This window comes from Dendropsophus ebraccatus, chromosome 7 (assembly GCF_027789765.1).
Source record: "Dendropsophus ebraccatus isolate aDenEbr1 chromosome 7, aDenEbr1.pat, whole genome shotgun sequence".
Classification (NCBI taxonomy): domain Eukaryota; kingdom Metazoa; phylum Chordata; class Amphibia; order Anura; family Hylidae; genus Dendropsophus; species Dendropsophus ebraccatus.
In genome coordinates this window covers 130,653,080-130,797,258 of record NC_091460.1, presented here as the reverse complement: position 1 = coordinate 130,797,258, position 144,179 = coordinate 130,653,080, and the positions used below count along the sequence as shown (strand labels likewise).

The 144,179-nt window shown below is 43.0% G+C and overlaps 2 protein-coding genes across 4 annotated transcripts in view; both read right to left on the bottom strand.

Annotated features, from left to right (window-relative positions):
* The window catches only part of CAMK2D (calcium/calmodulin dependent protein kinase II delta), a 149,425-nt gene extending 142,083 nt beyond the window's left edge, over positions 1 to 7,342 (bottom strand). Inside the window, exon 1 of one of the 3 annotated variants that reach the window (XM_069978456.1) lies at positions 6,878 to 7,342. In XM_069978456.1, coding sequence (XP_069834557.1) covers positions 6,878 to 6,942 — 65 coding nt within the window. In that variant the 5' untranslated portion in view covers positions 6,943 to 7,342. The remainder of the gene's footprint in view (positions 1 to 6,877) is intronic. The other 2 variants (XM_069978457.1, XM_069978458.1) reach the window with 2 other exon arrangements.
* Positions 7,343 to 71,501: 64,159 nt separating this feature from the next.
* On the bottom strand, positions 71,502 to 132,749 carry ARSJ (arylsulfatase family member J). Its single transcript, XM_069976808.1, has 2 exons — positions 132,124 to 132,749; positions 71,502 to 73,009 (listed from the first exon to the last, which is right to left on the bottom strand). The coding sequence occupies exons 1-2, from the start codon at positions 132,453 to 132,455 to the stop codon at positions 71,623 to 71,625; spliced, it is 1,719 nt and encodes a 572-aa protein (XP_069832909.1). The 5' UTR covers positions 132,456 to 132,749; the 3' UTR covers positions 71,502 to 71,622.
* Between the last annotated feature and the right edge of the window lie 11,430 nt (positions 132,750 to 144,179).

Sequence of the window (144,179 nt, the reverse complement as noted above, 5' to 3'; positions counted from 1 at the left end):
ATTGATTTCTGCAAAAAAAAAAAAAAAAACAGAGTGACTTAAAAGGGATACTGTCACCCTCCTTGCTGCTTTATATATATATATATATATATATATATATATATATATATATATATATATATATATATATATATATATATATAAGCAGCAAGGAGGGTGACAGTATCCCTTTTAAGTCACTCTGTTTTTTTTTTTTTTTTTGCAGAAATCAATAGTCCAGGCGATTTTAAGAAACTTTGTAATTGGGTTTATTAGCCAAATATGCCATTATCTTCATTTAAAAAACCTTTTCCCATGTCCCCCCCTCCCTCCTCTTTTCCATCCACTGCAAAAAATCAGGAAATTGTGACTTGTTGCATCAGACGTACCCTGTCTGTTCTATAGAGAGGGGAGGGGGAGGAGGGAGTTAGCCGACAGCAGAAAGCAGATAACAGAGGATTACAGGCACGGAGCTGGGTGACAGCTGTAATCAGAGCTCAGAGAGGTCAGTGCTGACTGTCAGAGGAGATAAAGGATGTATTTGTAGATTAACTCTTTGTTGTCCTGTTTTGGTCTTTAATTTAGCTCTCTCCATAGGAGAACAATGAAGACAGGGGGAGAGCTTCAAACTGCTTTTTTATGCTAAAAATGCATTTTTCGGCTAATAAACCCAATTACAAAGTTTCTTAAAATCGCCTGGACTATTGATTTCTGCAAAAAAAAAATTTCACGACAGTGACACTTTAAATGTATAGAAATATTCTTCCTGCGAGGAAGTGAGAGCAGTAAGGAAGCATGATCGCTGTTTACTGAAAGAAGAATATTTGTGAGGGTCCTTCCTCTTATCCGGAGGTTCCCTCAATATTTACAGCAGCCCCCCTCCTAGAGTAGCTGACGGTGCACCCTCTGCATCATTATGTAAGCAGCCGATTCCCAAGAGCTTCATGCAGCATCTCGCTCCTGCATTCATCTCTGGTAACAGTCATCGCCTGACAGCTACAGAACGCTTCCTATGCCATCACAGATCACCTCTGCTAGCAGACATGGAGCTGAATGCTGTCAGCGAGAGAACATGTAGTCACTGACTACAGGTAGGACAGAAGAACAGCGAAGGCCCATCAAGCCCAAAGATCCTCCTGCCACAAAAGAGAACAGGAACACTATAAATAGCATGTATTATAGATCTACATCTCCAAGCTTCCCCCATCACATTGGACAAATCTATGAGCTCTGACCCCAAACTGCTCTGTAATGCATTAACATTCTGGAGCATCAATCATTTCAATGGCACCGTGCTGAGCATGCCCAGCAAAGCGTTGGTTTTTTTTTTAAACAGATGTGGCATCAAAGGAGCCTGAATCCTAACCACTGAGACCTACGCTAAAACGTCTGGGTACTTTATATGTCAAAAGATAATGCAAGAAGAATTCCCAAAGGGTTTTACTGCTTCTTCTGCATGCACAAATAAAATATGAATGTAATGAATTCCCAGAGGCCGTCACGGCGGGGAACTTCCAGGCTATGACTGTAAATACAGCGCTGAGACACACAAGGTAAAGGGAACGTCCTCCACTGCTGGGGAGAGTCTCTCCACACTGACCTACATTCGAGGAGACTGAATCAGCAGCGGCAGCAGCAGAGATAGCTCAGTATTAGCTTTATATCCAGAGATAACTGGGGGATGACTGAGGGCCGCAGCATTGCACAGCAGCTTCACCCGCTCTAACAGAATAGAATGTGCAAGAAGCCGCTCTGCTGTGCCAATAACATTTCCTCCTGGCTGCTTGTAGTGTACAGCAGCATTGATCCTGGGCGAGGGATTCCCCTGCAGGAGGGATTCTTGTATGCTTTTAGCAGAAAACCATGAAAGCTCCTAGCATCTATGGGTAGCGGCCTGCTAGTCTGAGTACATACACATTGTCAGCGCTGATAACACAACACACAGAAGGAACTGTTTCCTACTCTGATACCACCCAGATAACACAGAGCGCAGTGGCTTATGTGTCCATATATTGTGCTACTGGCAGGGGTTATGTGCCCATACACTGTGCTGCTGGCAGGGGTTATGTGCCCATACACTGTGCTGCTGGCAGGGGTTAGGTGCCCATACACTGTGCTGCTGGCAGGGGTTATGTGCCCATACACTGTGCTGCTGGCAGGGCTTAGGTGCCCATACACTGTGCTGCTGGCAGGGCTTAGGTGCCCATACACTGTGCTGCTGGCAGGGCTTAGGTGCCCATACACTGTGCTGCTGGCAGGGCTTAGGTGCCCATACACTGTGCTGCTGGCAGGGCTTAGGTGCCCATACACTGTGCTGCTGGCAGGGCTTAGGTGCCCATACACTGTGCTGCTGGCAGGGCTTAGGTGCCCATACACTGTGCTGCTGGCAGGGGTTATGTGCCCATACACTGTGCTGCTGGCAGGGGTTATGTGCCCACACACTGTGCTGCTGGCAGGGGTTATGTGCCCACACACTGTGCTGCTGGCAGGGGTTATGTGCCCACACACTGTGCTGCTGGCAGGGGTTATGTGCCCACACACTGTGCTGCTGGCAGGGGTTATGTGCCCACACACTGTGCTGCTGGCAGGGGTTATGTGCCCACACACTGTGCTGCTGGCAGGGGTTATGTGCCCACACACTGTGCTGCTGGCAGGGGTTATGTGCCCACACACTGTGCTGCTGGCAGGGGTTATGTGCCCACACACTGTGCTGCTGGCAGGGGTTATGTGCCCACACACTGTGCTGCTGGCAGGGGTTATGTGCCCACACACTGTGCTGCTGGCAGGGGTTATGTGCCCACACACTGTGCTGCTGGCAGGGGTTATGTGCCCACACACTGTGCTGCTGGCAGGGGTTATGTGCCCACACACTGTGCTGCTGGCAGGGGTTATGTGCCCACACACTGTGCTGCTGGCAGGGGTTATGTGCCCACACACTGTGCTGCTGGCAGGGGTTATGTGCCCATACACTGTGCTGCTGGCAGGGGTTATGTGCCCATACACTGTGCTGCTGGCAGGGGTTACGTGCCCATACACTGTGCTGCTGGCAGGGGTTATGTGCCCATACACTGTGCTGCTGGCAGGGGTTATGTGCCCATACACTGTGCTGCTGGCAGGGGTTATGTGCCCATACACTGTGCTGCTGGCAGGGATTGGCTCAGTTGCTCAGTAGAATTGTCTCACTTGCCCCCTGCAACCAATCCGATTCCGCCTTCCATTTTCCAAAGAATCTGGGGGGGGGGGGGGGAGAGTGGAATCTGATTGGTTGCTAGGGGCCACTGAGCCAGTTTCACTTTATACCAGTTTGATAAATCTCCCCCTATATCTATACTATATGTAGAAAACGGCTGTAACACTCTTGTCTCCAGGTCAGGTGTGGTTTACAATTAAGCTCCATTCACTTTAATGGAATGGAGTAACAAAACCTGCACCCAAACTTGAGACGAGAGCTCTGCATGTTGTTGTAGCGCTGGGGAACCTCTTTAATGCAAACAAAAGTGTATTAATGTTCAGAACGCCAAATCAGTCCACAGACCCCAAAATAAACGCAGGCCTTGGTTCTCCCCGGAGCAGCGGCGCAGCACAGGTCGGAGGATGAGAACTACCTCTTTATCTGTCAGCTGCAATTCGAGTTCCATCCTGATGACAGCGCAAGGAGGGAGATACATGGAAGCTTTCATAAATCCATCTGTGCTACATTAATGTAAAATAATGATGTTATTCTCCAGTGCAAAATGTCAAAGGAGCTTTCCCGAGCCCCTAAAGTGCTGCAGGCCGGAACGCCACCTAACCCCCCCCCCCCCCCCGACTGAGGACTCCAGCTCCAGCTGACTGTCAATGAAGCAGAGAGAGGAGACATCCTAAAAGATCAGCATAGATCTGTTTGTCTACCACATCAAATAACACTATAGAACAAGGGTAGGCAGTCTTGGCGCTCCAACTGTTGCAAAACTACAACTCCCATCATGTGGCCAAACTACAACTCCCACAAAGTTATGATAGGAGTTGTAGTTTTGCAACAGCTGGACAGCTAAGGTTTCCCATTCTTGGAATAGAGCACGGCACCAATGTAATTAAGGGTACTCCCCCCCCATATAATACAGCACTAATGTAATTGAGGGTACTCCCCCCCCATATAATACAGCACCAATGTAATGGAGGGTCCCCCCCTGTATAATAGAGCACCAATGTAATTGAGGGCCCTCCCCCCCCCTGTATAATACAGCACCAATGTAATGGAGGGTCCCCCCCTGTATAATACAGCACCAATGTAATGGAGGGTACTCCCCCCCCCCTGTATAATACAGCACCAATGTAATGGAGGGTCCCCCCCCTGTATAATACAGCACCAATGTAATTGAGGGTACTCCCCCCCCCCCCCCGTATAATACAGCAGCAATGTAATTGAGGGTCCTCCCCCCTATATAATACAGCACCATTGTAATTGAGCCCCCCCCCCTGTATAATACAGCACCAATGTAATTGAGGGCCCTCCCCCCCCTGTATAATACAGCACCAATGTAATTGAGGGTCCTCCCCCCTATATAATACAGCACCAATGTAATTGAGCCCCCCCCCCCCCCCTGTATAATACAGCACCAATGTAATTGAGGCCCCCCCCCTGTATAATACAGCACCAATGTAATTGAGGGTACTCCCCCCTGTATAATACAGCACCAATGTAATTAAGGGGCCTCCCCACCCCCCCTGTATAATACAGCACCAATGTAATTGAGGGTACTCCCCCCCCTGTATAATACACCAGCAATAGAGATAAGCATAGTCATGTCACTCCTGAATGTAAACTTCACATTACATAGAAGCTCAGCAATCGGTCGGCCATACTGGGTTTCCCCTCTTTAATAGATAGAGTTGTCATGACTGCCTGCAGCTGAGAGAGAGGACTCTGCGACCATGGCTGCATACTGAGTACATGGAGCCCGGCCGTACAGCACCTGCAGGATCCACAGAAGGGGTGTGCCCCAGCAACGGCCATATCCCAGCATACATACCAGCTCCGCCATACAGCCCTGGGGGCCATTCTCCACCCTATCAGGCAGGGTACAGAAAGGTGCTGATACATTCCATGACTACATCCATAAGAGATACCCTATACACAGCCATAGGCGGGGGAGGCAAATAGATGAGATACAACATTAGTGTAGATGGAATCCAATACATCAGCTATACATGTAGCTATAGAAGAGATACTAAATATATATATATATACACAGGTGAGCCACAGAATCAGATATAGCATTTGTATAGATATCATACAAAATATGGACACCTCTCTCTCTGTATATAAATATATATATATAATACACACACGTATAGAGCTAAAGCTTTGGCTGTCCAGGCATGAAGGGAGTTGTAGTTTTGCAGCAGCTGGAGAGACAAGGTTTCCTACCCCTGCTATAGAGATATGTGATGGGATACATTGTTATATAGACAGCTATGTATAAATGACATACAGGATATGTACATGTGTGTACAGATGAGATACCGTGTACGTACAGGTATATACTGATTTATGACGGGATACTAAGGTATTCACACAGCTATGGATATATGAGATACAGTACAGGTAAAAGTATAGTGATACATGATGAGATACAGTACAGGTAAGTATAGTGATACATGATGAGATACAGTACAGGTAAGTATAGTGATACATGATGAGATACAGTACAGGTAAGTATAGTGATACATGATGAGATACAGTACAGGTAAGTATAGTGATACATGATGATACAGTACAGGTAAGTATAGTGATACATGATGATACAGTACAGGTAAGTATAGTGATACATGATGATACAGTATGTGCAGAGGAGATATAATAGTATAAACATAGCTACAGGTGAGATGCTATACAGTGATACCTGACAAAATACAGTATATGTGCCGGTGTGATATATAGAGTAATGAATAGATTAGATACTACATGTACAGTTATGTGTAGATGAGATACAGTATAGGTATAGATACAGTAATGGTGTCATACAACAGTATATATACAGTTCTGTGAAGGGGGTGATCCTGTACATACAGGATGGATGGATGACAAAGTACAGGTATGTATAGAATATATACAGGTGTGTATAGATGAGGTACAGTATAATTATGCAACTTTATAGTAAGGACAGGTGTGATAAGAGTATATAGTCATGTACAGGTATATATGGTGATACACAAGATACAGTATGTGCATGTGTGATATATATACAGAAACTGTACACAGGTATGTATAGATGAGGTACAGTATAACTATGTAGTTACAGTATGGACAGGTGTGATATAATACTATATACAGTTATGTATATAACATGAAATACAGCATATGGATGGGCAGGTGTGAGACAATAGTGTATATATATACGTCGGTATGTGTAGACTTGTCCATACAGTTATGTCTAGATAAGATACAGTACAGGTATACATGATAGGATACAGTATGAACAGCTGTGATCCAGTAGTGTATGTACAATTATAGTGAGATACAGCACAGGTATGGATAGATACATGATGGGATACAGTAGTATATGTACAGTTATGTATAGATGAGATACAGTACAGGCATGTGCAGATACATTATGGGGTACAGTATAGGTATGTGTACATACATGAGATACAGTACATGAGTGTATAGACAGTTCAGGTGTATACAGTTACAGTACAGGTGTGTATATATATATATATATATATATATACACAGCACAGGTGCATATAGATACAGCACAGGTGCATATAGATACAGCACAGGTGCATATAGATACAGCACAGGTGCATATAGATACAGCACAGGTGCATATAGATACAGCACAGGTGCATACAGATACAGCACAGGTATAGATCCCCAGCCCGTGCAGGTGACCCCTCGGGGGGCAGCACTTACTTGCCGAGCTCCTCGAAGAGCTGGTACTCGTCGGTGAACCTGGTGCAGGTGGTGGTACTCGCCATGCTGCCGCCTCCTCCTGCCGCCCCCGGCTTCCTCCTCGGGTGGTGCAGGGTCGGGGTGCTGGGGGACGCGCAGCAGCGCACAAACACACACGAGAAGCGGCAGCGGCGGGAGGTGCGAGGGCGCAGGACAGCTCCGAGCCTGAGCCTGCCGCCGTGCTGCTCCGGGTCCGCCTCTCCGCCTCCGCCTCTCCACCTCTGGGCACGCAGCACGGTCACCGGCCTCTCCGCACCCGGACGATGGAGCCGGAGTTCGGTGCGCTCTCTTCTCGCTGTCACTTGTGTGGACGACACATAGAGGAGGCTGCAGTCACCGGTGTGACACTCCTAGGAGACGCGGAGAATCCCCGGGCGCCGCTACCTGTCGCCGCCGCCGCCGCTACCACTGAGAGCCCAGGAAGAGGCGCACGGTTATGTTATGAGGGGAGATGCACGATGTGAGCCTCCCAGAGCCGCTGCCTGTGTGCTAACAGCGGCCTCTAGCGGCAAAGTGGTGGTACATACCGGCCCTGAGGGGACGAGGAGACTCATTATCCGTCTCCTGCCCCACAGTACGGGGACACCTGGCTGTGTGTGACCGGTCACCGCACCTATAGTCAGATTATAAAGAGGGCAATCTGGGCTACTGCCGGGGGCCCAGGGCTCCAGAGGAGGCCCAGCGACATTGTCCCCATTACAATGCCGCATACCTCCTAACTGTCCTGACCAGGGGCGTAGGAGACCCAGGAGACCAGCAGGGCCACCCGGTGCTGCAAATGATGACGGCTCAGGGGGCCCAGTGTATTGCAGGAGCAGGCCATGGGGCCCCCTGATGCGGCGGGCCCCATAGCAGCCGCTATGGCTGCTATAGTGGTAGTTACGCCCCTGGTCCTGACTCAGCAGTGATACCACCCTCCCACATACACACACATATACGCGGTGTTTGGCAATATGCAGGACTACATCTCATAATGGGAGTTGTAGTCGTGCAACAGATAAGACAAATGCACAGTACACTAGGAGCCACTGGTCACTTGTTTTATACCCGCCATATCCAATTCTCCCACCACTGTGTCCTGTCACCACTACTCCCCCCATGTACTATCCTTCTGCCTACTACTACCCCCCTCATCTACTGTACTACTGCCTACTACTACTACTACTATTCCCCTCATCTACTATACTGCTGCCTACTACTACTACTACTATTCCCCTCATCTACTGTACTACTGCCTACTACTCCCCTCATCTACTGTACTACTGCCTACTACTACTATTCCCCTCATCTACTATACTGCTGCCTACTACTACTACTACTATTCCCCTCATCTACTGTACTACTGCCTACTACTACTACTACTACTACTACTACTAGTCCCCTCATCTACTATACTGCCTCCTCCTCCTCCCCTCATCTACTATACTGCGTCCTCCTACTACTCCCCTCATCTACTATACTGCCTCCTCCTCCTACTCCCCTCATCTACTATACTGCCTCCTCCTCCTATTCCCCTCATCTACTATACTGCCTCCTCCTCCTACTCCCCTCATCTACTATACTGCCTCCTCCTCCTATTCCCCTCATCTACTATACTGCCTCCTCCTCCTACTCCCCTCATCTACTATACTGCCTCCTCCTCCTACTCCCCTCATCTACTATACTGCCTCCTCCTACTACTCCACTCATCTACTATACGGCTGCTTACTCCTACTCCCCTATCATCTGACTGCTTACTACTACTCCCCTTATCTACTATACTGCTGTTTACTACTACTCCCCTCATCTACTATACTGCTGCCTACTACTACTACTCCCCTCATCTATATAAGTAGGGTGGGGGCAGTGGGTGGGGAGGGAGTGTAGTTAGCGAGGGGCCCACAATTTCTGAACAGCCCGGGGCCCATGATACCCTTAATCCGCCCCTGACCGCACCACTCACCAGAATCAATACTACTCCTTTCATCACACTGCCATAAAGCGAGTGATAGCCAGCTACGTACTATACCGCAAGGGATTATGGGTATAGAGTGCTGTGCAGTGGTATTGCCATTTGTCACATGTAAATAATAAAAGTGATATTCATAGTAATAGTACACACTGTGCGTTATAGAGTGCCCATCAGACAGGGGTATGCTGCTTTTTTTACACCATGTTTGAGTGAATGTTTGTCATATGTGTCAGGAAATCTCTGGTATATGGGGGGGAGGGGTCTGTTGGGGTTCACATTTACTTGCTGTATTCCATAGAGCATGATCCTGTGAAAAATGTATATTGTATGTGTTTTGTTTTGTTTTTAAATAGGACCCTATGCAAAGTTATAATTGTACACTATGGGAGAGATTTATGATGTGCCTCTGGTGTATGCTAAGGAGGAGGCGCAGATTCTTGCCTTCTTCCTGGTGGATGCCTGCTGTAACCCCTGCTTGCCTGATGGGTAAGCAGGGGGGAGGAGATGTGTGGTGTCCCACCATGGGTGTTCCTTATCTGACACCTGTCGCAAAAGCCTAGTACTCAAACTTAAAGTGGTGATGAGGTTGTATATGAGTTTCACCACCAGATGTCACTGTTCTATGTATAACTTTGTATCTATGTATTGCACAGCTGTAGTGTAGCGGTGGCAAAGTGTATCTGAAGCTTAACGCAAATTTGGACAAAAATGTTATTTTTTTTCAGTGCTAAGTTAAAAACGTTGTGTGTGGTCCCCCAGAAAACATCTCTGCCCGTCCCATAGACTCAATTCTATGGGTGGGCGAATTCCGACGTTTGCCGAAAGAAATGACTTGTCAAATCTTTCGGCGGGCAGCAGATTCCACCTGACCATAGAATGGTGTCTACGGCACGGGCAGATAGGCGCTCCGCCTTGAGTGGGTACGACCCACAGAATCTACCGGAACTTATCCGCGCGGATTCCGTAGTGTAAACCCACCCATAGGCAGATATGAATTTAAAAAGTGGAGAAATCTCAGTCTTTCCTTTATGATCTGTTCTCTGTTTATAGTCTTTTCCTGGCTTTGGCTTTAAAAATCTGTCAGATAAATTGGTCAGTAATCTGTGTGTGTGTAAGCACAGCCTTAGGCCCCTATTACACAGGGCGACTGGAGGAGCAAACGAGCGCTGTCAGTGCTTGTTTGCTCCTCGTTCCCCGCTTGCTGGCGGTGCTATTACACACGTCGGCAGGGAACGGGGGAGGGAGGGGCACGGGGACCTCCCCAAGTGATCGCTAGATCGTTCAGGCAGCCCATAGAGCATAGTGGCGGTCTGCTGCTGTCGCTCCTATTCCATGAAGTGACTGCAGCAGATCACTGCTATCACAGTCGTTTGTCTTTTAACATGAACGATGTCGGTTGATCATTGTCTTCTATTACAGGGGCCAATGATCATTCCGTGTAATAGGGCCTTAATAGTGTCACTGCCGTTTACATTTTTTTGCAGAAATCAATAGTACAGGCGATTTTAAGAAACTTTGTAATTTGGTTTATTAGGCAAAAAATGAATTTTTTTCATGAAAAAGTAGTTTGAAGCTCTTCCCCCGGTCTTCATGGTTCTCTATGGAGAGGGGAGGGGTAGAGGGAGATGAAGCACCAAAACAGGACAACAAAGAGTTAATTTACAGCTACAGCACTGGGCTATCTCCTCGGACAGTCAGCACTGACCTCTCTGACCTCTGAATACTGCCTTTCACACAGCTTCCACTGTGTAATCCTTTGTTCTCTGCTCTCAGCTGGCGACTAATCCCCCCCCCCCCTTCCCTCTCCATAGAACAGACAGGATCCGATTGATGTAAAAGAGGAGAGAATTCCTGATAATGAGCAGTGGATGAGAGAGAAGAGGAGGGGGGGGGGGGGGACCTGGGGAAAGTCTTTTAGAATGCAGATAATGGCATATTTGGCTAATAAACCCAATTACAAAGTTTCTTAAAATCGCCTGGACTATTGATTTCTGCAAAAAACAGTGAAACAACAGTGACACTTTAAGGTACCCCAGTAAGTGTGGGCCAACATGTGGATTACCAAGTCTGTCATTTACACATTACATTATATTAAAAGAGTTGCCTAATTTGGTGACAGATTAAACTGTATGCATACTGGTACTTACCATACAGGGCTCCTGGCATGGGGAAACCCTCCTCTTTTTGCTCTGCGCTGGGTTTGGAAAACCTGCACAAGGGCTCCTCTACCCTATGCTTTAGGATTTTTGCATACAGGGCTCCAACATTGACTACTGGAGCCTTGCTCTGCCATTTTGCAAGCAATAAATCATTTTTATTGTTACATGTCTAGTGTACTGTAAGCTTATGGCTATGTTCACACAGTAAAATAAAAGCCAAGTATGACAGTAAAATAGGCATAAAAATTAGCTGCAGCCAGCTGATCACATGGGTTAACACCAAAAGCGAGATGCCAATATATGCAACAGTTTGCTCCATACTTTTCAGTGAGTCCAAATGAGTCTTTTAGGCCTTTTACGGGTATATGTTAATCGAATGACATTGTCTGAAGGTGGTGCCATGGATATCCCCTATCTGACTTCCAGCAAAGCCTTTGTTATAGTTCCTCATAGAGAGCTAATAGAGAAATTAGAAAAAATTTGGCTTAATCCCTGGATAGTTCAGTGGATTTGTGGTTGGTGAAGGATAGGTATCAGAGAGTTGTTGGTAATGGTGTATATTCCGAGCAGAAACTGGTTACAAGTGGTGTGCCTCAAGGGTCTGTTCTGGGTCTTATTCTTTTTAATATGTTTGTAAGTGACATAGGAGAAGGTTTAGTAGGTAAGGATAGTGACATAGGAGAAGGTTTGGTAGGTAAGGATAGTGATGTAGGAGAAGGTTTGGTAGGTAAGGATAGTGATATAGGAGAAGGTTTGGTAGGTAAGGATAGTGATATAGGAGAAGGTTTGGTAGGTAAGGATAGTGACATAGGAGAAGGTTTGGTAGGTAAGGATAGTGACGTAGGAGAATTGGTAGGTAAGGATAGTGACATAGGAGAAGGTTTGGTAGGTAAGGTTAGTGATATAGGAGAAGGGTTGGTAGGTAAGCATAGTGACATAGGAGAATGTTTGGTAGGTAAGGATAGTGATATAGGAGAAGGTTTGGTAGGTAAGGATAGTGATATAGGGGAAGGTTTGGTAGGTAAGGATAGTGACATAGGAGAATGTTTGGTAGGTAAGGATAGTGATATAGGGGAAGGTTTGGTAGGTAAGCATAGTGACATAGGAGAAGGTTTGGTAGGTAAGGATAGTGACATAGGAAAAGGTTTGGTAGGTAAGGTTAGTGATATAGGAGAAGGGTTGGTAGGTAAGGATAGTGACATAGGAGAAGGTTTGGTAGGTAAGCATAGTGACATAGGAGAAGGTTTGGTAGGTAAGGATAGTGACATAGGAGAAGGTTTGGTAGGTAAGGACAATGACATAGGAGAAGGTTTGGTAGGTAAGGATAGTGACATAGGAGAAGGTTTGGTAGGTAAGGATAGTGACATAGGAGAAGGTTTGGTAGGTAAGGATAGTGATATAGGAGAAGGTTTGGTAGGTAAGGATAGTGATATAGGAGAAGGTTTGGTAGGTAAGGATAGTGACATAGGAGAATGTTTGGTAGGTAAGGATAGTGACATAGGAGAAGGTGGTAGGTAAGGATAGTGATATAGGAGAAGGTTTGGTAGGTAAGGATAGTGATATAGGAGAAGGTATGGTAGTTAAGGTTTGTCTGTTTGCTGGTGACAGAAAAGTGTGCAACAGGGTTGAGATTCCTGGCGGTGTCAGTAATATGGAAAATGATTTAGCTTTGCTAGATAAGTGGTCCAAACATTGGAAATTAAAGTTCAGTGTTACCAAATGTAAAATAATGCACTGGGGGAGGAGGAATCCTCTATCCGAGTATCATAACAGAGGTTCTGTGTTAAAAAAGACTTCAGAAGAGAAGGATTTAGGGGTAGTGACAGCCTTAAAATGAGTCACCAGTGCAACCTGGCAGTGGGAAAAGCAAATTGTATGCTAAGCTGTATATATATAATCATATGCTGGGCTGTATCTATCTATCTATCTATCTATCTATCTATATATACTGTATATATATATATATATATATATATATATATATATATATATATATATATATTTTGGTATGCTGGGGTGTATAGCTAGAGGTATAACCAGTAGGAAGAAGGAGACTGTGATCCCCTTGTATAGAGCTCTGGTGAGATTCCATCTGGAATACTGTGTCCAGTTCTGGAGACCTCACCTAAAAAAGGATAAAATAAGATAAAACATTGATAAAATAGAACTGTTCCAAAGATCGGCTACACAAATGGTGTCAGGTGTAAGTCATAAAACATATCAGGAAAGACTTAAAGAGTCACTGTCGTTAAAAATCTTTTTGCAGAAATCAATAGTCCAGGCGATTTTAATAAACTTTGTAATTGGGTTTATTAGGCAAATATGCCATTATCTGCATTTAAAAAGACTTTACCCAGGTCGCCCCCTCCTCTCCTTTCTGTCATCCACTGCTCAGAATCAGGAAATCTCAACTCTTTTTTTTATCAGTCGGATCCTGTCTGAGCTATGGAGAGGGGAGGGGGGAGGAGGGAGGAGCGAGATTAGTCGGCAGCAGAGAACAAAGGGAGATTAGTTGGCAGCAGAGAGCAGAGAACAAAGAATTACACAGGCGGGGGAGCTATTCAGTGCTATTCCGAGGTCAAAGAGGTCAGTGGTGACATCAGAGGAGAGAGCCTGGTCATGTAGCTGTAACTTAACTCTTTGTTGTCCTGTTTTAGTGCCTCCTTTCCCTCTCTCCATAGGAAAACCACGAAGACAGGGGGGAGAGCTTCAAACTGCTTTTTCATGACAAAAATTCATTTTTCGGCTAATAAACCCGATTACAAAATTTCTTAAAATCGCCTGTACTATTGATTTCTGAAAAGAAAAAAACGACAGTGACACTTTAAGGATTTGAATCTGTATAGTCTGGAGGAAAAAAGGGAAAGGGGAACGTGATGGAAACCTTTAAAGAGAACCTATCACCTAAAAATCACTGTCCCTATTATTAAAGGTCCTCTCTCCCTAAGTCTATTCCTGAAGATACAGACTGCCTTTGCAGTCTGTATCTTATTCTTTACCTAATCCTCTTCTTCGGTGTAGTAATGCCGGGGCGCCGCCATCTTGATGACGTCACGCTGGAACGCACCTGCGTTCCAGCGTGACGTCATCAAGATGGCGGCGCCCCGGCATTACTGCAACGGAACAAAGGAGTAGGTAAAGTATAAGATACAGACTGCAAATGCAGTCTGTATCTTTATGAAGTCTATTTATGAAGATACAGACTGTATTTGCAGGCTGTATCTTATACTTTACCTAATCCACTTGTTCCGGTGGAGCAAGGCCGGTGCCGCCATCTTGATGACGTCATTTTGCGTTCCACCGCTGGAACGCAAGTGACGTATTCAAGATGGCGGCGGCCGGCCTTGCTGTACCGAACAAGAGGATGAGGTAAAGTATAAGATACAGCCTGCAAAGGCAGTCTGTATCTTCATTTTATCTATTTATGAAGATACAGACTGCCTTTGCAGTCTGTATCTTATACTTTACCCAATCCTCTTGTCCGCTGCCGGGCGCCGCCATCTTAATTTAGTCACTTGCGTTCCAGCGGTGGAACGCAAAGTGACGTCATCAATATGGCGGCGCCCCCGGCATTGCTGCCACTCTGCATGACGGGAGCTTCCTGTCTCTTTTCAAAAGAGCCGGCGCGAGACCGGAAAGTAAAGTGTAAAGTGTATATCTCAAAAATACAGTAATAAAAATAATTAAGTGTATTTGCAAATATTAATAAAATTTAAATGTACAGCTAATTAGCAAAAAAAAAATTTAGAATTTCGGCCATGATTGGTTCTCTTTAAGTATGTTACAGGACTAAATAAGGTTCAGGAGGGAAGTGTTTTAGTAGAAAACTGAACCTAAAAACGAGGACACAGTGAGAGGTTATCTGGGGGAAAGTCGACCAACAAAATACAGTTATCACTGAACTCAAGGAGAACAGTGAAAAAAATTCCAATGAAGTACTCAATCAAGAGTCTCCACTGATGCCCCCAAAAATGTAAATATGCAAAACAAGAGTCCTTGGAGCCTCAGTTACGAGTCTCAAAACACGGGATAGCCAGATATCTCTCGCCTGTTGCCACGGGGTGCCTCCATGATAGGGAGAGCACCACACCACCCTGATAAATAGCCCCTTAAGTCCCGCTCGGTTGCGAGTATTGGAACATAGATAGGGAAACACCAGGGTGGCCCCTTTTGTCAATGTCTAACTCAAGGTGCGAGTATTGCGATCATGACAAGGGCTTGCCAAGGCAGGCCTCCATCCACAGACAGCCGTTTCGGGGTTTTTGCCCCTTGTCAGTGTGGAGTAGGATTCTGGCTAGATGGGGCAATAGCAAATCGACCAACAAAACACAGTTATCACTGAACTCAAAGAGAAAAGTGAAAAAAATTCCAATGAAGTACTCAATCAAGAGTCTCCACTGATGCCCCCAAAAATTTAAATATGCAAAACAGGAGTCCGTGGAGCCTCGGTTGCGAGTCTCAAAACAGGGGATAGCCAGATATCTCTCGCCTGTTGCCACGGGGTGCCTCCATTTTTTTCACTGTTCTCCTTGAGTTCAGTGATAACTGTGTTTTGTTGGTCGATTTGCTATTGCCCCAACTAGCCAGAATCCTACTCCACACTGACGAGGGGCAAAAACCCAGAAACGGCTGTCTGTGGATGGAAGCCTGCCTTGGCAAGCCCTTGTCATGATCGCAATACTCGCACCTTGAGTTAGACATTGACAAAAGGGGCCACCCTGGTGTTTCCCTATTTATGTTCCAATACTCGCAACCGAGTGGGATTTAAGGGGCTATTTATCAGGGTGGTGTGGTGCTCTCCCTATCATGGAGGCACCCCGTGGCAACAGGCGAGAAATATCTGGCTATCCCGTGTTTTGAGACTCGTAACCGAGGCAGATGTGGTTGGTAAATCTACAATAACAGAATGTAAACCTACCTGGGATAAACATACAAATATCCTAAGATAATTGGAAAGGAAATATTAAAAGGGCGGACTAGATGCACCAGGGGGGCTTTTTCTGCCGGCAATCTTCTATGTTTCTATGTCTGTTTTAGTCCATTTTAGTCTATGGACATATGGATGGAAACCTTCCCCCCGTATCTGTGTATATATGTTGTACGTTTGCATAGCATACAGCATTAGCCTTGTGCATCTGGGCTGCAACAAATAAAGCTTTGTTCTACCCAGGTGAATTGTATTGTTATATAGAGGTAATTTGAGTCAAACCAAATACCCAGATTGAGAACAAATATGTCGAACAAGTTTATTTTAGACAAAGAGTACATGTCGTTAGGCCGGTAATCCGACCTTGTGTCTCCGACCTCAAAGATAGCTTTGTTATATAGAGGAATGGAGAATACACTCACTACAATGCACATTGTATTATGTGTGAGGATTTATGGCCGTCTTGGGAATGCTGGCCCATAGTGACTTTAAGAGGTCCATAGTGGCTATCGCTGTAAGAGGACTAAGGGGCCTACTCCACGGAGCAATAATCGGCCGATTCTCGCTCCGTGGAATAGAGACAACGATCAGCCGATGATTGTGTCATCGGCTGATCGTTTATTTAGGTTAAAAATCTAAAATCATCGGGCACTGACTACGCATCGCTGTGTGGAATAGCGATGCGCGGCCGGCGTCCAACAATCTCACAAGCACCATACATTACCTAGCATGTTGCAGGGCTTCTCCTGCGCTCCTTCTTCCTCCTGGTCCCGCGTGCAGCAGCAGCTTCGGAGCGACCTGTCTGAGATGTCCTTGCAGCCCTTGCACCATACATTACCTGGCAGGACTTCTCCTGCACTCCTTCTTCCTCCCCGGGTCCCGCGTCGCAGCATCAACTCCGGTAAGGCCTGTCTGAGCTGTCAGACCGCTCAGCCAATCACTGGCCGCGGCGGTCCTGGCCAGTGATTGGCTGAGTGGTCTGTCAGTCAAGACAGGCCGCAACTAAGTTGCTGCTGCTCGTGGGACCGGGAGGAAGAAGGAGCGCAGGAGAAGTCCTGCAACATGTGTAAGTAATGTATGGTGTTTAAACAAGGGCTGCAAGGACATCAGCAACGATGTCCCTGCAGCCCTCGCTAATCGATTATCAGAAGATAATCTTTCAAAACAACTGGTCCCAGCAAGTGCCAGAGATTTGTAAGGTACTTCTATTAAAAAATCTCAGGTTTTCCAGTACTTATCAGCTGCTGTATGTCCTGCAGGAAGTGCTGTATTCTTTCCAGTCTGACACAGTGCTCTCTGCTGCCACCTCTGTTCATGTCAGGAACTGTCCAGACCAGTAGCAACTTCTCCTACTCTTCAGGCTGGAAAGAATACACCACTTCCTGCAGGACATACAGCAGCTGATAAGTACTGGAAGACTTGAGATTTTTTAATAGAGGTAATTTACAAATCTCTGGCACCAGTTAATTGAAAGGAATTTTTTTTTGTGAACTAAAAAGTGTAAAATAATAAACTTTATACATACCTGTCCACGCTCCTCGGTGATCTTCTAGCTTTGGACTACTCCCTGCAGCTGCTGCTGGAATGGCAGAACTGGTCTTTGCAGTGACAGGCCGCTCAGCCAATCACTGGCCATGGCACTGTCCCATCTTGGCCAGTGATTGGCTAAGCAGTCTGTCACTTCAAACACCGCCTCTGAAGTTTCAGTGGTGGCTGGGGGGACTGGGCAGAAGCGAGAAGAACATTGGGGAGAGTGTTTATTATTTTTTTACACAGTAGAGATGTGCGCCCAGCAGCCGATGATCATTTCTTTCTCTGACTGTTGCCTTTATTACACAGAGTGATAATCTGCCAAATCGTCCTGATTGGGCAGATTATCGCTCCCTGTAACAGGGCCTTAATGGTGTGTTTACACAGACAGATTTTCCATTCCAATTATTGAAGCAAAAGCCAGGAACAGACTATAAATAGAGACCGGGTCATAAAGGAAAGACTGAGATTTCTCCTCTTTTGAAATACATTCCTGGCTGTACATCTAGACACACCTTTAACCCCTTCTGGACCGGGCCAATTAGCATTTTTGCACTTTTGTTTTTTCTTCCTTGTGCTTAAAAGGCCATAGCAGTTGCATTTTTTCACCTAGAAACCCACATGAGTCCTTATTTTTTGCACCACTAATTGTACAGACTGATTTTTTTTATAAAGTACGCTGCAAAACCAAAAAAAAATTCAAAGTGTAGTGAAATTGTAAAAAAAAAAATGCATTTCTTTTATTTGGAGGGTATTTTTTTATTTGTTATATACTGTATGTTCTTCAAGTCGTTACGATTAAAACGATATATAACATGTATAACTTTTCTTGTATCTGATGGCCTGTAAAAAATTCAAACCATTAACAACAAATATATGTTCCTTAAAATCGCTCCATTCCCAGGCTTACAACGCTTTTATCCTTCGGTCTATGGGGCTGTGTGAGGTGTCATTTTTTGCGCCATTATGTGATCTTTCTATTGGTACCTTGATTGCGCATATACGACTTTTTGATCGCTTTTTATTACAATATTTCTGGATTTGATGCGACCAAAAATGCGCAATTTGTCACTTAGTTTTTTTGCGCTTTCGCCGTTTACCGTGCAAGATCAGGAATGTGATAAATTAATAGTTCGGGCGATTACGCACGCGGCGATACCAAACATGTTTATTTATTTATTTTTATAACATGGGAAAAGGGGGTGATTCAAACTTTTATTAGAGGAGGGGGCTTTTTATTATTAATAACACTTTTTTTTTTTTTTACACATATACTAGAAGCCCCCCTGGGGTTAGGGTTATTCCCCCTGGGGTTAGGGTTATTCCCCCTGGGGGACTTCTAGTATAAGTGCACTGATCTCTCATTGAGATCTATGCTGTAGAAGTATACAGCATAGATCAATGAGATAGACACTGGATTGCTTCCGGCTGCTGCAGCCGGAAGCAATCGAGTGCCAAGCTGGGATCAGCGCCATTACGGCGCAGTCCCCCGGAGATAACGGATGTGTGGATCGCTCCTCTTGGACAACGTCTTGGGGGGGGGCCAATCCACCCCACTAGACACCAGGGTTGTGGACAGTCTGCATTTTAAATGCAGCTGTCAACTTCTAATTTAAAATGCTGATTAGCGGGCACGGTGATCGGATTGTGCCCTCTAGTTGCGGCGGTCCCGGGCTACATGCCGCACCTGGCACCGCGGTGGTTCAGAGCGAGGTCGCAGCGGGGCTCCCCTCTGAAGTCCCTGAGGCAACCACAGGGCTTAAATATGTGCCCTGTGTCGTTAAGGGATTAAAGGGGGTTGTTCAACAAAAAAAAAACATTTCTTTCAAATCACTGGTGCTAGAAAATGCCAGAGATTTGTAATTTAGTTCTTTTAAAAAAATCTTAACTTTTTCAGCACTCATCAGCTGCTGCATGAAGTGGTGAATAATTTCCAGTCTGGAGAGCAGGAGAGGTTTTCTATGGGGATTTTCCACTGCTCTGGACAGTTCCTCACATGGACAGAGGTGGCAGCAGAGAGCACTGTGTCACACTGGAGAGAATACACCACTTCCTGCAGGACATACATCAGCTGATAAGTACTGGAAGACTTAAGATTTTTTAATAGAAGTAAATTACAAATCTCTGGTACTTTGTGGCACCAGTTGATCAGAAAGAAAACATTTTTGGTGAACAACCCCTTTAGATTCAGATGAATAGATATTTTTTGCTCACAGTCCACATACAGTACCTGTCCTCCTCACTTTGTAATGCTTTCTTAGAGTCTTTATTTATTGTTGGATATTTGATCCCTTATGAAAAAAATAGTCAAACTCAATTAAATCTGACGTTGATGAATTGCTTGGAGAGCAGTGGGGGCAGGCAGATCCACAGACCATCTTCCTGCTATTACATTTGTTGAAAAGTATTCTGACTTATTCATTTTATTACTACTATACTGCCTAAAAGAAAAAAAAAAGTTCTGTGCCTGTAAATTCCCTTTGCAGGCATATAATACATCCCGGATGGAATTAAAGGGGTAGTTCACAAAAAAAAAAAAATCTTTCAATTCAACCGGTGCAAGAAAGTGCCAGAGATTTGTAATTTACTTCTATTAACAAATCTCAAGTCGCCCAGTACTTATCAGCTGCTGTATGTGCTACAGGAAGTGGTGTATTCTTTCCAGCCTGGAGAGCAGTAGATGAATTATAACAGAGCAACCGCACATAATAATCTGGGACTGATTGCTACAGATGCTTGTTGCTCGAGAAGCCTGTTTGAGTTGTTGGTCCATGTGTACATACCAACCCGACTGTCAGGAATGAGTCATCTGTTCATATCAGTGCATATCAATGGACTGTGGTCCCAGCAGTCAATATCAGTCATTTATCATGTCACTCTGTGATATTCTTATCTTTTTCTAAATATATATTAATCTTAGAAATACCTTTAAACAATACATTTAAAGGGGTAGTTCACACACACAAAAAAACTTCTTTTAAATCAACTGGTGTGAGAGATTTGTAATTTACTTCTATTAAAAAATCTCAAATCTTCCAGTACTTATCAGCTGCTATATGTCCTGCAGGAAGTGGTGTATTCTCTCTAGTCTGACACAGTGCTCTCTGCTGCCACCTCTGTCCATGTCAGGAACTGTCTAGAGCAGCAGCAAATCCCCATAGAAAACCTCTCCTGCTCTCCAGAATAGAAAGAATGCCACTTCCCGCAGGACATACAGCAGTTGATAAGTACTGGAAGACTTGAGATATTTTTTTATAGAAGTAAATTACAAATCTCTGGCACTTTCATGCACCAGTTCATTGGAAAGACTTTTTTTTTAAACTACCCCTTTAATGTCTTAGCAGGCATACAATAGATCCCCATAGACATTAAAGGGGTAGTTTAAAAAAAAAGTCTTTCCAATGAACTGGTGCATGAAAGTGCCAGAGATTTGTAATTTACTTCTATTAAAAAATATCTCAAGTCTTCAAGTACTTATCAGCTGATGTATGTCCTGCAGGAAGTGGCATTCTTTCCATTCTGGAGAGCAGGGAAGGTTTTCTATGGGGATTTTCTGCTGCTCTGGACAGTTCCTGACATGGACAGAGGTGGCAGCAGAGAGTACAATGTCAGACTGGAGAGAATACACCACTTCCTGCAGGACATACAGCAGCTGGTAAGTATTGGAAGATTTGAGATTTTTTAATAGAAGTAAATTACAAATCTCTGGCACTTTCTTGCACCAGTTCATTGGAAAGACTTTTTTGTGAACTACCCCTTTAATGTCTTAGGGGATCTATTGTATGCCTGCTAAGAGAATTTACAGGCACAGAACATCTAAATGGAATCACAACAGTTCATGTAAGTTGCCCAAGATTTACTATTTACTAAATAAACCTATAGAGGTTCACCGCCAATCTCATATACGGATACTCATTTACAGAGCCTGGTACATGGCTTTACTTGAAGATGATGGCGGGTTATTTACAGCCAATGAACGATCATTCTTGGGTAATCGCTCACCCTATTACACAGGGCGATAGCGGCCCTTTTGGCAGATAATCACCCTGTGCCATAGGACCCTTGCTCTGTCTATATTTATACCACATCTGTCATTTAGTAACTTTTCAGGGTGAGCTCCCTTGTGTGTATATAAGGAGAAGCTTTGTTTTTGGTCATTTTTTTCACCAGATTTCTACTCTGCCGGCTTAATCTCTCATTTCGGTTGCCTTTGAGCTTGTGGGTGGAGACTAGGGATACCGATTCGGCGGATTATCGCTCCGTGTAATAAATACAACGATCAGCCGATGACAACGATCATCGGCTGATCGTTGATATAGGTTAGAACCTATAAATGTCGGGCGCCGACCGCGCACCGCTACGTGTAATAGTGGTGCACGGCCGGCGACTGATGATATACATTACCTATCCATGCTCCAGGGCTGCTTCTGCGGTCCGCTTCTCCCTGGGTCCTGCACGCTCTATACTACACACATGCAGACGAGCATCCTGCCCTTCAATGTCTTTATACACAATCTGAGAAGCAGCTGCAGCATAAAGGACATTACAGAGCAGGGATGAACAGTCTAAGCTGTGAATCAGGCTTTGGGTGAGATATAATACTGTACTTACAGTTAACTTGTGTAGTCTCTTTGCAGTCTCTCTCTCTGCCTCTACTCACTGAACTCACTCCCCATTCAATCTCACTCCTTACCCCTCCCCTTTCCATAGAATTGTATTGGCAGCATGCAATCTGATCTCTCATCAAGCTGCTAGTTTGCCTTGTAAACACAGGATGGAATGGAGCTGTACTCTAAGACTAGAGGCTATGTTCACACATAGAACTTTGGTCAGTGTTTTGGTCAGGCTAGGTTTGCAATCAGTTTACGGGTCAGTTTTTAAATTAAAACACGGTCAACCAACGCTAAAAAAAAAAAAAAAAATAAACAACGGATTGGTTTCCACCCTTTTTTTTAAATAATGGAAATGAATGGAAATGGATCCTAATAGATGGTATAGAATTACACCCATTTTCCCATAATTTTTTCCCATAAAATAGACACATAGGTAGAGATTTAGAACATGGTGTAAAGTGAAACTGTCTCAGTTGCCCCTAGCAACCAATCAGATTCCACCTTTCATTTTTCAGAGTCTGTGAGGAATGAAAGGTGGAATCTGATTGGTTGCTAGGGGCAACTGGGCCAGTTTCACTTTACACCATGTTTAATAAATCTCCCCCATGAAACGCAGTGTTATAAGACTGGGTTCACACTACGTATATTTCAGTCAGTATTGTGGTCCTCATATAGCAACCAAAACTAGGAGTGGATTAAAAACACAGAAAGGCTCTGGCAAATGTTTGCTGTTATTTTAAAACAACGGCTGTTATATTGAAATAATGGCAGTTATTTACTGTTATATGGCGGCCATCCACCTAATTTCAACATTGTGTGAACAGATCCTTTCTGTGTTTTTAATCCACTCCTGGTTTTGGTTGCAATATGAGGACCACAATACTGACTGAAATATACGTAGTGTGAACCCAGCCTTAACCTAGAAAGAGATGAACCTCTTGGATAACATAACATGCTTCTTATATTTGCTTGTATTATTGATTTATACATAACAACAACGACCATTTAAGTGATAACAGAACCTAGGGAATAAAAAGTTCTTTTTCCTGTCTGTGTCTCCTTTTCCTCTATGAATGAGTTAATGAGGGAAGTAATTTAGAGCTGCACAGGTTGAGTTTGGCAGGATACTACCCTGGTGCAGAATTATGAGGCGGTACATCCTAGAAATACAATTTTACGAGAATTTTTTAGGAATATGCACTAATAAAGTCTGTGAGGGGGATGAGGACTGTTCCTTTCTAATTGAAGGCTTATATCATAGTAATACTAATGAAATGTTGCTGGTTATAAGGTTTCATTTACATTCCTGGCGGAGGGTATTATTAGTTTTTAATGCACTATATCAAGATCGGATAGACGATTTATTTACAGCAAAACAAGAAACCCAATACCAGTATAGATTAGAATACACAATAGAGTTCATTACTGCTTAAACCAAATACAGTACTTACATGTGTAGATTATTTAGTTAGTACATGGAAGGTCCGAAGGGAAATCTATCATTGTCATTACGCAGTTTTTTTATGATGTTCAGAAACTTTGTTACCTCTTTTTACTTCCACATTTGTTATTTTATCAAATTTTCTTTGACTTTTGCAGTATTAGGCTATGGTCACACTTAGTAATAGACCAGCTGTTCTGTGACCTGGCCAGTCTATGAAAAGATCATTCTGGCCGGTACCGGAGCCGCTCGCTCTATTGTGTGCACTGACAGGGTTTTCTGTGGCCGCTATTCACTGAATAGCGGCCGCAGAAAACTGACATGTCAGTTTTCCACGACACCCCTAGGGATCCCGCCGGAGTGTATACTAGGGGTATATACCCCGGCCAGGATTCCCTACGTAAGTGCCGCAGGAATCACGGCCGCTGTAACTACGGCCATGATTTCCGCGGCACTTATGTAGTGTGAACATAGCCTTAACTGATTTATGAAATGCAACAATTTAAAGCGTCACAAAAATTTTTGACATGTCAAAAGTTTTGATCGGTCCGGGTCTCCATATCTATACCGATCGGGAGAACGAGTGGCAAGAGAAAGAGTTAGAAAAAAAGAGTCGGACTTGTAATGGAGCTCTATGGGGCCCGACTCTTTTCTAACTCTACTACAGTACAGTCTTCTCCCTCTCATTCTACCAATTGCCACCGGTCTGAACACTGGACCGATCAAAACTTTTGACATGTCTCTATGACATGTCAAAAGTTTTTTTTTGTAACGACAGGTAGACTTTGACACTATGTTCCCACGATGTCTTTTTAGACATGATAATAATAATAATAATAATAATAATAATAATGTTTATAAAGAAAAATAATGTTCATGACCTTTTCATAATGCTTTGATTTGCATTGAAGTCAATACAAAGAACGGCCGTTGCTTTTCACAATGTATTGAACAACGGCCATCATTTGGCTACAGCCTTCGAAATAATGATCATGTTATTTAACATAGGAATACCAAACAATATTGACAAACAGTAAAATAATAAATTACAGCAGTATTTTCAAAATAGTGATATGCTCCATTGATGATAATGGGAAATTGGACAGCAGTACACACACAGTATAGAATAATGGCTGTAATTGATTTAGGCTTTGTTCACACGTCTTAACCTGGCTGTATCTTGTCCGTCTTTTTGGAAGGCCATCATATTGAAGCAAAAATACAGCCATATTGTGCCAATTACGATGGTAATTTCTATGATACGGCCATAGTTTCACTTGCAAAATAAGGATAAAATATGGCCGCCTTTCATATGTAATATAATGGAAAACTATGTAAAAATGTCAGTCTGTGCACACATTGTGAAAAAAAAGCAAACATTTTTTACAATATGAGCATGGATGGCTGTTTTTATAGCAGTTTTACTGCTGTATTTTGCTTTTATTTTACTGTGTGAACATAAGCTAAAGATGACTATAGCAAAAAAAAATAATAAATAAATAAAAAACCTCATTGCTTGCAGTTTTACAACAAAAATGTTGGATAGAAATCTTACTAGAAACATTACTAGGGTCGAGAACTGAATCACTATAATAATCCCTTCTTAAATAGATTCCAATCCAGCTGCACCGTGAGTCAGACTATTCTCTGCAAGAGAATGAGGAAGAAGTTAAGCAGTAGTCTAAGCAGCTTTGTGGCATTACTCAGATAGTGGGACAGATGGCGGCAGGCAGTACCTGATACATGTAGTAGTGCCCAAAGGTCTCACCTTTAAATGATTGTCATGGAAATCTGCAAATGCCAGAAATATAATAATTTACATGAATTTATCATCCACTTTCTGAATAGTCTAACCGAAAAAAAAAAAAAAGATATGAGCAATGACTCTGAAGGACGTGAAAGTCTGTAATATAGATGGCACATAGTTATCAAAACTAATGGCTCTTTCTTTTTTTCACCTGTTTAAATTATTTAAAGTGACTCTGTAAAGTGTCTGTGCCCCAGGTCTGCGATGCCTCTCCTTTCTTCCTCCCCACCCTCCTCATCATTAGGAACGTCCCTGGCAGGATTTTTATTCATCATCAGTCTAAACAGTGCTCATTGCTATAGTGAAACATTGTGGTGCCTCTGCAACCGGTCACCTGTTAAGTTGTTCTGGATGACGCCGCTTCTATGGTAGTTGGTCGGTGGAATATAGCTCAGCCGGTTATAGTTCTGTCGTGATGCCAGTGCTAGTTCAGCACACAGGTGTGATGGTATACCTGCTTTAGTGTGTGGCTGGCTATATTGCTCCCCAATGTTGGGTTGTGATTGGTCCCTTGGGCTCTTATCACGGTGGTCTGGAGTGGGGATATGTGATTGGAGTGGAGATATGTGTATATGCTCCGGCCAGGATCCCATAGACACCCGGCTAACATATTTTTTCATATTAACTACCGCCGTTGTTGCAATCAGCAACAACTATCGTAGAAATACGAAAAAATACGTTGTGTGAACATAGCCTAATAGTAGAATACATGACTGATACAGACTTGATTTCACTGGATCTATACTGAGAGTTGCCAAAGTGCAGAGTTAGAACAGTAGTGCTAGTTTGGTTGAGTGCTGAGTAGAGTTCAGAAGAGTAGAGAGAAGTTTGTCAGGAGAGTAGAGGATTTTTAGTAGTGTGCTTTACTGGAACTTTAGTAGAAGAGATACTTGAAGAAGAAATACTTGAAAGAAGAATACTTGTCCCCGTGTTTTGACCTTTGTCACTATAACCGCCTTATATCCTGCAGAGTGGGGGTACCCGTCCTACAAGGGTGACACAAGCCCCAGTCCTGGTTACCTGAGTTGAGCAAAGTGTTTGAAATTTTCCGGTGTCAACTGTGCTGCGAGATGTACGTAGGCTGCTTTACTCTATCCAGATCAGTTCCTCTGTCTAGGATACTGTCCTGCACTTTTAAAGATGTTCACGGCGTGGGTTGAGGTGTTCTCTGACTTGTCCTTCCTTTTAGTGATTAACACTGCATTTTAAGTAGAAGTAGAAGTGTTGCTTTAGTAAAAAAAAGTCTCTGTGTTCTCCATACGTGTGTCCACTAACGCCACTAGTCTACACTGGACTGACTAGACTGAACTGTCCCCTGAGGGTTGTGTTGTGTAAAGAGTGCACAGACAGGTAGGAAAAGAACAGCATCCCTCATAGGTTGGTACAGACCACATGGTACAAAACGGTAACCCTTGACTTACTACAGCTGTACAACATATAACAAAGGTTAAACATAACAGTGACACCTTGTGGCATAAATGGAGAAGGCAACTTCATTACCACTGAAGGGATAGCTTTGCAACAGGCGCCTGAAGTACTTAACTGTGGGACACCACAATATGTACACTGTTTAGACGAGCAATGAATAGAAATCCTGGCTGGGGATGTTTCTAATGATGGGTGGGGAGGAAGAAAGGAGAGGCATCGTAGACCTGGGGCACAGACACTCTAGGGTGGGGAACCTCCCTTTCTTCCGCAGAAGAGGACCTTGGACAGAAGAGGACCTGGACAGCGTGGGAGCGGAGGAAAGGTGAGTGGGATGTTTATTTTTTTATTTGGGGGTTAACTAGGCTGCCAGGGACATGACTGATGGGGGTTAACTAGTCCACCAGGGACATGACTGATGGGGGTTAACTAGTCCACAGGGATAAGACTGATGGGGGTTAACTAGTCCACCAGGGACATGACTAATGGGGGTTAAATAGGCTACCAGGGACAAGACTGATGGGGGTTTACTAGTCCACCAGGGACATGCCTGATGGGGGGGATAACTAGGCTACCAGGGACATGACTGATGGGGGGGATAACTAGGATACCAGGGACATGCCTGATGGGGGGTATAACTAGACTACCAGGGACATGACTGGGGGGGGATTAACTAGGCTACCAGGGACATAATTGGGGGGGGGGGGGGGGGGGTTAACTAGGCCTACCAGGGACATGCCTGATGGGGGTTAACTAGTCCGCCAGGGACATGCCTGATGGGGGTTAACTAGGCTACCAGGGACATGATTGGGGGGGGGGGGGGTTAACTAGGCCTACCAGGGACAAGACTGATGGGGGTTAACTAGGCTACCAGGGACATGCCTGATGGGGGGGATAACTAGGCTACCAGGGACATGCCTGATGGGGGGGATAACTAGGCTACCAGAGACATGACTGGGGGGGGGGGGGGGGGTTAACTAGGCCACCAGGGACATGACTGATGGGGGTTAACTAGGCTACCAGGGACATGCCTGATGGGGGTTAACTAGGCTACCGGGGACATGCTGATGGGGGGGGGGATAACTAGGCTACCAGGGACATGACTGGGGGGGGGGGGGTTTAACTAGGCTACCAGGGACATGACTGATGGGGGTTAACTAGGCTACAAGGGACATGACTGGGGGGGGGGGGGGTTAACTAGGCTACTAGGGACATGACTGATGGGGGTTTACTAGGCTACCAGGGACATGCCTGATGGGGGTTAACTAGTCCACCAGGGACATGACTGATGGGGGTTAACTAGGCTACCAGGGACATGCCTGATGGGGGTTAACTAGGCTACCAGGGACATGCTGATGGGGGGGGGGGGATAACTAGGCTACCAGGGACATGACTGGGGGGTGGGTTTAACTAGGCTACCAGGGACATGACTGATGGGGGTTAACTAGGCTACAAGGGACATGACTGGGGGGGGGGGGGGTTAACTAGGCTACCAGGGACATGACTGATGGGGGTTAACTAGTCCACCAGGGACATGCCTGATGGGGGTTAACTAGGCTACCAGGGACATGACTGGGGGGGGGGGGGTTTAACTAGGCTACCAGGGACATGCCTGATGGGGGTTAACTAGTCCACCAGGGACATGCCTGATGGGGGTTAACTAGGCTACCAGGGACATGACTGGGGGGGGGGGGGGTTAACTAGGCTACCAGGGACATGACTGATGGGGGTTAACTAGGCTACCAGGGACATGACTGATGGGGGTTAACTAGGCTACCAGGAACATGCCTGATGGGGGGATAACTAGGCTACCAGGGACATGCCTGATGGGGGGATAACTAGGCTACCAGGGACATGCCTGATGGGGGGGATAACTAGGCTACCAGAGACATGACTGGGGGGGGGGGGTTAACTAGGCCACCAGGGACATGACTGATGGGGGTTAACTAGGCTACCAGGGACATGCCTGATGGGGGTTAACTAGGCTACCAGGGACATGCTGATGGGGGGGGGGATAACTAGGCTACCAGGGACATGACTGGGGGGGGGGGGTTTAACTAGGCTACCAGGGACATGACTGATGGGGGTTAACTAGGCTACAAGGGACATGACTGGGGGGGGGGTTTAACTAGGCTACCAGGGACATGACCGATGGGGGTTTACTAGGCTACCAGGGACATGCCTGATGGGGGTTAACTAGGCTACCAGGGACATGACTGATGGGGGTTAACTAGGCTACCAGGGACATGCCTGATGGGGGTTAACTAGGCTACCAGGGACATGCTGATTGGGGGGGGGGGGGGGGTAACTAGGCTACCAGGGACATTCTGATTGGGGGGGGGGGGTAACTAGGCTACCAGGGACATGCCTGGGAGGGGGGGTTAACTAGGCTACCAGGGACATGACTGATGGGGGGGATAACTAGGCTACCAGGGACATGCTTGATGGGGGGGTTAACTAGGCTACCAGGGACATGATGGGGGGGGGGGTTAACTAGGCCTACCAGGGACATGACTGATGGGGGTTAACTAGGCTACCAGGGACATGACTTGGGTGTAAACTAGACTACAAAGGGCATCACTGGGGGTTAACTACAATAGCAGGGGCATCACTGGGGGGGTTAACTACAATAGCAGGGGCATCACTGGGGGTTAACTACAATAGCAGGGGCACTAGGGGAACAATACTTTGCCTTGCCCCGTGTGCTGCAAACCCACGCTACTAACTGCCGCACACAGTATGCGGCCCTCGAATGGTTTTATTAATGCCCGACCGGCCCTCGACATGGAAAAGGTTCCCCACCCCTGCTCTAGACCATGCCAGTATGACACAGTGATGCAAGTTTAAAAGATTACTTTTTGCTCTAACCAAGGCACCGGAAGCATTTTAAGACACGACCGGTAAGGATTACCTGTCATCAAATGGATGGTACTAATGGTCTGGTGAGGTGTGTTGGTGGCTACAGAGAAGACACTTTAAAGTCACGTCTTGTTCATCAATGAAAGGAATTCTGTAGCACAGGGATGAGGAACCCTCGGCCCTCCAGCTGTTGTAAAAAATACAATTACCATCATGCCTGGACAGCCCGAACCAAAGCTTTGGCTGTCCAGGCAGGATGGGAATTCTAGTTTTACAGCAGCTGGAGGGCTGAAGGTTTCCCATACCCGTTGTGCAGCCAAGTGGTCTCATCTGGTTCCCAGGATGCAAATCTGGATAATTGTAGTGGTGCATGTTAGGTTGCAGTGTTATTGGCCTTAAAGCCTATAATTCAAAAGCCAAAAAACAAATACTCCAGATCAGATTATTGAGGCATGTCATATGATGGATCACAGGACTGAAAATTACAGTTGTCTGGCTATACAGTAAAATAAACGCAATATATTAATGCAAAAATAGGTATAAAAAGCTGCTGTATCGATTCATCTAAAACCGGGTTACATTTAAGGGCAACTCCAGTGGGGGAAAAAAAATTCTTTCACATCATCTGGTATTAGAAAGTGCCAGAGATTTCTAATTTACTTCTGCTAAAAAATCTCAAGTCTTCCAGTCATTATCAGCTGCTGTATGTCCTGCAGAAAGTGGTATTCTTTCCAGTCTGGAGAACAGGAGAGGTTTTCTGTAGGAATTAGCTACTAATCTGGACAGTTCCTGACACGGACAGAGGTGGCAGCAGAGAGCACTGTGTCAGACTGGAAAGAATACACCATTTCCTACAGTACATACACATAGATATGTAGGACATACAGCAGAACCTGTATTGATATTTTCACGTTGTAGAAATAGGAATGTAATGACTAGAAACCTGTGAGACCAGAGGAGTTATTATTTCCATCTTATAATTTCCAGCTCCACCTAATAGCCAGAAATGCTCTATGATTTTATTATACATTATTGTTATTAGGAATCCAAAGTCAATGATATCTCCAGTGCCCAACATTATGAAGGTGGGTACAGAGAAGGAATTAAAGAGAACCTGTCACCCCCGGTGTCGGGGTGACAGGCTCCTGACCCCTTGCTTACTCATACTTACTCATACTCATACTTACCCTCATACTTACTTGATCGCGCTGGGTCCCACTTCTTCGGCCGGTCCCGGGACGGAGATATCCCTGCGGGAAGCCCGGAACTTGCGCCGCTGAGATGAGTCCGACGCTCATAGAGAATGAATGCAGCGTCGGACTCACCATTCATTCTCTATGAGCGTCGGACTCATCTCAAGTAAGTATGAGGGGCTCTAGCGGGGGATCGGGAGTCTGTCACCCCGGCACCGGGGGTGACAGGACCTCTTTAAGCTCGATGAATGACATAATGCCTGGAGGGAATACTGCAAATAAAACTGCCAGCACCTTGTAATCCTGACTGCATACAAAGATTACTAAATTCATGTACAGTTTCTAATACAGGGCTGTATACATAGTAGGATTATGTGGAAATCTGTAGATGCTTCATAAAGTGACACGGTATTATACAAAGAAAGGTCGAACTTTGGCATTCCAATTGTTTTGGGGTGGACTACAATCAGGTGCAATTTTAGCAGTACAGACAAGGATATTTGGACTTAGATCAGCAAGTTAGGGCCCTATTCCACCGGACGATTATCGTTCAGATTATCGTTAAATCGTTCGAATCTAAACGATAATCGTTCGGTTGAAATGCAGTTAACGATTAACGACCGAACGAGAAATCGTTGATCGCTTTATAAGACCTGGGCCTATTTTTATCGTTGCTCGTTCGCAAAACGTTCGCATTAAATAAGACATCGTTCGGTCGTTCGCAATAGATACGAACGCAATAGCGAATACATAGTGAAGAAAAAACTATCGCAATTACGATCATAAGTAACGATTATCGTTCCATGGAAATGAGTGAACGTTTTCAGGTCTTTCGCAATAGCGGTCGTTTGAGATCGTTAATCGTTAACGATTATGCAAACGATAATCGTCAGGTGGAAAAGGGCCCTTAGACTAATCTAACCTGCTGATAGTCCCTAATGTACTTGAGGCACCGAGGCCCGGAGAAATGCCAGAACCCCCTCACAAATGGCGGGGGATTTTTCCCTGAAAAAGGCCAGACAAAAAGTGTGTGTTAGAATGAAAGTGAGAATTAAGTAGATCAGAAGTTACAAAGATTTTCCATAAATGACCAAGCTATGACCGGGATGTGCAGTCTGGTATAATTGCTTTGTACTAAATCGCAAATGGCTATTATCATCTCCTTTCTTCTGACACCCCGATTTTAAGTTATCTTCCCTAGCAATTCCAATTAGATGAAATGCGTTGGGTGTATATTGGAGAGTAATTGTAGGGTCCTGTTTAAGGGGTAGTAAGAGGCAGGGACTGCCCTTATTAAGGCTTTTTACCATGTTGGTTCCCTGAGTAAGTAGGGGTAGACTGGTGCCCGTACTATAGAGGATACCAAGGACCAGAGTGCTCCCTACTGCAGTGGTTGTTCCTGCCTACTTCCATACCCTACATCTATGGAAAGAACATACGCGATACCCACACCTAATTGGAGATAGTAAGACCGTTGAGGCTACTATTTACACATGTATGTAAAGGGGTGTTTTTGGTATTACATGCTCCTAAATCTATTCATTTCCAGCCCTATGCCGATAGAGGTTGACTACTCTGCTAATCTTGGAAGTAGTGGCCAGAACATCTAATGGGGGCCCTAAAGATGTCCCAGGAGTAGATAATAGCTAACAGACCTACCACCTCCCTTCAGGTTTGGGTATCTTGATTGTTCTTTCCATAAATGTGGGGTATGGAAGAAGGCAAGAACAACCACCATAGTTAGGAGCACCCTGGTCTCTGGTATCACCTATGGGTTTAAATTTACTGTATTTACCGGAATATAAGACTACCCCCAACTTTTCCAGTTAAATATAGAGTTAGGGATATGCTCGCCGTATAAGACTACCCCTCTTCTCAAATAAAAATTAATAAAAGACCATCAGACAGCAGTGAGATCTGAGAGGCAGAGAAGGACGTACAGGTAGGATACAAGGGTGGCCAGACGGGTGAAAGGGGTGTGTTCTTCTGGGCAAAGCGCCACTCTACCGTAACTCTTTTTGTCATACCCCGGACGCCTGCAGCTTTCTCTGCCCTTCATATGGCCGCAGTATACGGTGGGAATGAGGCTGTTTTTTTTATCTCCCCCCACCGTTTTTGGCAACTGCAGATTCTCCAGTCCGGTTCCGAAGTTTTTTCAGCTCCCCCCCTATAAGACGACACCCGGCATATAAGACGACCCCTGACCAATTCGGACCATTATAAAGAGAACGATCAGCCGATAATCGTGTCATCGGCTGATCGTTCATTTAGGTTCAGACCTAAAATCATTGTTCGCCACCAGCGGATCGCTACCACCGATTTTAGCAGCATCATACATTACCTGTCCAGGCTGCAGGTCTTCTTCTCCCGGGGTCCTGCGCGCAGCAGCTTCGGAGCGGGGCTGTCTGAACTGACAGACCGCTCAGCCAATCACTGGCTGCGGCGGTCCCGGCCAGTGATTGGCTGAGCGGTCTGTCAGTTCAGACAGCCCCGCGCCGAAGCTGCTGCGCGCGGGACCCCAGGAGAAGGAGAAGACATGCAGCCCGGACAGGTAATATATGGTGCAAGGGCTGCAAGGACATTGGTAACGATGTCCCTGCAGCCCTCACTTAAAGCGACTCTGTACCCACAATCTGGCCCCCCCAAACCACTTGTACCTTCAGATAGCTGCTTTTAATCCAAGATCTGTCCTGGGGTCCGTTCAGTAGGTGATGCAGTTATTGTCCTAAAAAACAACTTTTAATCTGGCAGCGCTGTGTCTAACGGCCGGGGCTTACATTTGTATATGCATTAGGCTGGCATTAGGCTCTGTCCTTCCTCCCCATCCTCCTTATTATTAGGAATGATCCAGGAACATTTACTGATGTTTGAGCTTTGCACAGGTGTATTAACGATCCAGCCCATGTGCCGGGCTGCCACAGGTGGGGAATAGGAAGCAATCAGCCTGGAGTATTCCTAATGATGAGGAGGGGAGGGAGGAAGGACAGAGAGGTGGTGCCAGCCTAATGCATATACAAATGTAAGCCCCGGCCGTTAGACACAGAGCTGCCAGATTAAAAGTTGTTTTTATGACAATAACTGCATCACCTACTGAATGGACCCCAGGACAGATCTTGGATTAAAAGCAGCTATCCGAAGGTGGCATCCCCTGCCGAACGGACCCTAGGACAGTACGGAGTCGCTTTAACGATCATCGGGGCCGTGGAATAGGCCCAGTAAACGAGCGCCGATCTAGCAGATCGGCGCGAGTTTACATCGTTGATCGGGCCGTGCTTGGCTCGTGGAATAGGACCCTTAGGCTGGGTTCACACTACGTTTTTCCAATCTGTTTCTTTCACCAGTTTTTTTGCAAAAACAGATGAAAAAAACGGATGCATTTGAGTGCATCTGTTTTGATCCATTTTTCCATTGACTTCCATTATTAAAAAACGGATCAAAATGGACCTGTGTTTTTTAACGTACACAAAAACGCAGTCGGCCTCATTTTTTTTGTCATTACAAAAAGTCATTTGTTTTTTTTTGTATAATGGAAGTCGATGGTTAAACGGATCAAAACCGATGCTCACAAATACATCCATTTTTCATCCGTTTTTTTTTTGCAAAAAATGGATGAAAAAAACGTATTGCGAAAACATAGTGTGGACCTAGCCTTATACGCAGGAAAACACAGCATTTTCTTTGCAGACCCAGCAATATGCATACATATATATACATATTTTTAGTGTCTAGAACACCCCTGAAGGAAGTATATGGCAATTAAGCCTTGTCTCCCTCCCAGCCATTCATCTTTCTTTCCTGTTGCTTTTAATTCTCATATTCTATGCAGCCATGTAATATCGTTAATACTCCACCTTATCTGCACATTCCAAACATAAATCTATGGATGTCAGCAGCTCTAAGCCAAATGAATGTCACCGACTCCAACTGTTATATGGCAGACTTCCAAGGCCTGGAATTGGCTGCATTTTTATTCAGAAATTAAAAGGTTTCTAATACTAATTCAAAGAGAAAAAAAAAACATTGACACTCAGATTACACTATTATACGTAAAGCTGAAGGAATGAGATACCTTCAAAGACTCCTCGGAGGTCAAGCTTTATAATATACAGGGCATCTTTCTTCACTCCGCTAGTGAGACATAAAAGTACGATGCTGCCAGTGATTTGACAAGCGACACAAACAAAAAATGACACATAACAAAATTTTGAAGATAAGACCTATGATTCAGGTTATAACTTGATTAAGTCTTTAAGAACAGTCAGTCTTGGTAGATATGAGTCAAGATCACAAGGATATATTTTTATACATGTACATTACTTGCAAACAGAGGTCATGAAGAATTTCTTTTCCACTCTATGGTGAATGGAGTGTAAAGGCCCTATTCCACGGAACGTTCATCGGCTGTATTCGGCAATATCGGCCGTTGTGGCCGATAATCGCCCCATGGAATAGAAGGCAACGATCAGCCGACATTGTTCATGTCAACCATGTTGAAAAACAAGCGACTGTGATAGCAGCGATCTGCTGCTGTCGCTCCGTGGAATAGGAGTGGCGGCAGCAGACCGCCACTATCCTCTATGGGCTTCCCGCACGATCTAGCTATCACCTGGGCAACCCCCCCGGCCCCTCACGCACTCACCCGCTCGATGCAGCCGTGTGTAATAGCTGACAGCGATCGTTTGCTCCTCACAGGCGGTCCGTGGAATAGGGCCTTAACGGCAGGAGTTGTGGATCCGCAGAACCACCACTAGCGACCACTGGCGTTAGACAACATGGCCCGATCGGTTGTGCATCCTAATTAACCATTTAAATGGGAGATGGCTGTCTCATTTGACAGATAATTGATGCATGTAATAGGGCCTTTAAATAATTTCTTAAAGGAGAAGTCCCACCAAAGTTAAAAATCTCAGGCAGGTGGGGGGAGGGGGAATGAAGGAACAAGAAGAAAGGATGCCGGATGTCACATGCAGCCAGCAGCCGGGTATGTCATTTACGTCATCTGTTATCTGTCCCGCCCCAGTCACTGATTGGCTGAGCAGTCAGTGATATGGTATGTGATATTGCAGCTGGAAGAGCTGCAGGACACTAGTGGCTGGCAGAAATTGGTTAGTCAGTGCTGCGGAGGCACAGGGATGGGTGCCCGCACCCACCTGCCTGCCTGAGATTTTTAACTTTGGTGGGCCTTCTCTTTTAACCCACTAACTACTGTATATGACTGTGCAAAAAAGGCATTTATTGAGGAGACATTTCAGTCTGGAGCCACTGTACATATGATATTACAAAACCATGCATCATTTTATTACAAATGTATAATATATATGTAAAAAATTACTGTACATCACACCTTTTAACTTGCAGATTTTTATTATCTTTTTGTATGAATTTTTCCAGGGAGAGAACTTCCAGTAGCTGTACAAGGGCTTGTGTTTTTTGTGAAACAAGTCGATTTATTAACGGCATAATTTGGGGGGAAGGGGGAAAAGCAACAATTATGCATTAAAAAAAAATACATTTATTGTTTTTGTTTTATTTATACAGCGTTCATAGATAGAGATGAGCGAACTTTTCAAAAGTTCGGTCCGACCGAATTTCGGATTTCTTTGGATTTCATAGTTTAAAGCATCTATGTGATACAAGGGTAGTGTATTTGGTTGAATTTAGGGCTCTACATGTCAGTAACATCATTATCTTTTCTCAAAGTCTCAAAAGTCAAATTTTTTTTTTAAACTTCAATGTTCACCATTACAGGGTCTATGCAGGAAACTCACCATTACAGGGTCTATGCAGGAAAAAGGTCACAAATGCAGTGAAGGAGCAGCAGTAGTCATTGGAGGCCAGTGGAGGTCCAGCAATAGTCATTTGAGGACAGTACAGGAGGTACAGGAGCAGCAGTAGCCAACATGGAGAACAGACAGGAGCAGCAGTAGCCAACATGGAGATCAGGCAGGAGCAGCAGTAGCCAAGAAGGAGGCCAGGCAGGAGCAGCAGTAATCAACATGGAGGCCAGGCAGGATCAGCAGTAATCAACATGGAGGCCAGGCAGGAGCGGCAGGAGCCAACATGGAGGCCAGGCAGGAGCAACAGTAGTCAACAATTGGGTATATAGCACTTTTTTAAGATATAATGCTAAACACCTGAACCAGGTATTTTAGACTCTCAGGATAAGACGTATGTGATATACACACTTTCAATCAGAAGCGTCCAAGTATAGAAATTGGGTATATAGCACTTTTTTTTAAAGATACAATGCTATACACCTGAACCAGGTATTTTTGTCTCTCAGGATAAGAGGGATGTGATATACACACTTTCAATCAGAAGAGTCCAATTTTTAAAATTATATATATATATATATATATATATATATATATATATATATATATATATATATATAGCACTTTTTTTAAGATACAATGCTATACACCTGAACCAGGTATTTTTGTCTCTCAGGATAAGAGGGATGTGATATACACACTTTCAATCAGAAGGGTCCAAGTATTGAAATTGGATATATATATATATATATATATATATAGCACTTTTTTTAAGATACAATGCTATACACCTGAACCAGGTATTTTAGTCTCTCAGGATAAGACAGATGTAATATACACACTATCAGAAGTATAGGACTTGTACAGTATATCTGTACTGCACATTTTGGTTCCGTGCACCCTTTTCTGTCCAATGCCTAATCTATCTATCTTTCGCCCTCTCTATATTTCTCTCTCAATCACTAGATGTTTCTCCTCTCCGCTTTCCTAATCTTTCCTTTCCCACAATATCTTCTCAGTAGTCTGTAGTACACAATAGCAGCTTGCTTCCTCTCTCTCTCTCTCCTTCTACACACTGCGTGGTGCGGTCATGTGACCGCTGCTTTTAAAGCAATACCGAGTACAAGATCCCTGCTGATTGGATGTGTTCTGGGCATCATGGGAAAGCGCTTTTCCCGCCCGAAACACTTCCTGCTTTCTAGAATGGCGGCTCATCTCTATTCATAGAGGTATAAATGTCAGGGCTTTTTTTTGTGGGATGAATTTACGTACTAATTGTTGCCCGTTTGGAGTACATACATTGCTTTTCTCGTTGAGGAGGTTTAGCAACCTTTTTTTTTTTCCTCTTACCTATTTTTAAATTCCACTTTAGAGCTTTGCAATTTCTTAAGATGACTAAGCATCAAGGAGGACGCTGTTGGCTTCAGGAGATGTGACAGGCAGCACTGTGTAAGGCCATGTTCACATGGCGTAAAAGACCGGCCGTTCAGTGACCTGGCCAGGTCACAGAGCGGCCGGTCTCTGAAAAGATCATCCCAGCTGGTACTGCAGTATCGGCCGGATTATCTTTCGGCCCGCAGAGTTCTGATGCGGGCGCATCAGTGCCCACATCAGAACTCCCCACTGCACGCTATGAAGCTTGCGGCTTCATAGTGTGCACTGACATGGTTTTCTACGGCTGCTATTTACTGAATAGCGGCCGCAGAAAACTGACATGTCAGTTGTTTGCGGCGCCGCTAGGGATCCTTCATAGTGTGCACTGACATGGTTTTCTGCAGCCGCTATTCAGTCAGTTGTTTGCGGCGCCGCTAGGGGTCCTAGCCAGAGCGTATACTATGTGTATACGCTCCGACCGGGATCCTATAGACACCCGGCCAACGTATTTTCTCGTATTAACTACAGCTGTTGTTGCAATTAGCAAGAACGGCCGTAGAAATCCTAAAAAATATGTTGTGTGAACATAGCCTAAGATTGTGGACGTTGACAGAGAGCAGGAAGAGCTGTAATGTTCAGGAACCAAGCGCTTCACTGGTGGAGACATAAAGGGGTTATCCAGCGCTACAAAAACAGCTTGGGTGCAGGTTTTGCTGCTCAGTTCCATTGAAGTGAATGGAGCTTAATTGTAAACTGCACCTGAACTGGAGACAAGAGTGGTGCTGTCTCTGTATTAAATGGCTTGACCTGTGAGGTAAGCAAGTGCTGATCTAGCCTTTTAGGCTGGCTTCACACTACGCTTATTTTTTTCATTTTTTATTTTTACAAAAAAACAGAAGAAAAAATGGATGGAAAAACAAATGCATTTGTGTACATCCGTTTTTCCACTTACTCCTATTATAAGAAAAGATGCATCTTTTTTTCATTAGCGTGCATAAAATTGTGGTTGTCCACGTTTTTGTGTACGTTAAATGAATTAATGCCATTTGATCCTTTTTTTTTATAATGGAAGCCAATGGAAAAACGAATCAAAATGGATTCACACAAATGCATCCGTTTTTCCATCTATTTTTTTTTTTGCAAGAACGAATGAAAAAAATAAATAAAGGATAACCCCCCCCCATCAGGATTTGACCACGCATCACCTATCACAGGGAGCAATGTGCGGCAGGTGGCTGATTTTTTGACACGTTAAAAGACTACGATCAGCTGATGAGCCAACGTTTTATCGCTCATTGGCTGATCACTGTCTCTATTAAACAGGGAGATATATGCCTGATTTGTCAGAGTGTAATAGGGCCTTTATTAAGCTGCAAACCTAAAGGATTAGACACTTGAAATTCAATGTGTCTGATCTTTCTTCCTCCCTAATGTCATCTATCGGGAAGAGTCGGCAGGTAGGCGGGTCCTGCTGATACATGTCTAATGTGTGTGAAACCTTAAAGGGGTTGTCCAGTGAAAATCTTTTTCTTTTAAATCAACTAGTTTCAGAAAGTTATAGAGATTTGTAATTTACTTTTTTTTTTTTTTTTTTTTAAATGTCCAGTCTTCCAGTACTTATCAGCTGCTGTATGTCCTGCAGGAAATTGTGCTCTCTTTTCCGTCTGACACGGTGCTCTCTGCTGCCACCTCTGTCTGAGACAGGAACTGCCAAGAGCAGTAGAATATCCCCACAGAAAACCTCTCCTGCTCTGGACAGTTCCTGTCTCAGACAGAGGTGGCAGCAGAGAGCACTGTGTCAGACTGGAAAGAAAACATTTTCTGCAGAACATACAGCAGCAGGTATGGGAAGACTAGAGATTTATTTTTAAAGAGAAGTAAATTACAAATCTATATAACTTTCTGACACCAGATGATTTGAAAGAAAAGGATTTTCACTGGACAACCCCTTTAATAATCTTTGATGGTAATTTATTTGCATACAGGGGACTAATATATAGAAAAGCCAAGACTGAGTCTTTCCCACTATTTTTTTTTTAATTGTTAATTGCTACTCTACAGAGTTGTCTAGTGTGGAGAACCCATTTTCATATAACCTATTAGGGAATTAATAGAAAGTAGAGTCCTTTGTCCAGCACTCCCATCTTCTGGCCAGAGAGGAGAGAGGCTACAAAGATCCCCTCTCAGAGAAAGTCTACAGGCCACAGACAAGCCATTGATTTCAATGGGAATGTGTAATTATTAATTTCCTCTGTGGTGGCGATGTGGAGAGGCTGACCACTTGCTTCCAGATTTTTCCACAGATTACAGTCAATTGCTGGGATCCCAGGAGGGAGTCACTTGGAAATTAATAAGCAACATTTCTTCATATGTATATGTTGTAACCATACATATGTAGTATGTCACTGTCTCTGTGTGCGTAAATGTATGTATATATATATATATATATACTCACCAGCCACTTTATTAGGTACACCATGCTAGTAACGGGTGGTCTTCTGCTGCTGTAGCCCATCTGCCTCAAAGTGCGTTCAGAGATGCTCTTCTGCCTACCTTGGTTGTAACGGTTGGCTATTAGAGTCACTGTTGCCTTTCTATCAGCTCGAACCAGTCTGCCCATTCTCCTCTGACTTCTGGCATCAACAAGGCATTTCCGCCCACAGAACTGCCGCTCACTGGATGTTTTTTCTTTTTCGGACCATTCTCTGTAAACCCTAGAGATGGTTGTGCGTGAAAATCCCAGTAGATCAGCAGTTTCTGAAATACTCAGACCAGCCCTTCTGGCACCAACAACGTTCAAAGGCACTCAAATCACCTTTCTTCCCCAAACTGATGCTCGGTTTGAACTGCAGGAGATTGTCTTGACCAGGTTTACATGCCTAAATGCACTGAGTTGCCGCCATGTGATTGGCTGATTAGAAATTAAGTGGTAACGTGCAGTTGGACAGGTGTACCTAATAAAGTGGACGGTGAGTGTATGTGAGAATGAGATTTTCATTTTGGTTGGTTTTGTTTATTTTTATGTTCGAAATATGTTTTCTGATCTCTACGCTATTCAGTGTCTTTGACTACAACATTTGTTGGCATTATCATTATGTATTCAGGCTTGTCATGATTCTTTAATAAAACCCAATTAAGAAAAAAAGCTTTTTCATAATGGAGGAAATGAAGCAGGTCTCTGGATGGTTATAAAATGGTCTCCAGGTGATATAACATCCCATTTTATTTAAAGGGGTTGTCCATTTCTTCTGTCTTCTAGAAACAGTCATGCCATATAAACAGGTTGTATAGCAGAATTATGGGTAACCTCATTCACTTTAATGGAGCTGAGCTGTGATACCAGACACATCCCATAATCAAATGTGCAAAAGAAGAGCCCCTGGAGCCTCATTGAAGAGTCTGGAAACACAGGACTAGCCAGATATCCCTCCGGGAAGGACCCAGCCGAGGGGTGGCTTCTGTAAGGAAACCACCAAAATCACCATATTAAGTGGCCCTATAAGTCGATGTAATGACAAGTAAAAAACCAAGGCCAGGTATCCATCCACATACAGCTGTTTCGGGGTGTTACCCTTCATCAGTGTGGAGCAGGATTCTGGCTAGGTGGGAGCAATGCCTAGTAAGAATGATTACTGTGATGGGCGATATTGTGGGTCCAGTGGTACTTAATGATACCCCTTATTTTAATGTAAAATGTCATGTAAAACAAATATAACAGGTAAAGGGGTATTCCAGTGACCAAAACATATCCCCTATCCCACAAGTCCGGTAATTAGAGAGAATATCCATCCATGTTTGTGTACATTGTTTGTTAATCTGTTTTGGTTATCAAAAAAGGGGTCAGTGGAGCCTCCACAAGATAGGGGACAAGTAAGAGATCATGAGGGTTCCGACCTTCGAACTCCACAGCAATCTCCATATCGGCCCTGCATTATGAATGGAGCAGCAATTATAGCACATGACGTATCAGGAAAGATACGAGTACACTAGAAGAGCTCTTTCCGTCACTCCAGAGGAATGAAAAGAGCTGCGGGTCTCGTGCCGAACCCACCGCTCTATTCATAATACAGAATCCAGGGCCTTGATGCAGGGAAAAAGCACTTTATAAGCATTTCCCGTAATAAGTGTATATTGGGGATTTGTATAACTTTTGGGGGGGCAATACAATACTTTAATAAAAATTTTCACTGGATTTATCCTTTCATGGGAACTTCGGAATGTTTTGTTTCCTATTAGCAATCATAATATGGCAATACCCAAGGTTAGGTATGTTGATCCTTCCCTCTTACTTGTTAACCTTAACCTATTTCCATTAACATTTATTTAGTCAGCAATACTAAATGTATTATTTTCATCTGATTGACCCAATTTCCTCCTTCCTTAGTACTAGTAGGCGCTGTAGAAAGATTGATGTGGCCCAGTGTACGGCTTGTAAATAAGATTTTCCTCCTTGTTTGTTTAAGCACTCTATTAAGGGACGCTTACACTGGGATTTTAAGCATGTCCAAGGAGCCGAAATGACAATTACAGTCACATACATCTTATAAAGTGAGATCCCACTGAGCGTAGTGAGGAATTTAAATAAACCAACCAGAACGGCACAACACGGAGTAATAATGAACAGACAGCGGATTCTTTATTACTGCCAGGAGAGCGGCACTTGTGTTACTGAGGAGCCAAGTCATTAGTAATGCACGTTGTTTAATCAATCAATCTTCCATATTATCTAATAACATTGCAGCGGCCCTCTGGTGGGAATATGTGTATCAATGCAGAGGTCAGTTCTATACTATGTCTTTATAGGTGTCTATAGAATGTACAATTACACAGAACATTTAGCCTTTAAAAAGATGATAAATCTGTAGTAAATGTATGCATTTAATAATTTATTCATAATAACAATGTATAATATTTACAGCCAATTACAGTTGGTCATACACATTAGAAACAAGGCACTTGGAAAGTGTTAAGATACCTTTCCTTTTTTTTTTTTTTTTACATTTTATGTTGCAGCCTAAAATTAAAATAAAATAATAATAACAATAATAATAATAATAATAATAATAAAAAAGTTCATTCAATGCACCGTAGGGCTGGGTTCATACTACGTTTTTTTTCGTCTGTTTTTGCGGACAGAAAAACAAGTGCATTTGCATGCATCCATTTTTTATTAATTTTTCCATTGGGGGAAAAAAAAAAAGCGGATTAACACACAACAAGATAAGGTCGGTTACGTTTTTCTGTATGTTAAAAAAAAACTGATGCATTTCTTCATAATGGAAGTCAATGTAAAAACGAATCAAAACGGATGAATGAACACAAATGTATCCATTTTTACCTCCGTTTTTTTCATTCATTTTTTTTTTTTTTTTGCAAAAACGAAGTGTGAACCCAGCCTAATGACAAGTGAAAACAGAATACTAGAAATATCTGCTTATGCATTGACATAGGTATTCAGATCTATGCACCTTTGGCAGTAATTATAGCCTTCATTCTTCTTGGGTATGATACACCAAGGCTTACACACTTTTTCTGACCATTTTTCTAGGCAGGTCCTTTCAGGTCTCACCAGGGGTATAAGAGGCATTCTCATCCTTAAAGTGTACCTGTTGTTATAACTTTAAAAATCTATATCAACAGTAGATGTGCTATAAAGCAAGTTTGCAATTTACATTTTTTTTTCTTTTTTTATTTTCATGGAAAAACACGGCACTTCCTGTATTTAGTCTCTCAAAGAGTCTAAACACAGGAAGTCTTGTGTATCCCAGGCCACCTGAGCGCTCACAGAGAGAAGGTAGTCATGTGACTGATGGACACATTGAGCCGCGTCTCTCTGTACTGGACGGAATTCCTGTGTTTAGTCGGTTTTATTATCCAGTGCGAGACTAAAAAGCTTTAGGAGACTTGACCTGGATTTCTGTTAAGTATAGCTTTGTATTACAGCATGATAACTAAAAAAGAAAATGTAAAAAATAAATTCATTAAGAATATGTCTGTACTGTGTTCCATCCTGTTTACCTTCAACCTTGGCCAGTCTCCCTGTCCAAGATACGGAAACACACCCCTCAGTATGAAGCTGCCCCGCCACTGTACTTCATTGTAGGGACATTATTGGGAATGTGATGGTTTCTTCCAGGCATGACACTTAGAACTGATACCAGAAAGATTAGTCTTGGTGATTGCATGATGATAGCCTATGATAGTGCCCTAGGAGGACTTGAAATCTTAAAAATGGGGAACTTAAAAAGTGTAAAATGTAAAACTTTCGATTTTTCTAATTAAAAAAATGTCAACAAAAATAGAGTTATTTTGTACTGGCTTGTATGAAATTTTCAAAACTATTAACCTAATGACACTAATATTTCACAGCGGTCATAAGCGCCCTTAGTCTAGACCGCTGCCTTTTTTTCCGATGGGCCTAGAATAGGGTATTGCAGACCCTCCCCGGGCAGGGATGGCGGGAGCTTGGATTTCTGCTGTATCTACCAGGAATGAAGATTCCTGGTAAATTAACCTTGGAGAGATCCTAGTAGATTAACGCTTTACATGCTGTAGTTAGATCATGACCACGACATGTAAAGAGTCTGAGGCTGCATACTTACCCATCAGCTTTCGGGTGATGGATTCAGTGGTTGGAGGTGAAATTGCTGTAAAGGAAGCAGCAGAGACTAGGAGGTGTGCAAATGTCAGTAGACCAAAGCATACTTGTGACTAGTGTGGAGCGCAGCAGAGCAGTGGACAGGACCAAAACGGTGATAAAAACAGGACCTGGACAGTGCCCCTGGTGGTAAGTATCGGGGCGCGTTACATTTCCAGCTTGAGAACTGCAATATTTTATGAATATTTTATAATACAGATTGTAAAATGGAAATTGATAATAAAAAAAATCACCAAAAATTATTTTAATTTTTTTTTAATATAAAACATGATTGAAACAATAGGTTATTTTCTTTCATATTCCCATTGAGCATGTCATGTGTCATAGAGTGCTTTCCAAGCAAATGTGGTTTCTTCTGCTCCAGGCAAGCACAATGACATTTGCGTAATGCACCAGAGGCTGTGCAGGTTATTTTGCATGAGGCCCTATAGCTGGAACAAAGAGTACAAACAGAAATCTGATACAACTATGCAATTGTATTCAATTCTTTAGATTCCTGGCCTATCAGTTATGCACTGGAGTATCCGCACAGTGTTATTACAGTTTTATTTCTTGTGAATATTACAGCTCTGTTTTACATTATTCAAAAAGTTTTAGTGTCTGTATAGACTCATCTATTGTATGGTCTTCAAAATATCCTGTTTGGTCTTCAAAATATACGGCACATTATCTTATTTTCAATAAACATAAAATAAAGTGTTAGCAGGAAAGGATTTCTATGGAGATTTGCTACTACTCTGGACAATTCCTGTTTCGGACAGAGGTGGCAGCAGAGAGGTATAGATATTATAAACTCATTCAACACGTACAAAGTATGGTCCACTGATACAAACAGCTGGTTTTCATTGCTGGTACAGTAGTCCTCAGAGGGAAGACCAAAACATACTCATGTGTACGGCAACGCCATGTCCACAGAGCTTGTTTATAGCACAGAGCCATAGGCAATCCATGTGCCGCCATATGGTCCCTCCACATAGGTATTCTCTGCTAGCAATATAATAGCTAGGATATAATACCGCAGTTATGAAGCATCCAGTGATGCATGCCAAACATTGTTTTTATTGCTGTCAGACTCCATATTAATCCAATAAAACATCTGTATGCTTCTGCACAAAACTGGAGTATCGGAAAGTCGAGCAATATAAGCTCTCATACAGTAAGTGCCATATGCTCACTTTTTGCCTAATTTTCTCCCCAAAAAATTATATATTTTTCTACTTTGGAACAAATTGAGCATTTAAAATAAACATCCTAGGTTTACATATTGGATTCTTTGCACACACCAATCCATCTTCATAACCTTAGAAATATTTAAGCTGAATTATGAAAAGTTGCTATGGGCATTTGTTTTACTCTTACCGGGCCTTGGTTTAAGTTATATATAAAGTAGACTTCTTTTTTTTAATTTACTTTATTTTAATTTATTTTTATTTTTTTACATGTCAGGAACTGTCCAGATCAGCAGCAAATCTCCATAGAAAACCTCTCCTGTTATCCAGACTGGAAAGAATACCACCTCCTGCATTACATACAGCACCTGATAAGTACTGAGAGACTGGAGATTTTTTTTAGCAGAAGTAAATTACAGATCTCTGGCACTTTCTGGCACCAGTTGATTTGAAAGAAAAATATTTATGGTGAGCTTAGTGGGTGAGAAGAAAAAAATTTAAAATATTGTCACCAAAAATCACTGTAACAGATAGAGGGTTAAATTTCCATTAGAGGGTTAAATTTCCATTAAAGGACAACTCTGGCCAAAAAGATTTTTTTAATTTGTTATTACTTATGGAATGTTAGACAAATTCCTAATGTACATTAATTATGGAAAATGCACATATACTGCTATTTCCTTTAATTTAGTAGATCAGGGAGTCTTCAAATTCTCTCAAAAACTGTGACGTCACAAATCAGGTGTAATTCCTTTAGACTATCCAGCAGGGGGCACAGTATATGTAGAAGTCTATGTCACTGTAGTGAAGTACAGTATATGGAAGAGTATGTAATGTAAAAACTACCCTTTATTGATGGACTATGTTTATGGGATAATTTGGGGAGCAAGGACACTTGCTGCCCAAATTGAGGGCACCGAGCAGTGAGGGAGAGAGGTGTCAGTGCATCTAACTACCTCCTCCCTTCCTCTCTGCTTGGTGCAGTGGGACAGATAGACAGTACTACTCCTCCCATCATCTGCTCATAGTATAATATGTCAGCTGAGGGGAAGGGGGGGCTTGGTGATGGGGATCTCCCTAGTACTACTCCCCCATGATGATGGGAGGAGTAGTAGTGTCTATCTGTCCCACTGCACCAAGCAGGGAGGGAAGAAGGAGGTAATTAGATGCACCGGCACCTTTCTCCCTCTCTGCTCAGTGCCCTCCATTTGCTCCCCAATTTATTCCATAAACATAGTCCGTCAATAAAGAGTACTTTTTACCTTACATACTCTTTTATATACTTCAATACAGTGCCATAGACTTCTACATATACTGCGCCCCCTGCTGGACACTCCATAGGAATTACACCTGATTCATGAAGTCACGGTTTTTGAGAGAATTTGAAGTATCCCGTTCATTTGGGAAGCAGCCAACTGAAGTAAGGCTTATAAGTGACACAGTAAGTAGTCAGAAAGTGAGTTTACAGATAGAGTTTTACCACAATATTCTTTCTGTTTACCTTTAGTGTTTTCCAACATCCTGCGCTGTTGTGTGTCTTATGAATTACAATTTCATCTCCTTAAAGTATATATTATGTACAAGCCAAGAAACAAAGAAAACATTTGGAAAGGGAAAGGATGGTTTGTCTGCCAACAAATATGACGTACAGCATCCAGTGTTCATTATTAGGCAAGTACACAGATCTCACAAATGTCAACAGAGAAGAGAGACAGGAAGAGCACGCCTCTGTGGAGATTGTTGTCGACCAACGCGTAAAAAGCCAACACAGATCTTTTGTGTACACGAGTTTGGAATGTTATAATATTCCATTAATAAGTGTATATATATATATACACTCACCGGCCACTTTATTAGGTACACCATGCTAGTAACGGGTTGGACCCCCTTTTGCCTTCAGAACTGCCTCAATTCTTGGTGGCATAGATACAACAAGGTGCTGGAAGCTTCCTCAGAGATTTTGGTCCATATTGACATGATGGCATCACACAGTTGCCGCAGATTTGTCGGCTGCACATCCATGATGCGAATCTCCCGTTCCACCACATCCCAAAGATGCTCTATTGGATTGAGACCTGGTGACTGTGGAGGCCATTTGAGTACAGTGAACTCATTGTCATGTTCAAGCAGAAATCGAGACTCATCAGACCAGGCAACGTTTTTCCAATCTTCTACTGTCCAATTTCGATGAGCTTGTGCAAATTGTAGCCTCAGTTTCCTGTTCTTAGCTGAAAGGAGTGGCACCCGGTGTGGTCTTCTGCTGCTGTAGCCCATCTGCCTCAAAGTTGGAGGTACTGTGCGTTCAGAGATGCTCTTCTGCCTACCTTGGTTGTAACGGTTGGCTATTTGGGTCACTGTTGCCTTTCTATCAGCTCGAACCAGTCTGCCCATTCTCCTCTGACCTCTGGCATCAACAAGGCATTTCCGCCCACAGAACTGCCGCTCACTGGATGGTTTTTCTTTTTCGGACCATTCTCTGTTTACAGTAGCATGGTATAACAGTATCAGTCAGGCCAGGGCCATCTTTAACCCTAGTGTGCATGACGTTAGAAATCTACACATTCACATAACCCCGGCCTTTTAGGCCCGTGAGCAAATCATATGAAGGAATTAGAAAAAAATTACTTTTACAAGTTTATGTGTAGATTTCTAACGTCATGCACACTAGGGTTAAAGATGGCCCTGGTCTGCCTTGACTGGACAAGCACTGGGAACGTCCTACAGCTCCTTGAGCTTTTCTTGGAATATTATGTAATGGAGGAAATCCAAATACTGGAGGAGGACTGTCCAAAAATCTGGACCTGAAGTCCAGGACCTGAAGAAATGATCAGCCGATGATTATTTTATTGGCCGATCGTTGTCTCTATTACACAGAGCGGTAATTGACTGAATCAGCCTTATTTGGACAATTATGATTCAGTGTAACAGGGCCTTTACTCATAGATGGGGCAACAATGCTTCGGAATTACTATCCATGCAGCTTTAAGGACCCATATATATGGGCCGATCATCGGGCAAATTGCAGACAATGGGTCCATGTGAAAGGGCTAGTGATCAACTATGAAACTAAAAAAGCTGGTTTGATCTTATGTGTGGCCCGTTCAACGCATTATTGTCAGCCGCACGTCCTCCTCTATACACAGGACCGGCCGCATGGTTGATTGTGCCTTGTGAAGACAAAGCTAATGAGTGATGATCATAGAGAATGGTGCTTGCTTGCTGCAGCTCATTGGCTCTTAAAGGAGAAGCAGGCAGAGGCAGGGGGGAAGTTGATTAAAAGTACTAACTTACCTCTCCCTGTGCCCTCGGTGAGTGGTGGGACCTGCCTTGGGACTCATGCTGGGCTCCAGGATCTCCGGCGCTGACACGTCATGATTAGAGATGAGCGAACCTGGAGCATGCTTGAGTCGATCCGAACCCGAACTTTCGGCATTTGATTAGCGGTGGCTGCTGAACTTGGATAAAGCCCTGAGGCTATGTAGAAATCATGGATATAGTCATTGGCTGTATACATGTTTTCCAGACAACCTTAAAGCTTTATCCAAGTTTAGCCCAGCTAATCAAATGCCGTTTAGGTTCGGATGGGCTCGAACCCGAACCCGGTTTGCTCATCTCTAGTCATGATGCGACTTATGGACTCGCGGCTCAGCCAGTCGGTGACTGGGGTGGGACGCCGCTCCTGTCACTTATTGTCCGAGCAGCCAGTTCATGAGCCGGGACAGGCCTTTTCCCCCAAGTCATGACGTCAGTACAATTTGGGGAAAAATCCCTTCCGGTGGTAGTCTTGCCGCTCACCGTGGGCATGGAGAGAGGTAAGTTAGTATTTGTAACCAAGTTCCCCTCTGCTGGCTGCCAGATTTTATAATCCGCTGGACTTCTCCTTTAAGAAAGCAATGAAGCAGTCACTTCTTAATTTGCAGGATTGAGGCAGGTATAATAGAAAGCAGCCCTATCTGTAGATAGGGGCTCCCATACTTCCCTCACAGTTGATTTTTACAGCTGGAATATTTTTCCAGAAAAGTTTTATTGCTGGATAATCCCACCAGACATGAAGCATGATGTCTCCTGCAGACTGACATCTCCAGCAAGTCTCTGAGACAGAGGAAAAGATCCTGTAATACTGGTACCATCTGGTTAGTAGTTTATAGTTTTTCTTCCGCACATACCATGCCTTGGCAATGTGAGCCTGCGGAGTCATGTTTAATCATTTTCTCACTTTTGGAGAAACTTGATGGGTGTAATGGAATTTTAGGTGTTTGTATAGAGGATAGGTTTTTACTGAATATTAAATTCACCTAATATATACTTAATTATAAGAGATTTCCCCCTTTTAGCTCATAAATACATATTCAGGCTATGTTCCCATACAGTATTTTGCTCAGTATTTTGCAACCAAAACTAGAAGTGGATAGAAAACACAGATAGGCTATGTTCTCACACTTATGAAATTGAGGCTGGACGTTATTTAACCCCTTAAGGACTGCCTGGGCCTTAAGGCAGGAGGAATGTAAATGTACGCCCTGCCGCTGTCCCGGGCTATGGGGCGGGCTCACGAGCTAAGCCCGCCCCATAGCGGGTGAGGACCAGCTGCTATCTGCAGCCAGGTCCTCACCCTCAATGGTGGGCAACCGCGATTTCGCGGCCGCCCGCCATTAACCCCTTAAACGCAGTGATTAAAAGAGCGCGGCGTTTAAGTGTAAGTGACCAGAGCATCTCCCCCAATAAAAGTGAAAATCACCCCCCCCCTTCCCATTTTATACATAAAACACATAAAATAATAAATTTAATTAGCATATAATATACCGTAACGTGCGTAATCCTCGGATCTATTAAAATAAATTAATATAAATCACACACAGTGAACGGTGTAAAAAAAGCGGTAAAAAAACGCAGAGATTGCTTTTTTTAAATTTACTTTTTATGTATAAAAAAAAATAATAAAAAGTGATCAATACGTCTGATCTAGGAAAAAATGTTACTAATAAAAACTAGAGATCATGACGCAAAAAAATTATGCCCTATATGACCCCGTAGGTGAAAATATTGCTATATAAGCGCTATAAGAGTCACAATAGGGCCATTTTAAATATACCTATTTGCAAAAAAAAGTCTTACTGCTAATAAAAAAAAAAAGTCTTACTGCTAATAAAAAAAAAAAGTCTTACTGCTAATAAAAAAAAAAAGTCTTACTGCTAATAAAAAAAAAAAGTCTTACTGCTAATAAAAATATTAACATGTTAGAAAACCTAGAAACCATGCATATCACTGTGTTCAGACCTACCTATAGAATAAAGAAAAAATGCCAGTTTTACTGTAAAGCGCATTACCTAATCATAGAACCCCCCCAAAATTTGCGGAATCACATTATTTGACCCAAATTCACCCCATAAATGATATTTTGGGGCTTCATCATTCATTTTATGGCGGATTGAAAGATGCCATTACAAAGTACACCTGTTCCTGAAAAAAACAAGCCCTCACATGGCCCTGTAGGTGGAAAAATAAAAGTGTTAGAAGGCGAGGAGGAAAAAACGAAAACCCAAAAGTGACAATTGGCCCGGTCCTTAAGGGGTTAATGGCAAATAACGGCCATTATTTCAAAACAACGGCGGTTGGTTTTAAATAAAAGCAATAATTTGCCATTAAATGACGGTCATCCACTCAATTTCAGCAGTGTGTGAACATAGCCTATCTGTGTTTTCGATCCACCCCTGGCTTTGGTTGCAAAATACTGAGCAAAAATATGTGCTTGTATATTAATTGAATCATTATTATTATCATGAAATATTGCTTCAGATATTCTTATAATAGTCATAATAATTTATACATTAAAAATTCATAAGTGTGGTTGTAGTCATCATCATATAGCCATAATGGTGGAGATTTATCAAACATGGTGTAAAGTGAAACCGGCTCAGTTGCCCCTAGTAACCAATCAGATTCCACCTTTCATTTTTCAGAGTCTGTGAGGAATGAAAGGTGGAATCTGATTGGTTGCTAGGGGCAACTGAGCCCGTTTCACTTTACTCCATGTTTGATAAATCTCCCCCAATGTGTGTAACAGTCACATGTTAAAGCGACTCTGTAAATTTTTTCAGTAGTCAGACTTTTATTGTGGATCATATAATTGTGGTGTCCAACTGTTAGTGTTCTTATGCACCTGACGTAAAGCTTTCCCTCAGGTTAAGTGGTAGATGAGGTATTTACAGTTCCCCACTAGGTGTCAGTGTTTCTTTTACTTATATCTATTCTATTGCACAGCTGAGGAAGATCATGGGTTAATGTCTGTTGTACCATGTGTTTTGTGCTGACCAATAGGGGGTGCCCTCTCTCCACCTATCCTTGCTCTCTACACACACTCACCTCCTGTAGGATGAGTTAGTTAGCTCCGTGTGGGAGGAAGTACGCAGTTGAGTTGAGTATAGCCACAGGTGTGAGCAGATGCAACTAGAGACCAACAGTTTTTTCAGTCAAACCAAGGAACATCCTGAAAAGGAACACATCTGAATAGAGCAGGCCAATATCCTGACAAGATAGGAACTAGCCTCAGTAGGACAAAGAAACAGTAAAAGTAAAGGTCTACGTATCCTACTGTGCAGTGCAGGTAACTGGGAAACCTCAGACACCTAGCTACACCCAGATAACCACAGCTAAGGCTCGTACTAACCCATTGGGACAGATTCTACACTACCAGAAGGCGGTAAGGCATTGTATATACGTGAATATAAGTATCACTTCACTCAAGATATATACTAAAAGTTTTGGCAGAGTACATAGCTACAATGGCTTAGGGCTCTTCTGGCAAACTCCTCTCTTTTGCTCTACTCTTCACTCTACCAGCACCGCTACAACTACCTCTCTTATGGCTCTCAAGCATCTCTTCTAAACACTAAGGTCAAGCACTCCAGTGTGTCAACATTACTGTCTGTAAACCATGTTATACTGAAAAGCCTTGCAGTAAAGCTGTTATATTTTTACTAAAGCACAGGACTTTGTCACCTTCTATCTGAACCTGCACCTGTACACAACCGTACATCTTGGTTATTATTCCCCTTTCTGTGAGTGACGGTACCGACAGTCGGGGTGGGTCAGTTGCCACTCAGGACTGCCGTGACAAGAACCCAAGGGACCTGCAACAACTGCCCAATTGGGGAACACTACTGGCCATAGAAAACAAACAGGTATCAACATCACACCTGTGTGCTGGACTAGCACTGGTGTCACGACGTACAACATCCCTGGCCAAGTAGTAGAGCCATCAGCGGCGGCCCAACACAGGAGTTCATAGTCCGGGTCCCAGTCTGATGCGTATGCTGCACGTCACTTCTTCCGGGAGTCTGGGTATGCACAATGCAACAACATTGCTGACTGGACCATGGTAGGTATGGACAAATGACCAAACTGTCAGCGTACCTAACAAAACAAGAGTCGAAAAATGGGTACGTATATTCAAGGAGCATTACAATGGGGAACGAATAGTGGGGAATGAACACTATCATAAGTAAATGAATAAAGAAAATCACCAGTCTCATAACATTATAACATCTCCAATTACTGGGTATCTATAAGATATGTTACATTCATGTGAGGATATATTCATCAGCTAAATAAAGGCAGGGCCTTTTTTTTTCCTCCAAAGTTCAGATATTTTTTTCCCAAGTTTATCAGGCCCTCATTATATAATTATAACTCACGGTTTCAGAAACTTATATAGATTTGTAATTTACTTCTATTTAAAAATCTCAAGTCTTCCTGTACTTATTAGCCGCTGTATGTCCTGCAGAAAATGTTGTTTATTTTTTCAGTCTGACACGGTGGTCTCTGCTGCCATCTCTGTCCGAGACGGGAACTGTCCAGAGCAGCAGCAAATCCCCACAGAAAACCTTTCCTGCTCTGGTAAGTTCCTGTCTCAGACAGAGGTGGCAGCAGAGAGAACTGTGTCAGACTGAAAGGACAACAATTTCTGCAGAACATACAGCAGCTGATAAGTCTAGGAAGACTTGAGATTTTTAAATAGAAGTGAATTTCAAATCTATATAACTTTTTTTTTTTTAAAGAAAAAAAAATCGCTGGTGTACCCCTTTAAATGAGAAAAGCCAGATAAGTGAGTCCAGGGATTCTATGTGATTTTGGCTAATATCTTATAATAGAAGCATAATGGCTGGCATTGGCAATCAGCCAACCCCAATCAGCCGACCTATAGAAAATTAGCTGAATAGATCTCTCCATCCACATCCATCGAGTTTTCTCTCATCCAGGATGACATTTAATGAAAAGCCACTTCTACATAATTGAAAGTGAAGTTGTTGTCGCAGATAATTATTCATAAACCAATAAACATTTTAGGATGTTAAAACTTTAATTGTAATTTTCTCTTGTTTTCATAATTCGCACTCTCACGTTTAGGCCAGATCCTGAGTAATGGACGTTCAATCGTGCCGGGTCATGTATAATTAAAGGGCAGCGTAACAGAGGCGATGTAGGTTTTGTTACAAAGAATAAAATATAGACAACTTGAATTTTTAACAAAGCAATAAAAGATTCATCGCCTGGATAGAATGTATTTGTGAGCAGAGAATTATTAAAACTGTTAGAGCTCATGCTGAGCCCTGCAGGCTGGGAACGGAGGCTGCACATTATCTTTATGGGGAGCCATGCAGCTTCTGTGCACTAATGTACAGATAGGCGGCGGGGGTACAGTGGTACAGTAAGGGCCTTTAGAATTACCTTGTACATTAGTCTCTAATACTGCATTTGCATGATATTTTGTACACATAGATCAACTGGTTCATTAGAGACAAAATATATAAAATATTTAAATTCAAAATTTTTACTTTTTTATTTGCTAAAACTCTTTTTAAAGGAGAAGTCTGGAGGATTATAAAATCCAGTAGCCAGCAGGGGCAGGTGGGAAATTGACTACAAGTACGGACTTAACTCTCTCGGTGCCCGCAGTGAGTGGTTGGATCGGCTGTGGGATTCCCACCGGGCTCAGGGATCTCCGGGCTGATACATCATGACACGGCTGATAGATTGGCTGCTCAACCAGTCATTGACTGGGGCAAGACGCCGTTCTAGTCACTGATTGGCTGAGCAGCCGGGACAGTCGGGAAGTCTGTATTTGTAATTCGTTTCCACCTACTCGTGCCTGCTGCGGGATTTTATAATCCGCCGGACTTCTCCTTTAAGGTTGACATATACCTTAAAGTGTAACTATCATTTAAATTTTTATTGCCGAAATCAATAGTACAAGTGATTTTCAGAAACTCTGTAATATTTTTTTATTAGGCAAAAAAGCCCTTTTCTGTGTCAAAAAGCTTTCCCAGCCCCCCCACACACACTTTTTATCTGTGCATTATCAGGCAAAGCCGTCTTCATTACAGAGGAGCAATATGAAGACGGGTTCGCTGAGTCCATTATAACCTATGGAGGGGGAGGGGTTGAGGGGCATACGTGAGCAGGAAGAGCAGAGAAGCAGCTTTACAGTTTGGAGACTGTCTGGGCACATAAAATGTTAGATTCAGAGGTCAGCGCTTATCTGGAAGTTTGGCGAGAGATGATTGTAGGATTTTTTCCTTTCTGTGCTCACTCACCCCCCTTTACCCCTCCCTTCTCCATCGACCATAATGGACACAGAAATCCTGCTTCTTCTGAAGTGAGGGGGGAGGTAGGAAAATAGCTTTTTAGTAAAGAAGGAAACTCTTTTATCCCTCCCGACTATCCTGTGGATAGCTCATCAGTACATTTTGCCTGAAAAACCCCTTTAATCACCCATCATGCCTAACTGCCAGGCAGTTCTATGGGAAGGTATAATGCCAATACACTATTTTATGTGTGGTTTCACTGTGATATATTGTTACTTACACTCAACTGCGGAGGGCTGCCTTTATACATTTATGTTTGTGTTTCTGTTCATGTCCTGGGGGTCTCCAGCTGTTGCAAAACAACAAATTACTGAATGCAATGACTGCATGATGTACATATGCAGCAAAATAAATGCAACATATGGTGCCTTACACTGATGCAAATATGTTTACATTGCAAAGGTTTTGGGGGAGCTGGGAATACAGCTGGGAGTCCATTCATTTATGGTTATAAACTTTGTATACCTCTGACAGTAGACTGCCAATATTGGCATTTATAATGAGCTCTGATTATAAAACAACATGGGAGGAATTTTATTGTAGATCAGAATTGTACATACCAGTCTGCATAGTTGCCAACAGTTGCGCTTTTGAAAGGACTGTCCCGGCAAATAAATGTCCCGGCAGGCCCTGCCCCCGTGTCTTCAAGCTCCTCTTGTGCCGACCCCTATGTTTTAAACTATTAGCCTATGAGGCTTATTGTTAAAAGCAAACTGCTCTGCTAGTCACTGTTTTGGCTGCAGGCAGTATTCTTTCTCTGGCCACTAGAGGCCGCTCCCCCCCCCCAGCTGTCATTCGTGTGTCTCGGCTAGAGAAGCCTAAAGAAAGAGAAGATAGTGTTCTGCAGGGAGCCAGGTAATAAGGACATGTTTTAATACTCAGTATGATGGAGGTCACCCAGCTACCCCAGCATCTTGTACTCAGTATTATAGAGGTCACCCAGCTTTACCAGCATCTTATATACAGTATGATAGAGATCATCCAGCTTTGTAACACCTTGTATCCAGTATGATGGAGGTCACCCAGCTTTCCAAGCATTTTATACTTAGTATGATGGGGTCAACTAGTTTTCCCAGCATCTTGTATTTTGTACGATGGGGGTCTCCCAGCTTTCTCAGCATCTTGTAGTCAGTGTAATGAAGGTCATCCAGCTTTCCCAGCATCTTGTACTTAGTATAATGGAGGTCACCCAGTTTTCTCAGCATCTTGTACTCGGTATGATGGAAGTCACCCAGCTGATCCATCATCTTGTACTCAGTATGATGGGGTCACACAGTTTTCCCAGCATCTTGTACTCAGTATGATGGAGGTCACCCAGCTTTCCCAGCATTTTATACTTAGTATGATGGGGGTCACGCAGCTTTCTCAGCATCTTGTAGTCAGTGTAATGGTCATCCAGCTCTCCCAGCATTTTGTACTCAGTATGATGGAGGTCACTCAGCTTTCCCAGGATCTTATACTCAGTGGGATGGAAGTTACCCAGCTTTCCCACCATCTTGTACTCAGTAGGATGGAGGTGACCCAGCTTTCCCAGCATTTTATACTCAGTATGAAGGAGGTTACCCAGCTTTCCCAGCATCTTATACTCAGTATGATGGAGGTAACCCAGCTTTCCCAGCATTTTGTAGTCAGTATGTTGGAGGTCACCTGGCTTTCCAGCATCTTGTACTCAGTATGATGGAGGTCACCCAGCTTTCCCAGCATCTAATACTCAGTATGAAGGAGGTCACCCAGCTTTCCCAACATCTCGAGCACCTTGTGCTCAGCATAATGGAGATAAAGCAGCTCTCCCAGCATCTTATACCCAGTATGATGGTCACCCAGCTTTCCCAGCATCTTAAACTCAGTATGATGTGGTCACCCAGCTTTCCAGTATCATATACTCAGTAAGATGGAGGTCACCCAGCTTTCCCAGCATCTTGTAGTCAGTATGATGGCGGTCACCCAGCTTTCCCAGCATCTTGTAGTCAGTATAATGGTGGTCACCCAGTTTACTAGCATCTTGTAGTCAGTATAATGGCGGTCACCCAGCTTAGTCACCTTAGTGTAATGGAGGTCACCCAGCTTTTGGTCACCCAGGACTATTGAGTGTTTTTAATTGTGTCTTCAATAAACTTCGTTATATGAGCAACTGGAGCTGAAGCTGGACATCAGTCTTTTTCTAAAATAGAAAAGCCGGGCTGCTGTCTGAGGTCTGTGTGGTCACATGACAGCAATGGGGAAGGGGGAGGGGTGTGTTCAGCATGGACTGATCAGGAAGTGAGAGGTGTGCAGGAGGACAGTGACAGAAACGTTTCTACACAGCAGTGTGTATAGCTGAGTGTGAGTGCAGGCACATTATAGCAGCAGCGTCTATAGCTGAATGTGAGTGCAGGCACATTATAGCAGCAGTGTGTATAGCTGAGTGTGAGTGCAGGCACATTATAGCAGCAGTGTGTATAGCTGAGTGTGAGTGCAGGCACATTATTGCAGCAGTGTGTATAGCTGAGTGTAAGTGCAGGAACATTATAGCAGGAATGGAGAGGATGGGAAACACAAGGGTGGACAGAAACTGCAGTGAGCATGAAGGAATTAGCAGGGTAAATGTGGGCAAATACGTGCAGCACTCTCTGTCCAGGGAGAGAGGGGTCCTGTCCCCTGATACAAGCCCCAGCCTGAGGTGTATCTGCTAAGGTGAGGGAGACATCCTGGGTCACAGTACAGTAGACCCCGCTATGCAGACCATGCCCCTCCCCCCACTCCCCCTTCCACCCAGTACAGGAAGCTCTTTAACCAAAGCAATGCTCTTAAACCAAGTTACAATTTTGAAAAGCTGTCAGCTTTTCTTGCCAAGGGCTCTCAATTCAGGTTACTCTTAAACCAAGGTACCACTGTATTTATTGTTATATCATTTATAGATTTTTTAAAATAAACAAAAACAAAAAACACAAGGTATCTAAAGCATTGATGATTCAATGTGAAATGCTGCATGTCAAATGTCAATGCCATTTCAGGACTTATTAAGCCTTGTGTGACATTTGCTGAACAGTGCCTTACCTGCCGTCATGCATCGATATTCCTGATTAGTAAGGAAATTTAGTTCCTTAGAACATTTAAAGTGTACCTGTCGTTATAACTTTCAAAATCTAAATCAACACTACATGTGAAATAAAGCAAGTTTGCAATATACATTTATCATTTTTTTTTGTTATCATGCTGTAAAACAAAGCTGTACTTACCAGAACTCCAGGTCCAGTCTTCTGAAGGCAAATCTTCTGATTTGTGCTGGTCGAAAAAAAGAGAATAAACACAGGAATTCCGGCCAGTACAGAGAGTCACGGTTCAATGTGTCCATCAATCACATGACTGCCTTTTCTCTGTGAGCGCTCAGATGGCCTGGGATACACAGGACTTCCTGTTTTCTAAATGTTTCCTGTTTTTGAGAAAAAAAGAGTCAGAAAACAGGAAGTGCCATGTTTTCCATGATAACTTAAAAAAAAAAATAATCAATGTAAATTGCAAACTTGCTTTATATCACATCTACTGTTGATTTAGATTTTGAAACTTATAACGACAGGGACACTTTAAGTAATTTTATATATTGAAATATCCAATTAGTTTTAAAATAGAAAAATTCAGCCTCTGCATTTGTTTTAGTCTTCAGTGTTGGAGTACCTGCACCTTCATGATCTTAGCGGGAATTAGTGTCATATGTGGTTATGAGAGTAGGTAGTCCCCTTCGTATTGTCATATGTAATAATTTCATATAGCTAATCTATTACACGCAATGACAAATGGGACATACATCACTTAGATCTTAATGCAGTCAATAGTGCATTACTAATAATCATTATGTAGCCAGACTAAGCATGCTCAATTAGAAGCATCAGGGCTCAGGTGCACCACCTAGTGGTGAAAATCCTGCACTGCTTCTAGGATAAATGCTCAATCTCAGCTAGGTACCTTTGTGGTTCTGCTTCATTTGCACACAACTGGTGCATTCAGTGCTTATTCTTATTATCCTTTATTTATAAAGTGCCAGGAGATGACTGATGTGGCAAGTCATGGTCTTCCTATGCAACTGGTGTTTTTGCTATGAATACGCTAAAGCTTTGACTCAGCGGTGTTATTAGACTGAGAAACCATAGGAAAGAATGATGACTGCTGTCCCACATCTAACAGCAGAAATTGAATTAGTCTGATCTGTAAACTCCCAGGCATCTGCGCCGCCGCTCCTTTCCTGTATTTTATTTCTACCTTTAGACTCTATCTTAAAAAAAAAAAAAAAAAAAAAAGGCCAAAGCAGCATTCATCCCCAACAATGTGCGCTACTGTAGATTCTATTTGCACAGTCACACAGAAATAATTTACTGGGTTTCTCCAAGTCCCTGGAGAACAGAATCTGGTCAAATTCCTATTGCTTTCTTTACCTACAGGCTTGCACGAGTTGAACTGTTTCATACAAACCTTAGAGCGTCGAATGCAAAAAAAAAAGATAGCACCTGGACAAAACTTCTCTTGTTTCATAATAATTCACGTGAAATTACCTGGAACAGAAATATTACAATATTAAAGTGGTACTCCAGCAAAAAGCTTTTTCTTTCAAATCCACTGGTGTCAGAAAGTTATATAGATTTGTCATTTTCTTCTATTAAAAAATCACAAGTCTTGCAGTACTTATTAGCTGCTGTATGTCCTGCAGGAAGTGTTGTTTTATTTTCAGTCTGACACAGTGCTCTCTGCTGACACCTGTGGCCTAGACAGGAACTTTGTCTCTGTTTTCTATGAATCCCCATAGAAAACCTCTCCTGCTCTGGACAGTTCCTGTCTCGGCCAGAGATGTCAGCAGAGAGCACTGAGTCAGACTGAAAATAAAACAACACTTCCTGCAGGACATGCAGCAGCTGATAAGTACTGAAAGACTTGAGATTTTTAATAGAAGTAAATTACCAATCTATATAACTTTCAGACACCAGTTGATGTGAAAGAAAAAGATTTTCGCTGGAGTACCACTTTAAGTATAAGCAGCACATTATGCAAGTGTCAATCATGGTGACCACTGTAATATTGCCTCCTTCTAAAAAAAAAATTATAATCATATTGCAATGGAACCCTTTGTGGAGTGGTTGGAGGATTAAGCTTCCATAGTGCTGTAAACTACGGTTAGAAGATGATTGGCAGGCCAGCTTTGAACATTAGGTTGTTTTTAGAATCATTCAATAAGTCTTAGAGGTGGTTCACCAAAGATGTATTTCTTTCAAATCAACCGGTGTCAGAAAGTGTCAGAGACTTGTAATTTACTTCTAATAAAAAATCTCAAGTCTTAAAGGAATTATCAGCCACTGTATGTCCTGCAGGAAGTGGTGTATACTTTCCAGTCTGACACAGTGCTCTCTGCTGCCACCTCTGTCCATGTCAGGAAATATCCAAAACAGTTGCAAATCCCCATAGAAAACCTCTCCAGACTGGAAACAATACACCACTTCCTGCAGGACATGCAGCAGCTGATAAGTACTGAAAGACGCAAGATTTTTTTAATAGAAGTAAATTGCAAATCTTTGACACTTTCTGGCACCAGTTGATTGGAAAGAATTTTTTTTTTGGTGAACAAACCTTTTAACGTGAATCTGTAGGTTTCCCCCAACTGCTGTTACCGTTGTGTTGTCGTGGTCATTCCCTGTAGGGTCCAGGGGTCAAAATAGCCCCTGGTGCTGTCCATTTCATAAAAACAATCTTTTAATCCAGAGGAATGGTGTCAATAAATCGGGGGTCTTGAATATCAGTGCCCTTGGCCTCTTTTGTCTTGCCGCTCTCCCTGCTTGCCCCAGGGGCATAGCTAATAAGAAGGGTGTCAGACCCCATCCTCCACATACACAAGAACGTTCGGCATGGCTAAGTGTTCCTGTGTTCTCTATGTAAGTGATTCTTGTTAAACTGAATGGCCACCTTTGAATATGTAAATAAGTTCAAAATGCTGTACTGGTAAATTTCTTATTTAATCTTTTTAGTGGTTGGAGCTTTGATTTTGTAACCCCTGGGGTTAGGGTTATTCCTCCTGGGGTTAGGGTTATTCCCCCTGGGGTGAGGGTTATTCCCCCTGGGATTAGGGTTATTCCCCCTGGGGGTGAGGGTTATTCCCCCTGGGGTGAGGGTTATTCCCCCTGGGGGTGAGGGTTATTCCCCCTGGGGGTGAGGGTTATTCTCCCTGGGGGACTTCTAGTATAAGTACACTTATCTCTCGTTGAGATTTATACAGTATAGTAATACTGCATAGATTGATGAGATCGGCACTCTATTGCTTTCAGCTGCTGCCAGGGAATAGACTGCAGTTAGTATTCAGATGCAGCTGTCAAGTTTGACAGCTGCATCTGAATACTTTATTAGCGGGCACGTCGATTGGACCATGCCCACTAATAGATACAAATAGCACCCGGGATCATGGCGGTTCAGAGCAGGGCCGCCGTGTGGCCCCGCTCTAAACTCCCCTAGCGACGCCATGACCTACGGGGGACTTTAGATGTGATAATTTTAGGATATAAAGTAACCTTAGCTTCATGGGTAAAAGGGAACCTGTCACTAAGACAATGCTATCTAATCTATCACCATCATGTTATAGAGCAGGAAGAACTGAGCAAATCTATCTATCTATCTATCTATCTATCTATCTCCTATCTATCTATTTACCTATCTATTATCTATCTATCTATCTATCTATCTATCTCCTATCTATCTATCTATCTATCTATCTATCTATCTATCTATCTATCTATCTATCTATCTATCTCCTACCTATGTCTTTATAGGAAAAGATTCAGTACAACTTGTAACATGTTGAGTGAAATCCCTGATCATTCTGTGTTATGGAGTCCAGTGGGCGGAGTCACTGAATGGACGGGACACTTTAGCATGGAAACATCAGAGATTTCAATCAAATTACGAGTGAATCTTTTCTAATAAAGATATATATCAATCCTTCTGCTCTATAACACAATGCTGATAACTTAGTAGGTAGCATTTATATAGTGACGGTTTCCCTTTAAGCAATTAAAACTTCTGGCTTCTGATTTCTGAAGTTTAAAATCACAAAAAACACAAGGATTTGTAGCTTTTAAACTCTTGAATAGCAAATTTCAAGGAAATTTTATTTTTATTTGTACAGAGCTGTATATGACAAAAAAAATGTTGGATATATTTTATGGACTCTGGATCAGCTGTTTGGAATGAGTGATGGTCCTTAAGTAAACTGTAATGGCTGCCATATTGGTTGTCAAGAACCTTTCCAGGAACTGTTGTAATGAAAATGTGGGTGAAGAGAATTTTATGTAGATTTTTTTTTTTTTTGTATTTAAACTTTTATTTTGCAATAAGCACCATACAAAAATTTCCCCTCTTATTAACGAATAGGGAGGGACATTAAAATTCAACCAAAGTCCAAATGTCCAAAATCACAAATTCCCTAACCCCTAAAAATAACCCATATCTTTATAGCGGTCCTTTTACACTTATCATTTCTCCAGGGAAATGATTTTTTCCCAGAATGAGGCTGAATCGGGCCCCCCAAACTCGGCCAAATATTACAACCCCTTCCTCAACTCTACAGCAACCTCAACCTTCTTTATATTCCTCTTATTGGCCATAACACCCTTTTTTGTATTTTCTACCTCCGGCTACGGGACAGTATTTCCACCTAAAAAAAAACCTTTGGGACCTGCAGGGCGGGGAATCGAGAACCGAGGGACAAACGGCAAAGAGGACCCAAGACATCTCTCCCAAAGAGTAAAAAAAAAAAAAAAAAATATATATATATATATATATATATATATACAGTATATATATATATATATATATATATATATATATATATATAAAAAAAAAGTAATGAAAATAAATAATTAAACATAATCTAATTTACTCCACCATCTAAAGACATTAATCAGTATAAACAACTCCTTGCTCTTTTATACCATTTTCATCCATTAACTGGATTCCCCGACTCGCCCGAAGGAGGATGGCACCATTATTAAGCCCCTGAGACTATTTCACCATGCCAATCGACCAAGACATATTGCTCTGCTGCCTCAACAAGTGAGTGTGAGGAACTCTTTTTTTAACCAACCCTTATAAAGTTTCCCTCCATAACTAAACAGAAGTAATAAAAATAACAAAAATAAATAAATAAATAATATATATATATATAAATAGATAAATAAATAAAACTAAATACATAATAATACTCCTAAACACATTTTATGTAGATTATAATAATTTAACACCTACAAAGTGGAAGTCTGATAAAGCTTGTGAATCAGGTCACATCGTTCACACCAAATCAGGCAAAAGAGGGTGAACATGCACTTTGCAATCATAATTAGAATAGTTAAGTGCATTAGCATAACTAAGTACAGGAAATTACTTTAGAAAAAAATTAAAAAAGAGGTGGCATCACACACTTGACTTAATCAGCAAACTTTGAGTAAGTTTGCTTTGCTAGCAGATTTAGGTCTAAAAGTCTGTATTGTGCTAAATTGTGTTTACAGGGGTTAAACCCACTGTGTCCTTAAGTGGTTAAGGACCTTAGGAAGGATAGCAAATCTAAATATAATCTATGGCTGGATATTCCATATTCCATTAGGCAAAAAGACTCATGTTTTTAGATGTCCCCACATGAGAAGGCTGAATTACACTTTGTACATTGATATTAGTGTAGTAGTTTCCTCTCTGTATTTATATAATTTGGGTCTATGCTGTAAGAACCTGTGGCTAAATACCTACATTACTACAGGTGGACTACTGCGAAGAGTTTAGGTTTTTATAGATGGGAATAACCAGAGTATTTTGTGCTGGATGTAATAGAACTAGGGATGGTCCGAACCCTCCGAGGTTCGGGTTCGTATGAATCCGAACGCTCGGCATCAGATTCCCGCTGTCTGCCCGCTCCGTGGAGCGGGTGGATACAGCGGGAGGACCGCCTGGAAAACTGGGATACAGCCATAGCCATAGGCTGTATCCCAGTTTTCCAGGCGGTCCTCCCGCTGGATCCGCCCGCTGCACGGAGCGGGCAGACAGCGGGAATCATTACCGAGAGTTCGGGTTCGGACGAACCCGAACCGAACTCAGTTCGGAACATCCCTAAATAGAACCAATAGATAATTTTACCTTAACCCCTTCACGCCAGCCAAACAGCCATGTGTGTAGGGCCGTTTCAATGTGATCAGCCCTGCACGTATTACTGTTACCAGACCTGGGAATGACAGGCAGTCGCGTTCCCGCAGCTGCCTGTCATTAACCCCCTTAAACAAAGAAATCATGGCATTTAAGGTGTTCAGTGACAGGACAAGGACCTGTCACTGACTGATCGGGACCCCCGCAGCATGGCTGCAGCGGTCCCAATTACTTGTGCTGGCAGACGGGGGTAAAATATTTACCTCTGTCCTGACTGATCGGCGATCTGTTCATAGAGTCTGCTCTCAGGCAGACTTTATGTACAGATCACCACAAATACTGATGAATACTATAGCCAAGCGAATATTGCTCATAATGGCTGATTAATTGACCAAATGCGCTGATAATCGCTTAGTGTAATAGGGGCCTAAGACAATGACAGAACTAATAAGAAGGGGGTGTTTCTCTATCTTGCAAAGCTTTAAAATTACCATTTAACAATGAATCATGACAGCCTAGGATTGCTGATCGCAAGGCAAGGGGGCAATTCCTTTTGTCTGATCAATCCTTTTTATATTCTATTCATTCCTATGTATTATACTATGTATCTCTCATTATTACTTTCCAATTATCTCTTCCCATATTTCACTTTTTGTATGTTCACAGAATGACACCCACACAATGTTACACTTGTTCCATCTCCTAATTCTCCTTGCATAACTCCTGGCCTTACATCAGCCAAAGTTTTTGTAGAAGAAAATGCATCCAGCATGTAACTATAGGTTGAAAACATGAAGAGCTCCGCTGCCAGTCTATGAAGTTACTATATGACTTTAGATTCCAAGTCAGTGATAAGAATTCACACACTTACTTGTTATCACATATACAAGTTCTTGGCTTCAGTTCTTTATTTACATTTATATGCTTGTGAACGCCCGAAATTACAGCTCAGCCCCAATGCCTTCCTCATCAGCAGATTAGTGATGAGCGAACATCCAGATGTTCGGTTCGGATCCCGAACACAGAAAAAAATGATCGCGATCGATTCATGTTCGCCGAACATTCACCAACAAATAACGAACATACTGTAGAAGCGTACATTTTGGTCTGTCAGGTGCAAATTGTAATTTACGCAGTTGCGTACGTTCAAGTAAGTTCGAAAATGATCATTATAACCATTTCAATCACCGAACAAATTGTTCTTGATCGGCGAAGAGGAACCATTAGCGTCATGTTCGTACGAACATTTACCAACATGTTCGCTCATCACTAGTTATGATGGCCAGGACTGTTCTGTCACTGTGTGCCCTCGCGATCAACCACAAGGTGCTCAGCAGTAATACATAGATAGGACCCTGCTGCAACTGCCCGGAATGAATATATCATCAACTGATGATCGTTGCTTTGGCTGATCATTGTCTTTATTATATGGAGCGATAATCTATCTATTATAATACGGCCCTAGGGAATTACCTATAGTTTGTTTTAGGGACTAAAGCACGGGCCGGATTCCACGGCGGAGAGATCCGCCAGGGAATTCTGCTGTATTTGCTCAGTGTGAACATACCCTTAGATAGAATGGCTGATGCCCCCGTCTTACACCATGGTTTTGCCTTTTGCAAAAAATACATATTTATTTATTTTGGCAGGACTTTAAACGTCAAGAGTTTATATGTCTTTTAAAAATAACATGAGACACATGCTTTCTTTTCTTATGTCCGTGTGCATGTGCAGGCCTCAGGGGCTGAAACCCAGAGTTAAATACATAACAAAGTAAATATAAAATATGCGTGGATACAAAACAAGCAAACAAACAAGACCAATAATACAGAATGTAAAGCACTGATTTTATTTTGCAAAGTATTAAAGTTAAAAGTGTGAGTATTATTGACCCTCATAAAATCCTAATTGATTGATATATGGTGGGTAGGCCATCTTCTTGTGTAGGTTTCTTCAGGGTAGAACTATAAAACAGATTTGGCGACAAGTGTGAGTGTTTATAACAGGGATGGGGAACCTTCGGCCCTCTAGCTTTTGGAAAATAACAATTCCCATCATGCCTGGACAGCCAAAGCGAAGCTTTGGCTGTCCAGGCATGATGGGAATTGTAGTTTTCCAACAGCTGGAAGGCCGAAGGTTCCCCATCCTTGGTTTATAAGATAGATACATTATGGCGGTAGGGCTGCATCTAACTTTTTCAACCACCGGTATTCAAATGTTGATCCCTCAGACTCGAGCATGCCACCCATCAAAACTTGACATGTCCTAGTAAAATGGCAAATGTTTATTGTAATGGTGGTGCCCTTTAATTCTATATATATTATAAAAGTTCAATCTCGGCACTCACCATCATGCTTCATAATTTTTATTGTACAAAAAAGTCCATAACAAAAATACGACAGTAACAGGACGTTTCGCCGTCAAGCCTTCCACAACTGTCGACAGTCCTGTTACCGTTATATTTTTGAAATGGACTTTTTTTCTACAATGAAAAATTAGAAAGCATGATGGTGAGTGCCGAGATTGAACTTTTATAATACTGCTGGGATTCTTTTCTTACTACGAGCACCACCTATAGACAAAGAAGTGCCGTCTAAAAGACTTTTCCCTTTAATTCTATATAAGCACAGTTAAACATAAAACATTTATTTGCATTTATTTAAACTGAAGATGAGATCACATGTAATTTACAGAATGTATTGTACTTATTAAAGTGAAAGTACCACTTTACAGGCTATATCAAGTGTTACATACCATCGGATGCGTGCTGCCGCGCTGAACCAGCTGCCACTGACGGTTTTCTAATTGGTGGTGCTGCTTGAGTTATTTCCGTCTGAAGAGTCTGAAGAGCTATATGCAAATCGAGTCGGTTGTGCACAGGTGGTAAGCCCGGGAAGAGCAGTTCAAAGCTGTCTCCTCTCCCAGCCTCCTCTTTTCCTCAGTCCTCCCATCTTGCTCCCTCGGGGCTTCTTCTGCCTTATGGTCCACTGCTGAACACCCCATCTTCTACTTCTGAGTTGGATTTGGCTTGGCAGTGAAGGTGGGATACCTCGGCAGCTGGTGATTGGCTGAGGGGACTGACACTGCTCAGGTGAGTCCATCTCTAAAGTGGCACCCACCATGTTCAGCGGGGGACCATAAGACATTGCAGGGGGAGCCCCGAAGGAGTAGGTGTGTATAGGTGTTATTTTTTCAGTGCGCCCCCAGCATCATTTAAAACATTCTGTCTGAATGTCCCTTTAAGTGAAGCAAAGTTACTGAATTTTTTAAGATAATATCTTTGTATGAACTGTAAAACTGTCTGTAATTTCCAATAAAGTGCAAATATTTAAAGGGGTTGTCCAGCAAATTTTTTTTCTTTCAAATCAACTGATACCAGAAAGTTATATAGATGTGTAATTTACTTCTATTAAAAAATCTCAAGTCTTCCCATACTTATTAGCTGCTGTATGTCATGCAGGAAATGTTGTTTTATTTTCAGTCTGACACATTGCTCTCTACTGACATCTCTGGCCAAGACAGGAACTCTCTCTCGGTTTTCTATAAATTTCCACAGAAAATCTCTCCTGCTCTGCACAGTTCCTGTCTTGGCCAGAGATGTCAGCAGAGAGCACTGTGTCAGACTGAAAATAAAACAACATTTCCTGCAGGACATACAGCAGCTAATAAGTATGGGAAAACTTTAGATTTTTTAATAGAAGTAAATTACAAATGTATATAATTTTCTGATATCAGTTGATTTGAAAGAAAAAGATTTTCGCTGGATAACCCCTTTAAGGTAGGCTAGCCAGACTCTTTGTATATATCAACAAAAATACAGTAATATATATTTTTAAACAGTGTTAAGACTAAATGAATATCCTAGATATAATACATCAAATTTTGTGAACATTGCAAACTGTATTTTCATCCATAAAGCTATAGATTAAGATTCTTAAAATATCAATACATTAAAAGGCTATGTTCACACTTATTCTTTTTTTTTTTTTTTTAAAAAGGTGCCCGCTTTTTCTTTTTCCATTATTGCCAAATTATAACTGAAGTGTAATATATGTAATACACTGAAATCAATGGAATGACGGCCCCCCAATGCAGACAGTGTATTAAATGACCGATTTTAGCGCGGACATGAAAATAATATTAAAGACAATTATTTTCGGACGTCTTTTGTAAACAACGGACGTTATTTTTTAGTTGTTCACACACAGCTTTTCTTTTTTCACCGTCCTCTATCCGTTTTTACTATTAAATTCAATGGACTTTTCAATTAAAGACACATCCAAAGGCTGATCAGTCCACTTGACCTAGAATATTGTACCAACAGCCGTCATTGTAATGACGGGCGACCAAAACACCAAATGTCAGATGTCATTTAAGGGGGGGAAAAAAAAAAAACGGAAAGGAAAAAATGTTATGTGAACATAGCCATATTCTGTGGCGTCTTACTGATCATGTGTGGACATGCACATTAGCATATCACTTAAACAACAGGGGCGACAATGAACAAGTAAACAAGATAAGTTGCTAATTAAAAAATTTTTTTTACACAAGGTAATTTACATACCATAAAGGTTTTGCATATTAGGTGATATAAAAATATTTTTATTGGTGAGACAACCCCTTTAAATCATTTAGGTTCTATTAAACTGGTTGTGATTGGCACAGCCACCAATATTGAGTTTTTTGGTGGTAAACCCCCTTTTGTAGAGGTGTTGAGCTGTGCAAGGCACTTTTAACATAAAATATGCCAAGGATAAAATTCTTTAGAGGCGTATTTTTGTTTAATTATAAAATGGAAAAGGGAATGGTTAAAGGATGTACAGGATAGGGGGCAAGTATGATATCAATAGGGGGATCTCTAGTACGCCACCCTAACTCCATCCGGGTTGGCATGTGACCCATTGCTCAATTCATTGGAGCCACAGAGATCAGCGCTTGGCTATCTCCAGCGGCTCCATAAAGAATGAATGGAGCGGTGTGTCACTTGTTGACCTCTATTCAAAACAAAGGGGTGGCAATCTAGAGATCTCTGGAGGGTTCAGAGGTTGGACCCCCTGTAATATCATACTTCCTGTGGATAGGGGACAAATAAGAATGACTCTGACAACCCTTTAAAGATATTATAGGTAAGAATGAGTTAGGTCTCATTCACACGTTCAGTAATTTTTCAGGACTGTATACAGTAGTTTGTCTTCAATCGTCATCCACAATCTTCAAAAAAATGGGAAGATAAGGTGATCCATACTTTTTGCGGATGTAACGTCTGCAAAAATGCGGATCCTATAGACTTCTATTGACTCTTCTATTGCTCTGCAGTTGTGTTCCTCACTAAGACTCTTCCTATTTTTTTGCAGAACAGATTGCGGATCCATAAAACTACAGATAGAGTGAATAGGCCAATTGAAATCCATGGGCCCTAAATTTGTCCGTAATTGCAATCTACAATTATGGACAAATTTGAGGAACGTGTGAATAAGGCTTTCAAGTGATATTGTCACCCTCCCTTACTCTCGCTTCATTTCATCAGTTAAGTGTCAACTAGGCGGGGCTTCACCGCAGTTGGGCCCCATCTCCTGGCTGGGGAGAGGCCCCAATTGTCATGAAGTCCCGCCTAGGTGACACTGTCCACCGATGAAATAAAGTGATTTTAGAACAGAAAGAAGACATAGACAAGTATCACTTTAAACTAATTTGTTAAAATATACTTAACCAGCATTTTACTGATTGGCAATAATTGGCACTAATCTGTAGCTGTAGTTACAATACTTCATATGAGGTTAAAGCGAATGTGCCACTAGTTACATTGCTATGGACTTTTTACATGAACAGACTGGTGCCGACACAGGGATGCCGGCGGCGCTGTCCTTTTTTTTTTTACCCCAGCCCGGTCCCCATGCACGGTCCTGGTCTATTCCCGAGCCCCAGCCAGGTATGAAGCACGGGGGTGGGTCTGATGGCTCGCAGTATGATGAAATCCCCTCCTCTGTGTGAGATGGCTCCATTAGAACCAATGGAGCCGCATCACAGATGGGAGGGAAGATCCTCACACTGGGGGCCGGCAGGCTCACCCCCAGTGCTTCATACCTGGCTGGGGCTCGGGAATAGACCAGGACCGTGCATGGAAACCAGGCGGGGGTCAAAAAGAAGGAGCACATGACCAGTATCCCCGCGCTGGTAGCGGTCTGGTAAAAAAACCCATAGCAATGTACCTGGTGGTACATCCTCTTTAAGGAATCTGCAAGACTGATTGCAGAAGTCATATGGCCTGTGTGTTTTTTTGTTTTTGTTTAACCATTTAACCCCTTTAATGCTTTTCTGCCCCAATTGTCTTATATGAGTGAAATACAGCTCAGTGAGAGAAAAAGTGCCTGTCATAGAAACACTGGGGAAGAGAAGGATCAAAATTGTGCTCATCTCTAGTCTAATTATATTCTATATTCTTCTATTTCAGCATCATAACGGTCTTCAGGGACAGTAGGGAGGATTGTTAAATACATTAGTGTTCTGACATTCATTCTAAGGCTTCTGGATTCGTTTTTACTTATTTTCAAGGAAACCTCCTAACCTCGCATTGCATATTTATAACATTGATCATATTAGTATATTGAATATTTATAGAGGGCTTAACTTTGGGTCAGCTTTGTAGCTTCTTCATATAAATTATCTAAATGGTAAAAAGACCATACACTTTGAATAGATCGGTAATGGTATATTGCACATAGGCCACAAATAAGAATAAAACATCCCTCTGTATAGAACACAAAGGAGGAGATTTATCAAACATGGTGTAAAGTGAAACTGGCTCAGTTGCCCCTAGCAACCAATCAGATTCCACCTTTCATTCCTCAAAGACTCTGGAAAATGAAAGGTAGAATCTGATTGGTTGCTAGGGACAACTGAGCCAGTTTCACTTTACACCATGTTTGATAAATCTTCCCCGATGTTGCTACATAATAGAACACTGCCCTGTCTGTGTATTTAGTTTATAAGGTCGTTCTCTGATTTAGTAGGCCGTGAAATGTCTCGTAATAGTTCTCGGTTTCACAAATTAGACAGGGATGGGTGACAACCGGAATACAGTTGTTTCCGATGTTTTGCATTCTTCTTGTCTTTCCTTTTCTTAGATTTTTTACTAGAGTTTTTCTGTTTTTTACTTTCTTTATACCAAGGACCCCAAACTCCTCCATTGAGTTTAGGGTTGCTTCTCGGATCCTTTGGAGGATATCTCACCGGGACGGCAGATTTATTGAACTGCGCAAGTCTTCTAAGCAACTGTTTCACAATGTCTGGGTACCTTTCAGATAAGTCGACCCGTTCATAGGGATCGGCTGTTATGTTAAAAAGCCACAATGATTTCCCATTGGTGAGAGATACTCGCTCATTGTGCCATCGATTAAGCCCAATGTTACTAAAACTTTGGGGTGGCACCCAGTCTCCATTACCAGGGTTCCCAGTTAGCAGTTTCCATTGGTTTACTCTAATCGCAGATTGAATCGCAGTATTCCAAATGCCGAAACCAGCGTTCCAGGAGCCATTCCTTGCCTTGATATACATAGGATCTATATTATGTAGGATGTCGATTCTCGGAGAACGTTTTCCTTCGCTTATTGTCTCCCATATGTCATAGCCATCTAGTTTCATGTCCTCTTCTATTTCTCCACCGGCCAACGTAACCAATGTTGGAAACCAGTCTGTAATGTGGATTAATTCTTTACAGACGTGGCCCTTGACTTTTAAAAATGGGCTATGGACGAACCCAACAGCCCGTATACCACCTTCCCAATATGTTCCTTTACTTCCACGGAGAGGCCAGTTATTTCCTCCGGCCATTGGCTGCCCACCATTGTCTGAAGAATAAATAATCAAGCTGTTCTCATAGAAACCATATTTCTGTAGGGCCGTGGTAATGTTGTTAACGGCTTCGTCTAAACACGACAACATGGCGGCGTATCTACGCCTATTGACATTTGTAATTGACTTATAATTTTCTAGATAATTCCCTGGGGCTTGTAAAGGAGAATGCACAGCTTGGTAAGCAATGTAAAGAAATATAGGCTTCTCGGGGTCGTGGCTGGCCAAAATGTCCTGTACTCTTTGAGTGTACATCTCTGTAGAATATATACCACGGTCGTGTTCCCATGCTGCGTTGTCATTTTCATACAAGTCATATCCACATGTTCCCGGGCTGTCACATTTGTAATGGTTATAGTAATCGCCACTTCCTAAAAGTGATCCGAAGAAGGAATCAAAGCCTCTGTGTGTCGGCATGCACTCCTTGCGATAAAACCCCAGGTGCCATTTTCCAACCATGTGTGTAGCATAACCAATGCCCTTTAACTTTTGTGGTAATGTCATATTGTCCAAGGGCAAACAGTTTGGCTGTGATGGCCGTATGATAGAATGCTGAAGGCCTGTATGGATTTGATACCTAAAAGCAAAAAATATATATTGTGTTAAACATGATATATTACATTACTTTATAATTATATATCTATTTAATTAAAGTGTTAAAGGAATGGATTCTGTCAATTGTAGATCATGGTCAGAAGCAAGCATCAAAGAGACTGTACTGAGAGACAACATACATGTCTCCCCTCTCACCCACCCCCTCCCTGCTGTGACTGATTTACAATCGTGGCTCAATGCTGGAAGCAGTGTAAATTAATGATGCATTGCAGGGGGAACGGGAGCTGTGTGACCTCTTTGACACCTGAACTCTTGTGATCATCCAGAACTGACAGATTCCTTATCTATCTTATTATCTATCTATCTATCTATCTATCTATCTATCTATCTATCTATCTATCTATCTCCTATCTATCTATCTCCTATCTATCTATCTATCTATCTATCTATCTATCTATCTATTTCCTATCTATTATTTATCTATCTATCTATCTATCTATCTATCTATCTATCTATCTATTATCTATCATCTATCTATCTATCTATCTATCTATCTATCTCCTATCTATCTATCTCCTATCTATCTATCTATCTATCTATCTATCTATCTATCTATCTATTTCCTATCTATTATTTATCTATCTATCTATCTATCTATCTATCTATCTATCTATTATCTATCATCTATCTATATCTATCTATCTATCTATCTATCTATCTATCTATCTATCTATCTATCTATCTATCTATCTATCTCCTATCTATCTATCTCCTATCTATCTATCTATCTATCTATCTATCTATCTATCTATCTATTTCCTATCTATTATTTATCTATCTATCTATCTATCTATCTATCTATATATCTATCTATCTATCTATCTATCTATCTATCTATCTATCTATCTATCTATCTATTATCTATCATCTATCTATATCTATCTATCTATCTATCTATCTATCTAAATCCAAGAATTTTGCGGCACATCCATATAGTGAAAAAAGTTGTGGTATTTATTGGTACATCAAAAAGCAAGTGCAACGTTTCAGTCTCATCTCGAGACCTTTCTCAAGCGCTTGAGAAAGGTCTCGAGATGAGACTGAGACGTTGCACTTGCTTTTTGATGTACCAATAAATACCACAACTTTTTTCACTATATGGATGTGCCGCAAAATTCTTGGATTTATTCAGTTGGAGATTTAATCCAATCTCCGTTGCTAGGCACTCCAGCACTGAAACTGGGAGTGCGCTCTATTGTGGACATTATCTATCTATCTATCTATCTATCTATCTATCTATCTATTAATCTATTATCTATCTATTATCTATCTATCTCCTATCTATCTATCTATCTATCTATCTATCTATCTATCTATCTATCTCCTATCTATCTCCTATCTATCTATCTATCTATCTATCTATCTATCTATCTATCTATCTCCTATCTATCTATCTCCTATCTATCTATCTATCTATCTATCTCCTATCTATCTATCTATCTATCTATCTATCTATCTATCTATCTATCTCCTATCTATCTATCTATCTATCTATCTATCTATCTATCTATCTATCTATCTCCTATCTATCTATCTATCTATCTATCTATCTATCTATCTATCTATCTATCATCTATCTATCTTCAATATCTCAAAAGTCACATTTTATTAAACATCTTTACCATTACATAAACAACATAATCTTCAACAGAGGAGTGATCTGGCTGTCTATAGAAATCCTACAAATTGCTGTATCTTAACATCCCACAGGAAACAATTCATTTGCACAGCTGGAAGTCTTTTTTTAAACAGTGTTCTAAGTCTTTTAACCTACGAACTCAAAACAATGTGACCTTGATATTGTATCTACTGGTCAGCATATGTTGACCTCTTTTTATCTTTCGGGTGGTGAGAGGTCAGAAGGTCTGGACATCTCTAGGGCATACTCATTGAGGAAGAACACAGACCTCCATGCTTTTATGAGCATTAGGTATGTTGTGTATGTAATAGCTATGCAAGGTAATATAAAAATGATTACCTAGTTATTATATGTGCAGGTACAATGGTAGGGGCGGGGGACGGCAAATATAAGTCTTTCCATTATACTTTTCTTTTTTTTGGACCAAAACTGCCACAAAAACTGATGTTGGTCATTGTTTATTATTATTATTATTATTGTTGAGTTTTTATTTTATCTAAACATCATCTATATATTGTATATTCTTAGGATATATATATATATATATATATATATATATATATATATATACATACATACAGTATATATATGAAAAGAACTATTGTATCAAGATGTCAGCTTTATGTTACAAATTACACTCTGTGGGTGGCACGGGCACAAGTCCAGAGCCAAAACCAGTGCTGTGATGTAACTACAATGTGGTACAAAAAGACTGTTAAAATAGCAACTTTAAATACAAGTATAATAAAACCTGTCCCCAGAAAAGGTCAGAAAATACCAGTAGCATAATGGCATATTTAATTTAGATAATAAATATTTAGTTGCCTGCATTGATCTCCAATGAAAAGCGATGCCACCACAGCCTTAAAGGATCACTGGGCACCAGGAAATGGAACAGTATACTGATAGCACAATAGCTGAAGCCAGGGCCGTAGCGAGGGGGGTGCCAGAGGGGGCAGCTGCCCTGGGCGCAAGGCTGGGGGGGCGCCAGTCTCCCTGCACAGTCCCGTCCCTTCTGTTCATAATCAGGCAGCGCTGTTGTTATCGAGGCAAGGCAGGAGCAGAGCAGGGCACGGCACTTGGGGAAGGGGGGGGGATTGATGTGGAGTGATGGCCCCTAACACACACACAACAGACAGGGCACTGTACGATGCACACAAGAAGCGCCCCTCCCCGCCACGAGCGTCTGTTCTCACACACAGTCTCAGCCACCTGCACTGTATGCTTCTTCCTCTGTGTCGGGACACAGGAGGAGGGGAGAATGTCTGCAGCTGGGAGCAGGTCCTGGAGCAGAAGATTCATTTCATTCTGTGGACCCTCATTCAAGTCTGTATGTGTGTACAAAAAGCATGTAGGTATGTCAGTATGTATTACTTATGTGTGTGTACTATGTACTGTATGTATATATGTGTGTATGTCAGTATGTATTACCTATGTGTGTGTACTATGTACTGTATGTATATATGTGTGTATGTCAGTATGTGCTCTGTCTATTTTCTATGTGTGTGTACTATGTACTATATATATATATATATATATATATATATATATATATATATATATATATATATATATAATGTGCTCTGTGTGTGTACTATGTATTGTATGTATACATGCCAGCATGTATTGTCTATGTGTGTGTACTATGTACTGTGTGTGTATATACACTACTGTTCAAAAGTTTGGGGTCACATTGAAATGTCCTTATTTTTGAAGGAAAAGCACTGTACTTTTCAATGAAGATAACTTTAAACTAGTCCTAACTTTAGACAAATACACTCTGTACATTGCTAATGTGGTAAATGACTATTCTAGCTGCAAATGTCTGGTTTTTGGTGCAATATCTACATAGGTGTATAGAGGCCCATTTCCTGCAACTATCACTCCAGTGTTCTAATGGTACAATGTGTTTGCTCATTGGCTCAGAAGGCTAATTGATGATTAGAAAACCCTTGTGCAATCATGTTCACACATCTGAAAACAGCCTAGCTCGTTACAGAAGCTACAAAACTGACCTTCCTTTGAGCAGATTGTGAAAAGGTGGATTCTTTGACGAAAGCAAAGTTTGATGTAAAAACAATGTTATTTCAAATACAAATCATTATTTCTAACCTTGTCAATGTCTTGACTCTATTTTCTATTCATTTCACAACGTATGGTGGTGAATAAGTGTGACTTTTCATGGAAAACACAAAATTGTTTGGGTGACCCCAAACTTTTAAACGGTAGTATATATATATATATATTTATATATATATATATATATATATATATATATGTGTGTGCTCTGTGTGTGTACGATGTACTGTATGTATACATGTCAGTATGTATTGTCCATGTGTGTGTACTATGTACTGTGTGTATGTATATATATGTATATATATATATATATATATATATATATATGTGCTCTGTGTGTAGTATGTACTCTATGAATATATGTATGTGACTGTGCATTGTCTGTGTGTGTACTGTATGTATATATGTATGTGACTCTGTATTGTCTGTGTGTGTATGTTCTGTATGCATATATGTACGTGCTCTGTGTCCATGTAAGAATACAGAAGGAGAATACCCATCCATGCTCCGGCTGCTTTTGGGGCTCCTGCAGGTCCCGCTCAGCCTATCAGGGTGCTGTCCCACCACAGCCACTGATTGGCTGAGCGGGATCTAGAGGAGTTAGGAGCCACAGAAGCAGCAGCCTGTCAGCAGTGGGTTCAGGGGGGCAGCGTTTACATAATCGCAGCGGAATAAAAATTCTGCTGCTAGTATGTAAACCCATTCAAACTGACAGTACAGGGAATCACAGCGGATTTCACGCAGTAAGTTCCTGTCATTTTCTATGGCTGTACACACTTGCAGCAGCTTTTTCATTCCACTGCGAGTATGTGAAGCCCCTTCCCACTAAACCCATTGGTGCTGGGCTAATATATTACCTGCCCTCGCTCCTGCTTGCTTCTCAGACTGTGCAGGACACTAGAGAGCCTGAGAAGCAAGCCCAGAGGGGACTGAAGAGGAGCTGCAGCAGCTGTGACAGTGATTACTGTCTGGCTGCTGAACATTATAATGTAGAGGGTGGACTGTGTGAGGAGAAGTACAGAGAAGAACTCTTCCCCCTAAACATACAGAAAATGCTTCTCACCTGGGCCCCCATTTCCAGTGTGTCCATCCCCCTTCTTTGCTCTTCTCCCCTAGAGTCTTCAGTAGTCCCCCCCTAAACTACTACACCCTGGTTACACAGTGGTTTTGGCTACGATAGGAGACATGGGACTGTAAATTGCTGTCTTGCTATGCAGGGGACCTATGCTGTGTTAGGTTAAATGGGCACTGTCACAACAAAAAACTAGGGGGGGGGGTGCAAAACTGAATGTTTGCCTTGGGTTCAGGAAAGGCTAGCTACACCTCTGGCTGAAGCTCACAGCTTGCCCCCCCCCCCTGTAAAATGACCTTTGAATGACCCTTACAGGGAGTGACCAGAAACCTTTCCAGTTCATCCTATGTCAGCTTATGGCTGTATCCATGTTTTCCAGGCAGCCTTAGGTCTGCATCCAACTTCTCCAGTGTGCAAATACAATAGTTTAAGGGTTCATTTACACAGAAAGATTATCTGCCAAAGATTTGAAGCCAAAACCAGAAACAGACTATAAACAGAGATCAGGTCATAAAGGAAAGCCTGAGATTTTTCCTAATTTCAAATCCATTCCTGGCTTTGGCTTCAAATCTTTGTCAGATAATCTTCCTGTGTAAATGGACCTTTACTAGGCTACATTAACTAGGTCCTATCACTTAGTATATTCAACACTCATATAGACTAATCTTTCTGTTTTATGGTTTCAGGCTACAAAAAAATCTGAGTTTTTAAGGTTGTCAATGGAAACAGTGCAGACATTTCCTACATCAGGTCATAGATCAAAGACTAAAACTCCCTGAATATAAATCACCAGTGCGGACGCTGAGCCAGAAAAGGATGCTGAGTAACACCAGCACTGATGCCTTAATAAATAGGAATGCAGCTTTTGGAAATTATTGCTTAACTGCTTAAAGGTTAGTTATGTAATATTTAAAGGGAATTTGTCGCTAGGCTTATGCTGTTCTAAATGAGGGCAGCATAAACTAGTGACAGAAAGGCTGAATAGATCAGTATATTACTTACATCATTCTGTTCAGCTGTTCTCCTAATATGCAGGAGAATAAGATTCTTGCCACACCCCTTCCCCGCCCTCCAGCTGCTGATTGACAGTTGTCTGCCTATACTCAGCATGGATAGATAACTGCCAATCAGCAGCTGGTGGGCGGAGTTTTCTGCTTCTCATGAATATCCAGGACTACTGAGCTCATGTACATAATGGAGAGCACTACTTATTGTCCCTGAAGGATATCTCTGGATCAGCTGCAAAGAACAATGTAAGTGATACATCATTCTGTTCTATGCTACCCTGAGATAGGACGCCATAAACCTACTGACAAAGTCTCTTTAAGACCTAGCATAAAAGAAGGTGGGATAAATACAGTTACTGATCATTTTCCTTTAAGTGTTCCTTTGATTTTAAGTGACTCAGGCCTTAACTAACTACATGCTAAACATGTTCACAGAATGAACCAAGAGCGTTTCCTTTTCTTTAATCTTCTCATGTTTCGGATTGAAAAGATAAAACTCCTAATTGTAGGGATAATTAGGAAGCAATTAGAATCATTTCCCACGGCATAAACATTACAGGATAAAGAAAATCATGACTTTCTTAGAATTTATTTGCATTATATCCAAGTGTAGTTTACTGATTTTAGATTACTGTATACAAGCACTCTAGGTATGGGTGGCCAAAGTTGTAGAAATACAGCAACTCTCTTTATTTCAATAAGATAAAAAAAAAACTCTACTCAAAGGGGGAGATTTATCAAACATGGTGTAAAGTGAAACTGGCTCAGTTGCCCCTAGCAACCAATCAGATTCCATCTTTCATTCCTCACAGAGTCTTTGGAAAATGAAAGGTGGAATCTGATTGGTTGCTAGGGGCAACTGAGCCAGTCTCACTTTACACCATGTTTGATAAATCTTCCTCATAGTCTCTGGACTTAAGAATGTTTCATGTTCAATTAGCCAATAGATTGGTTACAATATTGCTGCGTTTACACGTAACGATTATCGTGCGAATTTGCGCGATAACGGTCGAATTGGAACGATAATCGTACGTGTAAACGCAGCGAACGATCGAACGACGCACGATAAATCTTACATCGTGATCTTTCATCAGGTCAGCAAATCGTCGTTCATCGTACGCAAAAAATTCGCAAATCGTTCCGTGTGAACAGTCGTTCGACGATTTAACCAATGTGTGAGATAGGCTTAAACGATCGCAAAACGATCGCAGTGCGAATTTTCGTACGATATATCGTACCGTCTAAACGCTGATCGTTATAAAAAAAAAAATCGTAAATCCGACATCGCTAATCGTACGATCGGGCCAATAATCGTTACGTGTAAACGCAGCATTAGGATTAGTTAGTTTCTTATATTCAACTATGGGAACAACCAAGTAATACACTGCACGAGTAATGCACTAGATATTTCACAAAAAACGTTCACAGCACTCAAGAAAAATCGAGGAAATGGGTGCCAGCTTGCTTGCCGGGGAACCGTCAGGCAGACTGTATATATATCCACAAAGGCAGCAGCACTCCAGGTAGTGGAGAACACGTGGAAACATTTATTCACATCCCAAATGCAAAAACAACAACGTTTCTGACACACAGTTATGCACTAGATAAGATAAACAAATAAATAGATAGAATAATACAGGCAATAGACTAAAAACTTAACAAGTGGAAAGGTTCGTCATTGCAAGGTTAGGTTCACACACGTGTGTCAGGGGTTGGGGTAACATAATAAAGAAAGATACTTACCTGTCCATGTGCCCTGCTGGTATCCTCCTGCTTTCCCTTCTGCAACGTCACAGCTCAGCTGATGGATCACTTACTAAAGGCCCTATTCCACGGGTCGTTTAGAGGAGCAATATCGTTTGTATTCGGCCGATATCGACCGCTACGAACGATATTCGTCCCGTGGAATAGAGTGCAACGATCAGCCGACATCGTTCATGTCGGCTGATCGTTGCAGTCGCTTGTTTTTCAACATGTTGAAAAACAAGCGACTGATATAGCAGAGATCTGCTGCCGTCGCTCCGTTGAATAGGAGCATCGGCAGCAGGCGCTGCTGTATCCTATGGGCTGCCCGGACGATCAGCGATCCCCCGGGCAGCCCCCCCGCAGCTATACGCCGCCCCCTCCCGCACTCACCCGCTCGCTGCAGCTGCGTTGAATAGCGGCGGCAGCGAGCGGGGAACGAGGAGCAAACGAGCGCTAATAGCGCTCGTTTGCTCCTTCAAACGACTCGTGGAATAGGGGCATAAGTCTGTCAGTGACTGGGGCGGGACACCCAGCTCAGTGGGAAAACCATCAGCCCGGGTCATGACATACCAGGATGATGAGGGAAATTACATCCTGCGGGGTTGGGGAACCTGGTTACTTGGCGCTGTGGGGGCACGTGGACTGGTAAGTATACATCCTTTACTATGTTCTCCCGACCCCCTGCTTACGCTGTGTGTTTTGTTTTTGAGTTCTTCTTTAATACTTTTGCCTGAAAGCTCAGGGGATCTTTGTTTGAGCTGTATGGAGTTTGCATGTACACCCTCTGCTTTTATATTTTGCTCCGGGACCTTTGGCATCCTCTCTTACTCCAAAAGCCTACTGATAGGTTCATAGATGTCTTCAATGATCCTCCAAAGTATGCCTTGAGCAAAGTGTGCAATGTTCTATGACGTCCAAATTTATTGTTGTAGACCAGACTTTTCAGGCAGAGATTTCCAGTATTCTTGCCAACCAGATGTGTTCTTTATTGGTACGCGTTTCAAGGGTTAACCACCCTCTTCATCAGATGCCTGATGAAGAGGGTGGTTAACCCTTGAAACGCGTAGCAATAAAGAACACATCTGGTTGGCAAGAATACTGGAAATCTCTGCCTCTTGATTGAAGTGGAGTGACTGTGCCTGGAGGTTTGAGCGCCAAGGAATCCACCATTGTTGCAAGGTCATTTGGATTTCAGTCCGGATCCCACATCCAGGGATATCGGAAGGTGGAAGGCAGCAGCCCTCCTTATATACCTAGAAGCCTACATTAGAGTCGTGCCTAATACGTACGACCTAACCAGGTGAGTGTGTATTTGTGTGAATTTACACATACACATCTCACAGGGTTAATCCGCCTGCACATGCAGCGCCACTGTGTTTCCTTTTTTTCTTTTTATGTACAATATTTCTACAGAATATGGATGATTACTTTTTTTTTTTCATTTATTAAACATAGTAACCAACATGATATACTTAATCCTTTACTCACAATAATTCAAGGGTCGCTTCCATCCAAGCCATTTTTCACTTATTTTGGCGGATGGTTTCATCCAGTCTTTATTTAGTATTATGATTTACTATGAATAAATACAGAAAAAAGATGACGATGGATATAGTATTAAACCTACTTCTTTAACTTGATGGTGAAATCATTTACCCAGGGTGCACATGAACACCTCATCTCAGCTGCACATTTACTTGCTTTGAATCCCGCTGGGAGTTTGCTCTTGCTGCAGTGTGATGAATGCCAGATAGAATGTCTCAGGATTCCGCTTTTACTTCTCTTAAAGAACACCAGCAAAATCTAGCTACTTAAAGGAATTTCTATTTATCAGAACACATTGAAAGATGATGCCTTGAGCAAAACTAGCCTTACTAAGCGAAATGTCCCTGTACCACGAAAAATATTTGCAGGCGAAATTCAATGGAAAGATAAAAGCCAGTCTTTGTAGAAAACGTGTGAGCTACAGTAGCTTCAAATTGCTTCATGTGTTAAAATAGTCTGAAAAAGAACTGCAAGTGAATGTGTCCCTGCTGCCCTAGATGCCTCATCAGATGTCCCGAAGGCCCTACTGCCCCTTTTTGCAAATTGCCTTTTTGTGCGCATCACTCAGAAATTTAAAGGGGTACTCCGGCCCGGGGTATTTTTAAGCTGTGGCCGGGGAGGAGGTGGTTATAGACGGCGGCGGTCACTTACCTCCCCGGTTCCATCGCCGGGTCCCGGATTGCGCCGCCCCGTACACCCGTCCCGCGTCCTCATCCTGGTGTGAGACGTGACGGCCGGAGTACCCCTTTAATTTGCGAAGTCTGCAAATATATGCGAATCGCATACAAACAAATCTCATAAAAACAGGCAAACTATAGTAGCTACAATAGTGTGACTGTTACAGAGTAGCGATTTTTTTCAGCAGCTGTTGCCGTGGCAGTGTCAAAATTGGAAAATGTAAATTTTTAAAAAATATCAGTCAGCCTGTCAATCATTAAATTTTCACCATGGACAGTAGTGGACGTTGGTGGATCAGCGGCATAATATCAATGTTCTCCCAGGACAGTAGTGGACATTGGTAAATGAGCAGACGGTGAGGTATTAAGATGGACACTGTGTTCACCCAGTGACTTCCTAGAATGTACACCCAGCCCCCAGTGACTTCCTATAATGCACACCCAGCACCCAGTGACTTCCTATAATGCGCACCCAGCACCCAGTGACTTCCTATAATGCACAGCCAGCACCCAGTGACTTCCTATAATGCGCACCCAGCACCCAGTGACTTCCTATAATGCACACCCAGCACCCAGTGACTTCCTATAATGCACACCCAGCACCCAGTGACTTCCTATAATGCGCACCCAGCACCCAGTGACTTCCTAGAATGCACAGCCAGCACCCAGTGACTTCCTAGAATGCACAGCCAGCACCCAGTGACTTCCTATAATGCACACCCAGCACCCAGTGACTTCCTATAATACACACCCAGCACCCAGTTACTTCCTATAATGCACACCCAGCACCCAGTGACTTCCTATAATGCACCCCCAGCACCCAGTGACTTCCTATAATGCACACCCAGCACCCAGTGACTTGGTATAATGCACCTCCAGCACCCAGTGACTTGGTATAATGCACCTCCAGCACCCAGTGACTTGGTATAATGAACAACAGTCACCCAGTTACTTGGTATACTGGACAATGGCTTCACTACTCCCACAGAAAACCACCCACAATCTACCCTCCTCTCCTCTCTGTCCCTATCTCTCTGTATTTCTCTCCTTTATCTAACTGCCTGCTGCCACCTACTCTCCACTATACACAGCCGACTGGCCGCCTCCAGGAAGCCAATCACCTTATATGGGGTGTGAGGGGGGGGGGGAGGTGCTGACATCACAGTGGGGTTTGCAGCTGTTTGGACAGGTGCAAAAGATTATGGGTAATCCCTTGCTCCCACCAAAAGACAGTTCTGTAAGCTAATTTGTGCGACCACCATGTTTAGTGAATTTTCCAAGCAAATCTGATGAATTTGCAAATCGCTACAAAGCAAATTTAATGCCCAATTCGCTGCGAATTGGAATTTGTCAGATTTTCTTCGCTCATCTCTACCCAGTACCCCAGTGTTGCAAGGTTACAGTACTAACCACTGAGCCACCATGCTGCCCATTAAAGAGAACAACTCCATTTTAGGAAGATGTCACCAATGACTGTGGGTACTATTTTACGGAACGATAATCGGATGAATCGGCCCTATCCGGCCAATTATCATTCCGTGTAATAAAGACAACAATCAGCCGATGATTGGATTTCGCATTGGATCAGTACAGGATTACTATGTATATAGCGTTGGAAATATCTGGATGATAAAACGAGATAGCACAAGTCATAGCTGCAAGAAGTTGTCATGGTGGGCTGGGTTGGAAGAAAAAGAAAAGGGGAAGAGAATCAGAAGAAAGGCCCCTCTAGTCACTGGATGTAACTGTACTGTAATCACTTACACGTCTGGAGAGCTCATTAGCAATGTGCCCCTGCAGTCGTGAACATCTATTCCCTAGATGCCTCTGATCAGTCATACTAAATATTGAGGTGCTTAAAGGGGAACTCCAGTTATCATCTGATACAGGTTATCATAGATGACAGGTAGAAATTAGAAGACTACAGTGGTGAAGTCTTTCTTCTCAAATCACCATGAGATTTAAGATTTAAAAACAAGCGAGCGCAAACCTCTTTGGTACTGGTCAGAGACTTGTTACTTACATCTGTTACTTAAATTTGGCACAAGATCCAAAGCACACTGTCAGTCATTGACATTTCACACAGCAACAGATATTTACAAGCACCACCAAAGGAAACTTTCTTGGTCTATAAATCTGAGGTGAACAGATATTACATACTACACTGTGGGATCGTCTGAAATGTATCTACAAGAGAAACAGGGGTGTACACAAATATGGAGGGGGGGGGGTTACAAAGACTAAAATTGTCTACCCTTCTAGTGCTGGTCACTGCCAAATGTGGAACACTTTCGGTAGGTTCACACTACGGAACCCGAGTGGAGAATTTCTGAAGGATTCCATAGCTCGTACCCGTTCACGGCCGTGCCCCTTCCGCTGGCTCCATAGACACCATTCTATGGGCGGCCAGATTCCGCCATCCTCCGAAAGAATTGACTTGTCAATTCTTTAGGCGGAATGCGGAATCCACCTGTGGATAGAATGTTGTCTATGGCACGGGCGGAAAGGGGCACGGCCGTGAACACGTACGAGGAAATTCTCCACTCAGGTTCCGTAGTGTGAACCTACCCTAACCTGGGAATTATGAGGATGTTTTCCAGCCTGTAGGGAGAAGGTGTACAAGAGACCCACAGCATCACCCTAGCATCTCACAAGGCTTCAGACTGGGACTAGGGCCAAATGGGTACCAAGCTACAGAAGTTCAGAAACCTGCACTCCACTGTTGGGAATTGCAGATCCAGTTGTAAGTAGATATTTTTGGGGAAATCTAGATTAAAAGTCCCAGACGTGCCAACACACTTCAGTTTTTGATACACATTAGCTCCAGCCAAATCTTGCTATTAAACTGTTTAGCAGACAATATCCATTTCTGGTAAAAAATTGATTGTATATACTAGTATAAGCCCTGCCTTCTGCATTCTACACTACACCACAAAGAACAAGGCAAACACTAGCATGACAAACATTATACAGGGTGTGTCCCAGAGGAACCATAATAACAAGTAACCACTAAGCAGCCCGCTTGTCACTCTACCAGCCCATGAAATGTGGGACACTCCTATGGAAACCCTTGCGTCAGTGTAACAAAGGCCTTATTCACACATTCGCATAAGTTCACAGTATTTGAGGATCTGCAAATACGGAGTACTTTGTAACCCATTAAATCCTATGGTACAATTCACACATCTTCTATTTTTGCAGATCAGCAATCCGCAATATAAAAGAATAGGACAGGTTGTAATGTAATGGTTTTGCATATTGCAATGTTCTACCTGCAAATTTTGCACTTTCCCATCGACTTCTATTGGAGTTTCCGCACCGCAATTGTGGACTGCATTACAACCTGTCCTGTGAAAATGTACAGGATGTATCAATACACCATAGTAATCAAAGAGATGCAAAAGAATTCAGTATTTTCTACTCAGCAAATACTGCTGAAAAATACTGATGTGTGAATGAGGCCGCACTACGGATGAAATTTTGCGAACTGCAGAGGAAAAAAAATGCTGATGAATTTCATCCTTGAAAATATACTGATGTGTGAATGTAAGGGCCCTTTTACACAGAAAGATTATCTGACAGATTATCTGCCAAAGATTTGAAGCCAAAGCCAGGAATGGAATTGAAAAGAGGAGAAATCTCAGGCTTTCCTTTATGACCTGTTCTCTGTTTATAGTCTGTTCCTGGTTTTGGCTTCAAATCTTTGGCAGATAATCTGTCATATTCTGTGTAAAAGGGCCCTAACCAAAGACCATGAAAGGAAACAGAATCCGGACATCTCATGGGTGTTCTACTCTGCTGTTCCCTCTGTTTTTTTCTAGTTTTTCATAAAGGTATCACTGTTTTTACACTCAGGCTACATTCACACATCAGTATCTTTTCAAGGATGAAAATCTGGATCCTCTTTTTTTCACCCCCAATCCGCGAAAAAAAATCATCTGTTTTGCATCCGTATTGTGTTCTGTATTTTTATAAATTTTTTTGAGAATCCTCAAAAGTGAAACAGAGGGGATGGAAAAAACAATGTCATTAGCTGTCCCAACTCCCGTCTGCGGGCCATTTTACAGTCATTTCTATCAGGCAGGATATTTCTGGCAGGAGGAGTTTGGTGAGGTCATAAAAAATGGATCCGTGATACGGATGGTTTTGCGGATTGAAATGTACTCTCTGCAAATTTTGCACTCTCCATAGACTTCTATGGGGGGGGGGTCTGTTCCATAATCACGGACTGTATTACAACATGTCCTATTTTTTTTTTTTTTCATCACGGATTGCAGATCTGCATATTTACTGGATGTATGAATAGCACCATAGGAAATAATGGGTTGTAACAGTATTTTTAGGACTGTGAAAACGGATGAAAAATACTAAAGTGTGAACGTAGCCTTACTGTTCTTGGGTGTTTGACATGGAGGTGTCCACAAATATTCCATAGCTAGCGCTGTATTCAGGTTTTTGAAAAGCTGAAATGTACATTGCATAAGTTACATCAGGCAAACTAATTATCATTCATGTAGCGGCTCATTGACATAACAACTTGCCTTAAGCAATTACTCTTTGTTCAATAAAAATTCAAAGACACCTACACTAAGTGAAGCTATGCATTAAGTCTTCAACGTGTCTGTAAAGCTTTTATCAAGCTTCTTTCCATGTCAGATGTATCGGGTGATTAACTACAATTGTAATATTTTATATAGACATCTCCCATAGCTTTACATCTTACCTGGTTATAAACACTTCTGAAATGTGACATGAATAGACCCTTTTTGTTTTTGACAGGTTGATTTATCTTTGCAATGTACTTTATAACATTTATGTTGTTGAGTATGACAGTGAGGGAAGTGTAGGAGTGGCTCGGTTCAAGATGAGTTTATTTGTTTTACATCTGTATTCTAGATGATGGTAGCTTTTCCCTCAAGTCAGCCGACGTTAGCAAAGTCATCGTAGCACCAGACATTGTCCTACGCTACTTGGTGCCTTCAGTGACCATCCAATTTGAAGTATGGAACAATGTAGAAGGGATGGCACTCCGTGGTGGTGATGCTTGAGGTGGTGCATATCCAGAAAATAGTAGAAAAGACCCGGCACTCACCGAGTAGTTCTGCTCATTTATTGTGGTGCAATAGTCCTCAGGTACAGTAAGCATGTGTTTCGGCCAACCATGGCCTTCATCAGCTTGAGAGGTACTTCTTGAGCTAATGAAGGCCATGCTTGGCCGAAACGCGTCCTTACTGTACCTGATGTCTATTGCACTACAATAAATGAGTAGAACTACTTGGTGAGTGCCGGGTCTTCTCTACTAATTTTAAGTATGGTCAAGTCTGGATTTTCCTTGTGGATATTGAGATGGTAGAAAGTAATTAGGATCCATCATGGGGATGAATGGCCGCATGCATCCTACAGTGCGTTCTATGTGGCCCTTATCAGGACAAAGCTGTCAAAGGACGAAGACATGCCATAAGTATATAAGTTGTGAACTTGCTCAGCTAATTATTGATTGAAGCGCCATGGACAGTGATTGTCACTACTAAGACGGGTCCGCCTCAGTAGTAGTTGCCAAAGCGTTTAGCTAAGTCATGACAGGAGGACCTCAGGGGAGCATGGTGGGGTAGAATAGGCTGTCTATTATTTTTTGTTCATGAATGCCATTCAAGGAGCCAAGTTAAATATTTTCTTGAGTTTTAGAGACATCCAGTTTTATGTCCACCCATCGTGAACCTAGGTGGACAAAGGTGGACAAAGTGTGGCAGATTTGTCAGTGGCTGATTTAATATCTGCTATTCTGGACCGGAAGAAGCGCCAAGAGCGTGAAATGATCGTAGTCCTGGGAGGACGCGCCTGCGCTCTCACCTCCCCTCCCTCCCTTCTAGGATTTGAAAGATATGCAACTATAGTGGTGAGTGCCTGAACTTTTTTACATTGTGATTGCCTTACTGTATAAATCTACTGTATGAGGAAACTATCTACATTTATAACAACTATTAGTTGGTTTATTCCAAACCAGAATGATGCTCCAAAAGGTTGGTGCAATTTTTGGTGCACTTAGGCCACGCCCCTTTATACTAACGTGTCTAGATAAATGTGGCACAGGCCAAGTAGAACAGCTTTTAGCACACACTTCATCAGAATTGTCGAGAAATAGTAAATCTGGGCCATTGACTATCAATCTGTCTCCGCATAAACTTTAAAGGCCAGCAAGAGATGATATGTACGTGGTCTGTGAAGAATGCTGTCAAGCGGTCTCTTTTTACTTACTGAATGATCACAACCCCTGCCCCTGCATAAATAATTACAACCATATGTGCTTATCTATGTGCCCTGCAGTTACTTCATTACATTGCAAGAAACAACCAGAGGTGATGCGGCAACTTGAGATAATTGCTATAATGATATAATATTCGTTAGCTTCTCCATGACTGGGGGACGTTAACCAGTTAACGAACATATATGATTTATTAGTAATTAGTGCATGCTAGTTAGAAGGGTTTACATTTTTTTCACCGCTAACTAAAAGTGATTTTGTTTTTTTTTTGTTATATACAGTTGTTTTGTTGTTAAAGGAGAAGTCCATCGAAAAATTTTATTATAGTATTGTATTGCCCCCCAAAAGTTATACAAATCACCAATATACACTTATTATAGGAAATGCTTATAAAGTGCTTTTTTCCCTGCACTTACTACTACATCAAGGCTTCACTTCCTGGATAACATGGTGATGTCACTTCCTGGATAAAATGGTGATGTCACTTCCTTGATAACATGGTGATGTCACTTCCTGGATAACATGGTGACGCCCCGACTCCCAGAGCTGTGCGGGCTGTGGCTGCTGGAGAGGATGATGGCAGGGGGACACTGAGGGACACAGGGCACTAGAGGGACACTGAGCATCCCCCTGCCATCATCCTCTCCAGCAGCCACAGCCCGCACAGCTCTGGGAGTTGGGTCGTGACATCACCATGTTATTCAGGAAGTGACATCACCATGTTATCCAGGAAGTGACATCACCATGTTATCCAGGAAGTGACATCACCATTTTATCCAGGAAGTGACATCACCATGTTATCCAGGAAGTGACATCACCATGTTATCCAGGAAGTGAAGCCTTGATGTAGTAGTAAGTGCAGGGAAAAAAGCACTTTATAAACATTTCCTGTAATAAGTGTATATTGGGGTTTTATATAACTTTTGGGGGGCAATACAATACTTTAATAAAAAAATTTCATCGGACTTCTCCTTTAATTTTAAATTGCAGATCTTTATATATAAACCACCTTATGTACAGCTACAATCTAGTCTTAAAATTGGTTTCCCTTAGGCTACGTTCACACAGAGCAAAAGGAGCGGATTACGCAAGGAAATATTTCCGCCTGAAATCAACTGATGCTGAATTCCGAGCAGAATATAAGCAGAATGTAAGCAGAATCCCTGCGTATTCTGCTAGGAAAGTGTTCAGCTCGTAATCAGCTCTTGACAAATTCAGCTCGGAATACTCGAGGAATCCGCGCTGAATCCGCATGCATTCAGCGCTGAAATTCAGCGAGTATTTGGTGAGTAAACTAGACTATACCAGAACATATACTAGAATCCTCCTCCCCCCCTTTTCCCCATTTCCGTGCTGATTCAGCGACTAATTTCCGCTTGTATTACGTTTGTATTCCGGGCTGAATACGCGCTGAAACAGAAAATCAGAGCCCCATTGGTTTGTATAGGCTTCCGCTAGCGGAAGAATGAACATGTTCATTCTTCTGGCGGAAAGCGGATTAGTTCAGTGCGGAAATTCCACTGTGTGAACTGCAGAGCAGAATTTCCATTCAACACAATGGAAATTAGCTCTGCACCTATTTTAACGGCTGAAATTTCAGTGCTGATTCAGCGCAGAAATTCAGCTGCTTTTGCTCAGTGGGAACGAGCCCTTATTCTGACATTTCACTGACATTTATTACAGACATCAGTTTGCGCTTCTATGTTACATCCTTTGGAAATACCCTCCCAATAGAGAAGTGTGGGAAATAAAAACTATAGAAATGTAGCATTGCCTTTGTCTTTTTTTGCTTCAAATAATGACTTTTGACACAAATATAAAAAAGCCCCGGACTGAATGATAAATAAGAATTATACTGTGATTGTTCCGTCACTTCAGTCAATGGGAACTATTTTTATCTAAATCAAATAGTGGGATAGACTGGTGGGATACATTCAACACGTGCCCAAAGGCCACACAGGCCAAAAGAGAGCTCTTGCACAGTGACGTCCTCCCCAGGCGGCCGGCACATTCAGCTTCATAAGAGACAAGCCAGCCACTGTGGATGTCACTGTGCACAGAGTTAGGGTTACCCCCAATACAATGGCATCCTCCAAGTGCACCCCCAATACACTTTCTACCAGCAGTCTAGAAGGAGAATGAACTCCTGCACAGTGACGTTCTCCAAGCAGCTGGCATGTCTCCTATGCAGCTGAGCGCGCCGGCCATCTGGAGAGGGAGGACGTCATGGTGCAGAAACACAGCTTAGAGCAGGGACTCATGTCTTTCCAGTCTGTGGGCCGGGTGGTCTGCACCTGACCCGTGAAGTGTGAAAACAGGTTAAACATTGGGAACACACAGCTTGGTTCTCAAACTGTTCGGTTCTAGAATAGGAACAGCCTTGTAGAACCGATTGAGTTCGAGAACAGAGGTATTACTATAAATGACAAATTTGAAAGAATTTTTTTCTGCCAGAGAACCACTTTAACACAGAAGTCCATAAGTGAGGGAGGACACTTGCTGCCCTTACAGTGCCATCTGTCTGAGGCATATATCAGAGGTCCAGTAATCCTCTTGATGTATATCGTTGATGGACACTGCAAACGCAATGCGAAAGCAGCTTCACTGGAAACCATTGTTAACCATAATAATACTAATATCCTCTACTATTGTTGATTTTGCATAGTGCTTTGAATTTTGACAGAAATGACAATTGTATTTATCTCTGCCAATTTAAAACTCCGCATAGAAGCCATTACGTTCTATGCATTAACGGCTATAGACATTTTTTGAAACTTTTTTTTTATTGTATTGCATGTATTTAAAGAAATAAAACAGATTTGCAGATGGTTTTCATTAACATTTTTCTATCATTTGGCTTCTTAAAGTGAATGTATCACCTAGGTGTACAGATAGAGACGGATAGTAAAATATGTTTTTTTATGTAACTGATTTTTATTTTCTCATTTAAAAGTTCATTTTTATTACATTATCATTGAGGCAGCCAAATATACGTTACCTTTCTTTCTATGGGATCCCGTCCGGGATCCCTAGCGGCGCCGCAAACAACTGAGATGTCTTTTTTTCTGCGGCCGCTATTCAGTGAATAGCGGCCGTAGAAAACCATGTCAGTGCACACTGTGGAGCGAGCGGCTCCAGCCACTCGCTCCATAGTGTGCAGTGGAGAGTTCTGATAAAGATCATCCGTCCGGTACTGCAGTAGCGGCTGGGATGATTCTTTCAGAGACCGGCCGTTCCGTGACCCGGCCGGGGCACATGGCCTTAAACTGTTTTTAACAGCCCTTACAGATACTGTATGCTTTAACTAAAGCCCATGACCATAGGCACAATTGACTGTCCCAGACCCTGTTTATTTAAGGCCCTATTACAAGAAGCGATTATCGGCCATATTTGACCGATTATCGCCCATTTCGGCAGATAATAATTTTGTGTAATAAAAGGCAACGATCAGCCGACATGCACAATCTTGGCTGATCGTTGTCTTTCAATATGTTGAATGACAAACAACATGGATACCAACGATCTGCTGCCACTGCTCTGTGTAATAGCCGATATCTATATAAAGACCGTCCGGGAAGCCCCTTCTGCCTCTCCCCCCCCCCCCTACACTTACCTGCTCACTGTCGGCGCGAGCGGGAAACAAGGAGCAAGAGAATGCTGACCGGACAGGTTGATGCTCGCTTGCTCCCTGGAGATCGCCCCATGTAATAGGGGCTTTAGATGGGAGCATATTACAGGCAGTGCACTAAGCACAGCTATTGTACATGTCTTATCAATACACCAGTGTCACCTTCCACTATACTCCTGTCTGGGATAATTAAGGAGGACACTGCTTGAAAGTTAGCAGTCCAAATCAGAAGTGACACTTTAGTTTTTGGATAAGTGGTCATAATGAAAACTGCAGGATTGCAACATTATTTTAAAATAAACTTGGTAAAACACAAATTTAGAAAAATATTAACAAAAATTCTTACAAAATATGTTTAAGGGTGGGTACACACGTAACTCATCCGCTATGTGGGGTTTACAATGAGGCTCCATTTACTTTAATGCTACTAAGTTGCAAAACCTGCACCCAAACTGAGACAAGAGCGGTGCTGTCTCTGGAAGAAAATGGCCATGTTTTTGTAGCACTGGATAACCCCTTTAAGCAATAGGCCATTTTCTCATGACACATTCCCATGAAAGTGAATCTGTATCGCCAGACACTGCCCCCAAACCCCCAGTACAGTTTGTTAGCTTTTCTCAAATCCTGCTTGGTCCTGGGCTTCGCTAGTTTCCTGGTACCGGTATTCAGTTGAAAAACTTCTTTTATTCAAGTGGCACAGTGTCAAAGGGGCGGGGCCAGAATATAAGAATACATTTTTTACCTAAATGTAGAAACGCTAAAGAACGGTAATGGTGGTTTGGGGTCGGTGCCCGGGGATACAGATTAACTTTGAAGCAAATGTGTCATCAGGAAATGGCTTATTGGTTAAATCAATTTTTTTTTATGTTAAACATATTTTCTAAGAATTTTTGATAATATTTTTAGTAATTTTGTAATAACTGAACTCAATCAGCAGTGATAGTCACACATTGTATAGTTCATCTAATGGTACGGTCCAGGACTCACATTTCAACCTATTTCATATATTACTAATTCATAGTTTGATGAAAATGAGCTATTTTTTTAATCATTTTTATACAGTCATTTTGACCCTGTCTAGAAATAAGATGTGACACACTGAAAGGCCTATTAAGCATAAGTTGCCATGTTGAAATTTTCTGTTAACATAGTGTCAATAAATGAACATAGTCCACAATTGTGCTCAATCTGCGTCATGGAAAGTTAATGACACAGCTCAGTGCTTTAATACAATCTACAAATATATGAGCTTTCTATGTGCATGGCTGAATAAATTATTCATGGAACAATCTATCACAATTTTTTGTGATACTGCAAGTGCCTTACAAGCTAAACTTATGGAGAAGCGGGATAAATGCTTTAATAAAGCCAACCATTTACATGAGATTTTTTACAGGAAAAAAGAGATAGACACTCAACACAGATCTATCATCTCATTATCACCTCACTACTATCAAACATAACAAATAAACAAAACATACATGTATTTCGAGTCAGGGAACTTGACGGTTGGCCATTGGGTATTGTATGTATTTGGATAGCTTTAGGCCGCATTCACACATTCCATGTTTTGCATGGAATACGGACTTGGAATGCATGTAACGGACTTGTCTGCTGCCCCGGCAGCATCTATAATTAGATCCTGGGAACGGGGAAACAGTATTCATATGTACCGCGCTGTAATGACGGCTGATTCATTACAGCGTGGCGCATATGCATACAGTTCCTCGTTCCCAGCATCTAATCTAATTACAGATGCTGCCCGGGCGGGGAGTAAGTCCCTTACATTAGGCTATGTTCACATTTGGTATGAGACCAGCCGTTCCGTGACCCAGCGGGTCACGGCACGACCGGTCTCAGAAAAGATAATTCCGGACGGTACTGCAGTAACGGCCGGATGATCCTTTGTGCCGCTGAGTTCTGATGCGGGCGCATTGCACCTCAGAGCCAACCGCCAAGTATCCACCTCATCTTGTAGTATCTGCCCATCTCTGGCTTAATCTGCTTCTGTTTTACATTGTAAACAAAATATCTATCTATTACCTATCTATCCATCCCATCTCTCTCTCTCCATGCAAATACTGTACATAGATATATTAGAAAGAAATAGATGACACAACTGTGTTTGCTTCTCCTTATACTGCTCAGGAGGCTGTCAATGTTTTGTTGTTTTCCTTCTCCTTGGCCAGGTGCTCACTGATTGGTGGGATGTCAGCGGTGGGTGGGGTTACAGTTGAGGTGTTACATCTTGCCTGGCAACAGAAGAGACAGATCATGTGACCTTAGTCTCAGAAGGGAGGGGGAGGACGGAGGAGTGGAGACCAGAAAGTGTACCAGTTGGACCAGGAAGTGAGGATTTTATTCAGCTTCAGGCTATGGTCACACAATGTAAGTTTCCTAATAATCATGGCTGTTGTTGCTGATTTATAACAACAGCCGTGATTAATAGGTAACTTACGTTTTGCCGCTGTCTATAGAATCACAGCCAGAATGTATACACATAGTATACACTCTGGCCTGGATCGGTAGCGGCTGCACAAGAAACTGACATGTCAATTTTCTGCAGCCGCTATTCGGCCGCACTTTCCTTTGTGTTCAATGGTGAACTGGGATGCGAGCGCCCATGGATGTGCCCGCATCCCAATTCAATAGAAATGAAGATCATCTGGCCGGTACTGCAGTACCGTCCGGGATGATATTCACTAACACTGGCCATTCTGTGATCTGGCCAGGTCACAGGACAGTTGGAGTTTCACGCCATGTCAGCCCGGCCTCAGGGTGTAAGTCAGGATGTGTTGCAGACAAATGGCTCAATTCATGTAAAAGAAACCTATTACAAATAAGCTTGGATTATGGTTAGGAATTCAACGAGGTCACATTTGTGGAGTACCCCTTTAGGATTTCACGTACGTAGTGTGAAGGTCTATGGGTTACATATCCGCAGCTGAATTTTCATTCCACTGCGGATATGTAACCCGGCCCCTTTAACCCCACCCCCACCCGCAGCCCTGGCCTGGAACATACATTACCTGCTTGGCGCCGTGGCTGTGTGTGAGGCTCCCCCGGCTCCCCTGGCTCCCCATCAGCCAATCAGTCAATAATGTATGCTCTGGGCTGGGGGCTGCGGGGGTGGGGGGGTTAAAGGGGCTGGGTTACATATCCGCAGCAGAATTTTCATTCCACTGCGGATATGTAACCCGGCCCCTTTAACCCCCTGCATCCCGCCGCCCACAGCCCCCGGCCCGGAGCATACATTACCTGCTTGGCGCTGCGGCTGTGTGTGAGGCCTTCGGCTCCCCTCGCTCCCCATCAGCCAATCAGTCTATAACGTATGCTCCGGGCCAGGCGCTGGGGGTGGGGGGTGGGGGCTGGTGGGGGTGGGGAGTTAAAGGGGCTGGGTTACATATCCGCAGTGCACATATGCAACCCATAGACCTTCAAACTACCAGAATCCGCAGCGGATTTCACTGCCACCTCAAAGTGTTAAATCCGCTGCGGATCCTGTATGTGTGAACGCACTCTTAAAGGGCTGCAAAATCAGTTGGTGCTATATAAATAAAGATTAATAGCTTCTATCACACAAGAAAACCCCAATGTAAAATAGATCATTATTTTGCATACGTAGAAAAACTAGTACAGGGAAAACCAGAGCAGTTTGCTATAGCAAGTACTCGGATTACTTTTTACATTTTCTAACCTGCATCCAAGTAGAAAGCAGACAAGGCCATTTATTTTTTCACTTATTTTTAGCATTGAGGTTCTTAGCAGCTTCTTTTCTTCTAACTTAATGCGGCTGATGAAGCGGTGTGTATAATTTTGGTAATAATCTGATACAGTCATAAATCAGGTCAGTATGTGGCAAGCCTTGACAAAGAACATGGTTTCTATTCCCCGAAGATAAGGAATCTCCACATTAACAGGACAACCATGTATCGGTTTTGTAATTACTCTCCCTGAAACAATATGCTAGTATCATACGGAAAGGTAACAAAGCGTGCATCACGGCTATTCCGAGCAGACTCCTGCAGGAGCTGTCCGCCTACCAGCCGGCAATCGTAAAGATATTTTTAGCTCTGTACATAATGAAGCGGCAGATCTATCTCTACATGGACAATGGCTTTCCCTGGTGAGAGGCAGTGGCGGATCTCATTATTCTCATGCCACAAAAGCAATAGTGACTGTGATGGATCACACTGTGCATCATGGCCATTAAGAAGTCCTCCGTTATTGGTTTTATTTGATGGCTAAATCCAACAAATAATCGCTGCTGTCCTATCCCAATCACTCTATGTAATGTGCGGAGAATAGAAAGATATGTCAGCAGACTCTATACCAGGGATGGGGAACCTTCCACCCTCGAGCTGTTGCAAAACTTCAATTTCCATCATGCCTGGACAGCCAAAGCTAAAGCTTTGGCTTTCCAGGCATGATGAGAATTGTAGTTTTGCAACAGCCGGAGGGTCGAAGGTTCCTCAACCCTTGCTCAATACACACGTGAGGCACAGCACCTTGTATTATCTACATTGTGGAGGATGCAAAGTCACCAATTTAGGGTTACTTCAAAGAATCAATATACTGGAGATGACAATGTGTCATCAATATGTAAAAAAGTAAAAAGAAGAAAATACATATAGGGATGTGTGATAGCGGACTGAAGTACAACAGGTTAACAGCGCCAGTGAGTCCTCATGCACACAGTCATAGCTTTATACAAGAGTTGTAAGGAACCATTATTCTGTAGGCTCATACTGTACCTTTGTATGTCCCCAATTTCATATGCAGACATACATTACAAAAGTTTTTTTTTTTAAAGCTCCATGTAGGAAAGATTGAAAGAAATCCTTCAGCCCTATTGTGATTGGGCTGGGAAAGCTGGGTGACCTCCATCATACTGAATATAGGATGTCGGGAAAGCTGGGTGACCTCCATCATACTGAATATAGGATGTCGGGAAAGCTGGGTGACCTCCATCATACTGACTACAAGATGCTGGAAAAGCAGGGTGACCTCTGTCCTACTAACTACAAGATACTGGGAAAGCTGGGTGACCTTCATCATACTGACTACAAGATGCTGGAAAGCTAAGTGACCTCCATTATACTGACTACAAGATGCTGGGAAAGCTGGGTGACCTCCATCATACTGACTACAAGACGCTGAGAGAGCTGGGTGACCTCCATCATACTAACTACAAGATGCTGGAAAGCTAAGTGACCTTTATAATGTTGACTATCAGATGCTGGGAAAGCTGGGTGACCTCCATCATGCTGACTACAAGATGCTGGGAAAGCTGGGTGACACCATCATACTGACTACAAGATGCTGGGAAAGCTGGTGACCTCCATCATACTGACTACAAGATTCTGGAAAGCTGGGTGACCGCCATCATGCTGAGTACTAGATGCTGGAAAGCTGGGTGACCTCCATCATGCTAAGTACAAGATGCTGGAAAGCTGGGTGACCTCCATCATGCTGAGTACTAGATGCTGGAAAGCTGGGTGACCTCCATCATGCTCAGTACAAGATGCTGGAAAGCTGGGTGACCTTCATAATGTTGACAACAAGATGCTGGGAAAGCTGGGTGACCTCCATCTTGCTGACTACAAGATGCTGGGAAAGCTGGGTGACACCATCATACTGACTACAAGATGCTGGGAAAGCTGGTGACCTTCATCAAACTGACTACAAGATTCTGGAAAGCTGGATGATCTCCATCATGCTGAGTACTAGATCTTGGAAAGCTGGGTGACCTCCATCATGCTGACTACAAGATGCTGGGAAAGCTAGGTGACCTCCATCATGCCGAGTACTAGATGCTGGAAAGCTGGGTGAACTCCATTATACTGACTACAAGATGCTGGGAAAGCTGGGTGACCATCATACTGACTTTAGGATGCTTGAAAAGCTGGGTGACCTTTTATAGTGTTGACTACAAGATGCTGGGAAAGCTGGGTGACCTCCATCATGCTGACTACAAGATGCTGGGAAAGCTGGGTGACCTCCACCATGCCGAGTACTAGATGCTGGAAAGCTGGGTGAACTCCATTATACTGACTACAAGATGCTGGGAAAGCTGGGTGACTTTAATCATACTGACTATAGGATGCTTGGAAAGCTGGGTGACCTTTATAATGTTGACTACAAGATGCTGGGAAAGCTGGGTGACCTCTATCATGCTGACTACAAGATACTGGGAAAGCTGGGGGACCTCCATCATGCTGAGTACTAGATCTTGGAAAGCTGGGTGACCTCCATCATGCTGAGTACAAGATGCTGGAAAGCTGGGAGACCTCCATCATGCCGAGTACTAGATGCTGGAAAGCTGGTGAACTCCATTATACTGACTACAAGATACTGGGAAAGCTGGGTGACCTTCATCATACTGACTATAGGATGCTAGGAAAGCTGGGTGACCTCCATCGTGCTGAATACTAGATGCTGGAAAGCTGGGTGACCTCCATCATGCTGAGTATAAGATGCTGGAAAGCTGGGTGAACTCCATTATACTGACTACAAGATGCTGTGAAAGCTGGGTGACCTTCATCATACTGACTATAGGATGCTGGGAAAGCTTGGTGACCTCCATCATGCTGAGTACTAGATGCTGGAAAGCTGGGTGACCTCCATCATGCTGAGTACTAGATGCTGGAAAGCTGGGTGACCTCCATCATGCTGAGTATAAGATGCTGGAAAGCTGGGTGACCTCCATCATAATTGTGTGTCGGGGAGAAGGGGGGGGGGGGGGGGGGCCCAGCACTAATGGTGCCTATACACCTTACACTTCAGACAACCAAACCCACCACTCGTGGTGTATTCCCCCATCAATCTAAGGTGTATCAACAACTGACAGATTATGCCAGAGGTGATAGGGGTCTATGAAAAATCACAGCTGACCTCTTTGTTCAGATAGACATAAGCCGCAGAGAGTGCTCTCGCTGCGGCTTACCCCTGCCCTCCCCATAGAGAAAACAGGAATACTCGGCCATGCTAAATGTTCCTGTGTGTGAGGAGGACGGGTGGTGGGAGGGAGATAGATATAACTGACGTCTGGCCAATCGTTTATGGCCACTTTAGGACCCCTACCAATCTTTCACATGTCTCTATGACATGCCAAATGCTTTGTTTGGTACTTTATTTTACACTTCTATTTTTACTTACTAGTAATATATCCAATATTCTAGTTTGAGAAACAGCTCTTACATAGTTCATTTCATACTGTACTTTTGATTAATTTAGTAAGAACTTCTATAGCACACGATAACCTGACTTGGCAATTGGTATTCGTGATTATTAGAGTAGAAATCAGTTTCCATGGCACAAGACACCGTTGGCATTCCTTGCGCCAAGTAGGGAACCTGTTGTTAAAATTTTACAGCCCTGCATATATCTTGATTTTTCCAAAGCATCTGATACTGAGCCGCATAAAAGTTTAAACTAACAATAAAAATGCTTGGACTGGAGAAAAATGCATGCAAGCGGATAAGTTACTGGGTTAGTGATAGAAAACATACGGTGTTACACAGTACATACATTGGTGGGGTTACTCTTACTTGTGGAGTATAAAGTGGTATTTAAGTATTATGGTCTATTCTCTTTGATTATAATACTTTATATTGTACCAACATATCCTGCTCTCAATCTAATTTCCAAATTAATGGTTTACTACAGCAAAATCTTTTTCTTTCAAATCATCTGGTTTCAGAAAGTTATATAATTTACTTTTTATTTAAAAATCTAATCTTCCCGTAGTTATCAGCTGCTGTATGTCCTGCAGGAAGTGGTGTATTCTTTTCAGTCTGACACAGTGCTCTCTGCTGCCACCTCTGCCCATGTCAGGAACTGTCCACAGCAGGAGAGGTTTTCTAACGGGATTTGCTGCTGCTCTGGGCAGATCCTGTCTCGGACAGAGGTGGCAGCAGAGAGCACTGTGTCAGACTGAAAAGAAAATACCACTTCCTGGAGGACATACAGCAGCTGATAAGTACTATAAGGCTTGAGATTTTTAAATAGGAATAAATTACAAATCTATATAACTTTCTAAAAGTTGATCTGAAAGAAAAAGCATTTTGACGGACTACTTCTTTGATCTCTCTATATGTCTTTGGATTGAGGAAGGAACTGGAGTACCTGGAGAACACCCACCCAAAAATTAGTAGAGTTCAGAATGTTGATGGACATGTTGCCATTGGAGATATTTACAGCCAGGACCCCAATGTTCTCAGTCAATTGCCAAAAGCAATTTCACTGATAAATCTCCCACCTGTCAATACTATAATGCTGTTTTCACACACTAAGTTTTGAGTAGAGATGAGCGAACCAGGATGGGGTACGGGTTTGTACGAACCTGAATCATCGGCATTTGACTCCCGCTGTGTTCCCATTTTGTGGGGAAGGTGGAACCAGCCAAGTCCCACCTGGAGAACAGGGATACAGCCTATGACCTAGGTATATCCTTTTTTTCCAGGCGGGACTTGGGCTGTCTCCACCTTCCCCACGGAACGGGAAGACAGCGGGAGTCAAATGCCCATGGTTCTGGTTCGTACAAACCCGAATCCCGGCCCGGTTCACTCATCTCTAGTTTTGAGCCTTACTTTAAAGGGGTATTCCAGCAAAAATCAATAATTTAGCAATGGAAAGGGTTAACCAAGGTTAACCCTTTCCTAATATACTTACCTGTCCGTTTTTGGCCCCCCACGGAGATCTCCCGTCCGGTCACGTGATGGTCCAAGCTGTGACTCGCGGATCCTCTTCTTCCGGTTCGGTGACGTCACCACCCGGCCGGCGACTGACTCTTTCTTATTAGCAGCAGAGCACTGAACCCTGACTGACTTGTAGTGTGTAGCCAATCAGGGTTTAGTGCTCCTGCTGTACGAAGTTAGCCGGGTTCTGATCCCCCCGGCCCCCTCCTTCTCTATCATTACAGCGATCCCCCCGGCCCCCTCCCTGTGCTATAAGCCCGATCCTCCTGGCCTTCTCCTTCCTATGTAATCTGTCCTGATCAAAGATAGCTCACCCGCATCCCCCAGTGTGCTGCGGCGCCGGCCCCCGTATCGGCACTTATTGTAAGCAGCTGTTCTCAGCTGACAGGCGCTGTGTGTGTGTGTGTGTGTGTGTGAGGCAGGAGAGACTTCATGCTTGCGCTGTATACGGAGCAAGCATGAACTCTCTCCTGCCTCATACACACACACACAGCGCCTGTCAGCTGAGAACAGCTGCTTACAATAAGTGCCGATACGGGGGCCGGCGCCGCAGCACACTGGGGGGTGCGGGTGAGCTATCTTTGATCAGGACAGATTACATAGGAAGGAGAAGGCCAGGAGGATCGGGCTTATAGCACAGGGAGGGGGCCGGGGGGATCGCTGTAATGATAGAGAAGGAGGGGGCCGGGGGGATCAGAACCCGGCTAACTTCGTACAGCAGGAGCACTAAACCCTGATTGGCTACACACTACAAGTCAGTCAGGGTTCAGTGCTCTGCTGCTAATAAGAAAGAGTCAGTCGCCGGCCGGGTGGTGACGTCACCGAACCGGAAGAAGAGGATCCGCGAGTCACAGCTTGGACCATCACGTGACCGGACGGGAGATCTCCTTGGGGGGCCAAAAACGGACAGGTAAGTATATTAGGAAAGGGTTAACCTTGGTTAAACCTTTCCATTGCTAAATTATTGATTTTCCCTGGAATACCCCTTTAAGCTTCATCAAAATATGGTGTGTGAACATAGCCTTAAACAAATGTGTATCACTTTTATGCTGAGGATAAGTACACAGTACAATAGCCCCAACAAGTGTTTCATACAGGGGCGTAGCTAATGTCTCCTGGGCCCTGGTGCGAGAGGCCAACTTGGGCCCCCCCCCCCTCCTTTCACAACCAAGTGATGCTATTGTTGTGTGTGTGTGTGTATATATATATATATATATATATATATATATATATATATATATATACACACACAGTGGTGCCTTGGATTATGAGCATAATTCGTTCCAGGACCGTGCTTGTAATCCAAATCCACTCTTAAACCAAAGCAAATTTTCCTATAAGAAATCATGTAAATGCAGACAATTGGTTCCACACCCCAAATATATTTATTATTCTGTACTGTACAGTAATGGAGAGGATGGGAAACACAAGGGCTGACAGAGACTGCAGGGAGCATGAAGGAATGAGCAGGGCAGATGTGGGCACATACATGCAGCACTCTCTGTCCGGGGAGAGAGGGGTTACAGCTATGGAGAGATTACCCCCCCCCCACAGTCCTGTCCCCTGATGTAAGCCCCAGCCTGAAGGGGATCTGCTATGATTTGGAAGGTGTTTAGAGTACAGTGCTGTAGACCCCGCTATGCAGGCCATGCCCCTTCTCCACTCGCGCTCCCACCCAATACAGGAAGTTCTTAAACCAAAGCAATGCTCTTAAACCAAGTCACAATTTTGAAAAACTGTGAGCTCTTAAACCAAAACGCTCTTAAACGAAGTTACTCTTAAACCAAGGTACCACTGTATGTATGTATATATATATATATATATATACACACACACACACCAAGACAGATATTACCTATTACCGCCATACTGTTACCGACCAAATCCTGTATACTGAAACCAATATTACCAGTAATACCAGTATATAGGGAGGAAACATTACCGCCACACCACAACCACTACCATCACCACCATATTGTTACTGACCAAATCCAGTATACTAAATCACCTCATCCAGTCATATAGAGGTGGCCCCAGCTCTACACAGGCTCTATACACCATATACATTACTGTGCAGTTATATCAGGTGACTCACAGGAGACGTCTTTTCTGATCGGAGTTCTTTCCTTTTCATCATCTTCTCCATCTGTCCTAGGCCGTTATGAGAACTTCTCCAAGCCACGAATCCACAGAATCTGCCAGACAGACATATTAGTCTCCTCACTCTGGCACCATCCTCATCTATATACACACTGCACATTTGTATTGTCCCCTTTACACACTCCTTTAGTGGGTAGCCCTGACTCTATGTGACCTCCTAATAATATATGCCCCCCTCTGTGTATTCCCTCTCCCCCTATGTTGCCCCCCCCCAAATAGATGGCCCCCTCTACCCCCTCCCTTATAGATGGCCCCCTCTACCCCCTCCCTTATAGATGGCCCCCTCTACCCCCTCCCTTATAGATGGCCCCCTCTCTCCTCACCCTCCCTTATGGATGGTCCCCTCTCCCCCCACCCTCTCTTATAGATGGCCCCCTCTCCCCCCACCCTCCCTTATAGATGGTCCCCTTCCCCCCCTCCCTTATAGATGGTCCCCTCCCCCCCCCTTATAGATGGTCCCCTTCCCCCCCTCCCTTATAGATGGTCCCCTTCCCCCCTTCCTTATAGATGGTCCCCTTCCCCCCCCCTCCCTTATAGATGGTCCCCTTCCCCCCCTCCCTTATAGATGGTCCCCTTTCCCCCCCTCCCTTATAGATGGTCCCCTTTCCCCCCCCCCCCCCTTATAGATGGTCCCCTTTCCCCCCCTTTATAGATGGTCCCCTTCCTCCCTCCCTTATAGATGGTCCCCTTCCCCCCCCCCCCACCCTCATAGATGGCCCCTCTTTCCCCCCACCCTCATAGATGGCCCCTCTTTCCCCCCACCCTCATAGATGGCTCCTCTTTCCCCCCACCCTCATAGATGGCCCCCTCCTTCCCCCCACCCTCATAGATGGCCCCCCTCTTTCCCCCCACCCTCATAAATGCCCCCCTCTTCCCCCCACCCTCATAGATGCCCCCCTCCTTCCCCCCCACCCTCATAGATGCCCCCCTCCTTTCCCCCCACCCTCATAGATGGCCCCCTCTTTGCCCCCACCCTCATAGATGGCCCCCTCTTTCCCCCCACCCTCATAGATGGCCCCCTCTTTCCCCCCACCCTCATAGATGGCCCCCTCCTTTCCCCCCACCCGTACAGGCTGATAAAAAAACAAAACTTAACTCACCTGACATCGCGCTCCCACGTTGATCCTCACTCCTTCGATCTGTCCCCGGCTGCTGCGCAGCTGCCGGCGGTGTCGCATCTTATCCCCGGCAGCGCGCGCATCCCAGAACTCCCTGCGCGCCGGAAACCGGAAGTCAGGGCCCAAGGCGCGCAGGGAGTTCTGGGATGCGCGCGCTGCCGGGGGTAAGACGCGACACCCCCGGCAGCCGCGCAGCAGCCGTGGGAAAGACGGAGCCAGACTCTTGTGACCGCAAGCAAAACAATGCTTGCGGTCACAAGAGTGATTGATCGGGGGGCCCCGCGGGCCCCCCTTGTGGCGGGCCCGGTCGCGGCGGCGACCCCCGCGACCACGGTGGCTACACCACTGGTTTCATATACAGAATATATGGTGTTGCAATTCCCTATATAATATTAAGGCGATGTTCTGACTGCATATGAGACGGCCGGTCTCAGAAAAGATCTTCCTGGACGGTACCGGATGATCTTTATCCCCGCTTAGTTCTGATGCGGGCGCATCCGTGCGCGCCCACATCAGAACTCCCTGCAGCACACTATGAAGCGTGTGGCCGAAGCCTCTCGCTCCACATTGTGCACTGACAGGGTTTTCTGCGGCCGCTATTCACTGAATAGCAGACGCAGAAAACTGACATGTCAGTTGTTTGTGGCGCCGCTAGGGATCCCAGACAGAGTGTATACTATGTGTATATGCTCCGGCCGGGATCCCATAGACAGCAAGGTAGCGTATATTTTTGTAATAATCACGGCCATTGTACAACGGCCATGGTTTCACGAAAATATATGTTGTGTGAACATAGCCTAATAATTATTCCTGTCCAGTAACACACAATAGTTATACCACAGGAATCTACCTTCACATCGGAGAAAATTAGCTGCTTAAAGGTTTAGGCTACTTCAGGAAAATATCGGGTAAAGGCGGCAGTCTCTCATTATTAGCGGTCATCTATATAACAAGACGGCCGCCTTCCCCCAATACGTTTTCGAAGTGGGAACATAGCCTTAATGAAATCCCACTGATTGTGTAGGGTAAAATGAAGGCCAGAGCTCCTGGAGCTCTGACTAGCTACACTATGTGAAACCGTCCAACGGATCCCATTAAAGTAATGTGTAATTAGAGATGAGCAAACTTTTCGCCATTTTGCTGAACTTAATCTGAACTTTGCACAAAATTCGGTTTGGTAGCGACCTGAATTTTTTGCAAAGTTCAAAACAAACCTGAGTTCAGCAGGATATGTTTGCTCATCTCTATGTGTAATGTCTAATTTATCAGCCTTCTAAAGAATAAGAATAATACTGTGGTAAAATACAAACACGTATTTATTTAAAAGCGCATATAACATGTAAGGAGAGTCACAATTTTATAATGGAAGCAAAGTGAAACACAAAAAAACAACAACTTTTCAAAGCAAAATTAAGAAGAAATACCCTACAGGCTATGGTAGGATGAATCATTATATTGTAATTAGCCCCAAGTCAAATTTAATAGTCAAGTTTAAGACACATGCTATAAAGCAAACAAATCTTTAAAGTATGAGAAAGTTCCGACTTCCATATTATCTGTCAGTCATTTGTCACTTCCACCTAGTGTAGCTATAGGCAATCACACAGCCTCAGCGCTGGAAATGAGTAATTATTTTAATTGCACATGGATATAAGGAGCAGATGTCCACAGTCTCTGAGTTGGGGACATTACACGTTCTTTCCAGGGGCATAAAATACCAGCATAAATACAATGACATAGTCGCTGCAAGCTATCCCTGTTCATTTTATAAAGACAATTTATGATGAGTGGGTATATATTTATAATTGTTGACAGCTGCAGACATTGGAATATCCATCAGTCTATAAGCTAATGGCTTTCAGGAGTACACAGCGACTTGCATGAAACCCGATGAGGAAAACCCCAACTCATCTTGCAAGAAATTTTTGAAACACATTTTTTTTGGCCTTAAAGAGACTCTGACAGTAAGTTTATGCCGTCCTGCTGAACAGAATGATGTATCACTTATACTGTTCTGTGCATCTAATTTGGAGATATCCCCCTGAATACTAACAACTCTGAGCATAGGAAACTAGTCCTCCCCATTATATGCATGTGCTCAGTAGTCCTCGATATTTATGAGCGCCAGCACACTTAGGGTGGTATTACACGGAACGATTATCGTTCGAAAAATCGTTAAATCATTCGGATTTGAACGATAATCATTTAGTGTAATAGCAGGCAACGATTAAACGACCAACGAGAAATCGTTGATCGTTTAATAGGATCCGGACCTATTTTTATCGTTTGACCGTTCGCACATCATTTGCACATCGTTCAGTGGAATAAAAATTCACAGCTAAAACGTACGCAATAGCGACGACTAAACGACCGCAAGAACGATCATAAATAACGATCATCGTTTCGTGTACTTGGGCGAACGATTTCGGGTCGTTTGCCTTAGCGGTCGTTTAAGATCGTTTATCGTTAATCGTCGGAAAATTGCTTGGTGTAATAGTACCCTTAGCCCATCGGCTGCTAATTAGCTGTTGGCTAATTATACTGTATGTAGGTAGCAGATGTCAATCAAAATATTGAAGGTGGAGGGACTGGCACAGCACAAAGCCCATTCTCCTGCATATCAGGAGAACGGCTGAACAGAATGATGTAAGTAATCCATCTGTTCAGCATTTCTGTCACTAGATCATGCTGCCCTCATTTAAAGTGCACCTGTCATCACAAAAAACTTTTGACATTTCATAGAGACATCTTGAGAAGAGGAAAAGTCCTACAGCATCAGTGGTGAATGAAGATATCAAGTTTTATTTACATCAACTGGTACGATGCGCAACGTTTTGACCACATCAGACGCATGTGGTCGAAACATCACGCATTATACCAGTTGATGTAAATAAAGCTTGAAATCTTCATTCACCATGGATGCTGTAGGAGTCTTCCTCTTCTCAAGTTGTTGTTGTGTCCACTTCTGAGATAGTGGACTCTCCAGTGTGCATCTTCCCAGAGGCGGATTAACTTTATCATAGGCCCTGGGCTGTTCACCAGGCCTGGGCCCCCCCACCCCACTGTAACTATGGCAGCACTAGCATGGTGTTCATAGTACAGGATAGATAATGTCATGAAACCCTGATTTGTGCAAAAACAGCGATTTTCTTTTTGCAAATCATGGCAGAACTGTAGCCAGGAGACAGTACACCAATTAAAGTATAAGTCTTTTTAGGTAGTCATGGGCCCCCTGGCAGCTCAGGGCCCCGGGCTACCACCCAAAAAGGACCTATTATAATCCGCTACTGCATCTACCAAGTCTACACAAAAGGCGTTAGTGTACCTAGTCCCAAGGTGCTGTTGGATCTTCTTTTTCTTGGTTATGTCATAGAGACATATCAAAAGTTTTGATCGTTCTGGGTCTAAGTGTTCAAACCCGTACTGATTGGGAGATAGAGCCGGGTGAAGACTGCGGTAAGCGCGGTCCTCTCTTGGCTCTGTTTTGCGGGACAAGTTGGGCTCCTGATGTAAGTCTATGGAGACCAACTCTTTTTTTCTTACACAGGGCGGTGAGTGGACGTAGAAATACACAAACATCCGGAATTGCAGCTAAATTTCAGCTATAAATGATAGAATTTTTACAGCATCCAGCTATCACTAGAGGGAACATTGTGCATATGGCTTTATATGAATGGTTTTGAATCCAACGAATACTATAAAAGTGTGTATGCAGAGAGCTCCCACTATCTCATCTCCTTTACTGTTTTTGTGGGCATCAAAGATGTCACTGATGCTCAACTGGGTAAAAGGATATGCAAAGTAGCTTTCCGTCAGAACAGAAAAGCTTGATTTCTGGTGCCAACTTGGTGTAACATCCCAGACAATCAATATTTGGCTCCATTAAAAACCTTAAAAGTAGTGTTGAGCTGACTTGCTTAACTGTTTGGGTTCGGCAACGTTCTCCAAAACCGAACGCTCGGCATTTGACTCCCATTGGCGGGAGAAGTTGGCAGCCCCAGGATGGCATCCAAACTCTCCAGCCACTTGGAGTCAGAGCGTTCGGCTTTGGAGAACGTTGCCGAACCTGAACAGTTCAGCAGGTCAGATCAACCATACTTAGAACAGATTATGGCTTGGCTAATAAATCCACAGTCACATGATGTGACGTACCCGGTTTCCTGCAGGAGATGACATCCGACGACGGTGAACAGGACTAGAGATGATCGAACATCGGAAAATCTTAGGTTCGAACCTTGTCGAACCTTCGACATTTGATTCCTTCCTGGTCCAAAGGGAAGGAGGAGACAGCCCGAGTACCACCTGGAATTCTGGGATACAGCCCATTACCTACTCTGAATCCCGGAATTCCAGGCGGTACCCGGGCTGTCTCCTCCTTCCCCTCAGACCGGGAAGGCTTTGGGAATCAAATGCAGAAGGTTCAAGTTCTATAGAACCTATGATTTTCCGATGTTCGATCAACTCTAAACAGGACCCCGGCAGCGGTGCTGTGAGGCAGGGGTGAGTTAACTTGTCTGTTATTTTCATACCCTCCCCCGCCTGCCTGCAGATTTCAAAGTTGGTGGGACTTCTGTAAATTCTTTTGGGATCTTGGACAGGAGTTTTTTTTTATTTTGAGACTTTTTAGAATAAAGCACTTTCAAGTTTCAATCTAGGCATTAAAGTTTCTAAAACCCAACAGTACAAAATGAGGTAAAATAAAAAGAATACATTTACATAATAGATTAACTGTACAGGGAAACCAGCCCAGATGCTTTGTGCACTGGGAATATCACAAAAGTTCAATTACTATCACAGGTCTTGATTGCTTTGATAAATTAATAACATCAATTAGCATGTTCATGTAAAGGAAATGTAGACGTTTTCCTAATGAAATCAAATTAATGAACTTCTGGTAAGGAGTAAGTCACATTAGGAAGAGTTAGGCTATGTTCACACACAGTATTTTGCTCAGTATTTTTCCATCTTTTCATTATAATTTTTTTTTCTGTTTGTTCCATGCCTGATTTTGGCTAAAAAATACTGATCAAAATATTGACAAAAATACTTTGTGTGAACCAGTGTTAGTGCTAGCGCTGAGCAAGCAGAAATCTCCACCCACCAGCTGCTGATTGGCAGTTATCTATCCATGCTGTGTATAGTAAGTCAACTGTCAGTCAGCAGCTGGAAGGTGGGGGGAGGGGTGCGGCAAAAATCCTATTCTCCTGCATATTCGGAGAACAGCTGAAAAAAATTATATTAAATTATACATCAATCTGTTCAGCATTTCTATCACTAGTTTATTCTGGCACAGAATAAAAAAAAAAAGTATCTTCAAAAAGTGGCATTAGATAGCTGCATTGTCTAATATAGTATCATTTAAGGAGGGGAGTCCATATATATTTCTATGGAAGGGGCTTTTAGTGACCTCCTTTGAGGAAGAAACAGTGTAAAAGTCGCTATTAGACAACATACAACCACAATGCCTGATATACACAGAACATGAGCTGATGGAGGCAATATGTGCTGGCTATTAGCCAAAGTCTGCTGTTGAGGAGCCCCCTGTGGTCACTTCATCATTAGTTTACAACGACTGGCAAGGATGCAAAGAGCCTCCAGTGGGCTGTAAAGCTCGAAACTAAGATGTATTCCATCCTCACCCTAAACTCTTTGTTCTTCTGGTAAATAGTTTAATACCAAGTAACTCATACAACTCACTCAACATATCCCATACAACACCAGATGAGACTGCTAATAGATATATATGTATATATATATATATATATATATATATATATATATATATATATATATATTGTAGTACCTGTAGATGTGGTGGTATCAGTTATTACTGACATATTTTTTCTAACCTTCTCACACGTGTATTTACAGCAAACAGGTGACTATACTACTTATAGAATGTGGTCCTTACTCCTATTGTTAAATAATCAGTATGTAATTCTTTAACCCCATCCAACATAATCATGTACCCCCCCGGTTTCCACATATCAGCATGCCGGTACGATCCCAGCTGTTAACTCTATAGATGCTGTTTTCAGTGTTTGCCCTAGGGAGTTTTCTATAGGGAAAACAGAGGAAGAATTCTCCCTCTGTTCACCATCGGGGCTCTGCAAAAAAATGGTTGCTATGACAACCTATGGGGGCACAAGGACAGGTATAGCTTCTTTTTTAATGTACCACCACTCTCTGCCCACCCTGGATTTTTACGTTTCCTAGATTTTTCCTTTAAGTATGTCACTTCATAGCAAAGGCATCCCAATGTCCAAACAGAACCTTGAGTTTTTGCTAAAGATGAGATGCTTTCAGTCTGTAGTTTCTCTTTCATGCTTCTGCTAAGCACCTGGAAATGGTCTGGGCAGAGATGGGGTGTGTAATGAAAGAGCAACCTGTGTCTGGATGCTGGATGAGGAAACTGTGGGAGCTGCTGGTGCTTGTCGGCAGATCAAACAATACTCTCCACTGGTGGTCCATCAGAGCCTTTACATTGTGTGTGCATACCCAGTGATTCCATACAGTCAGGGGCAGATTAACTTCACCATAGGACCTGGGCTGTTCATTAAACTTGCCCCCCCCCAGACTGGTCACCCTGTATCTCCCTGCCCCCATTCCAGACTGGTCACCCTGTATCCCCTTGCACTCACCCTAGACTGGTCACCCTGTGTCCCCCTGCCACCATTCCAGACTGGTCACCCTGTATCTTCCTGCCCCCAGACTAGTCACCTTTAGTATGTTCTCTAATGTCACGGAACTTTTCCTGACTGCAGTTTTGCCCTAATTTGTACATAATTGCGGTAAAAAAGCTGAGTTTTTTGTACATCACGGCAGAACTGTGGCCAGGAGACAATCCACCACTGAAAGTATAAGTCTATTTGAGCGGCCGTGGGCCCCCCAGGAGCTCGGGGCCCTGGGCTACCGCCCAAAAACAGACCAATTATAAGCCGCTACTGGATACAGTGTCATGGATCCACAAAATGTGAGCCCCAATGGGTGGTGTTGGTGGTGTTGGAGCAGAGGTAGGACCTCCCGCGATCCTGATGGGGAAAAGTTGATTTTTCCTGGAAAATATGTATGCCGAGCTTTCTAGCAATCTGACATTTTCTGGGTGCATTATTCTTTTTTGTCAATAAATATAATAAGGCTTTATAAAAATATACAAGAGGGCTAATATAACATTGCATGCATATTTATAGAATGATTGAAAAGCAAAATGCACATACTTTATACAGTTATTATTCAAGTTGAATTCAGCTGAGAGCAGTTAGGAATAATACGATTTAAGAATTACTGGTCCAAAAGGGACAAACATTACGCCAGATGACAGTAAAATAACCCACACACAATGTTCTTCCAAGATCTTTGATATTCTAACTTAGCTAAGTAAGCAAATTATATCTATCCTGCATTTCTTTTGTCCCTTTTATATAGTATACTTCAGTGCTAGGCTCAGTTCCAACTTTGGGAACATATTGGGCAAAGGTGGCCCTACAGTGGCCCTACATTAAGTGGCCCTACAAGTCAATGTTATGACAAGGGAAAAACCAAGGCCAGGTATGCATCCACATACAGCTGTTTTGGTGTGTTACCCCTCATCAGTGTGGAGCAGGATTCTGGCTAGGTGGGTGCAATGCCTAGTAGAGTCATAAGAGAAACAGATCGCTGATCTCAGAAGACCAGCCAAAAGATAACAGTGCCGGCTGCTGGTTAAAGCGCTCAATGCAGTGAAATGCAGTGTTTCATTAAATGGACAGCCGCTAATAAAGATCATGATCATTATTAACATGCGTCTATATTAGGAGATGGCCACCTTTCTCCACTATGTTCTTGGATAGAGATGATCGAACAGGGCCGAGGTTCAGGTTCGTACGAACCAGACCCAGCGGCATTTGATTCCCGCTGCCTTCCCGTTTTGTAGTGAAGGTGGAGACAGCGCGAGTACTGCCTGGAAAACAGGGATACAGCCTAGGTAATAGGCTGTATCCCTGTTTATCAGGCGGTACTCGGGCTGTCTCCACCTTCCCCACGGAACGGGAAGGCAGCGGGAATCAAATGCCGATGGGTCTGGTTCGTACAAACCTAAACCTCGGCCCTGTTCGATCATCTCTATTCTTGAAGTGGAAACATAGCCCTAATCTGATGTTCTTTATCATCACACATTATGAATGATTGTACACAATAGCATGGAAAACTCAGGGAAGATACAGCCCCTACAAGAAACTGTGAATGACTAATCTTGGCCATGGTCCTTGATAAAGTATACAAGTCTTGTTCCTTTGTTATTTCTTTGCATTTCATACGGTATTTACCCCAAATTATGTTTAAAGTAAAATGATATTTTATGCTTTTTTCTTACTGATTGTAGTCCTATGGCGCAGAGTTTTACAACACACACGCAGGGAACTGACAAATATAACACCCAGCACTGCAGATGTGTTCTGAAAACTTTCTACTCTATGGACTGGATGAAATTGTCCTTGTTAACAGCATATAAGTGCTTTGAAAACAATGAAACATTAACCCTCTGATCACCAGGCCAATTTTCATTTTTGCGCTTTCGTGTTTTTCCTCCTCGTGTTTAAAAGGCCATAGCACTTGCATTTTTTACCTACAAACCCTTATGTTTTGCAAAATCAATTATACTTTGCAATGACAGACTTAATTTTTCCATAAACTATGCAGCAAAACCAGAAAAAAAATTACTTGCACAGTAAAATTGGAAAAGAAAACGTGATTTTGTTTCATTTCGGGGGATTTTGTGTTTATGTCATTCGCTCTATGGTAAAACTGACATGTTATATATGTTCCTCAAGTCAGTATGATTACATTACAGTATGATTTATATAACTTTTATTTTATCTGACTGCTTTTAAAAAATTTAAATAAAAAAAAAAACCCTAACCTTATAACACTTTTATGCTATGGTCTATGGGGCTGTGTGTTTTTGCGCCATGATCTGTTCTTTCTATCTGTACCTGCTTGCGTGCATGCAACTTTGTGATAGCTTTTTTTTTCCATTTTTTCTGGATTTGATGTGACCAAAAATCAGCAATTTTGAAAAATATTTATTTTTATTTATAAAATGGGAAAAGGGGGGTGATTTAACCCCTTAAGGACGAAGCCCAAAATGACCTTAAGGACCACGACAATTTACATTTTTGCATTTTCGTTTTTTCCTTCTCGCCTTCTAAGAGATAAAACTCAGTTATTTTCCCAACTACAGGGCCATGTGAGGTCTTGTTTTTTTCAGGAACAGGTGTTCTTTGTAATGCCGCCTTTAAATCTACTATAAAATTAATGACGGAACCCCAAAATATCATTTATGGGGTGAATTTGGGACAAATAATGCAATTACATAGTTTTGGGGGGTTCTGTGTATACATAATGCACTTTATGGTAAAACTGACATTTTATCTTTATTCTACAGTTCAGTCTGAATACAGCAATATGCATGTTTACATTGCTTTTCTAATGTTTTACCATTGTTATTTACAGTAAAACTTTTTTTTGCAACTAGGTGTATTTAAGATGGCCCTATTGTAACTCCTATATCGCATTTATTTTTTCACCTACGGGGCTGTATGGGGCGTCATTTTTTGCGCCATGATCTCTAGTTTTTATTCGTACCATATTTGTTTAGATCGGATGTATTGATCACTTTTTTTTTTATTTTTTCTATATAAAATGTAAAAAAATTAGCGATCTTGGAATTTTTTTACTGCTTTTTGTTCCCGTCGTTCACAGTGCAGTAATAATAGTTTTATTTTAATAGAGCGGACTATTACGCACGCTACAACATATAATATATTTATTTTATTACCTTTATGTGTTTTATTTATAAAATGGGAAGGAGGGTGATTTAGACTTTTATTGGGGGAGGGGATTTGGGGCCTTTTTTTAAAACATTTATTTATTTACACTTTTACAGTCCCCTTAGGGAACTATCAAATACATACCTTTGATTGCTCACGCTGAACACTGCTATGCAATAGCATAGCAGGGATCAGTGTTATCAGCGATCTTCTGATAGAGCCTGCCTGTGGCAGACTCTATGAGAAGATGGAAGATCAGACTGCACGGAGAAAGGTAAGAGACCTCTGGCAGTCAGGGGGTTATTGGAGGCGCGACGGCCCGCCATTGAGGGTGAGGTCCCTGCTGCTAGAAAAGCGAACTCAGCTCCTGAGCTCGCTTCATAGTGTGGCCTGCCAGCTGGGTGTACATTTACGCCCTCCTGCGTTAAGGCACAGCCTTCGGGGGCATAAATGTATGCCCACGGTTGTTAAGGGGTTAAACTTTTATTAGGGAAGGGAATTTTTTTATTAATGAAAAAACTTTTGTTGCACAGTAATTTGACGTCTAATACAACTGCACTGATCTCTCATAGAGATCAATGCAATATACACATACTGCATTGATTCATGGGATCAATGCTCCATTACTCTTAGCGGCTAGAGCCCAGAGCAATGGAGTGCCAAGTTGGGATCAGCATCATCGCAGCGCTAAGGCCTGGCCCGGGCAGGAAGATGCCCGTAACAAGCGGCCTAACTATGCATGTATGAATATGCATAGTGGGCAGGCTAGGCGGGATGAGCGGGTGCTCAGACGCATGGGGAACGCCCCAAATGCTCTGAACTCGCTAATTAGCATATCAGGAATTATCAGGAAAGGCCACTATACCAGACCCCACAGCAATAAGAAGTACAGCCCGGGAATCCTGAGGTAAAGAGCGGCTGGCTCATATCAGCAGGTTCTCTGGCCCAAACATGCTGATAGTGCCGCTTTAATATAATATATTAATTTATTATCTGGATGTGCTGGATTCCATTTTAAATTTTGAAGTACAGTACGTGACTGGCTCCATTAGTCCAAGAGAGTTGAAAGAAGATGCTGCACACGCCTTAACACTGTTTCATTTTAATGGAACACACAGTAACCCTGTTGTCAAAATCAGCCGGGGTCCAACTGATAAGGGTTGTTAATATTAAAGGAGAAGTGCAGCGAAAATTTTTATTAAAGTATTGTATTTACCCCCAAAAGTTATACAAATTACCAATATACACTTTCCCTGCACTTACTACTGCATCAAGGCTTCACTTCCTGGCTAAAATGGTGATGTCACTTCCTGGATAAAATGGTGATGTCACCACCCAACTCCCAGAGCTGTGCAGGCTGTGGCTGCTGGAGAGGATGATGGCAGGGGGACACTGAGGGACACAGGGCACTGGAGTGACACTGAGCATCCCCCTGCCATCATCCTCTCCAGCAGCCACAGCCCGCGCAGCTCTGGGAGTCGGGTCGTGACATCACCATTTTATCCAGGAAGTGAAGCCTTGATGCAGTAGTAAGTGGCTTAGCAGGGATCAGTGTTACTGATCCAATGTATGTCAATAATAGTTCCCTAAGGAAACTATAAAAGTGTAAATAAATAAAAGTTTTACAAAGTGCCCCAAAGCCCCTCCCCCAATAAAAGTGTAAATCACCCCCCTTCCCACTGCATACATAAAAAATATAAAAAGTAATAAAGTAAATTAACATATTATACACCCTAGCGTGCACAATCGTCCGATCTATTAAAATAAAACATTACTTTTTCTGCCTGGTGAATGGTGTGAAAAAAAGCGGTAAAAATACGCAGAGATTGCTTTTTTTATGACATTTTATGTATAAAAAATTTAATAAAAAGCGATCAATACATTTCATCTATAAAAAAATGTTACTAATAAAAACTAGAGATCATGACACAAAAAATTACACCCCATACGACCACGTAGGTGAAAAAATAAATGCGCTATAGGAGTCACAATAGGACCATTTTAAATATGCCTATCTGCAAAAAAAAGTTTTACTGCTAATAAAAATAGTAAAACGTAAGAAAACCTTGTAACCATGCATATCGTCGCGTTCAGACCGACCTATAGAATAAAGGAAAAATGCCAGTTTTACCTCAAAGTGGATTACGTAAATGTGGAAGCCCCCCACAATTTGGCGAATCGCATTTTTTGACCCAAGTTCACCCCATAAATGATATTTTGGGGGTTCCTTCATTCATTTAATGGCAGATTGAAAGATGCCATTACAAAGTACACCTGCTCCTAAAAAAACAAGCCCTCACATGGCCCGGTAGGTGGAAAAATGAAAGCGTTATGGGTCTTAGAAGGAGAGGAGGAAAAAACGAAAACGCAAAAGTGACAATTGTCCCTGTCCTTAAGGCCATTTCAGGCTCTGTCCTTAAGGGGTTAAAAATTAGTAAAACAATCCCTGGCTATAACTGGTCATCCAGGAGGCCAGTCACTGGTTGCGGTGGTCACATATCAAGAGGGACCAGAAAGTAAAGTGGTTGGCTGTACCCAGAAAGCAGACAAATGTAAGCCTTGAGGGACCAGTATTGACTTAGCAGGCTGTTACTGCAGGGACAAGTCGGTATTTGAAAAAGGAAGTATTATGGTGTATGGGGGTGGATGATGTCACATCTGGAACGGTGGGGGGCCCAGGTAGGTGAGTATGACTTTTATTTATTTATATAGCAGCCTAAGCAAAATATCAAAAATGTGATATGCAAGCATAACCCCTTAAGTCATGACAATCTTGTAATCCTCGACAGCTTGTTAAAGTTTGTACCTGAAGAAGAAAGCTACATCTTTGGAATCTAAGTCATCAGACCTCTGACAAATAGTAGAGCAGGTGCCAAAAGATCAGACCACACAACATGCATCGCTTCTGGCCTGACACTATTAGCACACTCGATTTGCTGGCAGGCTTCTGTGTGGAGTGAACATTGAGTCCTTTTTATTTGGCTAACATTGTGCTCTTAAAGGAAAAGTGTAATAAAAAGTGGTCCAGTCCTATTTATCAAACCATAAGAGGACATTATGCAAGGTTTAATTGCCTATTAATAAAAAACTATTTTTACGAAGTCTCCAAAGATAAAGAACGAGCTGCCTTTGGCAAGAGACACTTTTTCCATTTTTAATCTCCATTAACTGTTGCGTTTTTTTTTTTCTTTCTTTAATTAAAAATTAATAATCCCTGAGTTTTAGGTCTATTATATGGCATATTTCAATAAATGATGACTCTAATTTACCATTTTAGGGCTAATTTCACTATTTTTCTTTATCTGCATACATTTCCTTATACTGTAGCTAAGCAGATCAATGGTTGGTGGCTATAGTTCTGTTGGAAGCAGTCAGTGTTGGACTGGGGTATCTGGGGCCCACCAGAGGAAATGATCCTGGGGGCCACCAATGAAGAACCAGGGAGAAACAACATGTCAGTCAGTGTTAGTGCAGGTTCTAAAGCTGGGGGCCCACCGGAGGATTCTCCGGTCTTCTGGTGGGCCAGTCCGACACTGGAAGTGATCTGTCAAATTTTAGTTATTTGTCAAATTTTAGTTATTTGTAGGTCCATCTAATCTTGTGGAGATAAATAGTATGGGCAGCATGGTGGCTTATTGGTTAGCACTGTTGCTTTGTGGCACTGGGGTCCTATGTTTTTCATGTGTTTGTGTAGGTTTCCTCCCATTCCTCCAGTTTCCTCTAATACTCCAAAACATACAGTTAGGTGAATTTTGATGGTAAGCCAATGACAAGCTATGTACAGTGCTATGGAATGAGTTGGTGCCATATAAATAAAGAAAATATTATGATAAATAATGTAAGTCCCCTGTCTGTGTGATTTATGATTAGAGATGAGCGAATCGGGTTCGGGTTCGAGTCCATCCGAACCCGATCGTTCGGCATTTGATTAGCTGGGGCTGCGGAACTTGGATAAAGCTCTAAGGTTGTATGGAAAACATGAATACAGCCAATGACTATATCCATGTTTTCCACATAGCCTTAGGACTCATCTCTATTTATGATTATTCTAGTATTCAACAACTTGGGTGTCATGAGCCAGGCCTCGCACTCGGCTCCAGTCACTGCCAGAGTGCGCGGTTGGCCTGGCAGAGAAGCCGGCGGCGTCCCTAGTGATCACCTGGCCAGTTACTAGGGGCGCACTGACGGTAGAAATTCTGGCCTAGGTCCTGACCTGTGGCCCTTGCAAATACCAGGAAAAAGAGGCTTCCATGATGCTTATCCTCTCTAGCTTAAAACTCCTTTAGGAAGTACTTGAGTAAATCCTTTGCATGTGTCTGTGAGATAACTCCAAGCACTTCCAGACTAGTTTTTTCAAGACTAATAATATTAAGCCCAGCTAGCCTACTTATGGTCAGCTGGTTGTGTTTATTTGCTCCGCTGGTAGGGATAGTAAGCACAAGTGCACTCACTAGAACTGTGCTTGACATGCTGACAGATACTGCATATTCTAAACCAGATCCTATCCCTCTAGCTAGGAAGGAGGATGGGTTAGGGGGGACTCCTCAAACACACAGGCCCAGATCTATCAAAAGGTGTAAAATTTAGACTGGTGCAAACAGGGCCGCCGATAGGGCAGTACAAGTGGTACTGCTGTATGGGGCCCGGACCCAAAGATACATGGGGGGGGGGGCCCGCCGGCCGCCGCCCCCCGTCCGCTACGCTAGGGGGGCCCGCACGGCCTCCCTTGCCACTTGTTTTTGAGCATCCCGAGAAGCTGGGGCCGCGCAGCTTCTCGGGATGCACTGATCGCTTTGATGTTCCGCCCGCACAGTGAGCGGGCGAAACATTAAAGCGATCAGAATACAGGAGCAGGACCTGTCAGCGTCCTCCTCCTGTATTCCCTCCCATAGGCTGCCGACACTTCATACCAGCAGCCTATGGAAGGCCGGGACGTGACCTCTCCGGCAGGCGTGATGATGTGACGTCATCACGCCTGCCGGAAGTCCCGTCCCTGCAGCTCGCAAGATGGAGCCCGAAGAGGAGGAAGAGCTGCTGCCTGCACAGCGCGGATTAGGTGAGTAGGATGTTTGTTATTTTAGGCGCACCTCTGGGGGCAGCATTAGTATATGGGGGCACCTCTGGGGGCATTATTAGTGTATGGGGGCACCTCTGGGGGCATTATTAGTGTATGGGGGCACCTCTGGGGGCAATATTAGTGTATGGGGTCACCTCTGGGGGCATTATTAGTATATGGGGGCACCTCTGGGGGCATTATTAGTGTATGGGGGCACCTCTGGGGGCATTATTAGTTTATGGGGGCACCTCTGGGGGCATTATTAGTGTATAGGGGCACCTCTGGGGGCATTATTAGTTCATGGGGGCACCTCTGGGGGCATTATTAGTATATGGGGGCACCTCTGGGGGCATTATTAGTATATGGGGGCACCTCTGGGGGCATTATTAGTATATGGGGGCACCTCTGGGGGCATTATTAGCTCATGGGGGCACCTCTGGGGGCATTATTAGCTCATGGGGGCACCTCTGGGGGCATTATTAGTATATGGGGGCACCTCTGGGGGCATTATTAGCTCATGGGGGCACCTCTGGGGGCATTATTAGTATATGGGGGCACCTCTGGGGGCATTATTAGCTCATGGGGGCACCTCTGGGGGCATTATTAGCTCATGGGGGGACCTCTGGGGGCATTATTAGTATATGGGGGCACCTCTGGGGGCATTATTAGCTCATGGGGGCACCTCTGGGGGCATTATTAGTATATGGGGGCACCTCTGGGGGCATTATTAGTTCATGGGGGCACCTCTGGGGGCATTATTAACTCATGGGGGCATCTCTGGGGGCATTATTAGTGTATGGGGGCACCTTTGGGGGCATTATTAGCTAATGGGGGCACCTCTGGGGGCATTATTAGTTCATGGGGGCACCTCTGGGGGCATTATTTGCTCATGGGGGTACCTCTGGGGGCATTATTAGTTCATGGGGGCCACCTCTAGGGGCATTATTAGCTCATGGGGGCACAGCAGGGAATCCTACATACAGGGGGCACAGCAGGGAATCCTACATACAGGGGGCATCCCACATTCCTACTCGCTTTACTGCACATAACACCAAACAGTGCAGTTACTATGGGAGCCTACAGGGGGGAGAAAGGAAAGGAAACTGCTAGAAATGTGCGGAGCCTAAATTGTTTGTCTCGCAGGTTCTGAAAAGATGAAACATATCTAGAAGGAATCATCATGGCGGTCTGGGCCGGATGGAGAGGAAAAGGGAAAGTGACGCCTCAGATCAAAGAAGACGTCACCTGTGAGTCACTGTATGACACTTTTCTTATTTTGTAGAACATCATTTAGTAGGGGCGCCCCGAGGTGACAGCTACTACATTATCTGTACTCAGAGATATCACTGTGTTATCTGTGCTGTTACATAGGACTGCAGGTGACATCTACATAATCTGTACTCAGAGATATCGCTGTGTTATCTGTGGTGTTACATAGGACTGCAGGTGACAGCTACTACATTATCTGTACTCAGAGATATCACTGTGTTATCTGTGCTGTTACATAGGACTGCAGGTGACTACTACATTATCTGTACTCAGAGATATCGCTGTGTTATCTGTGGTGTTACATAGGACTGCAGGTGACAGCTACTACATTATCTGTACTGAGAGATATCACTGTGTTATCTGTGGTGTTACATAGGACTGCAGGTGACATCTACATTATCTGTACTCAGAGATATCACTGTGTTATCTGTGCTGTTACATAGGACTGCAGGTGACTACTAAATTATCTGTACTCAGAGGGATATCACTGTGTTATCTGTGCTGTTACATAGGACTGCAGGTGACATCTACTACATGATCTATACTCAGAGATATCACTGTGTTATCTGTGGTGTTACATAGGACTGCAGGTGACATCTACTACATTATCTGTACTCAGAGGGATATCACTGTGTTATGTGGTGTTACATAGGACTGCAGATGATATCAGGTGATTTCTCCAGGTTGCAGAAGTTCAAACTTAATCGTGCCCTGCTGACAGTTTATTATGGGAGTTGTAGTTTTGCAGCATGTGGCTCTTCAGGTTGCAGCACTACAACCCCCATCGTTTCCAACTGGCAGTTTATGATAAGTGTTGTAGTTTTTCAGCTGGAGAGTCAAAGATTGGAATACAATGATTAGACAATGACACAGTACAGTCCATTAATTATAGGGGGCAGTAGTGCAGTACATGAGGTGGAGGCAGTGACAGTGCATTAGAACATGGTGGCACATTAGAGTAATTGGATATAACGTTAGATATGACTTTGCCTGATAGGGTGAGATGGGGGGCCCCAAGCTAACATTTTGCACCAGGGCCCATCAGCCTTTAGCTACGCCCCTGGGTACAGCTGTCAGGGGCCCGAGCTCAAACAAGGATCCAGGGGGGCCCGGCCATCCAGCCTCCCTGCATACAGGCTCCTGACAGCTGTACCGCACAGGCAGGAAGCAGTAGAGACACAGGGCCCCCTCCCCCGCCTCTCACTATCTCCTCTTCCTGCTTTCACTTGTGCTGGGATGTCGGAGAAGGAGAGGGAGGGGCGGGGAGCCGCTGTGTGAGGAGAGGGACTGCAGCACCTGGGACCTGGAGCTTCCCTGGTCAGAGTAAGTGTGTGTCTGTGTGTTTATATATACATGTGTGCTGGTGTCTGTGTGTTTATATATACATGTGTACTGGTGTCTGTATACATGTGTGCTGGTGTCTGTATGTGTGTATACATGTGTTCTGGTGTCTGTATGTGTGTATACATGTGTGCTGGTGTCTGTATATGTGTATACATGTGTGCTGGTGTCTGTATATGTGTATACATGTGTGCTGGTGTCTGTATACATGTGTGCTGGTGTCTGTATTCATGTGTGCTGGTGTCTGTATACATGTGTGCTGGTGTCTGTATGTGTGTATACATGTGTGCTGGTGTCTGTATACATGTGTGCTGGTGTCTGTATGTGTGTATACATGTGTGCTGGTGTCTGTATACATGTGTGCTGGTGTCTGTGTGTGAGATCAATTCTAGATAACTGGCTCATATACCACATTTTCCCCAGTGGCTTAAAATGTAACCTCTGTTATACAGTTATAAAATTGTAGAACCTAAATGTGAACAAGGTGCAATTCAAATAGACACTTACTTGTATAGCTGTCTCTTGTGCTCTGTATGCAGTGCATTATATTCACCCTTGCAACGTACAATTTATAGCGTGTCTACAAGCCCAGCGGGGCTCATTATGATGGAGACTAAAACTTATACAAGAGTGGGGTAGGGGTTCCCCTGTATTCAGAATGCTGTTGAGTGCTAGGCAATGCCCCATCTGGGATTATTGAACTTTGAGGGTCTATGCAGAGCAGGATAAAGACACCTCTGCTGCACAAACAGGATCTCCTAGAAAGCGTTCTCACCGCCATGTATTCGCTATCACTGTCTTGGGTGAGCTAAACTAGTCTGCCTGGGGGGGGGGTGTGAGTTGTATATGCTCACTAACATGGAACAGCCTCATTATGTTATCCTTATCAACACATTCTATGTTAGTGAGCATACCGGGGGGGGGGGGGGGGGGGATATTGGTGAACATATACAAATCAAACAGCCCCCCAGACCCTCGAAATTCAATAACCCCAAATGGGGCATTGCCTAGTACTCAACAGCATTCTGAATATAGGGGAACCCCTCCCCCACTCTTGTATAAGTTTTAGTCTCCATCATAATGAGCCCCGCTGGGCTTGTAGACACGCTATAAATTGTACGTTGCAGGGGTGAATATAATTCACTGCATACAGAGCACAAGAGGCAGCTATACAAGTAAGTGTCTGTATGGTGACATTTAAATTGCACCTTGTTCACATTTAGTTTCTACAATTTTATAACTGTATAACAGAGGTTACATTTTAAGCCACTGGGGAAAATGGGGTATATGAGCCAGTTCTCTAGAATTGATCTGAACCAAATTATACCTCCCAGCAAGGCGTGGGGCGAACACACAATTTTTTTTTTTATTAATGTGGGGGGCCCAGACACTTTGGTTGTATGGGGCCCCGAAATTCCTGATGGCGGCCCTGGGTGCAAACTGCCTATAGAAACCAATTACAGCTCAGCTTCCAGCTCTGGTAAAATGCAAGCTGAGCTGTGATTGGTCGCTGTGGGCAGTTTGCACCAGTCTAAATTTTACACATTTTGATAGATCACCCCGATAGTGTTTTGTATAGGGTACTGGCTCACATGCACCCACACACATCTGACACTAGATGTCAGCAAAGTAGTAGTAGCTATATGTCATAAAAGACTATGTCAAAACTGCAACCATAGGACAATGAGCAACTCTAGGAAGCCGGATCTGGCCAAAATACCTTACTTTCTATTGGTTAACTAAAATGCATCCTATTTGTTTTATTTACACTTGCTATATACTAGTCTCACATAAAAAGTAGTATTGTTCCCTATATAACCAGACTTTGATGATTCTTAAAGGGACTCTGTCACCTCCAACCGACCCTTCTTAAAACCCTAAACTTAAAGTGTCAGTCATTTTTTATTTTTTTTTTGCAGAATTCAATAGTACAGACGATTTTTAATAAACTTTGTTATTGGGTTATTGGGTATTAGGCAAATATGCCATTATCTGCATTCAAAAAGACTTTCCCCAGGCCCCCCCCCCCCTCCTCTCTCTCATCCACTGCTCATTATCAGGAAATCTCGACTCTTTTACATCAGTTGAGCTCTGTGTAATCTATGGAGGGGGGAGGAGGGAGATTAGTCACCAGCAGAGAGCAGAGAACAAAGGATTACACAGTGGGAGCTGTGTGAAAGCTGACTTCAGAGGAGATAGCCCGGTGATGTAGCTATAAATTAACTCTTTGTTGTCCTGTTTGGTGCCTCATCTCCCTCCACCCCTCCCCTCTCCATAGAAAATCATGAAGACAGGGGGGAGAGCTTCAAACTGCTTTTTCATGATAAAAATGCTTTTTCCGGCTAATAAACCCAATTACAAAGTTTCTTAAATTCGCCTGTACTATGGATTTCTGCAAAAAAAAATCAAACGACAGTGACACTATAGGTTTAAGGGGTGTTTTGGAGGTGACAGATTCCCTTTAACTACACTGGAAGGATATGACATGGGATCTGACTGGTTGATATGGGCTGCTTTGATATTGCTTTGTACAGAAATATAAACTTTGCGTTTTCTAGGTGATAGGTTTTAGAAATGGAAAAAGTTCCAGTGTTTATATTGTGCATATGTTCCTATTTACCACTTTTAGACAGAAAAGATCATTTTCACATGTTCCTGATTTTCGTACAGAGAAGCTATTACAGTGACCTTTGCAGTTTGACAATATCAGTCGGAAATGCACTCGGTGAAAAGACTAAAATCAGGTTTAGAATCCAGTATTTGGCAATAGTACAAAAGGATGAGGATCACCAGATAGTCTGTGTGGTGTTACAGGGGTCACATATGGTTAGAGTCTAGGGTCCAGACAAATGATTACTGCAATCAGACCAGTGACAGAGCCTTAATGTTTCTGTTTTATACAATTTTCTAAAAAAGCTTTTTTTTGTGTGTGTGTGTGTGTGTGTATGTGTGTGTATGTGTGTGTGCGCGGGGGGGTTATAACACCTTGAATACTGTAAGCAGACAGCTTTTGGTGCGACCGTGTTTCCCCGAAAATAAAACACTCTCCTAAAATAAGACACCCCAACTACCCCAACTACACCCCAACTACTCTACCCTCTAGCCTAAATAAAGCACCCCCCACTCTAAAGTACCCCCCTGAAAGTAAGCCCACCCTCTGAAAGTAAGGCACCTGACGGCACATAGGACTCACCTAACCCCCTTGTGGACCTCCAAAGCCGGCGCTGCAGGCAGCCTGATCCATGGCCCCCGTGTCCTCCGCGCGTCCCGCCGCTGCACATCACACTGCACGTTTCGCCACATACCTGAGCCGCTGCTGACCCACTGCTGATGTGCTTTTGGACCCAGGGTGAGTATTCTGGGGAGGTCCCAGATCTGCTAGATCGGCGCTCGTTTACTGGGCCTATTACATGGCCTGATAATTGTTTAACAAGGGCTGCAAGGACATTGTTACCGATGTCCTTGCAGCCCTTGCTTAAACTATATACTTTACCTATCCATGGTCCAGGGCTGCTCCTGCGGTCCACTTCTCCCCGGATCCCGCGCGCTCTAGCTTCAGAGTGGCCGCTCAGCCAATCACAGTCCGGGAGCTACAGCGCGCGGGACCGAGGAGAAGTGGACAGTAGGAGCAGCCCTGGAGTGTGGATAGGTAATGTATATCGTCAGTCGCCGGCCGCGCACCGCTATTACACGTAGCGGTGCGCTGTCGGCGCCCGACAAATATAGGTTCTAACCTACTGTATATCAACGATCAGCCGATGATCGTTTTCACCGGCTGATCGTTGCACTTATTACACGGAGCGATAATCGGCCGAATCGGCTGATTATCGTTCTGTGTAGTAGATCCCTAAGACATAGGGGGAGATTTATCAAACATGGTGTAAAGTGAAAGTGGCTCAGTTGCCCCTAGCAACCAATCAGATTCCACCTTTCATTTTCCAAAGAGTCTGTGAGGAATGAAAGGTGGAATCTGATTGGTTGCTAGGGGCAACTGAGCCAGTTTCACTTTAAACCATGTTTGATACATCTCCCCCATTGTGCCTGTTTTTGAGGGAAAAAAGTATAAGGCACTTTCTTATTTTTGGGGAAACACGGTAAACTGCATCTGATCCAGAAAGGTCCTGACCTTGCCAGACTATACAGAACTCTAACAGAGCATGAAAACACCAGAACCATTTGACTCCAGATTTGGCATGTACACTGGGTGGCTGGGAAGGCTTTCCTAAAGGTCCTGACCTTGCTGGATGTACTGTATAAAGCACTTGCTAACTGTTCTCTGTTATCAGCCATAATTCCAGCCAGTTCTCTAAAAGCATCCAAATGTCTGAAGTATTTGACTCCAAGTTTGGTATGTAAGTACATTGGGTGTCTGAGAAGGCCCTGACCTTGCCAGAGCTTTGTTATTTACTTCTATTAAAAAATCTTAAGTCTTCCAGTACTTATCAGCTGCTGAATGTCCTACATATTTATGTCTATGTATATGAGACACCAGTTGATCTGAAGGGATTTTTTTTGCTGGAGTTGCCCTTAAACTTTCTTGGGTCCTGTGTGCATGGTACCATCTATCTTCAGTAGCTGCTTCAAGTGTAGAAGAACAACTCATCATCATCATCATCATGTTAATCAGTGTCCCTTATCCATTATACTTGCTTCTATCTTTCAGGCTAACTACATGTTCTCTCTTTTAAAGGGGAACTATCAGGAGGTAAGACAAATCTAACCTGCTGATGTGTCCCTATTGCACAGGAGAGGCCGAGGAGGAAGGTACGTCTCTTACCTTCCTCCTCTGCACCATTCCGGTACAGTTAAAGGGGTTATCCTGCTAAAATTTTTTTCTTTCTATCAGAAAGTTATATAGGTTTGTAATTATTTCTATCTTCCCAACCTTTTTAGCTCCTATATATCATGCAGGAAGTGTAGGTTTATTTCCAGTCTGACACAGTGCTCACTGCTGACATCTCTGGCCGAGACAGGGACTCTGTCTCGGTTTTCTATAAATCCCCATAGAAAACCTCTTCTGCTCTGGGCAGTTCCTGTCTCGGCCAGAGATGTCAGCAGAGAGCACTGTGTCAGACTGAAAATAAAACACCACTTCCTGCAGGACATACAGCAGTTAATAAGTTTGGAAAGACTTGAGATTTTTTAATAGAAAAAAATTACACATCTATATAACTTTCTGACACCAGTTGATTTAAAAGAAAAAGATTTTCGCTGGACAACCCCTTTAATCATTTGCTCCACAGTCTGATGAGACCATTAGGAGCACCAGGGCACCCATTAGGAGCACTGCCTGCAACCAGAGGACTGATTTGGCTCGTCCCTGAACAGCCCACTCAATTGATTATGGTCTGGGGGCGGATCAGCGCAATGGGGGCGGGCAGTGCTCCTAACAGTCTCACCCAATCATGAAGCACATGACTAACTGCAAAAGAACGGCGCCAAGGAGGAAGGTAAGACACATACCTTCCTCCTCAGTGTCTCCTTTGCAATAGGGACATATCAGCAGGTTAGATTTGTCTAGCCTACTGATAGTTCCCCTTTAATATTGTACCATTACTCATGGCTAGATATTGATTAGGAAATCCATAATTTTCCTTGCATAGTCATAGCTGCCAACACTTGAAATTTTTTTCCAGGAAACACGTTACTGTTAAAAGGGGTGTGGCTTATTGTGGGTGTGGTCTTGGTGGGGTGTTGCCTATCATGGGTGTTGGTTCAAAATTTTCCAGTTAGAATTTACAGTCAGAACAACACAAAAGGAGCATTACACACCCCAGTATTAGGTCCCCTGTATATTACACAGCCTAGCATTAGGTCCCCAGTACATTAAACACCCCAGTATTAGGTCCCCAGTATATTACACACCCCAGTATTAGGTCCCCAGTATATTACACACCCCAGTTTCAGGTCCCCAGTATATTACACACCCCAGTTTCAGGTCCCCAGTATATTACACACCCCACTCAGAGCAGACTGAGACTCAGAGATAGTACTTTACTGACTGACTGTATATACTGGTAGTTTGTACCCATATGATGCAGCTGCACCCCATATCATCATACTGCTACCCCCTTCATCATACTGCTCTTCCATCATTATACTACTACCCCCTTCATCCTCCTGCCCCTCCATCATCATATTACTACCACTTCATCATCCTCCTGCCCCTCCATCATCATACTACTACCCCCTTCATCCTCCTGCCCCTCCATCATCATACTACTACCCCCTTCATCCTCCTGCCCTTCCATCATCATAATACTACCCCTCTCATCCTCCTGCCCCTCCATCATCATACTACTTCCCCCTTCATCCTCCTCCTGTCCCTTCATCATCATACCAGTACCCCCTTCAGCATCCTCTTGTCCCTTCATCTATATTTAAAACACAAAAAAAGCTATACTTACCTCACCAGCATGGTTCCTCTAGTCCCCCAGGGACTCCTCTCCCTGCTCTGCATGGGTGTCATCACTCGCGGTGGAAGGGGGGGGGGGAGCTTCCCACTATGGGGGCGAAGCTTCCCTGGACATCCCTGGGACATGGTTTTGCCGGGGCTGTCTCCACAAAATTTGAACAGTCCCAGCAAAACCGGGACTGTTGGCAACTATGCATACTGTACTTGATTCTCCTTTGTAGTGTTTAAAAATAAGGGGAATAGTAATGTAGTATTGTCCCAAATGTGATTTAAAGGACATGAGGAGGGGGAGATGCAAATGTTTCTTTTTGTCCCAGATGCCAAAAAAGTGGCACTATAATGGGGTACCATATGTCTTCTTGCTATAGGGCCCTCTCCTCTATGTACACCAGTCTCTTTAGTGCTGCATCCCTTCACTTTTATTAATGCATTTTAAAGAGTGCCTGTTATTGCCATCTGGATCAAATATCACCAAGTAAGACTTTTTTTTTTTTTTTTGTAGCCGCTACATTTAAAGAAAACAGAAGTGGAAGTCTCCTATGTTGTTACTTGTTATGGATAATGTATAGAAATGAGTTTATTACCACAATAACACAAGCATATACTTTGCACGGCTGAGTTGTAGCCGAATACTTATTCACAGTCTTCGCATGAGTATACTTTAGATGTCAAACCTTCCCTGGCTCCTAGACATTTCTGCAGATTGCTAGACACTAGATGTAATTTATTGCACTCGGTTACCTAAAAGCTAATGAGCTCATCATGTACCATACTGAGCAGCGAGCGTTTCCTTTTCAGAAGTGCAGGGATCTAGCGGTGAATCAGAGTCTAGCTCTGCTCTGGGAAGGAAAAAAAAATTGGGCTGACAAAGTTCTGCTCAAAAATTGCAATAAGAAAAAATAACGGCCTTCAATCAAGAGGGATAATAGAACTGTGCTATCCTATACTTAAAGGGGGAGTTCACAAAAAAAAATAAAAAATTTATTTCAAATCAACTGGTCCCAGAAAGTGTCAGAGATTTGTAATATACATCTATTTAAAAAAATCTCAAGTCATCCAGTACTTATCAGCTGCTGTATGTCCTGCGGGAAGTAGTATTCTTTCCAGTCTGGAGAGCAGAAGTTTTCTATGGGGATTTTCTGCGGCTATGGACAGTTCCTGACATGGACAGAGGTGGCTGCAGAGAGAACTGTGTCAGACTGGAAAGAATACACCACTTTGTGCAGGACATACGGCAGCTGATAAGTACTGGAAGACTTGAGATTTCTTAAAAGAGGTAAATTACGAATGTATTGCACTTGATGGGATCAGTTGATTTAAAAGATTTCTTTTTGTGAATTACCCCTTTAAAGATATAGAAATCTGTGATTTCTTGATTTCTATAATAGGCTGACCTCTAGAGCCCCAGAAGACCCCAAGAATAGAAAGACAGAGGTTCTGACAGCTTTTCTCCTGCACAATGACTCTCCAATCCCCCCATTAGCTAAGCAGCACTTTTATTCAGAATAATCATGGGTGAATGTCCCCATTACATTGGTTGAAGCCACCTAATAAATCATTAAAGGAGAAGTCTGGACAGCATAACAAATTGGAGGAGCAGGGGGTAACATAATAAGGAAGCTGTACTTACCCATCCCCATGCCCTCGCAGCGCTGCTTTACCACTCACAATCCCACTGAGCAGGATAGCCCACTCAGCCAGTCAGTGATTGGGTTGGGACACCACTGCAGTCCCTGACTGGCTGAGCGGGCGATCCATCAGCCGACTTAGGATCATTCATCAGCGATCAGTGAGCCTGTGATGCAGCACTGTGGGGGGCACGGGGACAGGTAAGTAGAGCTTCTTTATTAGGTTCCCCCTGCCTGCAGCCAATGTATTATTTTGGCTAAAGTTCCCCTTTAAGAAGTCCTTAAAGGAGAACTTCGGGCTGGGGTGATTCTTGTCAGAGTGCTGGGGACGGGGAAGATAAAAGAAAACTGGTCCCAGCCGCTTCTGGGTCTGAGTGGGGACTTGGGACGTGAAGTCTTGGTCCTGTCCAGCCAGTAGTCAGTAAGGTGGGACTCTGCTACAAGCGCTGACTGGCTGATCGGGCCTGGGACGTCACATCCCAGGTCCCCACTCAGACCCAGAAGCGGCAGGCTCAGTCGCCCCTAGCAACCAATCAGATTCCACCTTTCATTTTCCAAAGAGTCTGTGAGGAATGAAAGGTGGAATCTGATTGGTTGCTAGGGGCAACTGAGCCAGTTTCACTTTACACCATGTTTCATAAATCTCCCCCATTGTCTTGGGGGTGTGGCCTAAGTCATCAAAATGTATTGAGCCTCTCCCCCAACATATAGCACCACATTCTCATATCTACCAACAGTCTCCACTTACTATCCATCAAGAATTTGAGTCCCCCCCCCCTCATTTTTAACAAATTGACACTTTCGATGCAACTTCCTCCTGTTGGCTCTCACCTTCAGCAATCCTCAAATACACAACAACTCAAAGCAATACAAAGATATCCAATACCTGGTTGTCAAATTGTTCACTAAAAAGGTATAATATCTCTGTCCATTATTCTTAGCAGGAAATGTCATGTCACCGAAACATTTATCTATTCTCTTATATTGATAATAGAATGAAGAGGATAGGTTCCATATACCCAAGGGTCCCACAAGCAAAGCAACTATTTTATTAACCATTCGTGTGCTGTGTCTCCACCCCTCAAATTGCCATAACACAATGGCATCACTGCATGAGAACAATCTTAAAGGGGTATTCCACTCAAACATAAATTTTGATATGTCGTTGCCCATAGTGAGACTAACAATTCCTTGCATACTTGTTATTGCCTATTCAGTCTGCTTCCCCCAGTTCTGAGCTGATGCTTTCTGCTGAAGACACAAAAACCTGTGCATGAGCCTCCCTTCTGAGACAGCCGATGTAAACAAGTCCCTGACTGGCTGTATCTGCAACATTGATGCTTCTTTGTAATGCTGGGAGGGTTAATTTCAAGTTAGTTCATTAGCAACTTCACAGTAGAATAACAGTCCCAGCATGACAAAGAAGCAGGGAGCTGTCTCAGAAGGGGGGGGGGGGGGGGGGTAACAAAGTGAACAGCTCATACACAGATTTTTACGTTTTCAGCAGAAAGCAGCAGCTGAGAACTGGGGGAAGGAGACTGAATGGATAATAACAAGTATGGAAAGAATTGTTAGTCTCACCATGGGAAGCAACATATCAAAAGTTATGTCTGAGTGGAATACCCCTTAAGGATCCGCAGCAGATTTCATTTAATTAACTGCACACAGCATCAAATCTGCACCATCAAATCTGCTGCGGATCTTGTAGGTGTGAACGCACCCTTAAGGACACTATCAATGACCAACCTTAGGCTTTGTGTGTGTGCGGTTAACTATAAATCCCAGGGTGATAAAGGCTACATAGACATGCTGGGATTTATAGTCCCACAGAAGCCGGATATTCACAGTTACCATTCATGTATTACAGGGGAGAGGAAGCCTGGAAAGTCTGCAGTGGTGCAAGAGGTTGTGGAAGTTCTCAGCACTCACCTCCCAGTAATGAACTGGCTCCTTGATGGTGAGCAGATGGGCTGCACATAGTAGTTCTCCAGTTTCACCCCTGCAGATGCCAGTTTATCCAGAGTAGGTGTCCTGATCTCTGAGCCATGGTACCCAATATCTCTGTATCCCTGGTCATCAGCCAGAATGAAGATGATATGAGGCTGGCGTCCTATCTGCTGGTCCACATGTGCTTGCACCACCTCCCTCTCCTCCAGGCTGGGGTCCCCATGGTCCCAGGACAGGTAGCCATAGGTGATGATGCTGAGCATAGAGAAGGCAGCCAGTGCCCCCAGCATTGTAGTGCAGCCCCCCTGCCCCATCCAGTGCCAGCTCAGCGGTCAGTCCAGCAGAGACCAGCAGCCATGTGCTGTCCTGGGGTCAGTGGGCTGCTGCTGTCCATCTGGAGGGCTTCTCACCCCACCCCCAGCCCACTTTAAGTGAGTCACTCAGCCGGCTCCTTGCACTCCTGACACTTGCACAGCCACACATGGAAGGCTTTCTCCTCATAGCAGCACATAGTCCGCTCCTCTTCTCCTTCCTCCTCTTCTCCTTCCTCCTCTTCTCCTTCCCAGCTGCTGCAGTTTCAGAAGAGGAATGAACTCAGAGCATCTGGGAGTTTTTGGCAGTGCCCCTGAAGCTGTTACACATGCAGCATGTCCTATTCTTTCTGCCCATCCCAGTCTAGTAACCTGTGGTGGGAAGAACCCCCCCCCCCCCCCCTTCATCTATCCCCTCATACTGGAGAGGAGAAGTCACAGAAAGTATTAGAAACTTCTGATGGAGGTCAGCTCTGCAGCCAGTAACTTGTGTTAATACTGCACCTCCTCTCTCCAGTCCTCTCCTCCCAAGGAAGTGCTGAATGACCCAGGTGTTAGGGGATCTTGCTCCCCTTCCTGCTGCCTGGGGAGGTGAGACTTACGCCTCTCTGTAGGAGAACATTACAGTCTATCTATTTGCTGAGGACAAAAGGCATCTGTGGAGTCTCCAGCGCAGGAGGCGCACAAAATCCCAGGAACCAAACAATTCTGTTTGTACAAAATCAGACCCCCCCCCCCCCCAAAAAAAAATAAAATAAAAAAAATTAGTGTTAAAGTGAATGTATGTTTTAGTGTTAAAGTGAATGTATGTTTTACTGATCAGAGCCAGGTATCGAAACTTTTTTTCTAATGTGTTTCTATTTTCTATTTTTTTTTTATTCAAATGGGCACCGTTGTTTTAAAATAACAGCAAATATTTGCCATTAAATGACGGCCATCCACTCAATTTTAACATTGTGTGATCATAGCCTTTCTGTGTTTTCAATCCACTCCTGGTTTTGGTTGCAATGAGGACCTGACATGAGGACCAAATACTGCCTGAATTATACTGTGTGTGAACCTAGCCTAAAAGAGTGCGTTCCCACATACAGGATCTGCAGCAGATTTTAAAGGAGACCTGTCACCCCGGCACGGGGGGTGACAGGTCCTCTTTAATTTCTTGCTGCAAATTTGCTGCGAAATCCGCTGCGGATACTTGCCCATGCATTTCAATGGGCTGACATATGCTCCGGCTTACTTTGGGGCCTCCCTGCATCTCTCGGCGGTCAGCCAATCAGTGCGCTGCGGCGGGGCAGCTGACCGCCGGGAGACACTGGGAGGCCCCCAAAGTGTGCTGCAGGTAATGTATGCTCCGGGGCTGTGGGGGTTATCAGCACTAAGTTTAACATACTTGCAGTGGGATGGCAAGTATCAGCAGCACCAGATGTGGGCCCCAGAGGTGCAAATAACATCTTTTTTGCATAAAACATGCCATATCTATCAGACATTTTTAGCATATCCAATGGTTGTGCTATAAACGTTTAGGGTGGTAATACCCCTTTAAGGATGTTACACAGATAACTGAACACTGGAAGAACCGGATACTGTTATTGTCTGGTCTATTTGAAACTTTTTTCAGATGCTTTGTTACAATTCCATCAGATTTCACACCAAGAATAGTGCAGCATGCAGTCAGATTGATGGTAGTTACCACAATGGAATCTCCAGACAGTTATCTAGAGTGAGATTTCCTTAGATAAGAGGTTCCAGCCGGCTTGCTGTAATTACAATACTTGGGCAGGTCTCACTGATCGTTGCAACATTTCCCTGAATGCTTCATTTATTTATGTATTAAATTCCTTTTGCGGTAAATGGTATTTCTCATATCCCTTCTTATGTCATGCTATGCGAGGTGATAAGACCCCTATGGTCTGAAACAGCTGGTGTGCCTCCTTAATTGTAGCCATAAACTTAGAAATTCCATAGATAACCCAGAGATTCCTTTAACCAGCAGCATGCCTTACCAACATTGAAAAAGCAAGGTTAAATCTTGTAGAAGGGAAGAGACTATAAATACTATACACGTGCGATAGGTAAGTAATTAGTAAGTTCGATACTTGCTTATTTACTTACCAGATTTTTTATTAGTCGACCTGTCTTATATTTTTATTCTGTTTAAAGGAATATTCCAATAGTTATACACCCCCCCCCCCCCCCCTTGGTGGCTGCCGTCCTCTAGTAACGTCATTGTACACTGTGCCGCTGTATCAGGCTAAATTAACCCTCGACCAGATTATACTATAGGTATAGTTTGGCTTAGGCCAGAGTATACCCCGGAGTGTAAAATAGCCTAGGCCAGAGTATACCGCTCCAGGCCAGACTATACCCCGGGGTATAAAATAGGCTAGGTCAAACTAATATCCGGTGTGTAAAATAGCCTAGACCAAACTATACCCCGGGGTGTAACATAGACGAGGCCAGAGTATATCCATCTAATGTCGAACTAGGCCACAGTATATCCCCAGCAATATACTATATACCTGGGGGTGTTAAACAACCTAGGCCAGACTATATCTCTCCGGGCCATAATGTTATTACTTTATTGGCTTTCTCACCCCTGGCCCAGGCCACAGTATACCCCAGGGGATATATTTTTGTACCCGGAGGTGTAATATAGCCTAGGGTATAGTCTAGCCCAGGTAACGAGGATAAACTCTATATTTGGGGGTATAAAACAGTCTAGGCCATATCCTTCCAAGTTATCATGCCACTGGTTTTCTCACTTTATCTCGGACACACAGCTGCTTTCTCTTGTTGGGATATACAGTACAGTGCTTACATGGAACTGACAGTAGGTGGCCCAATTTTTTTGAGCAGGAGGAGGTTTTTATGGGCTGCGAAAAATTTTACGTTTGTTGGGCAGAAATCATCATTAGACGCAAGTACAGCGTACATAAAAACATGGTCAATCACAATTTTTGTGTATGCTAAAAAAAACGGATGCGTTTTCATCCGTTCTTTTATTATGGTTATTATGGTAAGTTAATGGAAAAACTGATCAAAACTGAGGCACACAAACGCTTTATTTTTTTCATTAAAAAGATAGGAAAAAAATGGACTGCAAAAACAGTGTGAACCCAGCCTAAAACAGCTTGGCTAAAAAACTACGCTAGGGTAGGATTTGGCGCAAAAAAACAAAAATGTGCACATGATAAATCTAAAGAAAACTGGTTAATAGAACAACAACACCCCCCCTATGGGGGAGATTTATCAAACATGGTGTAAAGTGAAACTGGCTCAGTTCCCCCTAGCAACCAATCAGATTCCACCGGGCCCACTGCAGCCAATCACTAGTCAGTCGTGGTGTTGCTGGACCAGGGGCCACCAGAGGGGGGAATACATTTCTTTTTACATTTTTCCCTCCCAGTCCCTGTCTTATAATATTTTTTTAAGAAGCCTGGAATACCTGTCTAAAGAGGTGGTCCCACCTAGACAACACCCTATTTAAAAGGGGTTTTCCAGGAAAAAAATTTACTTTTTTCCACAGGATAGGGGAAAAATAAACACACAAAAACACAGAAAAATGCATTAGCTCACCGCAATGGCAAGGTACAGACCCACTAAAGACATGAAAATAGTAAAAAGCAGCCCCCCCCCAACTGCTAAAAAAAAATTCCCACAAAAATAATGAGGGTTGGGGGAGCTAAAGGCCCTATTCCATCGTTCCGTGGAATTGGTGTAAATGAGCGAACGACAACTGCAAAATCGTTGGTGAGTCGTTCAAAATAGTTTTTCAGCATGTGGAAAAAAAAAATCGTTGGTCTTTGAAAGATAATTCGCTTATCGGTTCGTAAAATTAGAAATCTTTCAGTCGTTCATAAAAAGGTTTAAAAAAAGTAGGTGTGGCGTATGGTCATGATCACCCCGGTGAATGCTATAAATGACCATGTAACGAACGCAAATTTATCGTTACACTACATATATTGTTCACGTTTCCATGTGTGTTATGTGTTATCGTTCGCTAAAAGAAAACGTTTAGTGATCGTTAACGAGCGGTTGTTGGAACGAGTTTGTGAACGATAATTGTTCCGTGGAATAAGGCCTTTAGAGGAGCTGGAGTTTATTTGTTTATTAACCTCTCTGCAGTATTTGGAACTAACGGTAGGTGATGTAGAGCTCTGTATGGGAGGCCTACATAGGGGCACTAGAGTTGTTTAACCATGAGGTTATAAAGGCAGGTACCCCAGATGATAAATCGTCTGGTCATATGAGATTTTTCAATCTTGCTTTGTTCCTTAGGTAGAAGTATGAAAATCTAATAAAAGCAGACGCCTGGCTCCTGAGTGACAGCTATCAATAAGGTACTGGTCTTAGCTTTGAGGGGAGGTTCATTCCATAGACAGAGCTGTTAGATCCTATTCACACATCTGTACTTGTGATCTGTGCCAAAAAAAAAGAAAAAGCACAGACTGCAATTGCTGCACGGGCACACCAGTAGAACTCTATGGGATCTGTATTATTGCGAAGGCGATCCGCAAAAATACAGACCTGCAATCCGCACAAAGTGACTTAGTAATAACTACATTTTTTCATCTGTGGTTCTGCAAGAATACAAATGCTATACGGATCCAGTACAGACAACTTTTTGTGAATTGCGGATAAAAAATAGTGAACTCAATTGAAAAATATACTGATATGTGAATAGGGCCTTAAAGCGACTCTGTACCCACAACCTGATCTCCCCAAACCGCTTGTACCGTCGGATAGCTGCTTTTAATCCAAGATCTGTCCTTGGGTCGGTTCGGCATGTGATGCAGTTATTGTCCTAAAAAACAACTTTTAAACTTGCAGCCCTGTGTCAAATTGGTGTGGCCTAGAGTGTGTATGTGCTCAAGCCTTGCACCGCCTCTCCGTCTCTCCTCCCCACCCTCCTCATCATTGGGATTGATCCTGGACAGTATTTTTCCTATTCATCACTTGTGTGAACACTGCACATGGGCACATGGGCGGGTTTTTTTCAGGTTCAGTTTTAGCCAGCTGCCATCCATCCATCCATACTTGCAGTTAAGCTAAACAGGAATTTATAGCTAAAGATGAATTTATTTCCTTCTTCCCAGAATCCCTAATGAATCATGAATGGCAGGTAAGTCTCCCCACACCTTTATAACACTCTGCTCTTTAGTTCCATGGAGACAGGCCTCTCTGTAGCCAGCCAGCATGCTGCTCTGTACTGATAAGGGGTGCAACCATGAGCGGACTATAGATTAATAACTACTCCTTCTGGGGGAGGTTCTGGATTGATTTACCAAATGCCTAGTCATGTTGTAAGGCTTCTTAAAGGAGAAGTCCGGCGAGACCCATTTTTATTTAGTGCTGGGGAGGGAGAGGATAAAAGAAATAACAAGCTCTTACCTTCCCCACTCCAGCGCTGGTGGCTGCATACCACTGATCTGGTCCCTGCTCAGACAAGAAGGAACATAGAGTGAATTTTAGAGCATCATGTTACTTAAGATATTTTGTCTGCATCATTTTAGGGTATATATGACACTCTTTTAAGGGGAAGGAAATAAAAAAATTAGTTTTTTTATTTTATTTTTAACACTGTTATTCATACGGTATAAATGACTTGTTAACGTGACAGTTGGCACAATTACAGTGGTTCCTAACTTTTTATGGTTTATTATATAATTTTTATGGTATATTTACACTCCCTTTTCTTTTGACTAACAGAGTTGTGTGGGGTCTTGTTTTTTTTTTTTTATTGGGATGAATGCTATTATTTTTGGGTACGTGTGACATTTTGATTTGATCACTTTTTATTTCGTTTTTACGGAGGCAGGTTTAACAAAAAAAAGTGGTGGATTTGCCAATTTTTTTCTATACCGTTTAGCATTTTGGTTAAATAATATTAATACGCTGGGTACCTACTGATATGGTGGTACAAAATATTTGTATTTATTTATTTCTTTATTTATTTGTTTTCCTTCTAAAAAAAATAAAAAATTTAGAATTAGGGGAAGAGGAAGTGTAATTTTATTTTCTATTTTTTCCCAATACTTTGATATATCATTCTGCAGGAAAGGGTTAAAGGACATGGCTAGATATTGTTTGCATAGCACTCTTATGCCAGAGTGTAGCTCTGAATTTTTTGCTTAATAATAGCATGTAAACCACAAACAACATGTGGGATAGCACTGAGTCCTGTGGCACTCTATATTTTAAGTGACTGGGTAAGGGATATGAGCCAAAAGATAATCTTTGTGGTGTATAAGCCATAAAAAATACCCAAACCACTGAAGATCTCTACATCAGTTTCACAAAACCCCTTAGCCTAAAGTTTGTACAAATGTGTCAAATGCTGCCAAAAAAACATCTCCAAGAATGAGGGTGGTGGATTTGCCTCTCTGTAGCCATGAGCAGATCATTTAGTACTGTGTATGTGAGTCCTGATTCAGTGCTGGGTTGAAGTCAAGCTGAAAATAGTTGGTCATAGATGCAATCATCAGTCTGGTATTTAGTTGGCTTTTCTATAACTTTACGTAGCTCGTAGTTGATAAATTCCGAAAACCCTTTTTTAAAAGTTTCCCCCATCAATACAACTATGTGAAGGCTTGTTTTGTATTTTTGGGGGACAAGCTTTAGTTTGTAATGGCACCTTTTTGAGTTACAGCTTTTTCTTTTTTTTTCTTTTTTTTTTTTTTGGGGGGGGGGGGGGGGATTTTATTTTCTTTAATAGTTTTCTATGTGAAGCCAAAAATAACTCATTATATTTATAGCACATGTTGTTATGGAGGTGGTATGGAGGTGGTCGCATATGAATATAATGGAGCCGGTGCGGCAAAGCTGGTGCCGTGGCCGTGGTTCACTTGCACAGCATCGGTTCCTGTGTATGGCGCCAGTGGGAAGAACCCCCCCCCGTCACTCGGCTCGATTAGAATCAATGGAGCTGCGTCATAGAGGGGCTGGGGTTTCCTCCCACTGGGGTGGGCCGGCCCGCATCCAGTGCGTCAGCCCGGGCCGGTGCCCTGTAATAGACCAAGGCCGCACTAGCACCGTTCCATTGATATGCTAAACCTAAAAGGAATGTACCTGATGGTACATTCGCTTTATTTTTTTTTTTTTTTACACAGCTTTATGATTTTTGAAGTTAACATATACACAACAAAAGGAAAGAGAAAAAAAGCCAAAAACTCACTTTCCCTCCCCACCCAAAATATGCCATATATATTTTAATATTATTGGTTACTCATGATCAAAGATGCCTGAATCCAAAGTTGATCGCTTGGCTGTTGAATTCCACTTCCTTAAAAAAGATGGATGCAGCCCTAGGGCTGCCTGGAGAACACGGATACAGTCCTAGGGGACCTATGGTTGTTTTTATGTTTTCCAAGCATCGGGACAGTTCCTTTCTCATACAGAGTTGGCAGCAGAGAACACGATGACAGACTGGGAAGAACAAACCACTTCCTGCAGGACATACAGCAGCTGATAAGTTCTGGAAGACTGGAGATTTTTAAATAGAAGTAATTTACAAATCTATATAACTTTCTGAAACCAGTTGATTTTGCTATGGGCTTTTCTTCTTTATGATTATTGTCAGGCCTGAGTTTTTAAGCTAAAGCCCTAAAGGATGTTTTCAATCTTAGCTTCACTTTATATATCAAATTACAGCCATAACTTTTCGTATTACTGTGGCCCAGTGAAGTCACTCTTTGTTGTTTTTTTGGATGCCAGACGAAATGGCAGCAACTTTGTCCATGAAGTAATAGGCAAATGTGATGATAGAATAGTAGATCTTGGGTAGTGTAGATTACAGAGTTTATTAACTGTGCATAACAGCTGTGCGGGCCTGGTGCTTGTGTTTTCTATCTTTTCTGATAGAAATGTTGAATTTTTTCTTGTTTTTGGATTATTAATAGATCCTGAGATGGATGGCGAATTACATTTTGACTTCTGGTATTTGACACCTGTCATAGATTTGTATTTGATCCTGCCTCCCTATCCAAAACTGACTCAACTTGAGGCAACAGCCCACTCAGCCAATTACAGGCCATTGTACTGGGAAGTGGAGGTGGGATCATTCAGTGGGGGACTCGGAGGCCAGTAGGAGGACACCGGAGGGAGAGCGGAGAGGTGCGCATAGCCTTTTTATTGTAATATATATATATATATACACACACACACTTTTCCCTCACCAGATACCGCCTTTAAGGACCCTATATTTTATTGGTTATTTGATTTGGCATTTGACAGGTAAAGAGTTTAATGGGGGAAGTAATGGTGTATAGAATATGAATCTAAGAATGTGACTCTTTCGGTAAGTGGCTTAGGAGACTGCTTGAAAGAAAGGCCTGATGAATATTGTAAATCAGCGCCAATCCGGTAGATCAACGCTCGTTTAATGGGCCTATTACACGGCCTGATAATTGTTTAGCAAGAGCTGCAAGGACATTGTTAGCGATGTCCGTGCAGCCCTTGCTTAAACAGTTAATACATTACCTGTGCACTCTCCCAGTCTTCTCCTGCACTCTGCTTACTCCTGTGCTGCGGCTTTAGTCAATCACGGGTCGGGACTGCAGTCGGCGGCCTATGGACCTAAAGAAACAATCAGCAGATGATTGTTTTATTGGCTGAGCGTTGTCTCTATTACATGGAGCGATAATCGTCTGGATCGGGCCGATTCGGCCAATTATGGATCCATGTAATAGGGCTGTTATTTTGCCCAAAGTGACTCGTTCATAAAACGATCTACCTTTAGTATTCTAATGTTATTACCGGCAACAATTGTTTAACAAATGCCGATCTATGCCCTAGTAGAACATAACTACACTAGTAACAGTAGTGTTCAAAAAATAGCACTGAGCCAAAAATGGCAAATAAAGCACAAAGGGGGAGATTTATCAAACATGGTGTAAAGTGAAACTGGCTCAGTTGCCCCTAGCAACCAATCAGATTCCACCTTTCATTTTCCAATGAGTCTGTGAGGAATGAAAGGTGGAATCTGATTGGTTGCTAGGGGCAACTGGGCCAGTTTCCCTTTACAGCATGTTTGATAAATCTCCCCCAAATCACTATAATAAGGTTTATTTGCCTAAATGCCAATAATTGAAAAGGAAAACAATAACAAATATATCCAGTTCATGTTATTACTTTACAGAAAGTAAAGAATAAAAATAAAAGAAGCTGTTAGAAAGACAGTATTTCATAAATGTAATGTATGATCTAAAAAATAATTTTAGGCTGGATTCACAATGCGCGTTTGCAAAAACGGGTGCAAAAATGGATGCAATTGTGTGCAATCCTTTTGGACCAGTTTTTCCATTGACTTGCCTTATAAAAAAGATGTTTTTTTTTCTTCTTTTTTTTGGCATACACAAAACTGCAGTTGACCACGTTTTTGTGTACGCTTAAAGTACCTATTTAAAAATGAATACGTTAAACGGACTGAACACAGTGTGAACCCAGCCTTATTTTACTAAATTTTTACTGACAAATCTATTGTTTCTTGTTTTTGGAAGGAAATGCACTTTAACCAACATGTGCAACATTTGCCGCCCTACTAAATAAGGGCCAAAACTGACACCTGTTATGCTGCGTTTACACGAAGCGATAATTCGCCCAATCGATCGTTTAACGATTTTGAAGCAACCATTTGGTTTTTATAATGATCAGCGTTTAGATGAATAAATCGTTAGAAAAATCGTTAGAAAATTCGTAAGAGAAATTGTGATTGCGATCGTTTTTAAGATCGCTTAAGCCCATCTTTTACATAGGGTGAATCTTTGAAAGACTGTTTACACGAAGCGATCTACGAATTTTTCGCGAATGATGAGCGACGATTTGAGAACATGTTGAAAGATCAAAATTAACGATTTCTCGCTCGTCGCTTGATTGTTTGCTGTGTTTACACGGAACGATTATCGCTCAAATGCGATCGTTATTGCGAAAATTCAAACGATAATCGTTCCGTGTAAACACACCAATATTGCTCAGAATAAGCGGCATGCATGTCCTAATTGTATGCCCACTTTTCCACGCACGTCTCTTGCACAGTATTGTGTTGTTATGGTCCTTTTACACGGAGCAATTTTCGTACAAATCTTTGTGATGACGATCGCATTTGAGCGATAATCGGCTCGTGTAAAAACACAGCTAACGATCAAGCGACGAGCAAGAAATCTTTCATCGTGGTCTTTCAACACCATCGCTGGTTGTTCACTGTTAATTCGCAGATCACTTCGTCTAAACGGTCTTTGCAAGGTTTACCCTTGTGTGAGATGGGCTTAAGTGTTCTTAAAGCGATCGTAAAAATTATCTTTTTGGAAAATTTATCTCTTCATCTAAACGCTGATCGGCATAAAAACCAAATTGTTGCATTACAGTGAGGTCAGAGCCAAAAGTGGTGGTCGTAATCTAGTGATGAGCAAATTTAGGCCATGTTCATACTATGTATCCTTTCCGATGATCTTTTCGGCCACAGAGTTCTGATGCGGGCGCATCCGTGTGCGCCCGCATCAGAACTCTCCACTGCACGCTATGGAGCCGCTCACTAATTAGCAGCCACAGAAAACTGACATGTCAGTTGTTTGCGGCACCGCTAGGGATCCCGTCTGGAGCTTACACCGTATGTATACGCTGCTGCCGGGATCCCATAGACAGCAATGTAACGTATTTTCCATAATAATCCCGATTTACGAAAAATTACGTAGTGTGAACATAGCCTTATATTGCAAACGAAGCAAAACGCCGTGGCGATCCCTGACACTCCACTCCCTGTGCCTGGTAAAGCTGGATCCAGTCATGGGAAACTTATATATACAGTATATATATACATATATTTATATTTATTCTTGCTGTGCATATAGAGTTACTGGGCAGGGAAACAATGTTTTTCTATTTCTATTTGTCTTTTTTTTTAACTACTATCATTTATGCTCAACCTTACTTATTCTGCATAAGAACAGCTCTTTATCATATATACTTTTTGATTATCAAGTTACGTCCTGTTCTGGTCAGACCCCCCCCCCCCCCATGGTCTTCCATCACAGATATCCTTGTGTGCCCTCATACTAACTCAGATAGCATGCACATATGTGGACACAATGGTAACAATTGTTCTTATTGTATTTTACTTGGGATGAGGAGTACCATTATATGCACTTTAATTATAGAAAACATATGTGATGCTCTGGTTGTGAACTTCACCTCTTTTCACCTTATTTTTGGTAACAATCCAAGGACTGGTCTTTTGAGAACTGTCTGCATAAAAAAATTACGATACCACATAAAATTCCACTCATATGTCATACTCATTAGAGGGTAAGCGACTATTCAAGCAAAAATTCAAGTTTCATTTTATACAGAGAGATCGACAGTCAATGGAATCCTGCTTGGGGACTGGACTGGATTAAGGTTGGTGAAAGCCTCTGGGAAGCAATATTTGGTTATAGTCTTTCTCCAATAAAGTTTTATGGGATGATCAATTTTCCTGATAGGTGGTGGTCCCAGAGGTGATCATTGTATATACTATCCAGTGTGTAACTAAGGGGAGCGGTAATCTCAATAATGATAATAATAATAATAATAATAATAATAATAATAATAATAATAATAATAATAATAATAATGCTTTTATTTGTATAGCGCCAACTGATTCTGCAGAACTTTACATAGGTTGCCAGTTTTGATCCCTGTCCCCACAATCTAAGTGAACCCACGCAAACACAGAGAGAACATACAAACTCTTTG

Excerpts from the sequence above, each read along its gene's own strand:
- ARSJ (XM_069976808.1), bottom strand. The coding sequence starts at position 132,455 with ATGGGGCAGGGGGGCTGCACTACAATGCTGGGGGCACTGGCTGCCTTC. Across the intron at positions 73,010-132,123 it reads AGCCAGTTCATTACTGGGAG|GTATCAAATCCATACAGGCC; the intron begins GTGAGTGCTGAG and ends TTTTGCTTTTAG.